The 143,087-nt window shown below is 45.1% G+C and overlaps 3 protein-coding genes and 1 long non-coding RNA gene across 15 annotated transcripts; all 4 read right to left on the bottom strand.

The window, feature by feature from the left end:
* Positions 1–21,659: 21,659 nt before the first annotated feature.
* On the bottom strand, positions 21,660–76,549 carry TLK2 (tousled like kinase 2). 8 transcript variants are annotated; one of them, XM_073326031.1, is made up of 23 exons: positions 76,296–76,445; positions 76,014–76,176; positions 73,964–74,052; positions 62,712–62,783; positions 60,214–60,283; positions 59,001–59,044; positions 57,591–57,686; positions 53,768–53,935; positions 51,010–51,105; positions 49,392–49,484; positions 47,599–47,709; positions 46,478–46,614; positions 44,129–44,281; positions 37,777–37,843; positions 36,323–36,420; positions 35,845–35,926; positions 34,279–34,370; positions 32,658–32,747; positions 31,463–31,632; positions 29,766–29,904; positions 27,621–27,732; positions 26,487–26,594; positions 21,660–24,789 (listed from the first exon to the last, which is right to left on the bottom strand). In XM_073326031.1, exons 3-23 carry the CDS (start codon positions 74,042–74,044, stop codon positions 24,616–24,618), a joined length of 2,253 nt encoding a protein of 750 aa, XP_073182132.1. In that variant the 5' UTR covers positions 74,045–74,052; positions 76,014–76,176; positions 76,296–76,445; the 3' UTR covers positions 21,660–24,615. The 8 variants fall into 8 exon arrangements, with proteins under 8 accessions (XP_073182132.1, XP_073182127.1, XP_073182124.1 ...); XM_073326026.1 differs by having other exon boundaries at positions 73,964–74,049; positions 76,014–76,549; XM_073326023.1 differs by lacking the exons at positions 76,014–76,176; positions 76,296–76,445 and having other exon boundaries at positions 73,964–74,621.
* Positions 76,550–78,173: 1,624 nt separating this feature from the next.
* Positions 78,174–82,191, bottom strand: LOC140903970 (uncharacterized). The gene is made up of 3 exons (XR_012156397.1): positions 81,958–82,191; positions 80,046–80,627; positions 78,174–78,826 (listed from the first exon to the last, which is right to left on the bottom strand). It is a non-coding gene; the product is annotated as an uncharacterized lncRNA (long non-coding RNA).
* A 2,123-nt stretch (positions 82,192–84,314) lies between these two features.
* Positions 84,315–114,499, bottom strand: METTL2A (methyltransferase 2A, tRNA N3-cytidine). 5 transcript variants are annotated; one of them, XM_073326034.1, is made up of 10 exons: positions 114,343–114,499; positions 112,341–112,432; positions 106,046–106,425; positions 103,892–103,941; positions 101,167–101,227; positions 99,415–99,554; positions 96,091–96,197; positions 95,809–95,874; positions 93,193–93,369; positions 84,315–84,659 (listed from the first exon to the last, which is right to left on the bottom strand). In XM_073326034.1, the coding sequence occupies exons 1-9, from the start codon at positions 114,456–114,458 to the stop codon at positions 93,197–93,199; spliced, it is 1,185 nt and encodes a 394-aa protein (XP_073182135.1). In that variant the 5' UTR covers positions 114,459–114,499; the 3' UTR covers positions 84,315–84,659; positions 93,193–93,196. The 5 variants fall into 5 exon arrangements, with proteins under 5 accessions (XP_073182135.1, XP_073182137.1, XP_073182133.1 ...); XM_073326032.1 differs by lacking the exon at positions 84,315–84,659 and adding an exon at positions 89,036–91,884; XM_073326033.1 differs by lacking the exon at positions 84,315–84,659 and adding an exon at positions 89,906–89,983.
* Positions 114,500–115,945: 1,446 nt separating this feature from the next.
* On the bottom strand, positions 115,946–126,196 carry EFCAB3 (EF-hand calcium binding domain 3). Its single transcript, XM_073325510.1, has 7 exons — positions 126,043–126,196; positions 124,099–124,170; positions 123,246–123,372; positions 121,630–121,841; positions 119,402–119,586; positions 117,877–117,999; positions 115,946–116,399 (listed from the first exon to the last, which is right to left on the bottom strand). Exons 1-7 carry the CDS (start codon positions 126,194–126,196, stop codon positions 116,106–116,108), a joined length of 1,167 nt encoding a protein of 388 aa, XP_073181611.1. The 3' UTR covers positions 115,946–116,105.
* Between the last annotated feature and the right edge of the window lie 16,891 nt (positions 126,197–143,087).

Here is a 143,087-nt window from a genome sequence, read left to right as displayed (position 1 = left end):
CACACACCTGCCCTCTAGGGCTTTGCAACGATCATACACCCTTATCCCACCCCCTAGATACTTAAGAACTGCATAGGGGAAACTGAGGCATCCCCACAATATTCAGAGTAAACATTAAGAACAGTCCCGCTTCGTCACACTGCTCAAGGTCATTCCTGGCAGTATCATTGGTGCCCAGGTGGAGAAGCAGGAAGGGGTAGCGATCCGAGGGCTTGATGAGTCTCGGCAGTCTCTCTGTCACATCGTGAATCCTAGCTCCTGGGAAGCTGCAGACTTCTCAGTTTTCCCGGTCGGGGCGGCAGATAGATGACTCAGACCCCCTGAGGAGAGTCCCCGACCACCACCACCCATCTCCTCCTCTTGGGAGCAGTGGTCATGGAACCGCCAACCCTAGGACAGGACATTTCATGCCTTCCAATCAGCGGAGTCTCCCTCTGTTCCCTTCCCTCAGATGTATCATCTAGTCCACTCTCCACATTAGTACCTGTGGGGAGAACATGAAAACGGTTGCTTACCTGTATCTGTGTTGCTGGTACATGGATGCTCCCCTTTCTTCTTCTGGGGGTCACATGCTGCTAAATTTCTTCACTGTCCTCCTGTTCCCGCAGTGCAGCCTGCTCTGAATCTTCAGAACATTGTTTCCGTAGAAGCATAGCCTGATGTCTGTCCAGGAAATCTTACGTTTCTCTTATGTAACACAGGGTCGATACTTGTTTCTCCAGACCTTGAACCTTCTCTTCTAATATGGAGACCCTCTTGCACTTTGTACAGACAAAGTCGCTTCTCTCCTGTGGAAGACAGACAAACATGGCACATCCAGTGCAGGTCACAACAGCTGAATGCTCCCCATCCATATTACCTTCCTTCTACGAGCTTCCTCAGGAGTTGTAGTAACTACTCGGAGAAGCTGGCAAGATGTAAGCCTCAGTGGGCTCTCCCCAGGCGAATTCCCGGGCAAACTCCCTCTGTTAGCCTCTCTGCTGTTCGCAGCTGACTGGCTTTTTATAACCGTCAGACCCACTCAAGGCTCACCTGGAACAAAGCACTCCCAGTTCACACTTTTCAAACAACCAATCAAGCACACGATCAACCTGTCCCCACAACAGACACTCAGATACTCACTAACACAGCCTCCCTAATGCAGCCCTTAGCGTACCTCCTCTCAGACAGATCCCAGGCAAACTCCCTCTGTTAGCCCAGTCATCCAAAACCAATTCTCTCTCTCACTTGGCAAGAAAAGAGCAAAAGACAAGTGAAAAACCAAAGACTCTGGCAAGGGCTGGAAGCTGCCTTGGAAGTGGAAGTGCTTTTGGATGCACGTGCAATGCCAGCAAATGAGCTCCCCCCAGGAGAGTGGAGAAATGAGACCTGTAATCTTGGCAAGCCACCAGCTTTTCGCTTATTTGGTTCCTTTTAATCCAACAGGTTTGTTGCTCCCAGAAGAAAAGGGAGGAAGAATCAGGGGAGCTGGGTGCTTCCTGAACCCTACAGCAGCCCCAGTCTACAGCATTCTAGGCTGAGCTGCTCCCCAGTCTGAGGAATGTTGATAATGATACGGTCATTGCAAGATCTCAGAGCAGTTTGAGACACAGTGTCTGTGAGGTTGGTAACAGTGGGTGAAACCTGGCTGGAAGGCCTCCATGGCTTTATAGCGACAGCCATTGGGGCTGTCAGATGTTCGGCACGGTACGCGCACACAGAACACAGGCTGGTCGGCAGAAGTAGAACTCAGCATGTTGTTGTTCTTCTAAAGCACAGGCCCTAGCTGCCGAGCTGTAAGCAGCTCTACACCTAAGCAAGCAAGCTCTCTCTGATTCAGCCCATCTCTCACATCCAAGAGCAACTGATTAATACTCCCACTGCTATCCAGAAACTTCATGTGCTTTCAGTGACCAGTGATTTAGGGCAGCATTATCACACCCATTTTACAGATGGATAAACTGAGGCAGAGAGTGCTGAAGTAACTTGCCCGTGGTAACAGTGAGTGGCAGAGACATTAACAAAACCCAGGTGTCCTGACTCCCATGACCACCCTCTTATTTCTAAACACTTCTCAGGGATAAGTTCTTATGTAGAGCTTTTCTGGCAGAGATCTCAAAGCACCTTGAAAAGGAGGAAAGTATCTGCATTTTACAAGGAGGGAAACTGAGGCACAAAGTGGGCAAGTGACTTGCTCAAGATCACTCAGCAAGTCAGTGGCAGGGCCATGACTGTCCTGACTCCAGTGCTCTATGCAACAGACCATGCTGTTTCCCAAGTTGCTTTCTCCTAGAGGCATCATTAAGACAGCTGTAGTCTGCCAGGGCTTGAAATGGTGCCACATACCACAGAACTTACACCATCCCTGGCAGAATCTTCCCATCTGCTGTGCTTCGAATCAGCTGTGTATACATCACCAGGACATCTATGTGGAGAGCATGCCCTGGACTTGCCTGAGCTAACGGATACTTTGCTCTGGGTAGCCCTGTCTCCTGTGGGGATGAGTGACAGGCCGATCTCTAGCAGCTTGGCTGTGTACGCTATCCTCAGCTGAATGTGCACGGGGCTGCAAAACTGACTAGAAATCTTCAGAGAAGAATCTTCCCCCCCTCCAAGATTTCTGGTGCTTCCTGCTTCCATTTGCTCCAGAAAAAAAATCCACACAAACAGTCTCTTGCAGTCCCTTGGTCTGACTTGCTGCTCCCAGCTCAGGCCAGAATCTGGGAGGACAGAGACATGAAGAAGATGAGAAGTTGTGTGTGTGTATGTGTGTGGTGTGTGTGTAGCCACAGACGCCCCCTCCCCACCCAGGCACTGCTACCCGATGGCCCTAAATGAGGCTCTCTGTGTTCTATCTTTGTATTACACACACAAAACTGTGTTTAAACAAATGACATTCAGGTTGCAGTGTAGGAAATGCCAGATTTACTGTTGTCTGTACAATTCTAATTCTGCCCACTTGTGCACCCCTCCAGTGCAGGGGATGAAGAGGAGGTGTTAGGATTTGTTGAATGTCTGTAAAACTGTTAATTCTGGGTGAGATTCTAAACGTGCTCTGTGTATCTTTACCAAGCTGCAACCCTTTGCCTTCTCTGTGGGCTGTCTGCTGCCACGCTGGACTGAAATTCCAAGGGCTGGCGGCAGGAGTATAACAAAAGAGGGCCGTTGACTTGAAGTGCTCTCCCCTTGAAATGAAAGCGCTCTAACAATATAGACCGGCTCCCAACCAGGAGAACTGCTTTAGCAGAGGAAAGGTTGCTTGACAATGAAGTCACAGGGTGACTTCTCTGGTTTCTGGTCACCTCACAGAGGAGACTGAAACTTACAAAAAAGGAGGAGCTGATCTACTTGGGGGCCCTTTCCCACCCAGCTCAAGACAAGATGAGCGAGAAGCAACCTAGCAGGGAGGATCCTTCCTGAACACAGATGGTCCCCAAGGGAAGGGTGAGTGCTGGGTGCTGTGGTTAGGAGGTTTGTCATGTTCTGTACTCCCTTGTGCTTTACATGGGAAGTAAAAGAGCAAAGATGATCGATCCTGTGCAAAGCATGTGGTATATGCCTGACATGTACCATGGGCCTCCTGGGAGAGCTACTGTAAACCAGCAGCTCCCGCTGTGGGGGTGGGGACGGGAAGAGAGGGTGTTTCAGCTACAAGGGAGTCTGAAGGGTCAGCATTGAGCCGATGGGGTAAGCAGCTGGACTGTGTGTTCCAGCTCTCAGGGGGTGGAGGAGTACTAGACAGAGGGTCTGTGCCCCGAAAGCGTGCCTAGGGAGCCCAAGTCTGGGGCAGCAGCTGGGCTCCGTTCAGGCTTCGGAGCCTTGAAACGCCTGGGGACCCAGAGGCTGGGTTCCCTCCCAGTGGTATGGGGAGCAGTGGCAGAGATAATGGGGGGTTCTGGAGGGGTGACTGCTTCTCTCTGCACTTTGGTGGCCTTCAGGTATATGCGGTGCCTTTTCCAGCATGGTATGCACAGAAGTTGCTGCAGGCACAGGTGCGAGAGGCAGCTGCCTCGGGTGGCAGATTCGTGGCGAGGTGGCTGTGATGTACCCCCTGCCATAGCGCGTGCTCTCTGCATTCACCCTGCCGCCCGCTAACCCGTCCTTCGTGTGCTTTGATCCCAGCTCTCTCTGAAAGGGGACTGGAGTGAAGCGAATGAACGGTGAGCGTCCGGCTCATCACCCTGCATGCATGAACACATGCAGAGGCCTCTGCACGGCCCATCGGCTGGGGGGCCTGGCCCAGCTGTTGGCTGCCTCTCCCGGGACAAGACCCAGAACAAGGGTCCCCCTGGGGTGGGTGGTGACCAGAGAAGTGGCACCCCTTGGTTCCCCCATCTGCTCCCTGTCAGAGCCCTCCTGCCCTTCTCCACTGCTGTTCTGCTCCCCTGGCCTAGCCTTCCTGCATCTCATCTCCCACTCTGTGTCCTAGCCCATCTGCCAACCAGGGGCCTGCCGTCATCTATCTTCCACCTCATCTGCCCACCGGGGGTCTGCCCCTTCCCTATCCTGCTTCCACTCTGTCTACTCCTGGGGTCCTGTACCACATGCCATCAGCCTCCTTTTCTAGCATCCTGCCCCATATGCCCCTGATTCCTGTCCCTTCATCCCATCTGCCCCGTGATCTGCTCCTGGCTCCCTGTTTTCCTAGCTCCCACTCTCATCTGCCCCTAATTCCCCAAACTGCATTTGTCCCCCTGTGCATCCTGAACCCCACCCCATCCATCCTCTGCGTCCTGGTCTCCCCCAAGGTCCTGGCTCGCATCCTATGTCCAGATGCCAGTCTTATACAATCATAGAAGATTAGGGGTGGAAGAGACCTCAGGAGGTTATCTAGTCCAACCCCCTGCTCAAAGCAGGACCAGTCCCAACTAAATCTGAATTTAAAATAAACAGAATACAATATTCAAAATATATTGCATGGCAAATTCTGTAGCATATTCACATAGTGACTTTGGGCCTCATTATCCCATGGAACTCATTGCTGCAAAGAGATCAGGGGAGCGAAGGGCATAGCAGGACTCAAATAAGGATTAGTCTAATTCTCCATGTAAATAGCTATCTAGGAGAGATGATGCTTTAAAAAAAAAAAACAGACCACCCAACACTTTGGTAAGGCTAGCACATGCCTGTTTCATGGCTTAAGCTGCTCTCTAAATATTGGTGGCCGGGTGAAAGTTTCCTTGGGGGCAGGTTCTCTTGTAACTGTCTACAATGGAGTTTCTTCCGCCATTCCCTGAAACAGCTGGTATCAGCTGGTGTGAACAGGATTGCAGGCTAGCTGGAGTACTGGTTTGATCCGCAGGGCAGCTCCCAGGGCATCCTTTGTCACTGAGTGGGGAGAATGCCAATGCCATCAGTGCCCCGTGTAAGGACAGAGGCCAGTCTCCTTATTCTAGTCCCAGGAGACAGTCACATGCTTTGCTGCTCTGAGTTCTTTTACTGGCCTGACATCGCTCCAGCTGGCAGCAGTGAAGTGGAGACCTGTCTGGAACATGCTGGGGGCGGGAGGTCTGGACACTATTCATGACTCACAAGGTATTAAGCAATTTGTCAGTGAAATCACACTAAGACGTGTGAATTAATGGCTGGCGGGCTCTGGTGTGTTATTTGTTGCAAATCGCGCTGAAAAGGTGCTCAGTACTAACACGCTCCCTTCTCTAATGCCTTCCAGTCACTGACCAGCCACAGAGCCCTGGCCAGGCTGCAGTCCAGGAAGGTCTGCAATCCTATGAGGTGAGCAGCTGCTGCCCTCATTCGAGCTTGGCCAAGTTCGCACCACAAAATCCTGTGGCGGAGGGACTCTAAATCAGAGGGCAACTGAGCCTCAGCTTGTGTAAATGGTCACAGGCCCAATGCGAGCGCACGAGCTGAGCTGTAATCACTCGTTACTATGCCCCCCCCCTCCTTGTGATGCAACGACCATAACCCTTAAGTGAAGCTGTCCCAGCCTCCCCGCTGCGAAGTACTCCGAGCTCTCACTATGTTGTCTCTGCTCTCTTCTTCCTGAGTTGTCATGCTTCCTATGCCAGACCAGAGGGGCTCACATTTGGAGGGTTAAAATGATGGCCAAGTCAGTGCCCAGGAAGGAAACTTCCCCTCGGGGTGCTTGGGCAGGACTTTGGAGGGACTGGAGCCCAGATCCTCTGCTCAGGCCAGGTGGGTGTGTTGCTGTGACAGCAGGGATTTAGCCGGGTATGGCTGGAGCATCAGTACTCCCCATTCTTCTCACTGTGTGACTGGAAAATCTGGATCTGGCTTGCACGAGCCACATGGACGTGGCGTGCATGGTTGCAGCTTCTCATTGGAATGGAAACATTGGACACAGATCGTAGCAAGACAGTCACTGACTCGGAGCCAACGTTCCACTCCATGGACTTGTTTATTCCAACCCTCCTACAGGCTTGGAGGAGAGGATCCCAGCCACAGCAGGTAGGGCTGTTCTGAAATGAGAGCTCAGGGGTCAATGCAAACATCTGGGGCTCCTGGAGGCCAGGAGCTAGTACAGGACCTCCAGGGCATAGGGGAAGCGCATACACAGCAGCAGAGCAGACGTAGTGGATTTAGAGCTGCTGAAAGCTGACGGATTCATGAGGTGAGGTCCTTGCTATCCACAGTGCAGGCAGCAGAGAGCTTCCCATGCTGCCCCACCTTGTCCCTAAATAGGAGTATCCTCTCTGAATCCATGCAGTCCTTGGGTTTTCACCTGATTCTGCCCATGGGTCTCCACAGGGTCCTTCAGGCCAAGTTTGCTCAGCTGGTGCCTCATCGAACAGGGCTGGGGGCTCAGCTCCACCGTGAATAAAAAGAGACCACCCCAAAAAGGGAACGGACTTTTCCCCTTTGCCCCCAAAGCAATTGCAGGCCAATTAGCGTGGTCGTGCGGCCGACAATACCCACTGCAGCAGGGGGAGAATGGAGTTCCGAGCACTGCCCATCCCCACCAGGGGTGGGGTTAACAACCAGAGAAAGCAGCGTGGCCCCTGCTCTCTGGTAAGGCCCGAATCTCGCTGGCAAGAAATGAAAGGAACATGGAAGGCTCCAGAGGACACCAAACCGACTAGGGACGGGAGCTGGCGACATTGCTAGAGTCCAGCTGAGGCTTCCTGAGTCAAGGCCTAACTACTGCTCACTTGAGGGAAGGCAGCACCCTGAGGAGGTATTCGTCTCACCCATCAATAGACCGCACCTGGCCCATTGCATTTACCAGCCACAAGGGGCATTGGTCCAAGGATCAGGCTGTGACTCTCAGCTCCTCCAGGGCACTCAGCCATGAAACAAACTCCCCCAGCGCTCTCCTATTAGACTCCTGCCGACACTGCTCTGCTCCTGCTGTGGCAGCCAGATTCCCTCAGATCTTGGCCAGGAAGCTGGCAGAAAATCCCTCAGTGTGACTGGGACCGGTGTGCGATTCCAAGCGGAGGCAGCTGGGCATCACACGGTGTCGGCTTCTGAGAACAGCTCCGCCGGCCACGGCTTCAGGGGCATAATGGCAGAAGAGAAGAAAAATTCATCTTTGCCATCGCTTCAGTCGAGGGCCTTCATCACTCTCCACGCTGCCCTCGGTCAGACTCTAAGAGCCACGTCCACCATCACTGCTCTCCCCCGTCGCAGGGCTTGTGCGTAGCGCTGACCTGAGAGGGACATAAATGGGGTGGGGACAGTCAGGAGCCATCATCTCTCTGCCCAGGGGAGCAAAACACAAAGGAAGAGTTCCCTCAGCTTAGGAGAGCAGTGCTGTCCTACACTCTGTCCGCAGCTGGGGCGAGAGCTTGTCCTTCTGCGTCCAACGTTTTAACCCTCATTCTCTGCGGCTAAAGCTCATCACAACATCTGGCCCAGCCATTGGTAGCCGAGGCCTTCTCAGGCTCTGGAAGGCGGCAGTCTGCCCAACAAAGGTGTGATCTTCTCCCCATCACTTGGCCCCCTGCACCCCAGGAGAACACCTGGCTGGATTCTGTCCTAGCTCCCAGAACCCCCGCTGTCCAAGGGGGGCATAGCATAGTCTGTCACCACACACAGCGCAGAGCCGACCTCTTCCATCTCCTGCAGCTAAGTGGCGTCAGCCAGGCAGGGCTAGATGTTCCGGCCTAGGTCCCAGTGGCCTCCTACCTGAGGGGGTGGCCACTCCCAGGCAGATGGAAACTCCTGTGGTTCCCAGGGATTTAGGGTTAATGCTGCTGCTGTCTGGTAACTCTGCTTCCAGCTGGGGGATTTGAGCTCCAGGCGCCCTTCCAGCCGCTGGCATTTCCTTCCCCCTGCAGTTGAATTGCTGGTTCTGAGGGCCCAGCATGGCAGGGACAGTCAGACAGGGTCCCCCTTTGTGTGGGACTGGGCCTGTTTGGCCCCCCAGTGTGGCTCTTGGGGCTTTTCCCCCCTGCTGTTTTCTAACAGGATATTCATTCTCCTGCAGCCCTTAAAAGTCGGCCGAGTTCATGCTTCAAATAATTTATTAAAAACAGATGGGCTCACTCAGAGCTGCAGCGAGGAATTCCAGTGCTCTCCAGCCATCAGCGCGGGCCAACACAGAGATGCCTGCCCTTCCATCACATTCAGAGGGGTGCGGGGGCTGACTAGGCCAGGGACTGCCAGAGGGGTGGGACCCTTTCCTCAGAGTCTGTAAACCATCATTTTCCTCCCTGGACATCAGACATAGATCTCCAAAAGGGCCTGGAAGAGGGGCAGAGAGGAATTCAAACAAAATATAAGAAATATTTCTTAACCGTCTCCACAACCCTTTCCGTGTCTGACTCAAGCACTAATTAAATAAGCTGGACGGACAGCAGTCAACCAGGTATCCATAGAGCAGGGATAGTATAGGTGGCTGCAGCCCCTGCTTCTCCCTCCTGGACCTACCTCCTCTCCATTGAGGCACCTGTCCTCTGACGTGGAGGGACAGAGAGGAGGCTTTGACCTAGCTGAGGATGCTGTTCAGGCACCAGAGCCCATTCAAATCAGTCTAACAACAATGCTAAATAATCAATGCTTGGAGAGGTGGCGGGGTCCAGTGCGTAGAGGCTCTGGACTAGAAGGCAGGCGACCTGGGTTTTATTCCCAGCTCTGCCACTGGTCTACTTGGTGACCTTGGGCAAGTCACGTCCCCTCTTTGTGCCTCGGTTTCACCTCCCAGGAAACTCTTTGGGGGCAAGGATGGGCTCCCACTACAGGTAGAGTTTTCGAAAGTGCTAAGCATTGGCCTAATTCTGCTCCCAGTGAAGCAAAAGGGATTTTCACCATTGACTTCAGGGGGAGCAGTCAGGCCAGCGCTGATTGCATCCCACCCTCCATGTGTACAGCACCTACCACAACATCCCCCATCTCAGTTACTGTGTATGTGCACCCAGCACAATGGGGCCCTTGATCTCAATTGGGGTCTAGGCACTTCTGTACTGTGACTAAGAATAAGGCTAAGCAGGGTGCTGTGATTTTGTTCCTCGCTCAGGAGCGGCTGTAGGGATATGCTCGGCCAAAGAGCTTGCAAACTGGTAATAACTTTTGGCCACTGCTACTTTGGCCTGGATTCACCATTACTGTTTGAACCAGGATTTTACATGATCAGGGGTGGGAACCGAGATAGGAGCCTCACTCCAGACAGTGGAGGACGGAGCAGAAGGCCATCAAGGCTCCCTGTCTCCCCCTGAATCGCACAGTAGTGAGTTTCTGTATTTGCCTTTTTAGTCCCAGATTGGACAGCCATCTTTACGTTTTACATCCTCTGTTACAGCCAAGGATTTTTCTGCCTGATGACCGCCTGAAATGGTCATTACGCTCTAGAGTTGTCAATCTACTGAGAGGAATAGGGGCAGCTTACAGCGCTGGGTGACTTCCATTTAAATGTCACCCTAGGGTTAACCACATCACCACGGATCAAAGAACAGGAGGGAGGGGAGAGAGAACCACCTTTGGAAGAGCTGCACAATATTGCAAGTTGCCTCGCACTGGAAGAGCGAGAGTGGAGCTGGGGAGAAGACCACCCTTTAACTTTGTACCCCCCTGATCTTCAGTGCTTATTCTGCTTTAGGAATTAGAACCTCCATCCACCTGCCCTGCTTTTTGGACCTCAAGGAATATAGCAGGGGCCTGCAAGGATAGTCTTTTACCTGTCACCTAGCAGGCAAAATTGTTAGACACTTTGAAGGCTGAATGAAGAGTTACCTGCAGGTGGCTAGTGACCATGCACAGACAGGTCTAGATTTGATCCCAACTAGCCCTCTGCTTTGTGCTTTGGGAAACTGTCTGCAAACCTAGGAGCCAGAGTATCCAAAGCCTGCAGCTAAAGGCTTATATCTGTACTTGAGCATGAAAGGTGGACATACATAGACCACAGTACTCATCTGAGCATGCAGAGGTTTGTACATGGTGTTCAGATGCCCATGTTTGAAAATGGCGCCCACAGTGTTGAGTAATAACAGTCCAGAGGAAAAAACGGTTACTCACCTTCTCATAACTGTTGTTCTTCTAAATGTGTTGTTAACGTCCATTCCAATCAGGTGCGTGCTTGCGGACGTGCATGGCAGGCAGAAGATTTTTCCCCTTGCAGCATCCGTCGGGCCAGCATGGGCGCCTCCTGGAGTCACGTCTTCGTGCCGCCCAATATAGGGCCCTGCTGACCCACCACCCTCTCAGTTCCTTCTTGCCGGCTACTCTGACAGAGAGGCAGGAGGATGGGTATTGGAATGCACATGAACACCACATCTCGAAGAACAGTTACGAGAAGGCGAGTAACTTTTTTCAAGTGCTTGTTCATGTCTATTCCAATCAGGTGACTCCCAAGCCGAAGTTATGGAGGCAGGGTTGGAGTTATCCACTGATTGGAGCACTGCTTTACTGAAGGCTGCATCATCTCTGGCCTGTTGGGTAACTGCATAATGCACAGTGAAAGTATGTATGGAGGACCACATTGCCGCTCTGCATATTTCCTGGGTGGAAACTTATGCCAGGAACGCTGCTGAAGAAGCCTGCACCCTGGTGGAGTGCGCCGTGAGCAGAGGAGCAGGTACTCCTGCTGGGGTGTAGCGCTCCCGGATGCAGGACGTGATCCACGACAAAATTTGTTGAGAGGAGACGAAGACCTTTCATCCTGTCTGCCACGGCCACAAACAGTCGAATGGACTTTCTGAACGCTTTTGTTCTCTCGATGTAGAAGGCTAGTGCTCGCGGACATCCAATGAGTAAAGCCTCTCCCTGCCACTTGAGTGTGGCTTAGGATAGAACACTGGGAGGAAGATGTCCTGGTTGATGTGGACATGGGAGACAATCTTAGGGAGGAAAGCTGGATGTGGCCTGAGCTGAACCTTGTCCATATAGAACACTGTGTAAGGAGGCTCCGGTGTTAGGGCCTTGAGCTCAGATACCTACCTGGCTGAGGTTATAGCTACCAGAAATGCCACCTTATACGAGAGCGCGAGCAGGGAGCATGTCGCCAGTGGTTCAAAGGGCAGCCCCATCAGTCTGAAAAAGACCAGATTGAGGTCCCAGACATGAGGATATAGCCAGAAAACGGCTGACCATAGGGTTAGCAAAGACCGACCGGCCCGCTGCACCTGGATGGAAGGTAGAGATGATGGCCAAGTGAACCCTTATTGATGACATGGATAGTCCCTGCTGCTTGAGGTGGAGAAGGTAGTCCAATATAAAAGTGGTATAGAGGCGAGCGTCGGGGACAAATGATGCTGCGGCGACCAGATTGAGAATCTCTTCCTCCACCAGAGCTCCCTACCTTGCCAAGTGGGTTTCCTACTGCCAAGGAGGACTTGTCTAACCAGGTCCAAGCAGGAGAGCTCCATGGGGTTGAAGCAGGAGAGCTCCCACGCCGTGAGGTGCAACGACTCGAGGTTCGGGTGCTGGAGATGGCTGTGATCCTGAGTTTATTAAGTCCGGGATTAGCAGCAAGGTGACTGGGGCTTCCACGAACATTTACAGGAGAGACGCGTACCAGTGTTGGCGGGGCCAGCCTTGCTTACAGACAGCCCCCCAACCTGAAGCAAATACTCACCAGCAACCACAGACCACACACCAGAACCACTAACCCAGGAACCTATCCTTGCAACAAAGCCCGTTGCCAACTGTGTCCACATATCTATTCAGGGGATACCATCACAGGGCCTAATCACATCAGCCACACTATCAGAGGCTCGTTCACCTGCACATCTTCCAATGTGATATATGCCATCATGTGCCAGCAATGCCCCTCTGCCCTGTACATTGGTCAAACTGGACAGTCTCTACGTAAAAGAATAAATGGACACAAATCAGATGTAAAAAATTATAGCATTCAAAAACCAGTCAGAGAACACTTCAATCTCTTTGGTCACTCGATTACAGACCTAAAAGTTGCAATTCTTCAACAAAAAATCTTCAAAAACAGACTCCAACGAGAGACTGCTGAATTGGAATTAATTTGCAAACTGGATACAATTAACTTAGGCTTGAATAGAGACTGGGAATGGATGGGTCATTACACAAAGTAGAACTATTTCTCCATGTTTATTCCCCCCCCCTACACCTCCCACTGTTCCTCAGATGTTCTTGTCAACTGCTGGAAATGGCCCACCTTGATTATCACTACAAAAGGTTTTTTCCCCCCCGCTCTCCTGCTGGTAATAGCTCACCTTACCTGATCATTCTGGTTACAGTGTGTATGGTAACACCCATTGTTTCATGTTCTCTGTGTATATAAATCTCCCCACTGTATTTTCCAATGAATGTATCCAATGAAGTGGGCTGTAGCTCACGAAAGCTTACGCTCAAATAAATTTGTCTCTAAGGTGCCACAAGAACTCCTTTTCTTTTTATTAATATCACTGACGCGTCTTCCCTCCATATCTTGAGGAGCACCTTGTGAACGAGAGGGATGGGCGGGAATGCATAGAGGAGATGGCCTCCCCATGGGAGGAGGAACACATCCGCGATGGAGCCCGGGCTGTGATTCAGGAAGGAATAAAACTGCTGGCGCTTCGAGGTTTCGCCATGCGACACAACAGGTTTCCAGGAGGTATGCCCTGGCCTGTGACGAGTCCAATACTGCCCTTATGAACTCTATCCAATTTCCCCACGTTGAGGAGAAGGCCCAGTTCATCGAACGCTGTTCTTATGAAGTTTACTTGCGCCTCCACTTGAGCCTTGGAGTGGCCCTTGATGAGCCAGTCGTCAAGGTATGGGAACACCTGTACCTGCCGCCTGCGCAGGAACGCGGCCACGACTGCCATGCACTTGGTGAACACTTGACAGACCAAACGGGAGGGCTGTGAACTGATAGTGGCTGTTCACCACAAGCCTGAGGTACCTTCTGTGGGATGGAATGATTGCAATATGAAAATACGCGTCCTTCAAATTGAGGGGGCATACCAGTTCCCTGGATCCAAGGAAGGGATGATGGAAGCCAAGGAGACCATGCGGAATTTGAGTTTCTTCATGAACCTGTTGAGCTCCTGCAGGTCTAGGATGGGCCTGATGCTGCCTTTGGCTTTCGGTGTTAGAAAATACTGGGAATAGACCTTGCCCTTCTGCTCTGGAGGAATCTCTTCCATTGCCCCTACAGAGAGGAGCGAGTGCACCTCTTGTACAAGGAGTTGCTTGTGAAAGGGGTCCCTGAAGACTGACAGGGAAAAGGGGGAAGGGTGGGAGGGCATAGGATTGGATGGAGTATCCCCTCTCTACTGTATGGAGCACCCAATGGTTCTGTTGTTGGAAGAACCGTGGCGGAGATTGCAGCCTGAAATGTTTCTGCTGCGTGGTGGGGGTGTGAAGGCCCAAGGATTTGAGGGTGGCTCTGGAGGCCTTCAGGCTGTGAAGTTTTTTATCCATCTTCTCAGAAAACAGAGTTCCACCCTCAAAGGGAAGCTCCTGTATTGTCTGTGGACCTCATAAGGGAGACCAGAGACCTAGAGCCAGGCACCCCTCCTCATGGCCACCCCTGTAGCCACCACCCTCATGGCCGCATCAGCTCCGTCCAGCACCGCCTGCAGAGAAGATGAGCTTACCCTCCTCGACCAACACAGAGCACGGGAGTCTTGCAGCAGCAACTCTGCAAATTTTGCCTTTGCCCCGCTTGTATTATAGCGGTACCTACTGACAACGGACGGCTGATTTGAAATGTGGAACTGCAACCGCCCGTAGAATAGACCTTCCACCTCCCTGTTCTTAGGGGAGAGTCTCTGGTAACCTTGCTGCTTGCGCTGATTAGCAGTGTCCACGACAAAGGAAGCAGGCAGTGGGTGCAAATATAGACACTTATAGCCCCTAGATGGCACAAAATAGCGCCTTTCGTCACGCTTAGCTGTGGGAGGCAACGAGGGCGGGGTCTGTCAAAGTTTTGGTCGTGTCCGATGTGGTCTTGATAAGAGTCAGGGTAATGCATGCAGGTCTGGAGGGTGTGAGGATATCCACCACGTAATCTGCGTCCTCTGCTAGTTCCCCTGCCTGAATACCCGGGCCCTGGGCAACTCGCCGCAGCAACTGCTGCAACACCCTGTTGTCCTCCAGGGCTGGGGCTATAGTGGTGCCCGCCAATGCCTTACCTGGTGAGGAAGAGGAAGAAGCCCTGTCAAGGTTCCTTCCCCACTCTGAACGCTAGGGTACAGATGTGGGGACCTGCATGAAAAACCTCCTAAGCTTCTCTTTACCAGCCAGCTTAGGTCAAAACTTCCCCAAGGTACAAAATATTCCACCCTTTGTCCTTGGATTGGCCGCTACCACCACCGAACAAATACTGGTTACTGGGGAAGAGCTGTTTGGACACGTCTTTCCAGAACCTTGACAAGCCCCCATAAAGGGTGTCTGTTCCCTTCTGTCAGCGCCTAAGGGGTCACGTGAATCCTGAGGATCCTGGGCTGTTGATGACCCAGATGGTGCCGTGCCCCTCGGTGCCGGGACAGAAGACACCCATGCCGGGACTGTAGGAGTCGCTGTTGGTGCCGCAGGAGGTATTGGAGGTGAGAACAGCACCGTGAGGCGTAATAAGTCCTGAGTTGCCTCAAATGCCTCCGGGGTCAATGGGAGCTGCAGCTGCCGACTCCTAGGTTCCAGCGAGCGGGTTGGGCCCGGACTCAACTGCCCCATTGGGGCAGGAGTCGACACGACCCTTACAGGCGACGAGGTGCTGAGGCCCAACTGGAGTCTCTCAGTCGTCGGCTCTTTAGACTTGGCTGGGGGAGAACGATCCCTCTCTGGTTTCTTTTTCTTCTGAGGTACCAGCGATTTAGACTGGTGCCTACCTGCCGAGTAGACGCCGGCGGGGCCATGACGGTGCCGAGAGTCTTGCAAAGAGTCCTTTCTCGGCACCAGGTCCCAGGATGACAGGACAGTGTTGGGGTGTTCCATACCGAGGTGGTGGTGCTAGGCGCAGGATCCCCCGATCCCGGGTCTGAGTGGGTGTGGAGAGCTGCCTCCATGAGCAGAACTCTGGAAGAGCGGAAGCAGCGGCTCAAAGTTCTGGGGTGAAACTTGCGGCAGATTCTGCAACAGTCCTTTTGGTGACCTTTACCTAGGCAGCTTAAACATGTGGCGTATGGGTCACTCTTTGGCATGTGCTTAGCGCAGACCTCACTTTATGAGCCCCGGCTCCAGGGAGTCGGAAGGGGGGAACCCCCAACACACTATAACTATAGAACTACTACTACTAACTACAGAAGAACGATAAACAGACGAAATGGACAGAGGCGCTTGCTAAGCAAGAGCTATGGGAAGTTCCAGCTAACTGTTACTGGCGGTAAGAAGGAACTGAGGGGGTGGCTGGTTGAGCGCCATGAAGGCATGATTCCAGGGTGCACCCACGCAACGGATGCTGCCAAGGGAAAAATCTTCCAGCTGCCGTGCACATGCACTCACCTGACTGGAATGGACATGAACAAGCACTCAAAGAACTCCTCCTCACAGGTACAGCTGGGAGCAGGAGAAAAGAAAGGTTTGAAGGTCAGAAGGCAAGTTTGTCAGGAAGCAAAATAGAGAAGACTTCCAGATTACTGACAGTGTAGTGGCAAAGGAGCAAGGCTGTCTGAAAAAACAATTGAAGGGGTGAGTGCGAGAGTAGCTGGAGCAGCATAGGTCCACTTCCACTGATTCGACGTGCCGCTGAGCTGTGTGTTACTTACCAAGGCCATTAACTGAAATGGATGGGTTTCTTCTCCCCACTACAAACACACGTTTGGTACATGGTTGTGAGAAAGGTCCATCCCAAACACTGGTCTTGTCCAGGCCAGGTGGAAACATTAGCCGCTTCCTTTCCAAGATACCCCTTTTCTGGGCATTCTCCTTTTAAGGAAAGGCTAAATAGCTCATGGTGTTTGCTTAGCTGCTCACCTCTGTATAGCATAATTGCGGCAATAGCCTGACCTTCCTGTACTCTGCCCCGTGATTCTATGAACAGCTTGCTAGTCACTCAGTGCTGATCTGGACCAGAACTCTCAGCACTGCGGAGGCAGGCATGGAAGCAGATTTGACAGAAAATTGGTTTCAAGGAACAAATCAAACGTTCATCTTTTGTATAAAATGGCATCACTGCATTGTAGTGACACTGCTGGCCTGGGTGCGCACACATAGGAGGAAGAGGATGGGGGTCAGGCACTGGCTTGGATTCATTCTCCTACCTCTTCCACTAAGACCAAGACCCTTGGGCAGATCACTTCAGCTGGGATTTTTTCCAAGGAGCCTAATGGAGTTCATGAATGGGGATGATACTGATCTTCATACAGTGATTTGAGATCTACAGCTGAAAAGAACGGTATCAGAGTCTAGGCTCATTCTGTGCCTCCATTTCCCACCTTTAAAATGGGGATTACGCGTCCTTTCGCCTTCCCTTGGTTTTTCCCTAGAGGATGGCTCTAGACTGTTCTCAATGGTAGCAGATGACAGAACGAGGACTAATGGTCTCAAGTTGCAGTGGGGGAGGTTTAGATTGGATATTAGGAAAAACTTTTTCACTAAGAGGGTGGTGAAACACTGGAATGCGTTACCTAGGGAGGTGGTAGAATCTCCTTCCTTAGAGGTTTTTAAGGTCAGGCTTGACAAAGCCCTGGCTGGGATGATTTAACTGGGAATTGGTCCTGCTTTGAGCAGGGGGTTGGACTAGATGACCTTCTGGGGTCCCTTCCAACCCTGATATTCTATGATTCTATGATTCCTGGACTCCTTTCCCCCTCATGTTATTCTCCCAGGGGATCCTGCCCATCAGTTCCCTGAGGGAGTCAGACTGCTTTTCTGAAGTCCAGGGTCCGTATTCTGCTGCTCTCCTTTCTTCCCTATGTCAGGATCCTGAACTCAACCATCTCATGGTCACTGCCTCCCAGGTTCCCATCCACTTTAGCTTCCCCTACTAATTCTACCCGGTTTGTGAGCAGCAGGTCAAGAAGAGCTCTGCCCCTAGTTGGTTCCTCCAGCACTTGCACCAGGAAATTGTCCCCTATGCTTTCCAAAAACTTCCTGGATTGTCTATGCACTGCTGTATTGCTCTCCCAGCAGATATCAGGGTGATTGAAGTCTCCCATGAGAACCAGGGCCTGCAATCTAGTAACTTCTGTGAGTTGCCGGAAGAAAGCCTCGTCCACTTCATCCCCCTGGTCCGGTGGTCTATAGCAGACTCACACCACGACATCACCCTTGTTGCTCACACTTCTAAACTTAATCCAGAGACACTCAGGTTTTTCTGCAGTTTCATACTTGAGCTCTGAGGAGTCATACTGCTCCCTTACATACAGTGCAACTCCCCCACCTTTTCTGCCCTGCCTGTCCTTTCTGAACAGTTTATATCCATCCATGACAGTACTCCAGTCATGTGAGTTATCCCACCAAGTCTCTGTTATTCCAGTCACGTCATAATTCCTTGACTATGCCAGGACTTCCAGTTCTCCCTGCTTGTTTCCCAGGCTTCTTGCATTTGTGTATAGGCACTTGAGATAACTCGCTGATCGTCCCTCTTTCTCAGTATGAGGCAGGAGCCCTCCCCTCTCACGCGCTCCTGCTTCCTCCCGGTATTCCACTTCCCCACTTACCTGACATGGTCAGGATCCCATTGTAGTAAACGCTGGACAAGCATAGGAAGAGGGTCCGTGTCCCAAATCTAGCCAGCTTTCTACCCACCTTATAGTGCATTCATCCAGCCCATACTTCCTTAACTTGCTGACAAGAATACTATGGGAGACCGTGTCAAAAGCTTTGCTAAAGTCAAGAAACAATACATCCACCGCTTTCCCTTCATCCACAGAACCAGTAATCTCATCATAAAAGGCGATTAGATTAGTCAGGCATGACCTTCCCTTGGTGAATCCATGCTGGCTGTTCCTGATCACTTTCCTCTCATGCAAGTGCTTCAGGATTGATTCTTTGAGGACCTGCTCCATGATTTTTCCAGGGACTGAGGTGAGGCTGACTGGCCTGTAGTTCCCAGGATCTTCCTTCTTCCCTTTTTTAAAGATTGGCACTACATTAGCCTTTTTCCAGTCATCCGGGACTTCCCCGGTTCGCCACGAGTTTTCAAAGATAATGGCCAGTGGCTCTGCAATCACAGCCGCCAATTCCTTCAGCACTCTCGGATGCAACTCGTCCGGCCCCATGGACTTGTGCACGTCCAGCTTTTCTAAATAGTCCCTAACCGCCTCTATCTCCACAGAGGGCTGGCCATCTCTTCCGCATTTTGTGATGCCCAGCGCAGCAGTCTGGGAGCTGACCTTGTTAGTGAAAACAGAGGCAAAAAAAGCATTGAGTACATTAGCTTTTTCCACATCCTCTGTCACTAGGTTGCCTCCCTCATTCAGTAAGGGGCCCACACATTCCTTGGCTTTCTTCTTGTTGCCAACATACCTGAAGAAACCCTTCTTGTTAGGAGAGCTGGCTGTATTTTAAAGAATCCTTATTGAGGTTACAGGGACAAACCATCCCGATGTGTAGAAAGAATAGTAAATATGGCAGGCGACCAGCTTGGCTTAACAGTGAAATCCTTGCTGATCTTGAACACAAAAAAGAAGCTTACAAGAAGTGGAAAATTGGACAAATGACCAGGGAAGAGTATAAAAATATTGCTTGGGCATGCAGGAGTGAAATCAGGAAGGCCAAATCATACCTGGAGGTGCAGCTAGCAAGAGATGTTAAGAGTAAGAAGAAGGGTTTCTTCAAGTATGTTAGCAACAAGAAGAAAGTCAAGGAAAGTGTGGGCCCCTTCCTGAATGAGGAAGGCAACCTAGTGACAGAGGATGTGGAAAAAGCTAATGTACTCAATGCTTTTTTTGCCTCTGTCTTCACGAACAAGGCCAGCTCCTAGACTACTGCACTGGGCAGCACAGCATGGGGAGGAGGTGACCAGCCCTCTGTGGAGAAAGAAGTGGTTCTGGACTATTTAGAAAAGCTGGACGAGCACAAGTCCATGGGGCTGGATGCGCTGCATCCGAGAATGCTAAAGGAGTTGGCGGATGTGATTGCATAGCCATTGGCCATTATCTTTGAAAACTCATGGCGATTGGAGGAGGTCCCGGACAACTGGAAAAAGGCTAATGTAGTGCCCATCTTTAAAAAAGGGAAGGAAGAGAATCCTGGGAACTACAGGCCAGTCAGCCTCACCTCAGTCCCTGGAAGAATCATGGAGCAGGTCCTCAAGGAATCAATTTTGAAGCACTTAGAGGAGAGGAAAGTGATCAGGAACAGTTAGCATGGATTCACCAAGGGCAAGTAATGCCTGACTAATACTGGCTCTGTGGATGAGGGGAAAGCAGTGGTAGTGTTGTTCCTTGACTTTAGCAAAGTTTTTGACATGGTCTCCCACAGTGTTCTTGCCAGCAAGTTAAAGAAGTATGGGCTGGATGAACCGACTATAAGGTGGATAGAAAGTTGGCTAGATCGTTGGGCTCAACGGGTAGTGATCAATGGCTCCATGTCTAGTTGGCAGCTGGTATCAAGTGGAGTGCCCCAAGGGTCGGTCCTCGGGCCGGTTTTGTTCATCATCATCATAAGTGATCTGGAGGATGGTGTGGATTGCACCCTCAGCAAGTTTGCGGATGACACTGAACTGGGAGGAGAGGTAGATAAACTGGAGGGTAGGGATAGGATACAGAGGGACCTAGACAAATTAGAGGATTGGGCCAAAAGAAATCTGATGAGGTTCAACAAGGACAAGTGCAGGGTCCCGCACTTAGGACGGAAGCATCCCATGCACTGCTACAGACTAGGGACCGAATGGCTCGGCAGCAGTTCTGCGGAAGAGGACCTAGGGGTGACAGTGGACGAGAAGCTGGATATGAGTCAGCAGTGTGCCCTTGTTGCCAAGAAGGCCAATGGCATTTTGGGATGTATAAGTAGGGGCATAGCGAGCAGATCGAGGGACGTGATCGTTCCCCTCTATTCGACATTGGTGAGGCCTCATCTGGAGTACTGTGTCCAGTTTTGGGCCCCACACTTCAAGAAGGATGTGGATAAATTGGAGAGAGTCCAGCAGAGGGCAACAAAAATGGTTAGGGGACTGGAACATGACTTATGAGGAGAGGCTGAGGGAACTGGGATTGTTTTGTCTGCGGAAGAGAAGAATGAGGGGGGATTTGATAGCTGCTTTCAACAAAGGGGGTTCCAAAGAGGATGGCTCTACACTGTTCTCAGTGGTAGCAGATGACAGAACGAGGACTAATGGTCTCAAGTTGCAGTGGGGGAGGTCTAGGTTGGATATTAGGAAAAACTTTTTCACTAGGAGGGTGGTGAAACACTGGAATGCGTTACCTAGGGAGGTGGTAGAATCTCCTTCCTTAGAGGTTTTTAAGGTCAGGCTTGACAAAGCCCTGGCTGGGATGATTTAGTTGGGGATTGGTCCTGCTTTGAGCAGGGGGTTGGACTAGATGACCTCCTGAGGTCCCTTCCAACCCTGATATTCTATGATTCATGGGTCAGCTGTAGGTGCTGCCGTAATAAAAATAATGAGCAACAGCAAACATGAGGTCTCCTAGAGTGCATGTGAATATGCTCTTGTGCACCACACCCTGCACTCAGATCCTGCTGGAGTGTCATCTAAACAGGGACAGGGTTAGGACTTAACCTTCTGTAGCAGTGACTCTTATTACATGGCATGTGGGTCCTATTCAACTTATGAGACAAACCAATTAAGAGTCCGGACCCCTAAGTTAGTGAACACCCTCTTTGGTTTTAAGCATAATGCACGAGCCTGCTGTATAGATATATGGACTACACAAGTCCTACATGAATGGATCCAATATGGATACTGCCCCACTGTCAGAACTGCATTGCTGGCCCAATCAGCTTTGAAAATGTAGGTATGGGTCAGCAAACTGAAGACGTGGGGACTGCGTAAAATCGACTGACCTTACGTAACAGGAGCTGCTGTTCCGTGTGCAATGCTCAAATGGAAATCTACTTCAACTTCCAGTGAAGGGGAGACAGAATATAGGCTGGGTTCACTGCAGAATGAATGAGTTCTCGGCTGTATCACGTTCTCATCTGAAGAAATCTGCTTCTTTCTGGTGGACGAGTGGCACCAAGTCCTCATGAAGCAGAGCTGGGAAGGTGAGTTGATACCGTGGCAGCTCATCCAGATATGTGCTTAGACGATGTCTGTAGTTGCCTAGGTATTTTATTTGTTGGTTTTCCATTGTACTTTAAGGTGGACAAGCCCAGCACTTACTAATCCAAAAGGCAGAGTTCTTCAGGATCCTTATGAATGGGCTCTTACGCGCTCTCTGGTCGTCACTTGTTCCATGTCAAGCCACCACAACCCTTGTCCCTCCAAGCTACAAAGTAATTCTGACCCCATTTTTGGTGAGACTTTTCATCAGTGGACATAAGGTGTGTGTGTGGGTTCTGTCTGTCACACTGGCTTAGCAATGTAGCAGTTGCAGTTAGAAGTATAAAATGGTTTGGGAGAAGACAGGGTCTGACATTTTATCCTGGTGTTCCAGATCCCGAGGATCAGTTGCTGTGTAAGCTAGGAATGCCAATAAATAGGCAAATCTCACAAGTGCCTCAGTTTGGTATTGGCAACTATGGCTGGTTACTTCCCGCTGGTGTGAATGGAACCAACTGGCACTGAGAATATAATCCCTTCCCCCACCCCCCGTAATATATTAATACAACCCCTGTATGATGAGGGCAGAAAGAAGTCCAAGCTAGCACTGACCAACAGCAAGATCAAAAGAGTCAAGCAATTCGGTTTCTTAAAACTTATTTTAATATCCATGTCTCGTCTGCTGGGTAGAGCCAAAACAGTCCGGCCTGGTTTAAGTTACAAATTCTTCAGACACTTTTTTTTTTTCTTTTTAAGTAAATGAACACATGTGGCAATAAGGTCCTGTTACTTGAAGTGAAACCCATATTAACAACAAAAAGTGTGGCAGCTAGAATTCTACCAGGGTTCTTTACTGGATACAGCAAGTAGCACCAGAAAAGGCTAACACTGCCCTGTTCAGGTGTCACACAGCAGGAATAAATGCATCCGACACAAAACTAATCACACCCACAGAGATAGAACACACTCTATGTCCAAGAAACAACCAGACTGGGATACAAAGAACCCTTTTAGAATTCTCCCCTCTACGGATGGAGGCCAAATAACCAACTTCAGCAGACAGGATGAGATGTCAGATCTGACTTCCCTGATGGAGGCTGAACATGATGTCAAAGTGCTGCTAACTAAATAGCTTGTTTCTAAGAGAACAGCAGGAATGGAAAGGGCTAAGACTGTGGCTGAGGATTCAAAGATGTAGTTTTATTTAAAAACAAGAGTTTCAACACCACCCTAATGCAGCTGCAGATGAATGCATCAGACTGAAGCCCAAGAGTCATTAAAAAAAGAAAAGAAAATCAAAGCTGTAGCAGAATTCTGTACTTCCCCAGACTGTCAGTGTAATTTCAACAGACTACTTCGCATTTCAACCAACTACTCCTTGGCTGCTGAATGGGCTAACCCGGCCATTTTTGCAGGATGGCTTACAGTAAGGCAAACAAGTGGCAGTTCTCGCAAAAGCCACACTCTGGAGAACACAGATAGCTACGAGAACTCCATTCAGGCACCGAACGCCAAAGAGAACAAACGCACTATGATAGTGTGAGAAGGAATCCAGAAAGCGCTGTGCAGAGAGAGAGGGAGAGAACAATCCACAACAAACAAGGGAAGTTTTGTGCATGAGTAAGGTTACACCACACACACTTTTTACAACACCCTAAAGTTGTGGTAACACACTGCTCAGTTTCCCCCCTCCCAATACAGATCTTTTTATTGGATGCTGCATTTTTAAATATTTCTGGCTAAAAACCTCTTGCCACACATGTAAGGAACATTCCAACCTGGCTGCCACATGTCCAAGCGCTGTACTTTTTTGATTTTCAGTCTTCCTTTGGGGGAAAAAGGGGCAGGATGGGGACAACAGGCTCCCATTCCACAGCTGGACACCTCTGCCCCAATTTGGAGGTCACCTCAAACAGATTACAAAAATAATCGGGAAGCCTGTTCATTTTTAGAACATGCCTCCCCTGGGTTTTTCATCTGTTTGAGGCATCGACAGAGTTAAAAATCAGTGAGTTTAAAAGAAAAATGGTAAGCAAGGGAGAAAGCGGTTTCCATAGTAAATCACCTAACTGAGGAGAGCTTATGAGTCTTCAACTTTAGGTTTTAATAAGTTTAACAACAAAATGTACAATACTGTGTGAGCCCACGTCAGAGGGACTGAGCTTTCCTTCTGAACTCCCCTCCCATCTGTCTTGACTAGTCAACAGATACTGTACTCATAGGACTGGGGAGCATCACATGGACAGAACAATCTTTATTTTAAAAGCCCAGCACTTCAAATAAATTAAAAAGGGACAACCGTCAAGTGTGTGAGTGGTGAAGCAGCCGCAGGAAAACCCAACAAGGCTCCAAACGGCATGCTAATCTGATAGCAAGAGATTGACAGAGGCCTCTTCTCCCCGGCTTGTGTATTCTCTCTCGCCCCCCCTCGTAAGAAGGGGGAATCACAAGGAAGAAGCCGTGTCAAAGAAGTGGAAAGCTGCACCATCAGTGGAGTTAACATTGCCACGTACCTGCTAATACGGGTTTCACTTTATGACCAGAAAACTTTTCTTCAGAAAAAAAAAATTGTTACTTTTTCTTTAAAAAACTGAAATTAATCAGGGGTAAAACACTAACTCTAGTGCCATGAACAGGCAGGATCAACTTTTTTCCCCTCCAAAGGGCAAAGAGTCATACCATCCCCAGCTGAACCTTGGTGCTTCTAGCTTTTTCAGGAGATGTTACCTAAACTTTATGAAAAGAAAGAACAATGTTTAAATATCAACACTGGACTAGCCCAGTCTTTTTCCCCAAAGTCCACATTCTTCCTCTGAAGCACACAGTGCATCATGGATTCCCCAAGCCTGCGTGTTCAGAAGTTCACAGTACATGGAACCATATTTTTCCCCCTCGCTCAGAGCAGCCATCCTCTGTGGTCATTTACTGAATAAACCTCAAGTTCCTCCTATCCGCGTGGCTTTGCCTAAGATGCTGAAGGTTTCCTTGATGAGAATTGATGTTGTCATGCTCTATGGATGGAAAAAAAAGCAAGAGAAAAAAAGCACCTGGTACAGGTTTCTTGAGACCCTTGCGGATTCCTCTATTCCAAAGCTGTTTCTGAAAGTCTGTGTCGGTTTCTCAAGCAGTTTTTGGCCTATTAGTCTCTCTCAGTTTGAAGAGCTGTTATTGGATGATCCAGAGGTTGATGCAATTGCAGCTCCAGCTGGGCTGCTCGTGGATACAGATTTGCGGATGTGAGGCAGCAAGTATGGGTCACAGGCTAGCTGCTGAACATCTATCCGGTCCTCCTTTCGGTAGGCCAGGCACCGTCTGATAAATGCCTGTGAACGCCCAAAAGGCAAACAAATGTTAGGAGACTAAAGGAGTTAGGGGGAGTTTTATTTATAAATACTTCTTGGTGAATTGTGCCAGACTAGTAACTATGGGAACTGACATTCTTTATTAAGTGACCACATGGACAGCGACAACTCCCGCCCCCAAAATTTTGTTTCATGCCTAGCTTTGGGGAGGGAGGAACCATCTGTGGGGGTGACAGGAATTCAGTGTGGATGATGCCAATTGACCGCTTGCTTTACTATGCAAGCCCTAGAGTCAGAATTAGACACAATTTCATCATCAGTTTGGTTGGATTCTGGAGAAGGTCTGAGGTTTCCCAGGAAGATGAAGGGTGCAGAGCTTTTGTGGGTGCAGGGTTCCTTTTTGAATAATTACTTGAGTGCTGCGGGGGTTTTGCTGTAGTGTGTGTTCATAATACAAAGCTGTAGATGGCCACTTTAAATTAAACTCAAATGATGCTTTACAGTGAGAAGTCCATCTCCCGGGTGGGTGACTTCAGCGCACACAGCACCAGGATGGTTCCTTGAGTGGGAGGAAGCAAGCCTGCCTCCCACCGAAACAAGAAGTAATGGACTCAAGTTGCAGTGGGGGAGGGTTTAGGTTGGATATTAGGAAAAACTTTTTCACTAGGAGCGTGGTGAAGCACTGGAATGCGTTACCCTAGGGAGGTGGTGGAATCTCCTTCCTTTGAGGTTTTTAAGGTCAGGCTTGACGAAGTCCTGGCTGGGATGATTTAGTTTGGGATTGGTCCTGCTTTGAGCAGGGGGTTGGACTAGATGACCTCCTGAGGTCCCTTCCAACCCTGATATTCTATGATTCTATGAAACCCGAACAGTTCAGAATACACACCCACGCAGAGTCCCACTTTGAACTGAGGTCTCCCATCTCCCAGTACAACATGCTAGGAGTGACCTATTTGTGTAACAAGCTTGTTCTTTTCTCTCGATATTAGCCAAGTTTCAGTCATTCCTTGGTGAATATGCACATTAAAGAATTAAACAAACAGGATAATTGCTCAGTGGTGATGAGGGAAGCACAAGACTCTCTGCTGGGTACCTCTCCCTGCTACCACATTCCAAACCAGAGATCATTCCATGTGTTGACAGTGACATCAGTGTGATCACTGACGGCCGTTGTTAAATTGCAACCTGCTGACCAGTGCACCATGGACAATTTAGGCACACTGTATCCTGCGCATGTGCAAATCTCTCACAAGCCAGGAGTCCGCTCTGACAGGGACAGACAAGTCTGTCATTTGTAAGTCTCTCTTATCCAAAGGATCCTGAACCACTGAACAAGTTATGCAGCAATGAAATTCAGACATCCCTGGGGTAAGAGGGCTGCTACCAGGCAGACAACAGCTGCACAGTGCAGAGAATAAGGGGAATTTGGGCCAACGACACCGAGCAAATCACTCCAAAAAAATGCCTAAGGGTGTTCAGTGTCTATGGGCGAGACCTGAGATTATAAAACGACAGCAAGCTGCAAACTCGATTCATTATGGAGAGCTGACTGGCTCTTGTGGATCCAGGGAAGGCACTTTATTTCAGAGTAGAGGCTCAGACCATTGTGAGATTCATGGATTAACTACTGTGTTAGCTAACCACAATGAGTTTTTTAAAAACCCCAGGCCATTCAGTGTGTCGGGTAGTGACACACACCTGCTGCAGAGAGATTTTACCTTTGCTTCTGGTGTGACTACTGGCTTTGGAGGGAACTGCACCTCAGTAGCTTTAAGGATTGTGTTCTCCTGCAGAATGTCTTGTTGTGACTGGTTGTGGCCAAACGGCTACGAAACAAGAGGGACAATTGTTAAGTTGACAGTGTGTCTTCTGAAGCCTAAAACAATGCTACTGTTTGTGGTGGGAAGTGATCTAATTCAGTATCTTTCTAGGGAAGCCGCTGAGGAGTGCCATGAAGGTACTGCAGGTCCCCTGTCTGTTTGGCTTAGCAGACTGCTCTGTCACAGTTGTTTTAAATTCAAAGGGGCTGAGTTGTGACTGTCTCCAGAGTGTGTCCCCAGTTCAGAAAATGGAGGAAACTCCATGTGCTCATAGATCTGCAGTTTCAGCCTTGATGCAAGAGGGCCATCTCCCAACAAAATTGTCAAGAGTTCCTCCAGCTTTGCCAGTGCTGCACTTGGCCTGTTGTGTCTGTGTGACTTAAGGTAGCGGCTCTCAAACTTTCCAGACTACTATACCCCTTTCAGGAGTCTGGTTTGTCTCATGTACCCCCAAGTTTCACTTCACATAAATCCACTTGCTGACAAAAAGAGACATAAAAAAGAGTATCACAGCACACTATTACTGAAAAACTGCTTACATTCTCATTTTTACCATATAATTATAAAGTAAATTGGAATATAAATATTGTACTTACATTTCAGTGTGTAATATATAGAGCAGTATAAACAAGTCATTGTATGAAATTTTAGTTTGTACTGATTTCTCTAGTGCTTTTATATAGCCTGTTGTAAAACTAGGCAAATATCTAGAGGAGTTGATGCACCTCCTGGAAGACTTCTGCATACCCCCGGGGTAGGCGTTCCCCTGGTTGAGAACCACTGACTTAAGACACGGTACAAAAGCGGCACGTCCATCAAACTTTGCATGTGGAATGTTCAGTTACCAAAAGCTTATCAAAGCCAATGGAATAACAGGAAGTGTTCTCGTTAGTTAGGTTTTTCTGGACTACCTTAAAAAACATTCAGGCTCTTTATCATTAGCACAATTATTTTCTATCCCCAGTCTTCCAACTCTTCCCCTCCAAAGACATCATAAACCTCTGCATGAGGCAGTTTAGCTTCCTTCCTCACCTTTCTGCCATAAAGACACTGGTAGAAGATGACACCCACTGACCAGACGTCAACTTTATTTGAAATCTTTGGAGGTTCTTTTCCAACCACAAAACACTCAGGTGGCAAATACCTGATTGGAAGGAAGGGACAAAGGGTCATCAATAGCACATCCAGATTTATTCAGTCACTTTGTTGCAATGGGAGAGGCAGGATTGCCCAGTGGTTAGGGCACTAGCCTGGAACTCAGGAGATTGGAGTTCAGTTCCCCACTCTGCCACAGAATTCCTGTGTGACTTTGGGAAGGTCACTTAAAGGCTTTCAATAGGGACCCTATTGACAAAGGTCTTGTAAGTGGACTTCTTGGATTTCAACACCTTCCCTTTTATCTCAGGCTTTTCTCCACCACTACAGACAACATCCTGGCCTCACAAACTCCTGGCATAGCTGGCAAGGAAAGAGTTTAGTGACAGCCTGGATAGCTTGTCCAGAGAAGGGAAGTTTGCACCAGTGGAACACACTGATGTAGCCATGCCAGCACAACCCTCTAATGCAGGCACACAGTGTGAACTCTGCTGTATACCAGCAGGGTGCACCCGCAGCGGGGCTTGCACCAGTGCAGCTAACATACACCCCAGTATAGAAGGGTCCTAAGAATGAATTCCTGATTCACTGACAAGTGAACCCTGAGGCTGCACCTGAACCTGCTGCATAGTGTGCTCCCATCTGAACCACTGCAACTGCCTGAGAGTTCAGTGATTTGAAACAGTTAGAAACATGTGAACAGAACTGGCTGGCCACAGGCAGGGAGACTGGCAGCTTCCCCTGCACAGGTTTGCCAATGCACCTATCCACTTGATTACCTCTACAGAACTGGCTGCCAATCATGCCCTACGGTGTGATGCACAAAGCACGCCCACTGGGGACCAGGCTAATCACAGACAGACCAAGCTAATCACTTTTCACTTGTGACCTGCTTCTTTACCCCACAGCCATTTTGGTTTCAAGAGGAAGGCCGGCTCTTTGTCATGTGGTGGGATTTTACCCCTCAGCTATGCGTTTGTGCACATTAAGTCCACAAATTCCCAGCATAAGGATGGAGAAAATCCATAAATACCCCAAATCATCATCATATTGTCCATCCTTTGTGCAAAGTCTCTGTTGCAGTGAATGCTTCCCCCCCACCAGAGCAGAGTTTAACTCCAGTCACACATGCTGAGAAAACAAAGGTTTCTTTTCCCCATTCATTTAGAATCTAGTATTTATTGTCCTTTTAACAATAATTTCACAATGGAAACATCCAGCCAAAATACACATTTCTGAAAGTGCAATCTTAGATGCTGTGTCCTTGTTAGAGACTCAGCTTGGAGTGAATTTGAGGAGAACAAACCCATAGAACACATGAGATTATAACAGATGCCTGCAAAAAATTATGGTGACATGAACAATGTTTATGCTAACCACTGTGAATAGTGACATTGTAAATGCAACTTCTTTGGACTCAGCGGCTTTTACTGTAGGTCCAAACCTCTGAGTCAGGACTGATGCAATACCACAAGGTGGTGCTAGGGCCATTGTACTGCTGGAGATACGGTCTTTCATGTGAAATTTGAAACTGGAGTCCTGGGCACGCCTAGCACTGAAAGCACTATTGCACTTTTTATCAAGGTCAGACTGTTACCGCTAGGATGGTGATTAAATTCCAACTGGAAAATTCTTCCTGCCTTCCTAAGTCTACCTTCATTTTCAAGCGGGTATGGGATTCTTCACTTCCTACCCTAAATTACATGGTAATACATGCTATTAAACAGCTGCCAAGTTCCACCCCAGAGTTGGTTGCATTTCAGCAGTAGTTGTACATGCAGTTTATAGTTGTCCTGTCAGGCCCTTTGAATAAGAGGTGCTATCTAAAGATATAAATACTAACCCATTGAAGATGAAAAGGCCGGCAGCCTAGAAACACTGTGTGCAACTAGTTTGAGAGCATCCTTAAGGATCTCAAAGTGCTTTACAGAGCTACACTGTAGTACAATGGACACCACACACAGACTGACAACAAGGAAAGTGAATTCAAAGTAAACTCCAAGTCTGGAGCATCAGGATTTTAATGGTTATTTGCAAGTTTTCTAGAACCCTCAGTTGGTATCAGCCACATAGAATACTTACCAATAAGTACCGGCCCCCTGCGATGTCAGCTCCATGCCATCAACGGAGTTGTAGCTGTCGTCATCCATGATCTTGGAAAGCCCAAAATCTGTGATCTTTATCTCTCCACATGCTGTACCATTGACTAGAAGAATGTTACCTAAAAGAAGGGAAAATAGCTTTTGAGAGACATATCTATTATGGAAAGAGGAGAGGGAAAAGCAGCACCAGAACTGCAGTGGAGTGCACGGGGTATTAAATTATGGACACATTGTACAAAGGCACCATGACCTGCAAAATGCAGCCAGCTAAAGCAGCCTTTAGGCTGGAGAAGATGTTTGAGGACTCAGTGAAGTCCTCCTGAGAGGAGCCCTGGCACCTAGAACACACCAAGTCCTGCACCTATGCTCCCCATCCTCAAATGGGTCTCTGACCTCCCACCTGCCTCCCCATTTTTGGCTTTAGACCCTGGCTTTCCAATGCAATTAGTTTCTCCTTAGTGGTTCCTGGCTTGAGGGAGAGGTCAAAACAATAAGGGAGACTGGTTGAGTTGGGAGGGTAGGTCAGGGAAAGGAGAGTGGATGACAGACATATACACAGCTGTGACTCATTCCATCCAGAAGTCCTAATTTGCCCTGGCTTCTTAGCAGCCAGAAATTCTCTCCTCTATGACATAGTGCCCCCTAGCGATTTGCAGAACCATGGAAAAATAGCCAATTCTTAGGCCAGATCCATTTAAGAATCAGCTATTGCTACGGATTAAATGAAACAGCAGCACATAACTTTCCATCAGATTAAGCTGTAAAATCTGCTTCAAAGCTATTAACTTTTGAAGAAGCAGAATTACACAGTGTCTGTAGATCAGCTGGGAGAGCCCTGCAGCATGTTCAACCAGACACCAGTAAACAGTGGTTTGGGAAGCGTAAGAACAGAAACAGGGCAACAAAATATAAATTGGTGCAATTGCACCATCTACTGAATCAGTACAAGAAACCACACCGATCTAGGATATACAATGCCAGTGAACTCTCGCCAGTAGAGAAAACTTTTATTGGGGTAAAAAACAGGTGTTACCAGCATATCCAACCCCAAACAGATAAGGCAAGCAAGGAAGCTCTGCTCTCTCAGCTGCATGGTCTATCAGATGGGAACTGTCTGACGACATTTGGGGAGGACACTTCTGATTTGCTGGGCATCGGTGAGTCTGGAAGGTCAGACTTCCAAGAACACCATCTAACCTCTATGTATTGCTATGAGGACCCATAAAAGTAACAAGTTTTGAGCAAGTTTTTCCTAGTTTTTGGTGCCATTTACTGAGCATCACAAAGGAAAGAACAAGAGTGAGGAATGTGCCGGCCATTATTGGGCATCTATATGAAGGAAGATGAGGCACAGGAAAGCAAAGGACAACCAGGTCACAGAAACCAAGTCCTGACACATGATGGCACAAGGGCTTGTCCAGAACAGGAAGGCTCCTTTCTGGAATTTTACTCCCTCTTAATGCTGCAACTCCAGGAGCCAATACCCATTTACAGAGCAAAACCAAGCATTTCAGTCCCTTCTATGCTGCAAGGTAAGCACCCAGGTTTTGGAATGGGTACCAATAGACCTGGTCCTATCCCTGGCTTTGGCCAATTGGAACTGTTCCTTAGTGGTCTGGAGAGGTTGCTAACAAGAGGTAAGAGGGTAAACACATGCCATTCTGCTTCATAACATACCTGGTTTAAGGTCATAGTGTATGATGGGCGGTTTGATTTCATTTAAGTATTTTAAAGCATTCACAATCTGCATGATAATGGATCGTGCCTCTTTTTCGGACATTAACTTGTGCTGTTTCAGGTAGAAGTCCAGATCATTTCCCTCACAGTATTCTAACACTGTACAAAATCTGAAGGCAAGAGAACAAACACCAAAATTAAGTTCCCTGAGAGAAACGGTAATATTTTGTATTTACTCTTCCGTGTAAATCTCCTCAACTAGGTCATTCCCCATCAAACTTGTACATATTTAGATGCCTCCATCACAGACATACAGGAAACAGGTTTGGATCTACGTACAGCCAAATCTGAAATCTACTTTTATCAGAGCAAAACTGATTTTCTAGGCAAAGCAACATGAATGCATTAAAAATAGCTAGTCTTCTTGTACATGTGTTTTCATTATGGACATCACCTGTAGCCCCTCACTTGGGCATAGGTTTGTGCTAGAACTAAGATCTACTGAATAATGGGTGTAAGAACACAGGAACAAATGCCATAACAGATCAGACTAATGGTGTGTCTAGGCTACAGGATGCAGCACTAAACCTTCAGAGAAGGTGTAATAAACCCCATAATTTAGACAACTACATAACCGTCTGCCCATAGGGCCACACAAGCCCTAACTGATAGGCCTCAACATGGTCAGTTAGCACGTGACAAACTGGGGCGTAGATCTACTGCGTTCCCTGCTGCAGCGCACTAGAAGTTCGTTAATGTCTTTTGCATACTACTGTTTCAGAGAGCAGTTAGCAAAGTGCACCAAGAAACTTATGTGCAGCACCAGGGTCCACATGGACAATTTGAGCACAGCAGGCTGGAGTGCTGCAGCTTTGCACCCAAGCTTGCCATGCACTGTGTAGCCATACAGACACACCCTTCATGGCTGCCTTATTCTGTGAAGCATGAGGGTCCCTTATACATTTTTATCCCCTATTATGCAATTGTGGGTGTTCATTATCCATATAAATGGATAATCCTTTTCTGACTTCTAAGCTAATGTCCAAATGATACTCAGTGGTGACAACAGCCACTGTGTAAAGTACTGATCCACCCTGACTGCAGGATCATGAAGCTTTGCTGGAAGGCTTTTGACCAAACGCTTTGTGGGGAACTTGGCAAATACAGTGCAAAGATACATCAACACATCACTTACGAGTCAGTATCCAGCGAGAAGTAGTCATAGAGTTTAACTATTCGAGGATGATCCAGTTCTTTGTGAATTCTGTACTCTCTACATGCATGTCTGAAAGGCAAGACTCTGGGCATTAGCAACAGAGATTTTACTTTGGGTTCTACATTAAGCGATTTAGATATAATGATCTTGGCACAGCTCTCAGTATTCCACATTCAAATGGACGCTTATTCATACAATTCAGAAAGTATTAAACATCCTAGGAAACCAGGGTGTACAGTTTCTTGAAAGCACACTCCCCACGTGTGTCTCTGGGGAGATGGGAATGAGTTTAGGACTTTTGTTCTCAGCATGGGTGAGGCCAAGTCATTAGAGAGAGACATCCCCTTATTAAGGGGAAAGAAAACTTACAGCACCACTGTTGGTCCAGACCCTAACAATGCACTTATTTTGCAAGCATCCACTCAATTTTCTTGCTCATTTCAGACATTTGAGGTGATACTAACAAGGTGGGAGGAAGTGGCTTCACTTTTGCAGCAAACAGTGAGGAAGGAGAGGAGAATTCATAGTTTCACAGATCCTAAGGCCAGAAGGGATCACTGTGATCATCTAGTCTGACCTCCTGTATAACAGATCAAAAAACTTTCCCAACATAATTCCTAGAGCAAATCTTTGAGAAAAATATCCAGTATTGGTTTAAAAACGGTCAGCGAGTAAGAAACCACCACCTCCCTTCGTAAATTTTTCCAATGGTTAATTATTCTCACTTTTAAAAATTTACACCTTATTTCCAGCCTGAATGTGTCTAGCTTCAACTTCCAGCTATTGGATCATGTTATACTTTCCTCTGCTAGACTGAAGAGTCCATTATTAAATATTTGTTCCTTAGGTAGATACTTACAGACTAATCAAGTCACCCCTTAACCTTCTCTTTGTTAAGCTAAACAACATTGGGCTCCTTATGTCTATCACTATAAAGGGATGTTTTCTAATCTTTTAATCATTCTCGTGGCTCTTTTCTGAACCCTCTCCAATTTATCAACATCCTTCTGGAATTATGGACACCAGACCTGGACAGAGTTTTCTGAAGTGGCTGCCCAGTGCCAAATATAGAAGTATAACCACCTCTCTACTCCTACTTAAGATTCCCGTTTGTGCATCCCACAATCGTATTAGTGCTTTTGGCCCCAGCATCACATTGGGAGCTCATGGTCAGTTGATTATCCACCAGCATCCCCAAATCTTTTTCAGAATCACTGCTTCCCAGGATAGAGTCCCCCATCCTGAAAGTATGGCCTACATTCTTTGTTCCTAGATGTACACCTTTACATTTAGCTGCATTAAAATACATATTCTAGTCAAGGAGGACTGGTGGCACCTTAGAGACTAACGAATTTACTTGAGCATAAGCTTTCATGAGCTGCATGAGCTCATGAAAGCTTATGCTCAAGTAAATTCGTTAGTCTCTAAGGTGCCATAAGTCCTCATTTTCTTTGCGGATATGGACCAACATGGCTGCTACTCTGAAACATATTCTAGTCAGTATCAATAGATAGGAACCAATTCTCAGGCCAAAAAAGGGGGAAAAAACAGCAATGCATTGTTCTGCTATCTGGTATTTTGGCTTTACAGCACCACTTACTTGTGATAATTCTCTTTCTTCTCATCTCTCCAGTTTTTATTTAACTGGTGAATTTTCACAGCTACGTATCTCTGTTCTGTTAAATCAAATGCCTACAAAGAAAGTATCAGTAGAGTTGAAATTTCAAATTAATACTGCAAATGTGAACAAGAGATTCCATACTAGTGTCCCAAAGCAAAGAAGAGATGGCAATATGCTGTAGATCCTGTCACTAATGCTATCAACTACTCTGAATACAACTTAAGAGTCTGTCCTTTAATTTACCTGCCAATAAGGGAGTCAATTAGTGTAAGACAATTGGTGATTTTGGAACACTAGTCCGTCCACTAGGATCTAGACTGAGTGCACTAATCATTTCACACAAGCAAAACAGCCATGAGATAGTAACAACCTATATTTGATTTGAACTGGCAAGGAAGACTCTCTGCCATGACACCTTGAGCCACCAAAGTCACTTGTACGTAATTTTAAAAAATGCATAGGACATATATTAGTTTAATACACATTGCTAGATGTTACATCTCCAGGTAGAAGAAGTTTCAACCTATTTGTGGTTGGAGAGCCAAATTGTTCAGCTACATAGCTCATGCTGAAATTTTTCACCCCTCTGGATCTTAAAGTGCAACCCAGCACACACAAATGTTGGAATTGTGCTGCTGGATCCATGCAGTGTTCCGTCTAATCCAGGATCCTGTCTTTGACAGTGGTTAGCACCAGACGCTTTGGAGTACAGTGTAAGACATCCCATTGTATGCAGGTGTGGGATAATCGTGTCCCAACCCAATCTTGTTCTAACCCCTAATGTTAGAGATTACCCTAAATCCTGAAACATGAGGTTCAATATCCCTTTTCAAACTTAATATGATGGCTCTAGATAGTCTATTTATCCATATAAGTGTCCAATACTTGAATGTATACAGTTATATTTTAATCAATTTGATTCTTATATTAGTCTATGAACTACAGAGCACATATGGGTTGCTTGGGGAAACAGATGCTTTCAATTTATTTAAAATTAATCTCTTAATCTCTCCAATTAGCAGCATGGCCTAGTCTAAACATCATAGGTCTTGATCTTACAAAACAACATCATGTAAATAATCCTTATCCATGTGGCTAAGGATTGTTTGTTCAGCACGTCAATGGCGGGATACAAAACACTTCCAGGGATATATGGCACAGCCTTCATTTGTTAAGCCTAGGACGTTATTTTCATTTCATTTGCTTTAAATCTGACACGTTATTGTAATGTAGCCATTTCAAATCTACCTTTTTAAAGCAGATTTCTAACACCTGTTTAAGTCTCAAGAGGTATTTCATGTCATTCTCCTGGTCATACCAGTGTGACATTCTCCAACAAATGCATGTTTCAATAAAATCTTGCGGAGAACAGAAACTAAATATCAGGTCTGCTGTCTAAATCAAAGCCAGATGCGACATGTATTTCTACATTCCTTCCCCCACAACCACATACACTCTCCATTTGAGAGAACAAATGTCAGATTTTGCTTACTATTTCTGTGCAGACTCAAAATACAATATAACAGACTAATTCTTCCAACTTACCTTATATACCTCACTGAAGCCTCCTCTACCCAAAAGATGCAGCAAAAGGTATCTGTCATTTAGCGTTGGATGGTCTTTAAATCTGGAGAGGACAATTTAACATTGACAATGGTAATGCCACCTACTAATAAGAAATCACAGCTATTACACAGCTCAGAGAGGACACTTCAAATTAAGACTCAAAAAGGTGGTTAAGTTATATATGTCCAATTTTCAAATGATTGGATAGTCATTTACCACTGACACTGCAAAAGCTTCCCAAGTCATTTGTAAAGTACTAAATCCTACATATTTGACACACAAATGCTTTTAAGTCAGCACAGCACTGCATATCTCAGTGGGTGGCAGGATATTAAAAGTAGAATTAAGCATGGTGCATTCCCATTACCAGACAAATGTATCCTAAGAGAATTTAGCTTTCCTTGAGAAGTTACCATTTGATGCCTATTCTCTCCCCCACATGCCTCCCAGTGCTTACTGTGAATTATCTTCATTGTGTATCCTTTTCAATTCCCTGATATGTAGATTTCTAACCCTCTCTAGTCGTTCCAACTCTGCCTGGATCTCTGCTTCTTCCTGTATGAAAAAAGATGACAAAGTTCAAGACATTATTGGGTAGCTAGTTTCATCTGATTTATGGACACAATAACTGGAATTTAATAGTACATAACTGGTTTGGTAAAATGAAAACAATGATTACAGTCAACTTCAAGATAGCAAGTGTGTGGGGGGGGGAGGGAGGGAGGAGAATTCTTGGGATGTTTTGCTTGTGACTATGCATTGGAACTACAGGTGGGAGTTGATAAAAGTTCTTCACTTTTCCCCCAGCCAACATGTGAATTATGTTTTCCTCAGTTCCAGCAGTTAGGAACACACTGATTAAATGATACACTTTAGGTGCAAACAAAAAGGGTATCCTAGAATTGTATAGGAAGATTGAACAGCAGGTAATTCTGAAATGTTGAAGTGTGTCATGTGGAGTCTAACAAGTATCACTGATGTTAAAAACAGCCAAGACTCTCCTAAAAGTTACACAGATTCTGGAACAGAGCTGTAGCGTTATATCTTAAGCAGCATCTTGATATCTTTTCAGATTTATAAAAAGCCCAGTGGTTTCCAGAAAAGCCACAGAAAACTAAAATGTCTCCAGGAAGTGGGAGGATGTGGGCTACCCAGAGATTTGGCTTTCTGTGCTGCACGTAATTTTAACTTCACCCCCGAAAGGAAGGAAGATTCTAAGTAGTTGATTCTGCCCTTTTACACAGAAGGTTGAATCAGGATATATAAGCTTTTACTGACAGCATCCACCAGGTTTCAAATTATACATGGATTATCACATTAGACTCCACTCCTTTTCAACTTGTATTCTATTTTCACTGATTAAAAATGATCCAGTTCCCAAAAGTGGAGGAGGGTAAGCACAGCCTCAGACAATGAGACAATCCTAGAGCATTACTTCATTTTCTGTAAAGGTCAAGTTCTAAATGGATTCTTCTGTTCTGGGCTACATATTACACTGACAATAAGTGGACCTGTGATTCCTCCACTGGTAGTAAAAATGGAGGAAGCTACAGGATAAATATGACTTGAGCATTCTTACCTCCTGGAGTTTCCTCCACACCCTCACAGGGGGGCACGCCCCACACTTTGGGGACCTCAGGCCTAGAGGGAGGCAGCAATATATGTGCCCAGAGGCAGGAACACAGGCACCTGGGAACTTTTACCCTGAAAACGTAGGTGCTGAGTAAGTTTAGAAGCTTACAGGGTTCAGCAAGAGTTTTGTGCTTCGCAGTGGAGGCAAAACTGGGACTTAGGTGCCTGTCTCCTTTTTTGCATTCAGGCCAATAGCTCTTACACAAAGATAGCTACCACTACTGTTCATATGTAGCTGGCCCAGTGCTTCTTAGAGCTTTGCTGTAAAGAGTTCTTTACCTTTTTAAGATGACCTAGTCGGAGTTTGAAGATTTCCTCCTGTTCATGATATTCAGCTAATGTTAACCTGCATACATAAGAGAACAGTGTCACAGACATATCCCACACATTTGTAAGCACAGTATCTATTACAGTTTCAGGCAGCCAGGCTGGTCTAAACAGGACATAAGCTTCAATGCAGCCAATTTACCATGGCACTGGTAAGTAAAGTTCCATTCTAGTGCAATTCCTGTCCAGTGGATGGACTATTTTCAGTGTACCATGCCAAATACACACTTATTTAATAATCTGCTCACTTATAGGAAGGAGCATCGCATGCTGTATCCTTCAGCAACTGACAGACTGTTTGAAATTTGTATATCACATTCTTCCGTCTCTCTCATACTGAAGATAGTGCTCAAGTCTTGACATGCTGTAATAGAGCACTGCACATGTCTGAAGTCTATTTCATGGTACATATTTAATTTACTAAGGTTTACTCCTAACAAAGGAAACCAAGAGGAGATATTGTAAATATTGAACATTGCGTCAGAAACCTTCACTTTTTGAATGTTCTGATTTGTTTTATTTCTGAAATTTAACAGTGTTTAAAATAAATAAAAATGCAAAAGAAAACCTATTCAATCAGATCTCATTACAAATCTACAGAGAACTACCCTGGGATGCTATATTACATGAATTTCAATCTCTTCAGAATTTGTTCAGGATCCAACTGACTGTTGTGTAGAAAGCACACTACTACTTGCAGCTGTCAATGTTATACCCACAAGATTTATATGGGGAGGGAGGTGGACAGGAATACACAGCTTTAATTGTCTACTCCTCTTGTTCCCCCTGACAGAAGCCTCAACTCCCTCCCAACTTCTAGCCACCTCCTCAGCTCCACAATGTTATGCTTCTCACTTCCCTAACACTCAGTGTGGTACTGAGTTGCTAGAAGGCAGCTCCACTCTCTGAGCTTCATGCTGCTACACAGACATTTCTGTGCAGAACAGCTCTGGGATCTATGCCATATCCTGCCCATCTCTAGCTTCTTCTGTTCCTGTACACCTCCTGGCATGCAGGAGACAGCCTGACATAGCAGTGGGGCAGGCCAGGCAATTGCAGGAGGGTGTATAGCAGCCTAGAAGGACCTTATAAATCTCAACCTGCCCTCCTCCACAAACATTTCCTAAAACAATGGCTAGCCCTTAAAACATAAGAGCCAGGATTACTTAATTTCCCAATATACCTGCTCCTTGAATGGGTGCCCCTTAGTGGTAGCTATAATTCAGCTACAGTTGAACAGTGAGTATAATTGGAATTTGCCTGCTTTACCATTGTACGAGAAAGCGTTTAGTCCAATATTCAGGATGCAGGTTCTCCTTGTAAATCCACTTTACTGCGAAAGATCACTACATTCCAAATTAACATACTGTACTAAAAAAATACAACCAATACCATTAATGTTTACAGAGGGACTCAGAACAAAAAGTTGTGTGGCATATTGGTAGTTCTTCCTTGGAGAACAGATTACAACACAAGCTCTCAAGAAACAAAATGACCTACATTTAAATCAGATCCAGTTAATCCAGATTGTTCTGTAATCTCAAATTTACTTTGCTTTAAAGAAGCCTTCCCAGACTGAACTTCCCAGACTTAACCAGCAAGCTTTGACAACTGGTTGCTATTGCAGGATTTGGGGTACCTGAACAATTGAATAAACCAAACGTGGGCTGTGTGTAAGAGACAGATAGACAGGATTAATCAGTGACAATCTACCCATTTCAGACAAGCGATAGAATGACTATCACTGGCCTAGTATTTCCAGAAATAGCTACATGCTAGCTTCTAGTATTTTAAAAAAGCCAAGGTGGCTGGAAAATAAACACTGTCCTATTTAATATAAACACACTTGAAATACACTACTTCCATTATAGCTGAGGGCTCTGTGACAGCCTGAGCTATGCTACTGAAAACACTGGACCACAAAACCCCCTACAAATTCAGCTTCCTGCCTTAAATTACAGTCTTGTCCATGTTTACATTATAGATGCTTATTTTCAGGAGGTGACTGAATTTCATAACTACTCTTGGGTAAATCATGGCTCAATGCTCCTATCACAGGAGCACCCTTCCTCCCTTTTAAGGCACCCTAAACAAGATGACATATCTGTGCTCAAAACCCTCAGACTGAGTTCTAAAGAGGGTAGGATTTTTAAAAGGACCCCAAAGGACTTAGCACCCAACTCCCACTGAATTTGAATGGCATTTACAATTCACTAGGCTGGCAATTTTTAAAACACTGCAAATGGCTATTTTTTAAGAGGAGGAATTTGGGAAACACTCAAAGATTATTACTGGCGATTGAAGGAAAACCCCATTTTTCCCCCATAGGTTCCAAAGCCAGAAGGGATCATTGAGACCATTTGGTCTGACCTCCTGTATCACACAGGCCAGAGAACCTTCCCAAAGTAATTCCTAGAGCAGATCTTTTAGAAAAAACATCCCATCACAATTTAAAAGTTGCCAGTGATCGAGAATCCACCATGACCCTTGAAATGGTTTGTAGGTAAAACCCCAGACTTTCAGCCTGCAGAACTGTCTACACTGTCAGCCAGAAATTGCATTTCTGGGGCAGCCCAAGGCAATACAATGAGGTTAATAAATCCTAGTTTTTGCAGTAAGTTATTTTTGTAAGGTATTTTGAAGTTGAAAAGCATGCGAAGGGAATTTTACAAGATTGACAAAGTTACTTTAAGAGGAGATGATGTGCACAACCCTCTTTCAAAACAATACTATTTCAAGGGTGGAGAAATTTAAATACAAATTAAAAGAATCACCTACAAGTAAACTGTTTGAGTTTGAAAGTATCAAAATATGACACACTTATGTGTAGGGCAAAAGTGCCCCCCCCAGCCTAAATACAACCGGGGTGCCTAAAATGCGGCTTGTGTAGCCTCCCAAATCCTCCACCTATCAGACTGCGGGGGAGCTTGGGGCTTTGCCCTCCAGCAGGATGGTGGGGGTAGGGGCTTCTGCCAAGCCGGGGGGGGGGGGGGGGGGGCGAGGAGACGGACGGGGTGAGACAGGGTGTCTAGGAGTTGCAGCCCAGCACAAGGCACCTGATGGGGCTCAGGGCTTCAGCCCCACTCTTGCTGAAGCCCCAAACCCTGGCAGGTGCCTCCTGTGGGACTGAAGCCCCTAGCTCCACCACCCTGCCACTGGGCAGAGGCCCTGAGCCCTGGCAGGTGCACCCAGCTCTCGAACTTCTGAAGATTATCGCATGTAGCTTGGAGGGTCAGGAAGTTTGGCCACTGCTGACATATACCCATAATATACTTAGTTAGCAGGCAACTGCTTTTAAAAATCAAACACACATTCATACTATGTTGACGTACACTGACGAAACAAGAACATTCAAAATTCTGACTGCCCCACTCTAGCAAAGCTTATCAGAACAGTGGGGGAAGCCTGCGTATCTCTTACATATTGCAATGCTGAGACCTAAGGGGAAAGGTTAGTGGAATATCAACTTCAGCCCTGAACTGCCTGGGACTCCATACACTGCAGTGAAAGCTTCAATGTTGGTTAATATCAGGGATTGTTTCCATTAGAACCAAAGGCTACAACATAACGAATTAGTAAAAACTGAGCTTACCCTGATTATACCAATTGCTCCAGCTCATTTAGAAAGCAAAGTTTTCGTAGGCTAACAAACTCCACCCTGACCACATGCGCCTGGTGCCAGCCAACTTTACAAGATGTCTCCAGCAACTGTGCTAACCGCTAAAAAGCCACCCTAAACTCGAAGAATATCGGTGCTATTCATGAGGCATGACAAACAGCAGACCCATCTGGACATACATAACTTAACTACATTAAAGGCAGGTCTACACTACAGCAGGGATAGACACTTTGAGATCGATCCACCAGCGGTCGGTTTAGTGGGTCTAGTAAAGACCCGCCAAATCGACGGCAGAGCACTCTCCAGTTGACCCCTGTACTCTACCTCCAACAAGAAGAGTAAGGTAAGTCGACGGGAGATTTTTCTCCCGTCAACCCCCTGCGGTGTAGACCCCATGGTAACTCAACCTAAGGTATGTAGCTGGACTTGCGTAGCGTAAGTTGACTTACCGCAGTAGTGTAGACCTAGCCTAAGATTCTGCATCTGGCACAAAAACCACTTGATTAAAAGTCTTGCCCCTCCCAAACATCAGGCCTGGTCTTACTAGCCATACATTCTAAGTGGCAAATCTTCTAGAGGAAGTGGGAAAGAGCCATAAACATTCTCTTGTGCCCTCAAGTTTATAGTTGCAAGCTGTGAAAAGTCTTTATTCTTCCTAAGATTTTTTTTTTTTTAAAAAAATCACATATAGACATTCAGTCTGCACCTCCAGACCTCAGTGAGTGTGCTGATACATACTGGTGTTACCATAAAGGAGTATATAGCAACTGACATGTGTGACATAAGCCACAGTTAATGGTTTTGGATTCATCTTTGCTATGAAGCCCTCTATTTGCCTAAAGCACAGGTAACACGTTCCACTACAGTTCAACCAGACTCCACACATCAACCATGAAAGAGGAAGCACCATTCCCGTTAATGAGGAGACTTCTCTCCATGGCTCGTTTAGTTCTTTGACATCTTTATCATGAGTGCCAAAAGGCAGTGGCAGCTTTTGTTAGACGGGCACACTCTGAAATAGAGACTGAAAAGGGCCCTGGGCTCTCATCAGCTCCACTAAGTCATGCAATCCCCACAAAGCAATTTTAGCAAAATGAAATATAGAAAGCCATTCAAAATTATGATCCTGGTTTACTGTATTTATGGAAGATTACATGGGACTCGAGTGTGGAATGGACCTTTCTAGGAACCAAGGATAAGGACTGAATGAGTAAAGAGAGGAAAGGAATGAAAGGAGCACAAAATGAAAGGAACTCTGAAGGGAAGAGGGGAGATAGAAACATGGCAGGAATGAAGAGATGTCTGGGAGTAGTGGCAGGGAGAGGGAACAGATGGCTCGGAAGCTTGGGTTATAGGGGATGGAGCCTTTCACCATTAGGTCAGAAGTTTGTTTGCTGCCTTGGTTATTGGTAGCCAAGTGCTTCATGGAAGCCCCAGATAATCAACTGAACTGAGTGCTTGTCTACCCAAATGTTCAGACTGTGGCAGTCTGGGGTGTGAATCTACCCCACACTAGGCTGTCCACGTGGACCAACGGTCCAAACTGTCCACGTGGACCCTGCTGACATGCATTAACAGTTAATACACTTTAACTAGTTCTGTTTCAAAAAGGACCAGATCACAGCACACGAAGTAACTAACTGTGAATGCACGTAAGCAGGGTGCACATGGACAGTTAGCTTGTGGAGGGCTAGTGAATGGTGGCTTCACACCCCAGCTTGCCGCATACTATAGGTCGGTGTAGATAAGCCATTAGTCTACTTCCTAGTAGGTCGGTTTCCTTAACACACTTGGTAACTGATCACCTTGGTAGTGTCAGTAGAAGAGACAAGGAGGAAATGGGCTCGGAGACTGAACTCCACCCCTCGCATCCTCAGAGATAATCCTGGCTTGGAAGAAGGACCAACACCTACTGGGGAGGCAGCAAAGCTTGGACTCACCACTATCTGTGCTAAATTGTTCTGGAGAAAAATGGCTTTAGTCCCCAGCAGGGTCAAGACGGCATGTTTGAGAGCAATAAATTCACTGAAAATAACATATTGTGCACAAGAGAAAAGAGGAGAGAGCATGATCTTTTGCCTCCCCACCAGTGGAATTAGCTGATGTTGGCAAGTGCTTTGGAGACAGAAAGGACTGCTTTAAGTATTATATTATGTGGAGAATCTTTCCCCAATATATCTGCTTTATTTTGAAATCCTCCAAAGAAAGCCCAACGGGATAAATACTGCTAACCCATATACCATTTCTTTATTGGGAAGTGTGAAATGCACAGTTGTGGTGGAATCTAGAGAGATTATTTGATAAATCTGATGGGAAAATTTCAGCAGAGAACAAAAAATTTGCACCATTTATTCTCTCAAGTCTGAGGCTAGATACAGATGCAGCTGCAAGGCTTAAAAAAATACTGCTTGCACATGAAAAAAAAATTCTACTTTCCCAACTTACTATGAGCAACATTGATCCCTATTTCACTCCAATGGAAAATATTTAGGGCTGCAGCCACAAGTTCTGGAATGCTAGATTTATTCTACAATTTTTTTTTTTTTTTTTTTTTTACAAGGAATGTCTATGAGATAAACATTAAAGCTTAGAAGTGAATGCAGTATTCTATTTCCCAGAAGATAACTATATCCTATAAAAACACTGCTGCTCTGGAATGCCCCAATACAAAGCCATGTAACGTACGTTTCATTTTCTGCTCCATTGGTCTTGTTCTTGCGCTGTTTCTGCTCGTTGCTTGCGGGAGGGGTCTGTCCCATGGCAGGTGGCTTCCGTTTTGCTAACATCTTTCGTTGTCTTTCTATCTCCTCCCGCTGGGAATTTATCCTCTCCTGTTGCCTTGGGGAGAGGGAGTGGGGTGGGGCGAGAAAGGGGCAGAGAGACTATAAAAATACAAGTAATGGAAACAGATGACTAATTACATGTACATAGCTGTTGTTAGTATCCCCCCCCAGATTAGCAAAATGATTTTCAAAATCACTTCTCCTAGGATGAGTAAATCAAGTGTTTTAACACAAGGTATGGAAAGACATGCCAACTGTGGGAGGGAGGTGTCAAATCCTTCAACTTGATAAAGGTTAGTCAATTTATAGAGCGAGGGAGTCTTCATTTGCTGAAATATGAGAAACCCTCCAACGGATTAAATCCTGCGCCCAAATCATAAGCATGCAAGTGATGATCTCTCTACTTGTGATCATCTTAAAGAAAACCCAGGAATGAACCATGATTTATAGTTAGCCATGACAGGAGGTTGGCTTTGTCAGCTACCCCACTCACTTTTCATAGGTCCCTAAAAGGATCTATTCTAGATCACTGCCTTCCCTGCAAAGTGAGCCCTCTACTGCACAGTTATGGTCAAATGATCCCCAGCTTTTAAAGGCAACTTCTTAAAGCAATGCAAACCTTTTTCAGTTCCACCAATAATGGACCTTCTTCTTGCAGAAGAAAGCTATCATTAAAACTGCCTGTCATTTTAATTTAAAACACAGGGTAAAATTTTGAAAAGCACCAAAATTACTTAGGAGACTAAGTTCCACCAGCTTTCAATTACACTCTGGCAGTTAAGTCACAAAATGGGAGTTAGAGATTGCAGGTAAAACTTTCAAAAGCACCTCTATTTTCTTGTCTCTTGCAGAAGAAAACAAAGGACTTCTTCCCTTAAAGGAGATTCTAAAGCCCCGGACCATCTGTGCACTGCTTGATGAAATGGGTTCCCAAGTCAGACTACAAAGAAGCGACTCAATCTTAGAGGATTGTGCATGCTCTTGTCTTTGCATGCTTGTAAATAAAACATTACTTCATGTGAGATATATTTGCATGGAAGTCCCACTTAATGGCCTGGGCCAGGCAGGAATTTACAGGGTACTTCTATTGATGACTTGTGTAAAAGGGTTTTGTCATTTCCATTTCCTGGGTTATGCAGCTCCCTTTCTCTCCGAACATTGTTGCCAGAAAAAAAGTTAAGTATTGTGGATTTTCTCTTTTAAAACTTCTTTAAAATAATACACACAGCCTGGTGCGACCAACCATAACACACACAGTTGTGAAAATCCATCTAAAAATCCAGTCTGCTTACACCTTGAAGACAGAATCAGGATTGGATTCCTGCCCTCCTCCTCAGTCCTATCCCCCCTGACCCAGCATTGCACAGTTGGCCAGGTGCATTGAGAATATAGGCGGGTCTCTCTCCCCAAGAGGAAACAGGTGTGAATTTTACTGCTATTAGAACATCTTCTATATCTTTAGCTGCTCTCAAAGAATTTGCTTAATAAAGCAAATCTGTTTTCACCATAGACAAGCACTGCTGTCAAAGAGAAACCATCAGTTAAGCTAGGCATAGAAGGAGCAACTTGGCGTTGGCCAAAAAACTTAGATATTTGTATTAAAAAAAGGGGAGGGGGTGGTTTGTTTAAACAAAACCTGAGTCCAAGAGAAATGTCTACATTATTTGTTAAAGAACGCATACATACTTCTCCTTTGGCTTGCAGCCAAAACACTGCTGAATTAAGAACCAGAAGTGAGACTAACTTCACGGATGTTCCAAGATGAGAGAGTTGCAAAAAGAGTTAAAAGTAAATTTGTTTTAATCGAGTGTCACTTCTAACTGAAGGCATAGGTAAGGTAATAATTAGCACTATATAATTTGTGTCCCTTTAACTCATTCAATCTTTATCTTTTCTGTATTTCAAATGGGTGTAAGATAGAGGCCATGACTACTTATAGTCACTGTGGCCTTTTTTGTGAGAGGCAGCATTAGCCCACTGTTCTGGCTACACCAACTCTGGTAATTAGATTCTGACTCCCTAAACTACAACAGAGTTTTTACTGGAAGAATATTCTTTGCTGTCTGGCCTAAAAATATTGTCGAGTATTGTTTGTGCATTGTCAAATAGTAGGCTCAGTTTCAATCTAAAGGGCAGTAGAGATCACCTCATATAGCTCACATATTAGCCAAAAGTGCTTTGGGATAACAGGCACGAGAGATGGATTTTCTTTTCTGCCTCCTGAGAAAAAGACGAGAGCTTCTACTCTTACTTGATGAGGTTCTGGAAAGCGTAGCCATCTGTCCACTGCTCGGTGAAAGAGGCCCCATGCCGGACTGTAGTGAAATGACCCAGTCTCAGTCGATCCTGCATGCTCTTATCTCTGCATGCCATCTTTTCCTGTTTTGACTGGAAGAAGACAAGACAGTAGTGTTGAATCAGCAGCACTAATGATCAATTTTGAGCTGAAAGTTATGCAGTATTTTAAATACTCTGTTCTTAGGCAACTCTTAATATTGCCATTGACAAGGATCAAGATGAACTGGCAAAGCTCAGTTAGTGAAGCTTCCACAGCACCTGTTCTACAAACATTCAGCTCCATCTAGTTACAAATCCCTCACTTTCACAGACGGGAGGTCATGCCCAATTAAGACCAATCAGTGCCGCAACTAAAGCAATTCAAACAAGTTTTCAACACTGCCACAATATTTCCTGATACCTTCACGCATCAGATGTAAATGGTTTAACAATATATAAAAAAGGACTAAATTAAAAACATTAACTGTAATGAAGTCTTTTAACACTGAAGCAGGCTGAAAGCTGGTAAGCAATAACCTAGTATTTTTATAGTGTGCTTTCATCACTAGGACTCAAAGCACCTTACAAGGACATTCTCCATTTTACAGTTAGAAACAGGCAAAAGTTAAACAATTTCCCCTAAGTCACAAAACACATCTGACACCTAGCTCTGAGTCCTAGCTCCCATTTACTGGGCCATGGTGCCTTCTTGTGTAGTCTCCTCCAATATTCTCTTGCACTGCTAGGATCACAGATGCTACTTTATACCTACATAACCATCCACAGCAAGTAATGCCAAGTGAATTATAAGATGCAACAACTCAGGCTATTCTGCTCAGACGAATGGATGCTGGTTTCCTTTTGAGGTTGACAAAAGAAAGCCAAAAGGCTCTGCACTTTGAAAGCCATTGCCCATTACCATTTCAGAGAAATAATTCAAAACGCACAGCTCTAATTCTGTATTTCAAATGACTACAAGTTTCACTCCATTCTGAAGAGCAAGTTTCCAGAGTTCAGGACAGGCATGACAGAGTGAGTGTGTTTTCCAAAGCCGGGTGGCTCTGGATACAGAGACTTGGAAAGCTAGCAGCTCACCTTTTCTATAAGGAGCTTCTTGCTCATTGTCACACATCTGTTCAACCGTTCCTTGTATTTCTCCAGCATCTTTTGCTGTTCATCAATCTGCCGTCTCAAATCACAGTTGGCCTAAAAAGAAAGTACACAAGGTCAATGAAGACAAAATACAAACTTTCCGTGTTCAAGGCTGCCCTGAAAAAGCCAAGCCATGTATCACCTTGAAAGGTACTCTACTCAGCTGGCTCCAGGGAACAGGTCAGAGAAAAGCAAATTAGCAGCCAACTTGTTGCCAAGATAAAAGATCACGTGAATCCACTCTCCATAGTATGTATCTGGTCCCATTACCAGAGTATCTGAGCACCTATCAACACCGTGGGAGGTAGGGAAGGGATATCCTATTTCACAGGTCGGGAATTGAGGCAGAGAGACATAGGGCATGGCTACACTAGAGTTTACAGTGGTGCAGCTGCACCACTGTAGCCGCTCTAAGAAGACAGGAGAGAGCTCTCCTGTCAGCTTAGCTATTGCCACTTGTGGGGGCTGGTGTAATTATGTCCACACTGGCACTTAGGTCTGTGTAACTTATGTCGCTCAGGGGGGTGATTTATTCACCCTCCCACCCAAGCAACATAATTTAGGCTATGTCTACACTACAGCTTATGTCAGCATAAGTAATTTGCCCCAGGTCACATGGGAAGTCTATAGCATAGCAGTGAACTGAACTAGCGTCTCAAGTCCCAGGCTCTCACAATAATCACCAGACCCTCCTTCCTCTCTACTGAACACTGACGGGAAGCAGCAAGATGACATCCTTTGCACTTTCAGCTGTAGGATTGCTCTCTGGCACAGCTGGTCAGCCCTGCTATAGACTCTCTTTCTGGAAACTGAGATGTGTTTCAAGAACATCAAGGTTGCATGGGTATTACCCGTGTAGACTAGAAAAGGACATACCTAAAAAACAGAAAACATCTGTCATTTGGCATCCAATTAAGCCTCAAGTGGTGTAGGCCTCTTAAAAAAAAAATTAGGAGTTACTCTTGAAGTCACTAGAAAACAGAATTATTTGTCATCCTGGTTTATTTGAAAGTGTTCCACAAAAATCTTTCAAGTTTTTGACCATGCCATAAAAAGCATCTCTCTTTCACATACATATTCTCCTAAATATGGAGGCCAGACACCCAAGTATAGTCTTTGCAGAATAAGGGCCTTAGTGTGGTCAGAAACAAGCATTTTTTATGGAATGTTTTCAATACAGAAGAGTCTGGAATAAAAGGAAAAGTTCAGTTTTGCTTTCTACTCCTTGACTCTTGCTTTCTTCTGGTAGACAACATGCCTACATGTCCGATGGAGTCTTCCAGGTAGGGTTCCCTGCCCCACTGTGTATTTTCTCCAGTGCTTTATATGGTTTCTAATTTAGAGGATAGCTTCCATCGCTTCCTTTGAGAGTCAAGTGACAAGTCTCCTAGATCTCATCATTTAGAATGAAACAGTTTCTTCAGAAGAAGTTCTTTTACTTACAAATAATGAGATAGAATAGCTGTATCCATCAGATCAGCCTAATTGCTATACTTGGTATCTACATATACTGGCAAGCCTGCCTATAGCTTCTACCTCAAGAACTCCTATTCTCAGCCTAACCAATTTGCCAATTATCCTTTGAAAAGGTATTCATGTTATCTCCTTCTCTACGAGTGTCAGTTTCCCCAAATGTAGTATAGAAAATCCTGATTTGTGCACGTGTTCCACTTTTGCAATACCAGGATGCTACAAAAAGCAGGTTTTTACAAGAGCCTTTTCATGTTTACACTTACTCTTAATAAGTCATCTATCCTCCCCTCCTTCTTCTCCAGGTCAGAGTTTTTATTGTTTTCTAGTGCAGATATTTTTTCCATTGTGAGGTCAGACTGCAGAGACAAACATCACAAAACAAAGTCAGATGAAAACAGAGAATATTTCAGCTACAGAAAGCTTGCTATATACGTGTCTTGGTCATTTGTCATGGTTCTCAATAGTTTATTCTAGAAAGTGGGGCTTTGTGCAATCTAGAACTCTGGTGAAACCAGGATTTATTTTCACTCTTCTCATTCTACAGGGTGCACACCCCTAGCATAAAGGTCAGACAATACGAGCAGACAAGTGTTAGAAAATTTGGCCATGGGGAACACTGAAATCGCAGTGGCATCTGAAGAGCTCCAAAAGCCCCACCTTCTGTTGTAAATATAGATTCTTGTATTGCATTCACGAATTTTGTTTAGTGCCCTTAAGGCCTCCGGTTTTCAATGTTCTCCCAGGCAATAACACAGCTAGCATGAGGGGAGGTGTAAAATGCACAGCCTCTCAGCCATGATTTCAAATGTATTTCAGTTCAAAGCTAAAATTTCAGTAGGTAGACAGAGTAAGACTGTGCACATTGAAGATCTCAGATTGGCTTAGACAGGACGTTAGTCTTCACACAGCCCTACGATGGCCTTGTGGGGAAGTATTACATCTGATGTTTGTTTTCCATTTGTATGCTCTCGTTTTAAATAACGTCCTCTAATTGAACTGTTCCCTTTTAACAGCAGAAACAGATACAAGTCTTTGTTTCTGAAAACTTACATATTGGATTCCCTGTAACATAAACAGGAATTATGGGTACTGTGGGGAAGAACAGCTCGTACCAGTTGGCAATTGTTTCTTAGACTCAGACTTTAGGGCCAGAAGGAACCATCATCATCTAGTCCAGTGGTGCTCAACCTATTTACCATTGTGGGCTGCATCCAATATACTACCTGTATGGTCCTGAGGATGTCACATAGGCTGCAGCTCTGTGCTGATTAGGCTGCAAGTGGTCCACAGGTTGAGAACCACTGATCTAGTCTCGCCTCTTGCACATCACAGGCCACAGAACTTCACCCACCCATGCCAGCAATAGGCCCATGACCTCTGGCTGAGCTTCTGAAGACTTCAGATCTTGACTTAAAAAGACATCAAGTTACAGAGAACCCACCATTTAATCTACTTTAACTCAGCAAGTGACCCACACTGCAGAGGAAGTAAAAAAAATCCCACAAGATCTCTACCAATCTGACCTGGGGGAAAATTCCTTCCTGACCCCAAATACGGAAATCAGTTAGACCCTGAGTATGTCTTTTATCAGGTCCCAAAGTGTTCTAAAGAGCAAGTAATCGCCATCATCAGTTAGGTAGGGAAGTATCCATTTTACAGTGAGAAACAGGCACAAAGAGGTCATGGGACTCGTTCAGGGTGACAACAGATTAGCAGTGTCGCAAATAGATCCAACAGTCCAAACGCAGTCCCTCGATGAAGTCAGTAGGTTGCCACCTACCAAGACTCATGTCCCTCTTCTCTTCTCCAGTGCCGGAACTGCACCAAATGTAAAGCTTAGATGGAAGGGGGCAATATGCTTTACAGTTTGTTGGCCTATACCTGTGTCTGTTTGTGCTGGACGGAAATCTGTTTTTGGGAGGTGCAGGAATGCTCTGTGTTCCCTGATCCGGTAGAAGAGGGGCTGCCTTGCTGGGCCTGCAACAGAAAGCCAGCATAATTACCTACTACCAGGTATTAACGTGACTGCAATTCTTCATGCAAACACACACTCATTTTATATGGAAGATGCTTTCTGGTCTCAATGTCGTTCAGCTAAAACCATTTAAAAAATGTTTCCGAGGTTTGGGCTATGAGAAGGGAAACTGATCCTTCCCAGAAAGCCCAGCTCAATCGGTTTAAACTTGCAGTGTTGCCAACTCTCATGGTCTTATCGTAAGTCTCATGATAATTATTGTTTTCCTTAAAGCCCCAACTCCTGGAGTCAAGTGGATGTGCAACAATTTTGGCCTTCATTCTTTAAGAAGTGAGTTTTTAGACCTCGTGGCTGTGGAGAAAGCTTCAAAATGTGACGCCCGCCCGCCCCCCCCCCCCCCAGCCTCAAAAAGCAGCAGGCAAGTAAACACCAAATCTGTTATTTTGACATAATCTCATGATTTTAAAGCCAATCTCATGATTTTTGGGGAGCCGGACATGATTTTTGAACATTTGGGGTTGGCACTCCTGCAAAAGATACATTTCTATGAACTTTAATATAACTTCAGTAACATTTCATAAACGTTCTCAGCTGTCTTTATGCAGTGTTGTTGTAGCCATGTTGGTCCCAGTAAATTAGAGACACAAGGCGGGTGAGGGAATATCTTTTATTGGACCTACCGCTTTTGGTGACAGAGACAAGCTTCTGAGTTTACACAGAGCTCTTCTTCAGGTTTGGGAAATGTACTCAAGAATATCACAGTAAGTATAAGGTGGAATAAATTGTTTAGCATAAGTAGTTAACACCTCTCCATCACAGTGGGGAAAAGAAAAAAAAGCTAGGAGGGGCTCATCTTTTGAAGGTGTCCTGCAGTTTTCCTTTGAGGATTAGAAGAGGTCAGATATAGAGTCATCGCTTTGTGCTGTGTTCACCCACAGGTCTTTTATCTTTCTGTGAAAGGTTATTTGAGAGTGCAGTGGTTGTCTCTTTTCACCCACTGTTATTATTGGGTATTTAGTTCACTAGCACACCACACGTGATAGGTATGTGTAGAACCCATGGATCTTGAACCCATGGCGTGCTGTAGGGGATGTTGATAATTGCAGCAGTGGAGATATGTCCACAGGTTTTGCATCTGTTGTGCTGGCAGGGTCTGATGCTGCTTTGAGTTGTTCTGCTCTGGTCTGTGGGGAGCTTGCTTCTGATGATGAGCTTAGTGAGGCTGGGTAGGGGGTGGTTGTTTGAAGGCCAGAAGAGGGGGATTCAGAAAAGATTTCTTTCAGGATGGTGTCCCCATCGAGTATGGGTTGTAATTGTTTGATGATAAAATGTATGGGTTCCAGTGTAGGGTGATGAACATGGAAGTGTAGGACTGGAAGGGACCTCAATAGGTCATCTTCTAGTCCAGTCCCCTGCACTCAAGGCAGGGCTAAGTAATAATTAGACCATTCCTGATAGGTGATGGACTAACCTGTTCTTAAAAGCCTCCAATTACAAAGATTCCACAACCCCCCTAGGCAATTTGTTCCAGTGCTTAACCACCCTCACACTTAGGCTTTGTCTACACTGCACTTTCATTGTTAAAACTTGTCGCTCAGGGCTGTGAAAAACAAAAAGCCCTGAGCGACAAAAGTTTTAATGACAAAAAGCACCTGTGTGGACAGCACTTCAACGGGAGCGGGAGCCGCTCCCCTGTGGATGAAGCTACCACCCCTCATTCAGCGTGATTTTATTTTGTCTCCACTGTGCATCTTACAATGGCCTGGCTGCAGCGGCACCAATGTAAGGGGCACAGTAGAGACATAGCCTTAGGAAGTTTTTCCTAATGCCCAACCTAAGCCTCACTTGCTGCAATTAAATGACAACTAGAGGTGTGTGGCTGGAGAGGGTTTCATTTCTGTACTGAAGCAGGTTCACTTGGGGTATTTGGGTGGCCCATTCCATGATGTGGTCTACTTCTCTGGCAAAGTGTCCTTGTTTGGCCTGGGAGCTTAAATGCACAATTTTGCTAGATACTGAAAAATTATGGACTGAATAGAGACATTGGATTTATGGCTTATTACAGCCATATAACCCACTTACCCCCTCTGCCAGCTTCCCCCCCCCCACACACACTTTACTTCCCCATGACTGGAGAGGTGTTAACAGGCCGCTTCACCTTTGAATTGTCCCTTGAAATATGTTTAACTACTTATGCTAAACAATCTGTTTACTTTGTATTTAGCTGCAACATTGAGCGCATTTCCCAGACCTGAAGAGCAGCTCTGTGTAAGCTCAAAAGCTTGTCTCTCTCACCAAAAGCAGTTGGTCCAATAAAAGATATTCCCTCACCCACCTGGTCTCTCAGCCGTACTGGCAGTTACTCCAGCTTTGAGAGTAGTTGGTTTAGCCTAAAATCAGTCAGGAATCTACTTCGGCTTTATCAATTTAGCTTCTTAAATTGAAATACAAGCATCTACACCAGACAGATTTCTCTAGAAGGCAAAAGTTGCTGGAAGCAACTTTTCACATAGGTCATGAACCAGCTGTTAGATGGTAAAGACTGTCACTAGTAACCCAGGCTGGATGTAAACCAGAGCCCTAGAGCTGAAAGACTCCACATCCCATTCCCAATCCCTTAACACAGCCTCTGCCCTGGGCTTGGGTTTTTTAAAAACTGCTCACCGAAACAAAAGCAAAACAGAGGCCAGCTCCCCTCTGTACCAACTGCTCACTCTCAAGCCGCTGTTTTGCCAGCATCATAGACATCAGCGTTGGCAGAGGAGAGTGTTCTTCCTGCGGCTCCTTTGCAGAACTGCCATCTACCCCATATAGTGGCTGCTCCACTCGCCGCTGTAATACATTTAAAAAAATACAATAAACCTTTAAAAAAAAAAGGATTCTCTGGTTCTGCCAAAACTGTTGTCAGCAAAGCAGCAGCTCAGGAACGGAGAGCCAGCAAAGAGAGGATCTGTTAACAAAAGCAGAGCTCCTGGAAAGATCGTTCTGATAGCGGAGGTCAATAGGAGTGACTGGAATAACATGTTTGAAATGTGCTGCAATGCATGTGAACGTGCAGAACAGGATTCCCCTAGTTAACGGAAATACTGCCCTTCTCCACGTCTGCACATTTTGGGGCCATTCAAGCAAAGAGCTGGAAACTCAAAGCCTTAACCAGACTATCTTAATTTAGGCCTTTGCACTCTTTAAAGGCTCAGAACAATGATCCTTAGCTCTTACAGATCTCAATGGACTTTAGGTCAGTATCATCCTCATTCTACAAATGCTTCGTACTTTTCAAAGTCATTTACAACCACCCAACTTCACAAGAGGTGCAGGTATACCCATGTTACAGATTAGTGAATCGAGGCAGAGTTGCTCTAGATAAGCAACTGAACCATGATCAGGATCCAGGAGTCATAGTAACCTGGCCCCTGTTTTAATGGCAAAAATAAACTGCCTAAGATAGGTAAACACTAGCCCTATTTCAAAGCTTTTCAGGAAGTACCCATATATAGCAGCTAAGGAGAAACCACTTTCACATCTTGTACAGTGAGTTTCTAACTGTTGTGCATGGTACCATCAGAACAAGAAAAGATATTAGTTACACTGATTAATTACGACAGCAGAATGCCAAGTACTAGATTGTTTTAGGTGTGATGGGATAGGTCTTAAAGTCTGAGAACTGCTCATCTAACTTTGTTTGATACAGTACTCAGGGTCAGGAGAGTGGCACCAGCACAGAACGCGGCTGAATCAGACACAGAAAACTGTGGTGGCCCTAAACTTAGTTTTGATCAGATATTCTCAGAAGCAGTGCACTGCATGTTGCCTCATTAAAATACTGTATATGGAAACTTCTCCCTCCTCATCGCTACACATTTTCCCACCCAGCAGCCTCTTCTCCTTCTAGGCAATTGTAGCAAAGGCAGGACACAGATTTTAAAAGATGAACTAAAGAAAACTTTTTTTTTTTAAACTGCTCATCCAAAACGTTTTTTCTGCCCAGCATTACAAACACTACTTTCCTTTCGGATAGAGAGCTTTATGGGATGGGGACATTGCAAGAGCTGAAATCTTAGCAGTGGGCTGTGAAATCTGCAACCTGCAACTGAGGGATAAAGGGATCTGAAGTAGGCAAGGGATAGTCTAGGAAAGTTGAGCAACCTTATTAAAAGATATTACCTTTCCTCCCTTAGCCCAGGGCACAGACAAGCTTACCCTGCAGTGTGAATAACCACTACAGTCTTTTAATAAAAGGTGCTTAACACCTTCCTTACCCACACACTAATTCCCTAAACTGGGAGCGATATTCAGTTTTCTCCTCTTTTTCCCTGTTCCTACTGTTGTTGGTTTTTCCTTTTGTAGCCAAAGCAGTGGTCTTACAGATGCATGCTACCACCACAATACAGGCATAAAGTTAAAGTATGGTTGCAGGAGAAAGGAGAACCAGGACTGAAGACAAGGAATCTGAAGAGCACTGTGACGGGGTATATAAACCCCGCACCAGCATGGAAGCGGTAAGGAGCTGCTTCAGGCTACGATGGTCCTTCCTTCCACACCTGCAAATCATGCCAGCATTGGAGGAGGAGTTAGAAGGGGGAAACTCCACTCAGAAGGGGGCAACTCTGAGAAGGGAGCAGGCTGTTGAGCTTCCCAGAGAGGATGAGAGCCAACTGAGCCCCAGCCCTTGCAGACAGCAGAACACTGATTCCCTGCATTAAGATGGCAAATGAGAGACTTCCACTGGAGACCAGTGCACTCGGGGGTGAACTGAGATACCGCCCCAGGCCCTCTGAACTAAGAGGCCAATATCCTCATTGAAGCCACCTACAGGCTCTCCTTTTCCTTTATGCTTTTATTTTACCTTGTCTGGTGATTGTGGACTGTTCTGTTTCTTTCACCTGGGACCATGAGCGGAAGAAATAGCCAAGCAGCCTCAGTCAGAGGGCTGAGCACCAGCCAGCCCTGCTAAACTGACACACCTTGCAGTGCGCATGGGTGTGAGACAATTAGACATGCATGCTTGTGCTCCCCACATAGCTCCTGAAGAGGGCGCTCTGCCAACAGACTCATGACAAGCACCTTTGTAAAAAAAGACAATGGACTTAGCTGATGCTGCCTGTGACATCAGTTTTGACTGCATGGGACGGGTTCTCTCCAGGTTTCTATATACTCAATATATTAAAATGCGAAAAAATGCACTCAAGGAATGACTGCCCCTTATGCACTTACCACAGGATCCCAGATTCTGGGGAGAAGAATTGTCTTGAATGTTGTGCATGTAAACTGTCTTCCATGAGGTGTCATTAAGCGGTTTTTGCATTTAACTTTTCTTTTTAAAGAAGGGAGGTGCTGTTATGTTTTAATTCCCCAGTAACTTTAAGGCCGCACTGGAAGGGTTTCATTCAGTGATGAATGATGGACTCTGAGGGCCAATCTCTCTCTTTTGTGGCACTCTGCAGGGTACAATGCACGGTCCCAGAGCACTCAGCATTGGAATTTAGACAAATATGAGTTTAGGAGGTATGCAAATGACTTCAAAATAGATCAGCCAGAAAAAGCTCATTTGCTTCATTGTACCTGGTTTACTGTCAGTATACTATGCTCCAGAAAAGACTCCAAACTGCCACACTGTTCTCCTAATGCTCAAGAAAAATTGAGGATTTGGTCCAGGCCATATTCAAAGGGTGGTTTTTAACGGTACTTACATGATCATAACAGAAAAGCAGCTTCTGAAATATCTTTAAAATTTTTTAAAATATTGGTTCTCTTCACATTTGAACCTTACAAAAGGGACCAAATGGCACAATGAAACTTTCTCAGTGAAAGAAGTTGGGGAATGGGCATGCACACACATTGGAAAGCTTTTACTGATTACCCCCAAAAGCTACAAGCATCTGAAAAATCAGTGTGGAATAAAATATTTTTCAGCACTAACAAGGATATATTTATATTTCAGCAGCTCTGTGAACCCCAGCGAAGAGCAGGATAACACTAAGCTAGGCACCATGCAGACATTGAAAGCCGGGCCCTTCTCTGGAAAAATCTCACAATCGAAATAGACAAGACAAAACTGTGCAGGAAGAGCGATGCAACAGACAAGCAGAGTCATCAGAATGACAGAATGGAAAATGTTAGTTTTTACTTTTTCTACTACTAGGAACATAGGCCAATCCACAACCTTTTAAGACAGAACTTGTCTATACTGTATCAAGAAATGGCATCTGGGGTTTGAAGTATGTAAGATAAACTGTTTAAGATTGGACTAGCTCCTTGGAAACAAACATGCCCACATCAGGCCCTGGACAGCTGGTTTTACAGCTATGATCCAGTTTATTAGCTCTGTACAGACTGAAGGATCACTGAATCTAATTCAGAGACTAAACAAAATCCAAGTCCCTTTCAGTAACTGTGGTAACATTCTGCCCTATTTGTTCAGAAAAAATCTCCTGTCTGGGGCATATCCACTGCATCATTTAGCACCTTCCTCAGAGGGAATACTTACTGGTAAGGGATTGGATAAGGAATGCTGTGGCGAGGATCGGGCGACAGGTGGCACACTTCTGCCAGGACTGGTTCCTGGACCACTTCCCCCAGCAAACTGACCAAAAAGACACATATGATCAATCACTTCATAAAGATACTATGCTTAAGCAAGATTTGGGGTGGAGGAGATAGAAGCTGCATATTTATCTTAAGTATAAAGACCTTCCCTATAAGCCCTAGCAACCTGTTTTAGTGGACACTGAAGACAACAAAAAATAAAAAATTCACTGAGGTTTGGCCATTTACAAAAGAAAAGGAGCACAAACTCTATCTATTATGCCCATAATACCAAGAGGGGATTGTGAATGCTTTCAATGGTTAAATATCCACAGCTACATTAGATATAATTTCTTGTTTTAAATCAAGGGATATGGTTCAGGATAAGTCAACTTCTAACAATCCAGGTTTAGGAAGATCTTCCCCATGGCAGGTATGTCTAATTGTGCACTCTGTACACACGCATGTGTGTGAGGGGGCGGGGAGAAGAAGATCTACACCTTGCTCTGAATCATCTGTTGCAGTCAGGAACAGGGTATCAGATTCGCTGGAACACTGGTCTGATCTGGTATGGAAGTTCCTATGTTCCTGTACTATGGACTGTGCCATGCTTTAACTCAGCAATGTCTGAAGACAGTAAGGAAGAGGTGCTAGCAAAAGCACTGCTAACTCCAAGCCAACTAACTACTCAGAATAAAGTGAAGAACAAGTTGTTAGGGATGAAAAAAGTAACAAGTTCTAGTTTGTACATGCTTGGAAAGAAAAAAAGTGCCAAGAATATATATTAAATGAGTTTTCTTAAAGTTTTTAGAGGTACCCATCACTGTTTTGATATCTCCATTCTGTGCTTGGAGCTGGTCTCTCAGTGTGGCTAACTTCTTAGTCTTGATCCTGAAAAGACTTAAGATCCTGCTTAACTCTGAACAGGATCTGTCCTACTTAAGTTAATGGGACTCTATTGGCAGACCCCTTTGCAGGACTGGGGCTTTTAATACAACTGCAGTGTGCTTGCCAAAAGGGGGCTCACTCTCATGAGGCAAGGTTCAGATCCCAATAGAAGTCAGCTTCAAAACGGTTTTAAGTGATTGCTATTTATAACATTTGGTCAGTCAATTGTTTAAGTTAAAGAAATAGAAATTAGCTTAATTTAGAAACAAGATTCAAATATTTTGCCCTAATCAAACTCATAAGCCTATCAGATTGATACAGTGAATGACTTACACCAGAAGCTATGATTTAATGCAGTGGTGAGAGTAACTTAAGATACAGTGTAGTTTTCCATTTAAAAAAATATTATATATATATACACACACACCTCAAACAAGGATTTAAGAAAAGATTTCTCTGAAAATTCAATTTTAAGTAGGCTTACCTCAAAATAATCACTAATTTTATGTCCCCTAGGCGTGCCTTTTCCTGAAAGGGAAACAGAGAAGGAAGGCAAAACTTGATTTGTAAATGTAAACATCTGATGCCATTTTGAGAAACCTATTCCGGTAAATAAAGATGTACACTTAGGTGCTTCTTACAGCACCTAGTACAGAAGAGGAGCTTCTACCCAGCAATAGTCAGTTTCAGGATTAGAATCCCTACACTTTTTTTTTTTTTTAAATTAGGAGAGTTGACAGTTTGACTAATTCCAAAATTGACATAGACCCAGTTAGATGACATTTGTTTCTCTGCAAACAACAAGGGAAATATTTGCTCTCACAGTGTGCAATGTGGATCTCTCAAAGCTTCCTTGAAGGTAACAGCATAATAAAGGTTACTATACACAATCTACTTTTGCCTTTACATAATTTACTGTACTCACTGCGAGTACATTAAGCTTCCCACAATCATTCTATGAGAGCTAGAGAGATAATGGTGATTTAATACGGATTCATTAAAGTTTAACTGTTGTTCCACCTCTCTTTCCAAACACTATAGGTACAGTCTACTATCAATAGAATCTGTTATTTTGTTGTAGGAGCAGATTCCTATTTCCAGAATAACTATTCCTTCCATCCTCCTAATGTTCACCCACTAAGAGGAGCGTGAGAGCTCGGACTGAAATCAGACTCACTCTTTTCTTTAAGACGACATTTGCTGTTTTATACATTTGAGTACAACTTGTTCTCTAGCTGGTTGTTAAAGCAGGTTTCCAATGTTACATGGAACAAGATGTAGAAAATGAACGAAAGCTTTTTGAAGCACAGCAAAAATGAGAGAGGTTTCAGCTGCAGACCTTTCCCATGTGACTAAGCACAGGATATTCACATAACCCATATGAGGACCCACATCCAGTCTCTCCTTGTGCACTGTGGACCCATCATAAATCTCCAATAAGAATTCTAGAGTTTAGAAGTAAACACAAATGTTGCAGTAAGTTGTTGTAGGACGGAATGTTTTTCTTACAATGGAAAGAACGACTCCCAAAGGAGTACTACACGATCACTGCAAGTACTTCAAATAAATTCCTAATAAGCTGCCTGACACACCCCTGAGATGAACCATTACTCTCCTTAGACACCACGACTCTTTAAAAAGTGAGGCCAATTATCAGCTGGTCGGAAATCCTGTGAAGGGTCAGAAGAATGGGTTACCTTGACTGGTCTCATATGCTTCTGCTTTTCTTTTCCTGTTCCGCTGGTCATTCTGTTTCTTCTCAGGAGTCTGTTAAAAAATACTTCAAAATTAACATTTCTGCTGTTATTCCAGAATTTAAAAAATGACCAAAATATGAAACAAATAGGCTGCAGGTCCCCAATGGTCGTTCCAGTTCCCAAGTGCATTAGTTTTTGCACTCAGTACTTAGAGAGATACTATCTTCAGACCTATGCACAGCAAAGATAAGAGAACATGTCAGAAATCAGAAGGGGGTGGGAACAGGGAAAGATTATTTTCTATCTTAGACATAGTAGGACTGATTCTCCATTGCCCTGTACATCATGTAGTCTTTTAGTCTGCTGCAGATGGAGCATAGAATTCAATCAAATCAGAACAGCGGTGTTTAACACCCACTTTTCACTATTCTAAATGGCTACATAAAATGCAGGACAGTTGGGAATTGGGCCCAGTCTGTTTACTTTGCCTTTCAATAGGACGTATGCTCCTAAGTCACTTTAGCACTTTTTGAAAATCCCACCCACCCGACTGCAGCCCATTCAATAACTGATTTCTAGTGCTCTTAGTACCTAGGTGCTGTCTTGCATAAGTTACATGAAAAATCATTTACACATGATGTGAAGTGTTTCAGATGTGAAGTGTTCCTTCAGCAGGACTTCACAACAAAGTGAGACACAAGGAAACAAATATTGAAGTTCTATGTATTAGAAAAAGCCTATCAAAGTTGCTATAGAGAAAAAAACTGGTCATTTCTATCACATACATTTTATCCCAAAGGGGCCCAAAATTTTTCCAGGCTATACGTTTACACATCATGTCAGCCACCACTGAACTACAGAGGAGGAAAGCCACAGTGTCCATTGCACAATAAAGAGTAGAGAAATCTTCGCCAAAACTTTTGTGGCAAACTTAAGATTCATGGTTCTTAGCAACTGATGTCCACACAATAAACACAGAAACCAACCTACCCACTTTGAAGAGATAAAGGAATGAAGCTAACACAGCCAGAAGTTAAACCTAAGATCCACAGGAATGGAGGAGGCCATAACATGCCAACCCAGCAGTCCCTAATGGAGATGTTTGGTTTTGTTTGGGGGTGGGAAGGCAGAAATGGTGGTTTGGTGCTTTAAAAAAAAGCTGTACACACGAAGAGTAGCTACTGTACCTGTGTGCTACTTTATAGAATGATAACATCTGTACAATGAACAGATCCTCACTGACAACATTTTGATACTGGCCACTATGTAGATACAATATTGGTACAAGAAACTGCTGACTCAGTACAAAGTCAAAGGAATCTGCACTCCACTGCTGACAGGAGCATCTCACAAATACCCTAGTGCAATAGTGATTCCAAAGGCTCTATAACAGTGTCAATAAGATAACAGGAGAATGCAAGTGTATTTTAGCTTCATATTATCCTTAAATTACCAAATTCAATTTTAAGTAGTCATTCGCATTCACCCAATTGCACAAGGATATATAAGATCACCTATCCACTGCTAAAACACCACAGACTGAAAAGTGAAGAGTGGCAGACAACTGGATCTCCTTAGTTAATCTAAGTGAAACTCACTAGAAGTAGACTGTAAAGCCAGAGCAAAACAAATATATGTAGATATTTAATACTCATGATCTTCAAATAATTGAAGACCATTTCCTAATTTACTTACCTGTCAAGTCCAGAGTTCGAGATACTGTGTATTCCTACAGTACTGACTGCATCAGATACTTGATACCTGTACTGTAATGTATTAAAGGGGAAATATGATCCAAAACTCAGCACTTGGCTGGTAAGTGAAGTAGGAAGTTATCTTATCGTGGGTTTAAACAAACTATTTAAATTTAGATCCTGCACTACTAACTGGCAATCTTAATTTAAATTAAAAAGTAACTGCAGTTCAACTTCGTTGTTTTAGCTGGTTTTTTGAAGTTCTTAATCCAAATATACTGAAAGTAACCAAGAGGAAGCATGTAATACTACCATGCCTTATTTCCTTTTCATTCTACATGTCAGTTTATATAAATCCTTATCTTCTTGTACATATTTCTAAAACTTCACACGTACATGAAGTGCGAAGGAGGGTAGGTAAAGACTTGCACTTTTCCACGCAGATTCCCTTTTATTTTGGTCTGCCCAAAACTGCAACTGAAAACAGCTACCAAGTACTGAAAACAGCAATTGAGGGCTTAGTTTCACAAACCACCATTCTAACTGCAGTAAAACCACCCTCCTTTATCTTTAATAAAGAAAAGCACCTGTTATGATGAGAAAACCTTAACTAGCTGGGCCTTGCAGGATGCTCTAACGTCCATACGACTTGGACTCAGTCTAGATTCTTCTAGTAGCCTGTTCCACACAAAAGCCCTGAACTAGGAAATCTTCATCTCCAGCTCATGTAATTAATTCTGGGCTTTGTTAGCCCATTCACGTTTAACCTATAACTGATGACTATTAGGAACAGTGGCTGCTTACCTCCAATTCTTTATCGCTCAGAGAGCCCACGCTGCACAAGCTCTGATTGGAAGACTCGCTATTTAATGGACCCTACAGGTGGAAAAACACAAACAAAGTTTTCATACAAGGCAAGAAAACTGTGGACATGTCTTAGTTTCAGCTCAGCCTTTAAAACACTTTGCAATGACATTCTCATGCCCATTTGTAACATCACATTCTAACAACCCTGGTAACATTAGTAAAGGTCTAAAACAATTAGCTTGTGAAAGAAAACATTTTGAATTGCTGAATAGTAAAGCAAAGCAGCTCTTCCAGCAAGCATCTGCTTGACCCAGCACTAAGAATTTAAAGGTATTTTCCATTTGGCAAGCTGGCTATTACTGCTGTCATGTGTTAGTGGTACTGGTTGAGATTTCTCTTGCTAGACTATTTCAGTCATCCTTGACTGACCCCAAACTAGAGACGTTTGCTCCCATCACACCAAAAATTAGTGTCCGAAAGCTACCTTTGGGCCAGACTTACAAAGGTATTTAGGCACCAAAAGATGCTGATAGTCACCTAGTGGGATTTGCAAAAGTGCCTAAGCCAATTAGTGGTCTATCTGCAACATCAGGCATCTAAATACCTTTGTAAATCTGGTCCAAAGGCTGCAGTGAATCCAATCTAAAAGGAAACTGGAGTGCAAATTTACAGTTGCAGTTTGATGTAATACCCTCACACAAATAATTAGTTGAAAATTAGTTAGGCTATCTTTCCAAAGACACAAAAATCAAGATTCATCGTTAATGATCCAAAATCTTTACTGAGAAGTGACAGGACAAAACCACTCCTCCAGTGGGGTTTTTGGTTTTGTTTTTACTTCTTTTCACCCCTTAAATCTGGAGGATGGTGGGTTGGGTTGGGTTGCAACAGCATATAAAGGCTTAAGATACAAGATGATTTTAATTAGCAAGTAGAAAGGGTAATCAACACTAAGCATATTTTCCAACCGGAACAGTGTAAAGGCAGCATTGTAGATTTCAACGTTACGACCACCTCATTGCTCACTGAAAGAATAAGCTTCACTGTCTGGCCAAGAGAAACCTCTTCCCTTGGTGTAAGAGCTATATCTGCTCTACTTGTGAGGCACCCAAAAACAAGAGCTTTGATACGCCATCACAGAAGAGGCACCATCATAGTAGTTCATTATTATACCAAGTTAATTCTCCATATGAGTGAAATGGAGACTGTGCTGAAATAACAGCATGACCAAGCCAGATTTGTGAGGAAACCCTTCCCCCCACCTTAGCTTTATATACAGAATATTCCAGGAGTACTAGCAGCACTATGTTTAAATAAAGTTAAGGTTGTGATACATCCCAGTCAGAACCCAAAAGTTCAAAATAAGGCCCTTTACTTCCTCCCCAAAACCATTTATCAGCACAAAAAATGGTTTCAAGCTTTAAAAAAAAAAATTGATTCCCCCCCCCCCCCCTCAAAACACATGACAATTTAAAATCTAACTGGTTTTAAACATTTATTCACAGTAAGTTGTTCTTGATAGACTTGTACTCCAATTACCACCTGGGTGCATTTTTTAAAAAGACCAAGTGATAAACCCCTGATAACAGGATTTAACAGAAGTGCCATTGCTAACCTTAGATACAGACCCAGCCTTCATGTGGCTGTAAAACTTAATATGGCACTTATGGCAAGTAGTGACCAAAGGTTAATCTCTTTGCCCATGTAAAAAAGCTTGTTTATAAACTTCACAAATGATGTTCTCTAAAATCCATCATTTCCTTTTATGAACCTGAACCTCAACAGTACGATCAAGACATCAGCATTTGGTACAATGTTAAAGCTTTGCTTCTACACCTTAATAAAGCTTATTAGGTACAGAAGTGTCTCAGATTTGTGCCCTGCCTCAGACACATTAAGGGTTTCTAATATTATGAAGATGAAAGTGAACGTTCTTCCCACTCTTTCCACAATCTCACTGCCTCCATTTCACTCATGGAGATTAAGCAACAGAAAACAGCTGCTCCTAAAATGCCACATTTGAGCTTTTCAAGGCACGTTGCAGGAGGATATTTCATTTGTTTAAGGAGGTTCTACATTTCATCCCACTGACTTGTATACTAGGAAAGCCCAGAGGGATAATATGATGTAGGCTGTGAGCAGTCAGAAAAGGGTCTCTAGAAATGTCAGATGTGTAATTATCCTCAATGATGTACACAGACCATCCCTATTCAGTTTGAGTTAACAAAGTTGTTTTCCTAACTGCTCACCCTGAAAACTCAACATGGAATCTGAAAGTCATGCAGTGTTGTTCTGACCTTTGACACCATCACCAGAAATAAGTATTCTGCATCTGAACATGGCAGGTCTAATTAAGGTCTAGGTACAGCTATGGAAGAGCAAGCTGGAATTGAGGCTGCTTCACAAATCAACAAAATAGTTATTCAATTATAATCAGTTTCTTGAAGGACAGAATTCAGAATGCAGTACCGAATTTAGTTTTATCTTAATTTCTTTATGAGGCTTCTCTCAAAGCAGCACTCCTCTTGGAAATCACAAGAGACAAATATCCTCATGCCTCCAACACCATAGAATCATAGAATATCAGGGTTGGAAGGGACCCCAGAAGGTCATCTAGTCCAACCCCCTGCTTGAAGCAGGACCAATTCCCAGTTAAATCATCCCAGCCAGGGCTTTGTCAAGCCTGACCTTAAAAACCTCTAAGGAAGGAGATTCTACCACCTCCCTAGGTAACGCATTCCAGTGTTTCACCACCCTCTTAGTGAAAAAGTTTTTCCTAATATCCAATCTAAACCTCCCCCACTGCAACTTGAGACCACTACTCCTCGTTCTGTCATCTGCTACCATTGAGAACAATCTAGAGCCATCCTCTTTGGAACCCCCTTTCAGGTAGTTGAAAGCAGCTATCAAATCCCCCCTCATTCTTCTCTTCTGCAGGCTAAACAATCCCAGCTCCCTCAGCCTCTCCTCATAAGTCATGTGTTCTAGACCCCTAATCATTTTTGTTGCCCTTCGCTGGACTCTCTCCAATTTATCCACATCCTTCTTGTAGTGTGGGGCCCAAAACTGGACACAGTACTCCAGATGAGGCCTCACCAATGTCGAATAGAGGGGAACGATCACGTCCCTCGATCTGCTCGCTATGCCCCTACTTATACATCCCAAAATGCCATTGGCCTTCTTGGCAACAAGGGCACACTGCTGACTCATATCCAACTTCTCGTCCACTGTCACCCCTAGGTCCTTTTCCACAGAACTGCTGCCTAGTCATTCGGTCCCTAGTCTGTAGCGGTGCATTGGATTCTTCCATCCTGAGTGCAGGACCCTGCACTTATCCTTATTGAACCTCATCAGATTTCTTTTGGCCCAATCCTCCAATTTGTCTAGGTCCTTCTGTATCCTATCCCTCCCCTCCAGCGTATCTACCACTCCTCACAGTTCAGTATCATCCGGAAATTTGCTGAGAGTGCAATCCACACCATCCTCCAGATCATTTATGAAGGTACTGAACAAAACCAGCCCCAGGACCGACACTTGGGGCACTCCACTTGATACCGGCTGCCAACTAGACATGGAGCCATTGATCACTACCCGTTGAGCCCGACAATCTAGCCAGCTTTCTACCCACCTTATAGTGCATTCATCCAGCCCATACTTCCTTAACTTGCTGACAAGAATACTGTGGGAGACCGTGTCAAAAGCTTTGCTAAAGTCAAGAAACAATACATCCACTGCTTTCCCTTCATCCACAGAACCAGTAATCTCATCATAAAAGGCGATTAGATTAGACAGGCATGACCTTCCCTTGGTGAATCCATGCTGACTGTTCCTGATCACTTTCCTCTCATGCAAGTGCTTCAGGATTGATTCTTTGAGGACCTGCTCCATGATTTTTCCAGGGACTGAGATGAGGCTGACTGGCCTGTAGTTCCCAGGATCCTCCTCCTTCCCTTTTTTAAAGATTGGCACTACATTAGCCTTTTTCCAGTCATCCGGGACTTCCCCGGTTCGCCACGAGTTTTCAAAGATAATGGCCAATGGCTCTGCAATCACAGCCGCCAATTCCTTCAGCACTCTCGGATGCAACTCGTCTGGCCCCATGGACTTGTGCACGTCCAGCTTTTCTAAATAGTCCCTAACCACCTCTATCTCTTCCCCATTTTGTGATGCCCAGCGCAGCAGTCTGGGAGCTGACCTTGTTAGTGAAAACAACAACATTCCTACCAATAACATCCAGGGAAAGAGAGAATGGACAAGTAGTCCATTCTTCTATCCCATACAACGGCCAAAATCAAGGTACACTCAGGCTCCAGTTCTGCATGAATAGCAAGATACACTGTATTTAAAATGCAGCCCTAGAAGATGAACAATGATTAACAGGGAACAAGATTATGTATCAAAGCCTGTCTCTACAAAATTGTCCCTCAATGAAACCCTCCTCTAGTGGTTTATATAGTACCTTTTATCTTAGGTCCTCAAAGTACTTTGCAAAGCTTTAGCCATAGTTTATAGACAAGGAACTGAAGTTAAACAACTGGTTTATGTATCACAAGGCAAGTCAGCAAAGGACTCTGGAATAGAACACAGGTTTCCTGACTCCCAGTCTTCTGTTACAGCACACTGCCTTTTCTGACCACTAGAATACATGCTAAACAGGAGTGGAAGATTTCTGATGACCCAGAAAGCCTAAGGAACATCGTGAAGTTCTCTGCTAAATCTCTTCTCACAATGCTACTTGAGTTTCCCCAAGTCATCTAATCAGACACCCACTGATCTTCCTGGCGACACAAGAAATCAAGTGCTTACCAAAACTACTTATAGCAACAGGTTTAGATAAACAGTAAGAGTCTGTACATATTAGATTTTTCCCTCCATTCTAACATATGTAGTTCCAACTCCTATATTCCTGTTTTTTCCTATTTAGCTCTATGTGTCTGACATAAGAACAAATGTACAGCACTTAATTTCCACTCATCCTGTGACTGTTTAAAATTAAAAAATATACTAAAATTAGGTACAGAATTAATCCAAAGAAGATAGAAGATCTTCTCAAAGAAAGCAGGGAAACACTTGGCATAGAGTATATAAAACAAAATAAAAAAAAAAGTCTGGTGACAATGTATTGTAGAGTCAATTAACCCTCAAGAAGGAACTTCCAAAAGTGACAGGAAGGAATTGGCATCAGGAGAAGTTTGTCCAGGATCTTCCTTGCTACTAGGAAGTCCAATGGAACTGCATTTTTGGCTGTGTTACAGATGACTAATTTAAGAGTATTGTTTCAAGAGAATACTCCACTGGAGAAGTTTTGCCTTAAGTCTACTCATTTAGTGTAACCAGTGCAAGGAAATAGGGGGTCAGTCACCATCTTGAAGTATAGGCCATTTAAATAAAAAGTTTTTGGAGGGCCTACCCAATGGCAAGGCAATTCTCCATAATGGCATTCATTGCTTCCCGAGGAAGCAATTTCCTGATGATATAAAAGCAGGGTGTTCTTTCCCACTTGTGATTCACCTGACAGTGCTGCTCCAAGGCCCACATCTGAAGTATCTGCACACAACACAATCTTCATATTGTAATTTAGCTGCAAAAGCACTACTGACCTGCAAGAATCTTCCTTAAGGGTTTTGAAAGCCTGCTCACATTTGGCAACTCACACAAGCTTCTCAGTCATTTTCTTTTTTGGAAGAACCATGGGAAGGGTTGCAGTCAAGCTGTATTTGCTTACATTACGATGGAAGTAACCCACTCCCCTTAGGAAAGCCCTCATCTGACATTGTTTAGTGAAGTGGACTAGCTTAACAGCATCCACCTTGTCTGGCTCCAGCTTAAGTCTATCCATTCCCCAATGTGAAATAAATGTATTACCTCAGCCACCTCCAAGTGGACATCAAACAACAATTTGCAAAACACTATATGTGATCCTCTCAACTTGGTTTAGATGGTTCTCATCAATCTCAACCACAGTGAACCAGCCCAAAGTTATTTGTACTACATTTACCATCTGCTTGAATGTAGTGGATGCACTCCTCATGGTGAAAGGTAACATGAAATCTACAGGGAGTCACAGAGAATAATTTTGAATAGCAACCTCTGCTAAAACCTCCTGTCAACTCAACTGCAGAAGCACACTTGATTAGACCGAACCAGGATGATCCTTCTCGGGTGACCCAAACCTGTGCAACTTCCACATCTGCAAGTCCACAGAGAAGCGAAGGGGCTATATAAATTGTTCTCTCAGTTTTAAACGCAAACAATTGATCCTTTCCAATTCCATTGCAAGTTAGGGTCACTTACACACATTTGAACCAAGATAACCAAAAGGTGTGACTTGTGAGGTAACTCCCTTCTCTTCATGTGTCAGTATAATAATGCCTGCATCTGTAATTTTCACTCCATGCATCCGATGAAGTGGGTTCTAGCCCACAAAAGCTTATGCCCAAATAAATCTGTTAGTCTTTAAGGTGCCACCAGACTCCTTGTTGTTTTTGTGGATACAGATTAACAAGGCTACCCCCTGATGCTTAATAAAAGGTGTGAATTACTGCTGATCTAATTACTTTTGTGCTAATTAGTAAGTAGCCCAGCCCTAAGATGAAACATGTTTCACAAATATTCTTCCTTATTTCATGCTTTATTTATCTCTATATAAGAAAGACATCCTTCACACACAAGTGATATTTGAAACTTCCATAATACTGGTTAAATCTGGACCTTTCCAAACATCCAGTTAAAACGATACATATGCTACCAACAAAGTTTCTATAGGTCACCTCCGCTGCGTTTGAGAGGTAGGTAAGTTTACAACTTTGACTCACTTTTCATTAGTTGCCTGGTTTTCAATCTCTCAGGTTTGGTCTACACTTGAAAGTTCTGTTGTCATAACAACATTACTGAGGGTGTGATAAAACCATACCCCTGACTGACATAGTTATGCTGACATAACCCTCAGTGTAGAGCAGTGGTTCTCAACCTATTTACCACTCTGGGTCGTGTATGCAGCTCTCTTTGTGTTATGCAGGCCGCATCCACACAATATGTATACTACCTGTATGGCTCTGAGGATGTCACATGGGCCGCAGCTGTGTGCTGATAGGGCTGCGGGTTGAGAACCACTGGTGTAGACGCAGCTATGCCAACAGAAGAGTGCTTCCGTCAACTGAGCTAACGTTGTTCCTACACTGTTGGTGTTCCTGCGACAGGAAAACCTCAGTATAGTGTCCGTAGCATAGACACATGCTAATGCTTTGCACACTTTTATGGCAGCTTTCATCTACAAATTTCAGAGTGCTTTACAAGCACTGATTAATTCAATCACTACCTCCCAGCAATGAAGGTTGTATTATCATTTTATGCATGGGAAAATTGAGGCAGAAACAGGTCAAGTGACTTACCTAAAGGTCACACTGAGTCAGTGACAGAGCTGAAGTAGAACCCAGATCTGACTTCCATTTCTGTGCTTTAGTAGCTATATATGCTTATTGTTTATTTCAAATCCATCCAAATAATTATCAAGTTTTCAGGATAAAAAGGAGACAAAGTACCCTAGGCACTTCCTTTGCTAGCCGATGAATCCATTTATATAACTCAGAACTCCTACTCTATGAATGTTTGCATTAATTACATGGTAAATAACTTTTTGGGATAGCATTATTTCCCTCTGAGGACAAAATGCAGCCATTCAACTTTCAGTCCTCTACTTGGTAACTTTGCAACTAAAACTGAGAGGTCTAGTTGCTAAGCTTATTTTGGTGATAAAGAAAACGCAATTCTGGATAGACACAGGGTTCACAAAGCAAAAACAGGTTGAAAAATATTTTTGTTTTTATGGAAACAATATACTTTTTTTTTTATCTAGATATCCTGCAACACAAACACTATTCAGGCTGTATTTGTTTCCATGTCCCTCTTTATTGTATCCTACATGCAAATTCACAGACAGTAGTGACAGACAGAGACCAATGCTTCTTGAATTCTAGTGTACACATTTGGACCTAGATAATTACTATAGCCAAATAAAGAGGGTCAGTGCTGTCTTGAAGTATTGCAGTTTTTAAATTTAGAATTTTTTTTTCTCCTAACGGTGAGTGAATCAGCACAGCTGCAACATAGCAAACCGGGACACGTTTAACTTGTGGACATTGGTTCCCAATAGCAGGCTGGTGGATGATGGGTATGTTACAGTAATGATCCGTCCTGATTTAGTCTGAATGATGAAGGCAGGAGTGTATGTTCACTTTCCCACCCCCAACTAGCTATCCCTCTTCATATCTCGTACAAATACCTTGAAATGGTGCAAATCCTTTGGAACCATCCCACTTTGCATCTTACCAACAGTGAGATAAAGGAAGGTAATGCAGAAGAGAAGACACACAACTAAATGTTATCCACAGGAATTCAAACTACGGCTTGTCTTCAACACTGACTGACCCGAAGTGGAAAACAGAGGTTTAGTTAGAAGTATGCCTCACAATTGAACTTTACTGTTCATTTGCTAAATGAAACCTAAGCTATGTGAGCTATTAAATAAGTAACTAAATACCAGCTCACGTCAGGAATTCAGAAAGCAAGACCTTCCTGAATCAACATAGGCATGAATTTGGTAAAGGAAAACATTTAAACTGTATAGCAATGCTAGGTGTCCAACAAGTCACCATTGCTTTGAAGATGTCTAGCTACATGGTTGTTTCACGTAGATGGAGTTCCATCAACTGCCTAGAAACACTGCTTTCTTGCACCTGTGATTTCAGTTATTTCAAGAGTTTCTAAAAAGGCATGTTCTTTAATTTCCGAGGCTGAGGAAATTCAGTGCAAGTCCACACTGGTTTTCAGGTAGAAACACTCTTACAAACAGTGTTATTTCCCCTTTGCATTTTTGCAAGTGAAGTAAAAAAACCTATATATGCTGTAATTATTAGTAAGAATACAAACTAGCATTTGTTTATTTTGCACAGGCCTGATTTGTGCTTTATATTTATGAATAAATACCAAGCAATAAGCCAAATTAATAAAAGGCAGGAAATTCAATGTTACAGCTGCCTGGCCTACTCACCCAATAGGAAAGCATCTGAGACTACATTTACTTTCTTCTTTTTATGCAACAAACAGCAATAGAATACCTTCCATCCCAAGAGGCCGGTGCCAATCCCACTAGATGGCACTAACTCATTTGAAGTGGCTTTCCTTCCACACCCAACTGGAGAGAGCGAAAATCTTCCTTAAGTCTATTAAAAACCATATCATGGGTTTCCAAACATGCTCACTTTGAAACACTGAGATATAGATGCCAGTGCCAAGTGTGACGGGCATAGATTTTGAAAAAGCATGGACCCAGTGCGGCATATAGTATCTGGGATTAACATTACACCCACAGATTGTGGTACTGTACATATTTTATCCTAGACAAAGTTACTACTGTACATTCTGCCTCTGCTGTGAAGCCTGAGAAATAATGAGAAATTCCTGTTCTCTTTAGAAAAAAGAAAAAGGAGTACTTGTGGCACCTTAGAGACTAACATTTATTTGAGCATGAGCTTTCGTGAGCTACAGCTCACTTCATCACGAAAGCTTATGCTCAAATAAATTTGTTAGTCTCTAAGGTGCCACAAGTCCTCCTTTTCTTTTTGCAAATACAGACTAACACGGCAGCTACTCTGAAACCTGTTCTCTTTAGAGAGATCATCAACTTATGGTTCAATGGCATGAGAATTAGCAAGGTAGCTTTCAATATTAACCTGAACAGTGGAAGGGCATTTTTCTCCTAATGTATAGTTTCCTAGATCTCCTTAAAATTATCTCTTTGTAAGAAGCGGCTTCCTAAGTTAACACTCTCCTCAAAGTATTTAGGCACTATAGAATATAAAAAGACTGGGATCCTGCCCTCAAGAAGCCTACAATCTAAGGGTATGTCTATACTAGAAATTTGCACTGCTTTAACTATATTTGTATACTTGTATAGTTAAAGAGGTCCAACACCACCACCACCGCTCAAGCATGGGCACAATATATCAGTATAGCTCACCCCATGCAAGAAGGGGAATAACCATACCAGTACAAGTCATCTTCATACCAGAAAAACTGCATCCCATTAGGGTTTTTACTTATATTACTATTTCAGTTTTTAAAAAAAAAAAGTCACATACCTAACTGAAAGTAAAACTTAAGTTTGGACCAGGCCTTAGTAAGCTTCTTTTAAGTTGCAAACTGTTTACTTACTGATCTGTTTCCAGGGCTTCATAATACAACTGCTGCATAAATTAGTTCAGAAACAAAATATAAACTTGGATAGCACCATTCCAAGCTTTGATGTATTTATTTTGTACTTTTCATAAGAGAAAGGTAAATGAGCTACTGAGTTCCCTCTTCCCAATATGATTCTAACAGGTGGCTAAACCTTTTATAGCAACAGGTTATCTAGTTATATTTCCTTTCTAGCTTGATACGGTCTGAAACTCAGTGTGTTTAAAGTGTGCAAACTGGAATGTTATCACTGTTCCACTGTCATCTTAAGAACTAGAATGGTGGGAGAAATGAAGAGACAATACTACAGGAGCTAAAACACTATACACACAAACATATGGAGATCAAACCCAAGAGTAATATTTCCAACAAAAGGATGAGAGTTACACAACTTATTACTGAATGCCTGACTCAAGAAATGCATCTACTGATCAGGTACAAAGTCATACATTAAAAGAAGGGTAGGATTTTGCTAGCAGGTTGCAAACCCAAGAGTACGCAAGCTTACCTCTGAATAAGCAAATTTTAGTTGAATATAACTGAGCTCACATAAGTTCAGTGGTTCTCAAAGAAGAATTGAATTGCCTTAACCCTGGTTACACGTAAGTTCATCATAACTGTGTCCACCTAAGCTACTCATATTCGGTTCCCAAACAAGCCCTTGAGATAGGAAAGAGGTGAGCTACACTGCCTCCTGCAAAAGAAGTGATGATGCGGTGCATGGCCTTTGTTATACTGAAAAAAATTGAGCTAACCTTAAAAACTAACTCTTCATTACAAATCAAACTCACACACACTGTAGTGTCTATGCACACAGAGGCAAATGCCTCATACTATTTTTAGTATTGTACATTCCTCTTTACACACTCTTTAAAATAAGTTAGTGGACAAAACAAAACTAATAATGAACAACTTTCCCTTAGTGGAACAGCACTACTTATGTAAAAAAAAAAAATTGCGGTGTGCAAAATAGGTCAAGATTTGTGCCTGCTATCACAGGTACTTTTACTCACTTTGGCAACACCTACTCCAGTGAACCTGGCCTCCAACAGTTCCTGCCGTCGTGGGTCCAGGCTGTGCAACTCTTCCATCATTTCTGCTGCTATGAGAGAAAAATATGCCATATGACGCAATGCAAGGAAAAGGGAAAGAACGTATTTTCTGTGGCACTGATGATGCACAAAAATAGCTGTAGTACCATGTGACTGTATACAAATAATTTCTGTCATGCAATATAGATTTAAAATGGTCATGCAGTAAAATGGGTCTTGCCATCAAGTTGTTATTATTTTAATAAGGGCCTATTCTGGAGAGCTCCATCTTTTGACACTATTACCAGCTATTGGAAATTTCTTAATTTGAATAACCCCAGTTCTATTGCTAACAATGATTCCACCCTCTCCTATTGGGTAGATAGTTAAATTTGTTGCAGAGGAAACAGAGAAGAGGGAGAGTTCATGGCTGAAGTCTTTAGAGTTTTCTGACTACCGGAGGTAGTCACCCTTCACCCTAAGACACCCTTCACCCTCTGCAATTCTCTATTTCTGCCACTCCCTAAAGCACTAGACATCAAAAAAGCAAAAAGGTAGCTGTATGGCGTTTGGGGATAACAACCTCAGACACAAAAACCTGGGTTCTTCCAGGAAAGGGATGGGAGGGAGAGAAGGACACTTTTTTTTAAAACCTCTCCCTTTACTGGGCAATGTACCAGATACTTCTAGCACGCAAGTTCCTTCCATATAGCTGGATGCTTCTGGGTACTTCCAGGTGATCCATTAAAATTGGTGCCATTATATGAAAGGTTTAAAAAAACCACATCCTTGGGTAGTTTGGGTTAATTCCTGAAATGTACAATTTGAGAGTTAATTGGGGGGGAAAAAAGGGAGGAACTGCAGAATTTATTAGAACTGTGATTCACATCTTGCCAACTGCATTTTGAGCAAGTTGGTAAGTTCCAGAAATATCTGTTCTAGTTTCATTTCTCCGCATAAGCTAAAGACAGAAAAAAATGAGAGAATACAGATTTGCTGTATAAAGATCATATGCTCCACGGAAAGTTCTTGAAGGGCAGGAAGTGCCCTCTAGAAAAGCCACCATACAATTGTTCCTTCAATTTACTGTCCATTTTGTCCCCATAAATCTCATTTCCTCTAAATGCTGCAGATCTAAGTTCCAAGGCGCTGAGCAAATCCATGGGGGGGGGGGGGGGGGGGGAGAGAGACACGGCATTTTCCACACACACACTCAGACCCTGAACAAGGCATAAAACCCCCGAACAAATTGAGACGTCTGGTTAATCAAATCCTCTGGTCTGCATTTAAGGAAGCTGTCAGTGGTCTCTTTTCATTTGGAAATTAGAAAAGCTAGAGATGGGAGAAGTGGGATGACAGCGAAGCAAGCCCACAAAGATACAGATACTTCAGTCATCTGAAATAAGGGTGCAGAGTGGCCTGGGGACCGTCTGGACAGGGGGTCCCAGCCCTATAGTGCCCATGGGCTAGGACAGAGGGGTACTGAGTATTATAGAGGTTTGACACCATGGGTTTATCGGCCTCCCAGGGCTCGGGGATGCCCCTGGGGGAGAACTGCTGGCAGCCCAGACTCTCAGTGTTTCCCAGGAGCTGGGGGGCCCTGCCTGGCATTGGGGACCATGTTTTTACAAGGATGAGTTTAGCTTCCTCACACCCCCAGATCCCAGCTGCTGCGGCGGCGGCTCCTACACCTCCCGGCCTCCCTCCCACCCCAGGCAGCTACCACCTCAACTGCCAGGCCGGGGATCCACAGGCCGGCCCCGGCCCCGGCCCGCCCTCGCCGGCCCCTTGGCCTGGCGCTTACCCCCGTCACCCCCGGGGCCGGGCCTGCGCTCCCCCATCCCAGCAGCGCCCTAGCAACCGCCAGGGCCCAGGCCGCTCCCCGCCCGCCTGCCCGGGACACAGGCCTCCGCCCGGCCGCCCTCAGGCCACGCTGACCCCGGTCCCCCGGGGCAGGGGCCGCGCCCCGGGGCCCCTCCAGCGGCGCCTCCCCGCCCCTCCTCCCCGGGGCTTAGCCCCCCGCGGCTCTCACCTGGCGCTGCTCCCCCGCCGCTCCGCTCCTCTCCCCTCCGGCCCGGCCCAGCAGCTCCCCGGGCCCCACTCGGATCCCGCCGCCGCCGGGGGCAGGAGGAGGGCGGGGGGAACCTGCTGCGGCCACCCGGGCGGGAGGGGGAGGCCTGGGGCGGCTCCGCGGCCTCTCCTGAGCCAGGCGCCCCGCCGCTGTGGGCAGCGGGCTCCACGCGAGCTCGGCGGCTCCGAGCGGGGAAGCGGGGCGAGCCCCTCGCCCGCGCCGGGGAGGCCGCGGATCCCCGGCCTCGCGTAGACTCCCCTCCCGGCTAAGGTGCGCGAAGACCGGGGAGGGGGGCGGCGACGGTCTCAGAGGACAAAGGCCCCGGGGAAGGGGGGGCGGCTCCAATGAGCCGCAGGTGGGGGCACGAGAATCCGGGGCACCCCCCTCCCTGCACGGTCAGCCCGACTAGTCGGCGATTAGTGGGGGTGGGGCGGGTGTCGGTGCGGCCGGGTCCGCCCCCTGGTCCGACTCGGCCCGGCCCGATAGGGATCGATTGGTGCAAAGACACACTAGTGAAAGCGCGTGTTCTCTCGCGAGATTTGCACGGCTGGGGGGGGAGGGGAGGTCAGTGCCGGGAAGGGGGGAGGGGAGGTCAGTGCTGGGAGGGGCGAGTGCATGGGGTGGGGGGTGAATGCAGGAAGGGGAGGGGCTAATGGGGGCTGGGCGGGGCCGTGCATGGGGCTGAGAGGGGGTAGGAGTTCGTGCAGGTGGAGAGGAGTGTGCATGGGGGGCCAGGGCACCGGATAGGAGAAGTGGGGTCAAGTGTAGAGGGGAGGGGCTACATCATGGAGGAGGGGTTCGGTAGGGTGAGAGGTTAGTGCCTGCCCCAAGTGAAGGAGCTAGTGTCTGGGATGGGGGTCTCTGGATGCTGTGAGGAAGGGGACCCGCCTGCATGGGGAGTGTTGGGGCTGAGGGTCAGCAGAATTGGATTAGTGCAGAAGGGAGGGGATTGGTGGAGATTTACACCCACCCAGGGTGTTTCACCCTCCAATGAACTGCAAGACTGCTGCTGAGGGGCAAAGCAGGTGGCTGATATGCTTAACACTCAGGGGTAGGATGCTTTGCTCCCCCAGCCAAGAGGGGGCTTTCAATGAGCACTGGCAGCAACAGACCAGGCACAGAGGGAGGAGACGAGCTGATGCATAAGGATGATCAGCACGAATCCACTTTCCCTGCTTTCCTCTTGACTCCCTGTGGCGTGAAGGGAAAATTCCTCTCCATCTCCACCCAGAGGGAATTCCTCCCTCTTCCTGAGCAACAAGGGACCTTGTTTGCAAAGACAGTCTCCTCTTCCCCACGGAATGACTCCCTCCCGGTGAGGAGCAAAGGGGCCTGTCGGGAAGGGTTTATATACAGAACATCCCTAACCTCCCAATCATTGCGCCTCTGAGGAATTGAGAAAAAGACAGCAGAAAACAAGCATGCCCCCATCCCAAGGAGCCGTTTCTTAACTCTTTTTGACAAGCTTCTGATTAAATATGGGATATTGCACATAAAAAAGCAGACTGGGCAGTCGAAGAAAACAAAGTTATTTTATGTTAACTGTCGTCTTCCCTTGCGCTGTTAAAGCCAGGGGCTTGCTCTTGCAATTGCCTCTTGCTAAACGCCAACATTACAAGGACTAGGCTGGTTACTGTGGTGGGTTACCTCGTAGTTTGTTCTTATTCCCTTTTCTTCCAAATCCTGGGGGCATCATCAGAGAGAATGTAAAGTGCCACTGAAAGGCATAGCAACTCTCTGCTTTAAGGCTGAATCAGCTTTCTGAAAAGCAAACAAATTGTGGGGGGGGGGGGAGGGTTTCAGAAAGGAAGTGGCCATGCCTGTCCAAGTGGAGGCAGGCGTGGATTAAGGACGGGAAAGGAAGTTGCTGGGGCTTTGGATACAAGATTTGCCTTCCAAAATCATAATGTAATGGAAAAGGTATTCTAGTCAGTATGTCTGCATGTCAAAGGAGAATCAGTCACTGAAATCAGACTTGTTTTACTGCAAATAGAGTAAAGAGAAATGTACAGTCAAACAGGAATCTCTGCCAGTTTGGCAAATCTGACGATATAGAGTAGGACTAAGGGCATGATAGATCCCATTTGAATGCACAAGAAAAGGCAGGGACCTGCAGCACTGTAAAGAAATTTCTAATATTTTATTTAAAAATGGTTAATTTAACAGAGGTTAAAATCGGTAAGTTGAGGAAGGGAGGGGGGAAACTTGCTCTGCAAATCACTTTGAAAATGTCTGGCTTTTCTCGTAAACTGCATTTCCTGTGCTTTAACCTATTTTGCAGCAGGAGATCCAATCTGAGGAAGTAGCAGCAAAATTTCACCTCCCACCAAGAGATGCACCATGGGGACATAAACAGTGACAGGGATCTCTAAAAACTATTTTGAAAGTTCTTTTCTAAAAAGAGACTTCTGTAGTACTTATGTTTCTCAAGGCATCCACATTATTGGAACTAATGACCACAGTTTAGTGACACTTGGAGTTAATATTCAGTTATATAAGTAAACTTCATTTGAAAAGTTAAAATCAGCAAGAGAGAATTGTATCAATAAGCAGGCCAACTCCAGCAGGATCCAATAACCTCTCTATAAAGCTATTTAGTTATACCAGCAGCCTTGAGTCATGTAGTGGGATGGATGTGGTCACTTCAGTATGGTTTTGCTCGTTCCTTTGATGAAATTTAGGATATTGCTCTTCTTCCACGTGCTGCTTTTCCTCAGTTGTGGAGCCTCTTAGGGTTCAGTGTCTTCATATTGCTTGTTCAACATGTGGAGCCCCTGGGGGAAGAGTGAGGGATGCGACAAGCTGCACTTTCATTCTATACTAAGAGTACTTAGCTCTATGGGTGTGATCCACAAAGGTACTTAGTTCCATTAGGCACCACTGTGATCCACAAAACTCCTGCTTGGCTGTTGTCCTAAACCTGTAGGCGCCTCAACTCACTCAGCCCCTAAGTTTTTGCAGTAAAAGGAACCTAGGCGCTCATGTTTCTGGCTCTGGGCATGTGCACTCCTGCTTCATGCTAGTTGCCCAGACGGCTATCTCCTGCTTAAGCCCCAGTGCAATTCACAAAGCAGGGAAGATAGGCATTTTGCCATCTAAGTCATATGCAGGGACCCAATGTGGTAGGTGTGCCCAGAAGCTACCTCAGGTGAGCTCACACAAAACAAGAGGAAGGAGCTCCTTTCTAACCTTTAGCCTAGTGTACTCACCTTGTAGGTGGGAGACCCCTGGTTCAAGTCCTCGCTCCTCCTGAGAGGGAGAAGGAATTTGAACAGTCTGCAGACCCTCTCAGGTGAGTGCTCCAACTGCTACACTGTAGAGTCATTCTAACTATTTCTCAGCCCCAATTAATATTTAATTATTCAATTTTTCATTAAACGGGAACAATTTCAATAGGAGGAGGGATTGAGGAAGCCTCACATCAGCATATCTCATTGCCTGGCAGTTAGGGCATTCATCTGAGAAGTGGCAAAGCCCCGTTCAAATTCCTTCTCCACCTCAAAAGAAAGGGGGGTACCCTAGCCACAGGCTAAGGGTTATAAGGCAAGGACTCCCTCCTAGTTTTGTATCTACCTCATGGCTTAGCACATCCCCTTCTGGTCAGCATCTCCCATTGGCTAGCTTAGGTATCTCCCTGTATAACATGCTGGCTTGTGGCTCACAGTCTAAGGGTATGTCTACACTACAAAATTAGGTCAATCTTGCAGAAGTCAATTTTTAGAAATCTATTTTATACAGTCAATTGCATATGTCCACACTAAGTGCATTAAGTCAGCACAGTGTGTCCATAGTACTGTGGCTACCGTCGACTTTTGGAGCGTTGCACTGTGGGTAGCTATCCCACAGTTACACTGCAGTCTCTGCTGCCCATTTGAATTCTGGGTAGAAATCCCAATGCCTGATGGAGCAAAAACATTGTCGCGGGTGGTTTTGGGTACATGTTGTCAGTTGCCCCTCCCTCCGTGAAAGCAACGGCAAACAATCGTTTCGCACCTTTTTTCTATGCAGATGCCATACTGCTGTCAGCAGAGAGTGCAGTAGGACTGCTAACCGTCATCATCATTCACCGCTTCCGCTGCAACTCTGCTCTGCTGCTCGTCTCAATAGCGAATTTCTCCATGTTTTCTGTCATGTGTTCCCGGGTACTTGTGTTCTTCCTCAGGAAATGTGCGCGGTGCTAACCATTGTCCTCCACCGCTTCTGCTGCAACTCTGCTCTCCTGGTGCCATGAATCCACCTCACAGGTCCTCTCGTTGTTCTATATAAATATCTATTCTCGTGGCATCCATCGTCATCTACCGCTTCCACTGCAACTCTGCTCTCCTGCAAATGCCATACCACGGCAAGCGTGTAGCCCGCTCAGCTCACTGCTGCTGTTGTGAGCACTGCAAACACCTCACACATTATCTTGCAGTATGTGCAGAACCTGCAAAAGCAGGCAAGGAGGTGACGACAGTGCGATCACGATACTGATGAGGACATGGACACAGACTTCTCTCAAAGCATGGACCCTGGCAATTTGGACATCATAGTGGTAATTGGGCAGGTTCATGCCGTGGAACGCCGATTCTGGGCCTGGGAAACAAGCACAGACTGGTGGGACCACATAGTGTTGCAGGTCTGGGATGATTCCCAGTGGCTGCAAAACTTTCACATGTGTAAGGGCACTTTCATGGAACTTTGTGACTTGCTTTCCCCTGCCCTGAAGCACGAGAATACCAAGATGACAGCAGCCCTCACAGTTGATAAGCGAGTGGCGATAGCCCTCTGGAAGCTTGCAACGCCAGACAGCTACCAGTCAGTCGGGAATCAATTTGGAATGGGCAAATCTACTGTGGGGGCTGCTGTGATCTAAGTAGCCAACGCAATCACTGAGCTGCTGCTATCAAGGGTAGTGACTCTGGGAAATGTGCAGGTCATAGTGGATGGCTTTGCTTCAATGGAGTTCCCTAACTGTGGTGGGGCAATAGACGGAATGCATATCCCTCTCCTGGGACCAGACCACCTTGGCAGCCAGTACGTAAAGTGCAAGGGGTACTTTTCAATGGTGCTGCAAGCACTGGTGGATCATAAGGGACGTTTCACCGACATCAACGTGGGATGGCCAGGAAAGGTGCATGACGCTCACATCTTCAGGAACTCTGGTCTGTTTGAACAGCTGCAGGGAGGGACTTACTTCCCAGACCAGAAAATTACCATTGGGGATGTTGAAAAGCCTATAGTTATCCTTGGGGACCCAGCCTACCCCTTCATGCCATGGCTCATGAAGCTATACACAGGTACCCTGGACAGTAGTAAGGAGAAGTTCAACTATAGGCTGAGCAAGTGCAGAATGGTGGTAGAATGTGCATTTGGACGTTTAAAAGCTCGCTTGCGCAGTTTACTGACCAGGTTAGACCTCAGTGAAACCAATATTCCCATTGTTATTGCTGCTTGCTGTGCACTCCACAATATCTGTGAGAGTAAGGGGGAGATGTTTATGGTGGGGTGGGAGGTTGAGGCAAATTGCCTGGCGGCCGATTACGCACAGCCAGACACCAGGGCAATTAGAAGAGCACAGCTGGGTGCCCTCCGCATCAGAGAACCTTTGAAAACCAGTTTCATGACAGGCCAGGCTACGGTATGACAGTTCTCTTTGTTTCTCCTTGATGAAAACCCGCCCCCTTGGTTGACTCTACTTCCCTGTAAGCCAACCGACCTCTCCCCTTTGATCACCACTTTCAGAGGCAATAATGTCATTATTGTTTCAAAATCATGCATTCTTTATTAATTCATCACACAAATAGGGGGAAAACTCGCAAGGTAACCCGGGAGAGATGGGAGAGGAGGGAAGCACCGGAGGGAAGTGGGGTGGTGGATGAGGGGAGGAGGGAAGGACAAGGTCACACTACAGTTCAAAACTTACTGAATGCCAGCCTTCTGCTGCTTGGGCAATCCTCTGGGGTGGAGTGGCGGGGTGGCCCTAGCCTCCCCGCCCCGTGTTGTCGGTTGTCTGGGTGAGGAGGACATGGAACTTAGGGAGGAGGGCAGGCAGTTATACAGGGGCTGCAGCGGCAGTCTGTACTCTTGCTGCCTTTTCTGCAGCTCCACCAGATGACTGAGCATGTCAGTTTGCTCCCCCATTAGACTCAGCATTGCATCCGCTTTGCAGATCTGGGCCCAACTCTCTGTTTCATGGAGGCCAGCAACTGCCCTGCTCTTCTAGCAGGGTTCAGAACCAGCTTACCAAGGAACGTGGTCCATACTCCATCCGTTGGATTCTTTAAACCCAGTCTGGATATTTTTCTAAAAGATTATGCTGTAGATCAACCACAAGTTACTGGGCTCAGAGCAGGCACCGAGTGAAATTCTGTGGCCTGTGTTATGCACAAGGCCAGACAAGATGAATAGGTGGTGAGCTGTGATTACCACCCAATTGACTAAGAATTGCACACATCCTATTCTTGTGATTGTATGTCCCCACACTCCCTATCCCCACTTACCTGTTCATCTCATCTGCTAATGTCTTGTCTGTTAGACTGGAGCAAGATGAAACTCTTTGGGAAAAGGGATTGTCCTTTTCTGTGTGTTTGTACAGCACCTGGCACAATTGGGCCACAACCATCCTTTCCTGGCCACAAGATTTCATCTTTTCCTTCTCTGATGCAGATGAAACCATGGCTATCCATGTCTTCGCCAACTCCAGACTAGTCCATAGCAGCACACTCTAGTTGGGGGCTTCTCTTGCAGGACACACAGAAGCTTTAGCTAGTGCAGAATGAAAAGGAGTACTTGTGGCACCTTAGAGACTAAAATTTAAAATTGGTTAGTCTCTAAGGTGCCACAAGTACTCCTTTTCTTTTTGCGAATACAGACTAACACGGCTGCTACTCTGAAACTAGTGCAGAATAAGGCATGACACATTTTAGATAGGGTGGATGGATAAATGCATACGACACCCATGGTTCTTGCTCTGCACTGACTCCGAAACACTTACAAGTGTAATTCAGGCTGTTGATTACTATCTGTAAAACCCTCAGTGCTCTGACACTAAGGAATTTTACATCAGAATTCCCACCCATACAGCTGAAGTAGGTAGCTCAGATGGGAATTTTTTGAATACAATTATCTAATGTGGACACAGCCTACATCTCAGTTATATCAGACACCCTCTCTCTACACTTCATCACAGCACTTGCCTTCAGTATAATGCTTCATCAGTGCTACTCATCCCAGTGGTCATTTGCTTGTATGTGATAACCCCACCCTCCATCCTTGCTCTGTTTAGGTGTTAGAGTTTCTGCCTTAGAAAGCTTACAACTTCACTCTGTATCTTAGTACATCACTCTGCCCACCCATCCTGTTTGGGCCTTTCAGGTGCTACTGTAAAATAAACGTTTAATAAGACTGTGGGTCCTAGGGTAAGACCTTGTGGTAGCAGGTGCCTGAACATTCTCACTGATGGGCAATCCGCAATGGCATTTGCTGCTGCTGGAAAACTGCCAGCTCTGGACTGAGCGTAGAGCTGGTGGGGAATTTTTTAATAAAACTTTTTTTTTTTTTTTTTTTTTTAAATCAGAAATCCAATTAATCAACACCAAACTTTTTTTGGGGAAAGGGCTGGTTTCAACAGATTTCTTAAACTAAAAATTTTATTTTGGAAAAATCTGTCAAAATTGTTGCCTTTTGACTTTTTTAAATGAAAATTTTCAGTTTTCTGGTTCTAAAGGACTTTTTGTTTAGAATTAAGCTAAAATTAGTAGAAAGTAAAAAAAATGGTAAAAACGGTTGAAATCGAAATGAAATGTTTCAAAATGATCAAAACAAAAATATTCTGATGGACCCAAACTGATTTTTTTTTCCAGATTTTCAGCTGGCAACAAGTTTTGAGATTTCAGCTTTTCATCTGGATTTGGGATGGGAAAATGTTTTGAGATCTCAAACGGTTTTACAGGACAGGAAAACTGTTTCCCATCCAGCTCCTAACTGCATGTGAGGCAAAACTCAACTTTTTGTTTTTAACGAACTGTAGAGGTTGGCTAGTCCCCCAGTTCTGGTCTTTATAAAGAAGCTGGTTTTGATGGTTTGGGGGAAGGTGGACAAGAACTGAGTTGTGAGAGAGAGACAGAATATATACTCCTTAATTTGGATAAATGTATTTTCTTGATGATGTAAAGGCTGGATAGTATAGCAATAGGAAATTTATCAATGTGTGTAATAACTACATGTCCTCACTCAAGAGGGTAAGTAAGCCCTTCTACACCATCTTTTTCTCTGCCAGAATCCTCTCTTTTGCAGCATCCATCTCTCCAGATGATCTCTTCCAAATATTGCTCTTGCCTCCTTTTGATCTTCCCCAATGGCAATCACTGTATTCTTCGATGAGCCTTCTGTGACATCAGTACTATTCTTTATATATGGCACTTGTTACATGTTTCAGAAGAACCGTCCATCTGTCTGCTCGCTTTGATGGTCCATCCTTCAGAGCCATATCCCTCTCCTTGAGTTTGGCTTAGTAGGCACTCATGGAGTCCTCCCCAAATACTTTTCCATTCATGCATTTTGAACATGAAGCAATAGGATTAGCCATAGGGTAGATTTCAGAGTAGCAGCCGTGTTAGTCTGTGTCTGCAAAAAGAACAGGAGTACTTGTGGCACCTTAGAGACTAACAAATTTATTTGAGCATAAGCTTTCATGGGCTACAGCCCACTTCATCCGATGCATGCAGTGGAAAATACAGTCGGATGATTTTATATACACAGGGAACATGAAACAATGGGTGTTACCATACACACTGTAACGAGAGTGATCAGGTAAGGTGAGCTATTACCAAAAAGGAGAGGAAAAAAAAACCTTTTGTAGTGATAATCAAGGTGGGCCATTTCCAGCAGTTGACAAGAACGTGTGAGGAACAGTAGGGGGGAAAAATAAACATGGGGAAATAGTTTTACTTTGTGTAATGACACATCCACTCCCAGTCTTTATTCAAGCCTAATTTAATGACGTCCGGTTTGCAAATTAATTCCAATTCAGCAGTCTCTCGTTGGAGACTTTTTACCTCAAGGTCACAGCTTTGAATCCAACCTAGGTTAATGGCAACCAAAATTTGTTAAAACGTGATGGCTGTGCGGAGGTCCATGTGAAATGCGTTTGTTGGCTCACATCATACTGCCAACTGAAAGTGGTCAAAAATCATGAGTCAGGCTGTCAGAAATCATGAGATTAAATAATAAAATAATAATAATACATTTTGAATTCTTTTTCTTCTGTTTATGAGCTTTTCAGAGGCACTCACTTCATTTTTTTCAATCCTTTCTCCACAACCATGAGGTCTAGAAACTTACTTTTTTAACAAAAAACACAGATTTTTCCAGTAATAATATGATTCCAGCAGCTGGGCTTTTGAGTATTGCAAAACTCATGATTAAATTGTGAGATTTGGCAACACTGCTCTCAGTGTAGAGCCTAGTGGGAAAATGGCCAAATCACAAAAAAACAAAGAAAAAATCCCAGTACCACAATTGGCACTAAGTAGCATTCTTTCAGGGTGTCTCAGGAGACTAGATAGGTTACAGAAACTAAATTCACCTGACTCCCCTACGAGGGATTCCCCAGTTCAGAACCAAGGCCCATCAGTGGGACAGTGTAGGAGACATTTTTATGCTGCTACCCATATTATGCCTGGCCTGTGGATAAAGAGAAGACTTCTGCCTCTGGACTATGAGTCCAGCACATGATTCACAAAAAAATAATATGCCACCACCTGACTTCCTCCAGAGGCCACTGAGAGAGCGTCTACCCTCATACACAATGGAGATTCTTAATTATGTTGTTCCCTCCCCTTCACCTGTTTACACAGACACACAGCTCCAGTTACCCAATGTACAGTCACTAAACTTTTCTCTGATCCAAGCAAGCACTTGTTCTACCAGGATGGCAGAGACAAGGGATATGAACATAACATGGTGACTGCATCTTCTTTCCATTTACTCATCTGCACAGACATTTAAAGTGATCTAATTGCCCTTTATGTGAAAGAAAGCCTCTCATTCAATATTAGGTTCCCAGACCACCCAAGAGGATATTATTCTCTCCAGAGCCAGTGTGTGACCTTGGGCAAATCACTTAACATCTCTGTGCCTAAATTCCCTCATCTGTGAAACGGGTATAATACCCTACTACGTTACAGGGTGTGGGAAGGCTAAAATAAACAAACTGCTTTTTATGTTCTTAGACCTTTGGGCAGAAGCTACTGTGTATGTGGGAAGTTAAATCATCATATTGTAAAGCTGGGGTTCCTGCATGTGTGGGTGGATGTGTTTATAAAGACTTATTTAGGTAGCAAAGAAGTCAAGTACTCAAAAGCTAGGAATTACCAGATCTACAGTTGCCCATGCAACCTTAATCTACCCCTTTGTGCATCCATCCTATGCACTGAATGAGGCAGGGGTTCTGTGGAAAAATAGCAAGTGATCATGTAATTAAAGACTGTATCATGATGCACACACCCATGTGCTGCCCCTCGAGAGAGAGGGAGAGAGAGAGAGAGGGGCCTGGCTGCTGTTGTCTTGTGCTGGATCCATGGGCTGTTGGGAGAGTCTGGCCCAGTTCTTTCTCCCTCTGTCCAAGAATTGGGGGAGTTCCAGCCCCATATGATGCCCCTGGGGGCAGGTTAAAGGGCCAATGGGGCCTTGTGGTGGATCTGGACATTTACAGGGGGAAGCCTGCCTCCTCCCCCTTTTCCACTACAGCTGCTCCAACAGCTCCCTGGTGTTCCCCATGCAGCCTGTGCTGCTACTTCAGTGGAGGCATGAGCCCAGACTCGGAATGCTCCATGATTTTGGTAGGCTGCCAGAGTTTTCCAAAGGCCCACAAGTGAGAGACTGGAAATGATGGTTTTGAACATTTTAGATCTTGGCCAAAGCTGAGGTGGAATTTCATGGGCCAAAGAAAAGGCATGCCCATGGCTTAAGGGCACCTCCTACTGAATATCAAAGACCTGCTGTGGGATCCCTTCTCAAAGAAAAGGTTGCAAGAATCCGTTGTAGTGGAAAGTTAAGCAGCCTAAATATAGGGAAGTCACTACCAGCTCCCCTCTCCCCCGGTACTGGATGAAATCAGAACTGCTCAGTTGTATGGCACATGCCCTATATTGATATTAGTTAGCGGAGATTCTCCTTTAGGTTATGTAGTAGTGGAGCTCTGGGTTTGGAGCAGGCGGATGTGAGTTTTTTCTCTCCTTTTCACCAGGGTGGGTGTAATATGCACCATAGTGAGTCTTGCTGTTCCAAGCAGATGTGTTGGAATAGGCCTTCATTTCCAGGCAATGGTAGCACTCTCTGCAATCAGGACGTCTTTTCAACCACACCCACTTTGAGTTGGTCCATTTGTTGTCAAGGACCAGTAAGTGTCACCTATTAGTTTTGCAGACTATAAAACGTCATTGAAATGATACATTCAATTTTACAATGTAGCTTCTGGGGTGGAGGTAAAAGGGGAAGACAGGCATGGGCTACGTGGCCCAGTACACTGAGTTTCTCTCCATCTCTCCAACCAAGGGGCTTCAGAACCAACATGTTTAGAATGTTTTTAAGCTAACATGATGCTGCTAACCACCTACCCAACCTAGCTTTTAATTCCCTAAGACAGTGGTTCTCAACCAGGGGCCTGGGGCCCCCTGGGGGGCCACGGGCAGGTTTCAGGTGGTCCGCCAAGCAGGGCCAGTGTTAGACTCACTGGGGCTCAGGGCAGAAAGCTGAAGCCCCACCACATGGGGCTGAAGCCCAGGTCCCTGGGCCCTGCCACCCGCGGCTCAAGCCGAAGCCTGAGCAATTTAGCTTCATGGGGGCCCCTGTGCTGTGGGGCCCCAGGCAACTGCCCTGCTTGCTACCCCTTAACACCAGCCCTGGCTTTTATATGCAGAAAACCAGTTGTTGTGGCACAGATGGGCCGTGGAATTTTTATAGCATGTGTGTGTGTGTGTGGGGGGGGGGGGCTCAGAAAGAGAAAGGTTGAGAATCCCTGCTCTAAGACATTAGTGACAGTAAGTTTAATGATCTTATCTCTATACATCATAAAACCATCATGGAATTCAGTCTGATCAGCGTTCTCTGCTCTGTAGGGCCTGGACTGGAACAGCCTAAGAACTACACACAATAACCTGTTTCAGAGTAACAGCCGTGTTAGTCTGTATTCGCAAAAAGAAAAGGAGGACTTGTGGCACCTTAGAGACTAACCAATTTATTAGAGCATAAGCTTTCGTGAGCTACAGCTCACTTCCTCAGATGCATATCGTGGAAACTGCAGCAGGCTTTATATATACACAGAGAATATGAAACAATACCTATTCCCACCCCACTGTCCTGCTGGTAATAGCTTATCTAAAGTGATTTCCAGCACAAATCCAGGTTTTCTCACCCTCCACCCCCCCACACAAATTCACTCTCCTGCTGGTGATAGCCCATCCAAAGTGACAACTCTTTACACAATGTGCATGACAATCAAGCTGGGCTATTTCCTGCATAAATCCAGGTTCTCACATCCCCCCCACCCCCATACACACACAAACTCACTCTCCTTTTTGGGTCAGGACCCCTACGATTACAACTCTGTGAAATCTCAGATTTAAATAGCTGAAATCATGAAATTTACTATTCTAAAAATCCTATGACCATGAAATTGACCAAAACAGACTGTGAATTTGGTAGGGCCCTATCCATTGGTCTGTAGTAGACCTGGTTCAAATAAAGGCCATTAAGCCTGTTGCTTTCAAGAACATGACAGCCGCCATACTGGGTCAGACCAAACATCCATCTAGCCCAATATCCTGTCTTCTGACAGTGGCCAATTGCCAAGTGCCCCAGAGGGAACGAACGGAACAGGTAATCATCAAGTGATCCATCCCATCACTCATTCCCAGCTTCTGGCAAACAGAGGCTAGGGACATCATCCCTGCCCATCCTGGCTAATAGCCATTGATGGACCAGTAACATCTAAAACAAAATCATGTTTAACCAGTACTTTTTTATTCCAAGTTCCTGTTTAAATGCTAAAACAGAACAAACAAGATTAAAAAAAATACAGCTACATTCATGGCTGCATGCTTACATGGTTGCAAGTTTTTGCATGAAGCTTGAGTTAAAACCAGACAGATGTGGTAAGAGCCTTTTAGCTAGTAGAATAATCATAAGAAACTTCATTTTATATCTTTTAAAAGAGTGTGAACTGTTTTTATGGGATCCATCAGCTTTAAATGAATAATTTATAACGAAAGAAATAGCCTTCCTTATGTTACAACAAACCCTTGGGTGATTAATAAGGAATTTTTCTAATTACTTTAATTTCCCCCAATTATACTGTTTGTTTACTTCAGTAAATAACTCTCCTTCAAGGGAGATAAAACTATCCCTAGACGAACAGCTCCCTCTGGGGATTGGGGGGAAGGGACTGCAGGAAACTGGCTCAGGTGCCAGTAGGCTCTGGAAAGGTGACATTTAAGCAAAGGCAGGGTTGGTTAGACGAGAGGCAGAGGGATGTCATGCTGGAGAATTACAGGATTCTTCTTTCCTAAACCTAACTTGATCTCCTGGATGAGATGAGGGAAAGAGACAAGCATCACCAGGACTCAGAGGAAAAGGAGCTCCTGTGAGCAATGATGCAATTGTTACCTTAAAAGCAGACATTTATACTTCCAGTCTCAGTTGCAAGCAGACACTTTTGTCTAGGTATTGTCCATTCCCCTGTAAGCTCCTCAGGGCAGAGACCTGTCTTATTCAATGACTGTAAAGCACTAACTCTATAAATATTAAAACCTCTTCCAAGTCCAGTAGCCAATTTTTTTTAAAGGCTAATACTGAGGAAATACTGAGAGATTGAAGTGTTCTCCTACCTATATGCCATCATGTGTCAGCAATGCCCCTCTGCCATGTACATTGGCCAAACCGGAGAGTCTCTACATAAAAGAATAAAAGGGACACAAATCTGACATCAGGAATCATAACATTCCAAAACTGGTAAGAGAACACTTCAACCTCTCTGGCCACTCAGTAAAAGATTTAAGGGTGGCAATTCTGCAACAGAAAAGCTTCAAAAACAGACTCCAAGGAGAAACTTCTGAGCTTGAATTAATATGCAAACTAGATACCATTAACTTGGGTTTGAAGAGAGACTGGGAGTGGCTGGGTCATTACACATATTGAATCTATTTCCTTAAGTATCCTCACACCTTCTTGTCAACTGTCTAAATGGGCCACCTTGATTATCACTACAAAAGTTTTTTTCTCCTGCTGATCATAGCTCATCTTAACTAATCAGCCTCTCACAGTTTGTATGGTAACTTCCAACTTATCTGTATATGTATATATATCTTACTATATGTTCCATTCTATGCATCCGATGAAGTGGGCTGTAGCCTATGAAAGCTTATGCTTTAATAAATTTGTTAGTCTCTAAGGTGCCACAAGTACTCCTGTTCTTTTTGCTGATACAGACTAACATGGCTTCTACTCTGAAACACTGAGGAGTTCTCTCGGGGCTATAGCTTAGCAATGCGGCCATCCCATGGCAAGGGGCAATCCCTCCGCTTTAAAGGGGATCTGTAAAGGAAAGGGACAATTGGATTTGTGCTTTTTTCTGCTACTTAGAACATCTGTAGGCTTGGAAGGATTAGATCTTTATCAGTAAACACTGGCAAATGATTTCACTGTACACACACACAGACAAAAAAATATTTCCATCAATAATAACTGAAATTTAGAGATAGACAAAGAAAAATGCTGCTTGAGAACTTAAGAGTTTGACTTAAGGGTTTTTACTTGGTATATTTTGATATGCGAGGTGGACAATTTGTGTTTTAACAGTTATAAAGCTTTAGCTTTTTGAATCTCAACACCTGTGGTCATTAAATTGCTATAGTCTTACCCCCTATAGTTTCCCACAACTGTGAAAACTGATAAAAATGCATAAAATTCAATATCAATATCCATCTAAATCATAAACATTCAAAATTGAATTCTGCCAAGCCTAAATATCTGTGAAGGAAAGATGCCTTCTCCATAGGTTTTTTGCCTTAGAAATAGGCATTTTTAGTCTGGTCTTCTCCTCCTCCATCCATGTGGTTTGAAAGTTCTCTCAACCCTGAACAGAAGGAGCAGGATTGTAGCACCTTTAACAAGAGATTTTCTTCCAGCTGTTCTCTCAAGCATTAACCAGGTATTTCCAAAGAACTGTTTTGGAGTCTGACTTTAAAACACAAAAATAGCATCAGCTTGCACAGCAGTCAAAGGGAGGCTCCAAGGGACTTGTTGGGTCACCTTTGCACCTGTAGTCAGCCTTGGAACACATCACCCGACGGAGTTAGGAATGACAATTGCAGAGGGACAGGCTGGCTGTGTGGTGGCAGTGTCACGAATCAACAGGGCCGGCTCCTAAACATGACGATGGTGGCAGGAGATGTCATCACGATGCCTGTAGGCTCTCCCAGCACCAGTCAAGCCAATGGACCCAGTCCTGTCTCAATGACAAAGCTCCCATTGACTTCTAAGGGACCAGGAGCAAATTCTTCTCTTTCTACTTCCTCTTTCACCCTTCCAGGCATAGGTTCTTGTTATGTCTTTGTCAGTGAGATGAAACAGCCCCTAACGAGCTGACATCTCCTTCCTGTGTAGGTACTCTTAGCCCATGATCATCTCACCATCAAAATATATGCACTGTGAGCGGAATGGCGTGTGAGGTGCACCAGATTGCATAGGCACAGCCCTGGCTCCTCTCCCCGCAGCAATGTCAGCCAAAACTAGTCATTAGGAAGGTGTCAGGCTGGATTCTCTCCAACAGAGATCCTGAGAGGGGTAGGCACTAGGGGAAGGTAGATGGAGAGGAGGAGGGTCACAAGCCAGCAGCTACTTGGAAGCATCCCAAATCCCCTCTAGTCCCCCCCCTCAAACCTGGTCATCTTCGTCCGATTCTGATAATTAAACATAGGCTTGATGGAATTTCCCCCACTTTCTCCACTCTATACACGTGAAAATCCACAATCAGAAATGATTGTCTGTTCTGGTCTATACTTTGACACCTATCACAGCATGCTATTTCTGCCCCGTGCTTGACTGAATTGAACCTGGATATCTTCATAGAATAGAATATCAGGGTTGGAAAGGCCCCTCAGGATGTCATCTAGTCCACCCCCGCTCAAAGCAGGATCAATCCCAAATTTTGTCCTAGATTCCTAAATGGCCCCCTCAAGGATTGAACTCACAACCCTGGGTTTAGCAAGCCAATGCTCAAACCACTGAGCTATCCCTCCCCCTGCAGATCAGCACAGATCAGCTGCAGTACAGCACACGAGCTTGCTTGGAAAGGCTTAAGTAGTGGTGTAAACCATGGCTGGAAAAGTTTACTGTAAATCAGTTCTTTATAACTGTAACATAGGCTGTAACCTCGCACTCTATTTAAATCAGATTCCACAGAGTAAAAATAAACTAGCTCCCAAAGGCGTGGAACACAAGGACAGCTTTTGAACCCTGTGATAGGCTTCCACTAAGTTAACTACTAGACACCGTCCACCACATCGAGTCAGTTGATTACCTTACGTAGGATGGAAGGTGATCCTCTCTATGTGAGCCTGCATGAGTAGCACAGGGCTGGAATGGATCTGCACTCACTAGCCAGCCTGACTTTTAAAACTGTTAGGGCAACCCATGTGACTTTGATTTTCAACATCTAGAGCAGCGAGTGACAAAAAGGTGATGGGGCAAGAGGATCTGGGTGGATAGAGTAGATGGTTGAAATGAACCCCACTGTGCTGCAAACTGCAAAACCTGAAGATAAGGTCCAAACTCCTGTTCCTTTTCATGTAGACACTCGGAAGACAGAGAACTCGTTACTCATTTTGCTCGGGCTCAACAAGAGATAGTGAGTGTCCATTTCTTAGGTAAATTGTTAGTCACCATTAATTTAAAAAACAAAGACTAGTAACTAGATATTGTTGTGGAGTTGTCCTGAGCCTAGCTCCACCTTGCACACAAAGCATGTGAACTTACGACTAGTCTGGTCATTTCAGAAGGCGCCAGAATTCAGCATGATATGGCAGGTCTGCTCAGTGCCACATGCTTCACAGGAGGAGAGTCCCAGCAAGTCCAAATACAGCACATGTGATAGACACACCTTGCTAATGAACGCGCCCATTCTCCTTATGTCCTGCAGGGAAGGGCTTGCGGTATTTACACTGGATCCACACTCGATGCATCGTCACTTGCTTCCCTCGATTCACCTGTAGGCGCCGATCGACCAGATTCTGGACTTTTTCCAACCCAGCCGTGGTGAAAAGAGCATCCAGTTCATCTAGGAGGAATGGGGAGGAGGCGGTTAAGACAGCAGAAGCATTAATTTGATCAACGCTTGCTTGTAGGTTAAACTGCTCTAAGTGGGAGCCAAAAGATTCCTTTGAATGTTCAAGGAAGTTCTGGAAAAATCCAGTGCTTTTGATTCCACAGTCAAATGGAAGGACCATATGATAGCCGGCTTTGAATGTGTCGTGACCTCTACCTTGTCTGCCAACCCTTGTGGTCATCTCATGGCAAGAGTTAACAGCGATCTTGGGGTACATGTTCTGCTCTGCTCTACTGAGGGGGAAGAGAAGTGCTTGGATGATCGGCATCACAGAGAGCAAAGGGGAGGAGGAAGGGAAGACAGCAGCAACCCTAGAATGAAGAGGTGGGCATTGTCCATGCATGAATGCCTGAGGGGATGAACTTTCCAAGATTAGGGATAGTTGAGACAGGAATGTGTTTTTCAAGGGGCTTGATCAAGATGCTAAGCACCCTCAAATCCTGAAGTCTCTGGGAATGGAGGACACACAGTACCCTACAGGATCAGGCCTACGCTGTAAAGCTCTAGGGTTAAGCTTACAGTCCTGTATGTCTGATATATAGGATCCTACCAAATTCACGGTCCATTTTGGTCAATTTCATGGTCATAAGATTTTTTACATAGTAAATGTCATGATTTCAGCTATTTAAATCTGAAATTTTATAGTGTTGTAATTGTAGGGGTCCTGACCCAAAAAGGAGTTGTGGGAGGGTCGGAAGGTTAGTGTGTGTGTGTGGGGGGGGAGGTGGGAGGGGGGGCGTGGCGGCGGCATGTTGGTACTTCTACCCTTACTTCTGTGCTGCGGCTGGTCACAGCTGCCCTCAGAGCTGGCCAGCTGGAGAGCGCGGCTGCTGGCCGGGAGCCCAGCTCTGAAGGCAGAGTCGCCGCCAGCAGCAGCACACAAGTCAGGATGGGGTGTGGTGTTGCCACCCTTACTTCTGCACTGCTGCCTGAAGAGCTGGGCCCGCAGTCAGCAGACACCACCACTCCCAAGCTCTGAAGGCAGCAGCGCAGACCGCAAGGTTGGCATGGTCTGGCATTGCCAACCTTACTTCTACTCTGCTGTGGGCAGGGCACTGCCTTCAGAGCTCTCTCTTCAGAGCTGCCACCGCTCTCCGGCCACCCAGTTCTGAAGGCAGTGCAGAAGTAAGGGTGGCAATACCGTGACCTCCCCACAAAATAACCTTGCGACTCCCCTGTAACTCCCTTTTGGGTCAGGACCCCTGTCTGCCCTATGAAATCAGTACAGTACAGTACAGGGTAAAAGCACCCAAAAGACCAGATTTCACAGGGAGAGACCAAATTTCATGGCCCGTGACATGTATTTCATGGCTGTGAATTTGGCAGGGCCCTACTGATATGGGTTGTGGTCATTAATCCAAAAACATCCCAGAAAAGCCACATCAAGAGTGGATGATCAAGACACCACATGCCCTCCAGGTCAGAACAATGCTATAGCCAAGTAGTCCAAACACAAGCGATAGGCTGCATGATGCATTTTGTACCAGGGTGCCCCGACGCACTGGCTGCATGTAAAGCCAGAGACCTAGTCGTGCTGGGGAGAGATCCAGTGTAACTGCAGCTCTGGGAGCATGTGATTTTACAGTGTTTCTGTAGCAAAGGGCTAACAAGTCCCAGCTTGTGCTTTTTTATCCCATACCTGCCATGCTGCAACCTTTGCCAGACAGCCATTTTCTTCCTTTTGAAACATCCATTTTAGAATTATTTAGCTGTAACCGATATGCCCTGTGCAGTGAACTGAACAGCTCGTTGCAGTAGTATCACTGTCCTACATCCACTGATCATTTTAGACCTGACTAAGGATTACCAGCAGTAGGATAGAGGTGCCCGATATCACTAACTTGACTGGGGGTTTGGAGGGCAGGGGTGACTGGTGGAGAAGAGTACAAGCCCCATGATGCAGCAACGAGTTGTTCTGCTGAGGCTACCCCAGCCCAGCAGCCAGAGTAGTCTTTAGTGCCCCCACATTGGGGGAGGCAGAAGGCAAGATCTTCAGAGTGCTGGCCCCTCTGGCTCCACCCCTATGTAACCTCTCCCGTGCAACAGTATCCAGGGAACGCCCCTCCCCACACCTCCTCAAATTCTGCTCCCTGCCCCTCTTCCCCCCCACCCCTCAGTGCAGCAAGCACACTAGTTCCATTGCAAGAGGGCCCCCTGCATGTGAGGCAGCTGGGGAAGGATTCTCTGCTACATGAAGGAATGCACTAAGCCATATTTCACAATGATCTACAGGCCCAGTTCTCCATGCAACTGATAAACCTCTATCGTTTCAGCCCGGTCCAGGGAGGGTACGTCTGAGTCAGCTGTTCGCCTCTGGGGGTTTGCAGAAATTCCCCGCACAAAGGAATGAGGAAGGTGAGAAGGTCAGGAATACAATATCTAATCTTCTACCTTGCGTAAAGAAGTAAACTCTGGTCCCATCGCCCCTCACGTAGAAGTTATCGGACAGACATCGACCTGGGGGCAAGAGTTGTTCGGACAGTATTATCCACTTAACTTATTTTAAATCAGCCAATCAGCTGCACAAGAAGGCAAATGGCAATCCCCACCCCCTACTGCACACTGTGCTGAAGGGGAAGTTATCAGCCTGTCTCCTAGACATGGCAGCCTCCCCTGCAGACACTCTCACATACCTGATGTGTCAAGGGTTTGAGCACGGGAAGGAGGAAATACCTTTCTTAAATCGAAGCTGCGCCAGGTCATAACGACCATAATCTCGTAACAGAATCATTCCTCCTGGTTTCAGAAGCCGGCTCAGTCCGTTAATGACGCACTGCATCCTGGGAAAAGGGCAAATTAGGAAAATTCAACAGCCGTCAAAATTATGCTTGCTTCCTTCATCCCTCAGAACATTAGAATGAGTTGAGCTTACCAAAGAGACAGAGTTCCTTTATGTTTAGGCTTTTATTTACAAAATATGACTTGAGTGAAAAATTCTCATTCTAAACAGCTCAGTTGATTTAAGGTTTTTAAAAGGGCGGGTTTATAGTGGAGAATATGAAGATTGCTGTGGTTTTGTCAGGAGTTGTGCTGATAAACTGGATTGTGTCTATACACGTGGACTTTAGGCTATAACTTTGTTTATCTGAAAAGGTTTTTGTAAGATGGCATCACATGAGAAGAAGTGGTCACGTGGTTTAGCACAGAATCCTCAAGTGCTATCCATGGTTCTGCATGGATTCCCTGTGAGAGTTTGGGCGGGAATCCTAGACGCTAGACAAAATCAGACTAGAACATTTCTAACAGTGAGGGCAGTTAACCACTGGAACAATGGACGTAGAGATGTAGTGGATCCTCCATCACTTGAAGTCTTAAAGGTCAAGGCTGGATGACTTTCTAAAGGATATGCTAAACAGCTCAACCACATGTCATGGGCTTGATACAGCAATTATTGGGCGAGGTGCTCTGGCCGGTGTTTTACAGGAAGTCAGATAATAATGCCCCTTCTGGCCTTAGAATCTATGAACGTACCCACAAAATTTCTGTGAGTGTCTAACCTGTGGCACCTTGGGCCGAATTTTCAGAAGTGCTAGCACCTGCAGCCACCATGGACTTCAACTGACACTGTTGGTACTTAGCAGCTTTGAAACATGGGCCTAAGCGATCCCAAAACATAAGATACCCTGGTTCAGCTTTCCCAGGAACCCATTCCCAGGCTTGGCTGATCATATCTCCATATGCTCTGGCATGGGCTCAGCTCTATAAGATCTGGCCCAACAACCTCTCCAAGAGAGCCTGAACCATTCAAAGCAGCTTTGCCATGCTAGGTGTCAGCCATCCCCGAAGAATGTTATCCCATGGGTGCCCAATTACGAATGCACTCATTTTTGTTTGTTGTATTATCATGGTGTCTCGGAGCCCCTGTCACGGACCAGGACTCTGTTGTAGAAACACAGAACTCAAAGACAGTCCATGAGTGCCACAGAGCAGTGCCCACTAATCATAATGTGTTTATTAACCACAAGCAGCTTCTCTGTTACATATAGACAATGTAGCCACACAGTTGTCCTCATCTTCTTCTGTGTGGCGACAGCGAAACAGTGAAAGCAAAGGGATGACTACAGTTGGGTCTCTTATTCAGCCCAGAGCAGAGGGAGGGGGGTGGCCCTGGGAATGGCTGCAACACCTCCAGGATAAACTTGGATTGGCCAGTCATCCATGATGTTTCCGACAGTTTGCACCATACCACAGTTGCATTTCAGCAATTCCTTACTTTCCATCTATGGAATAATTATGCACATCTTCCACGTCAGGTGTGGATACGGTTTATAGCTGTCCATATGCACCGTAGGGAGGAGAAAAACGGCACTTGCACAGTTGGTTTGTCGATTAGATTTTTGTTTGGTACATCTGCAGCCACCCCGGCTTCAGACCATCGTCTGCCAGGAGGTTATGGCATGAGACTAGAAGGATTTTCTTAATTTTAGTCGGTGGCAAGGCGGGTGTTCTAGGTCAGGGTAGAGTGGTAGTGGGGTATTTGCCATGATCTTTATGTACTCTATAACTGTCGCAGCGCCTCATTGGATATTTGCTCGCTCAATGTTAGCTAGTCCCGATAGCCATGGATGTGGTGTTGATGTGAGGGTGCCACTAATTATGCGAAGAACGGCGTTAATTTCAGTGTCCACTAAAATGGTGTGTGGGATTCCGCTCCAAACTGGGGCATAGTATTCCACTGCAGAATGGACCAGGGCTAGTGTCAACATTTGGAGCATGCAGGCGTCGCTTTCCACAGATGGTCCTGCAAGCTTCTGTATGATGTGGACTCTGGCCTTCGTTTTCCTTTTGGTTTGTTCAAGGTGGCAATGGAAGCTGGGCGCGCAGTCCAGGGTTATCCCCAAGTACCATGGATGATGATTGTGCATCAATGGTAATCCACAGAAATTGATGTTTAATGTCTTCTTGGCCTGGACATGGTTCAGATGGGAAGAAGAGACCACTGTTTTTGAGGCATTTGGCATTATGACATCGCGTTGGCTACTCAGGCGTCCAGATTTGTCACCTCAGACAAGGTTCTTGAACACTAACCACACAATGAACAGTAGGTAATTATTTAAGTACATACTGGTTTGTAAATTGCATTTACCTTCACACATGTTACTATCTGGTAAGTATTCCCATTTTAAAAAGCATTACTATAATCTGTACTATGTCGTGGAGTCAGCAGTCCCTTCCATGATTGTACTTTCCAGGCCAAACTATGGGAAGCCCTGCGTGGGGACATTCAGCAGCACATGCTGTGCTAGTCACACCCATAGAAAGAAAGCCAAAAGAGTCACAGGGTTGGTATGTGACCAGAGATCAGAATAAGAAATCCTCTTTGTGCTCCTACTGTTACCAGGAGTCTCTCTGTCCTGCCATGAGATGCACTACATACAACTGATGTATTCTGAATATAGGTAAGATATCTTGCTCTCCACCTCCTGTGAGGTAGGTAAATATTATACTACACCTATTTTTATAGATGAGCAAAGTGAGCACAGAGTTAATGGGGACACTGCCCGTAAATTCTGTGGTCACTTTGCTCATCTGTAAAAATGACACTGCCCGGTGAGTTTAGGACCAAAATGCAGGCATGTAAATAAAATGAAGTTTCATGTAGCGTACTATTAATAGAAGCCATTTCAGGAGCAAAAAAAAGAAGCCCATGGGAATAGTTTACTTGGATTCAGACATTCCCTGGTAGCATTTGCAGCTCAGACTTTGGGGCACTGCTCTAAGGTGGCAAATCCATAAAGTGAAATTGACCCTACTGCTTGTTCATTGTCCAAGTGGAATGAAATGCACAAAGTATATAAAGAACACAGGGTGATGAGTACATTAGGTTAAATTTAGAGTTTCAGTAACACAGGTAAGGATTATTTCACTACAGAAGTTTTAACCTGACAATATCACTTTAATATCCCCCATGAAGGACCTTTGACTGCATTTGTCATGTGCAGCCTTTTCTCCTTTCATTACAGTGAATTGCTGGTGCTTTAGTAGAGGCTGACTTACTTCTCTGGGAGAATAGCTGATAGGACAAAGATGAGAATAATGATGTCAAGACTCTTCTCTGGCATTGGGTATGGGCTTTGGTCCTTGCACAGGTCATGAACGAAGGCAAAACAGCGGGAAGAGTCATACTCTGAATTGGTCTGCAATTAAAAGAGGAGCAACACAAGAAGATACAGACACTGTCAGACACAAATACCAATGCTACCTGGCTGCACAATCTCCATTTCACTTTCACATGGAAAAGCTGGAAGAGCCAGGGTATGTCTACACTGCAGTTGGATTAGTGCCTCCTAGCCCAGGATAGACTCACACTAGCTCTGCTCAAGGTAGAGTGCTAAAAATAGCTGTGTGGACACTGCGGCACAGGCGATGGCTCGGGGTAGCCATACATAGTCCAAGCCTGCCTGACTGGCTGGCCTGAATCATCGCCCACACCGCAATGTCCACATGTTATTTTTAAGCGCACGAGTTAGAACGGAGTCTGCGTATCCAGGCTGGGAGGTATGCCCTTTGCTGCAGTGTCGACATATCCCCAGAGGCCTTGAGTCCATTTCAGAATAACCCCTGTGTGTACAGCTATTATAATTAGAATATTCGAGGGATGTCAGAAAGGGAAGTGGAGGGGAACTATGGAAAATTATTAAGTAGATACGGCAGAGTTATAAGAGAGTTCCGGACTCACTCTATTCAGTCCTTCACTACTACCAAAAAAAGCAGTGCCAGACTGTGGGACCAGCAACAGCTTTAAGGTCAAACCTCTCACAAACGATCAAGGCCAGAAATGGGTGATTTATACCATCAAGCTGGAATTCTCCCCTTTATAGCTGCACAGAGGGTCAAGGCCTAAATCTGCTCCACTGAAATCAATGGTAAAACTTGTACTGATTTCAGTAGGATAGCACTGGGCCCTTAGGTTAAACATTTCAAACCAGGATATCTAATGCCAGGCTCTCAAAACCATATTTAGATTCCTAAGCAGAAGGGGACTGTTCTACAGAGATGTGGAGCAACCCCACTCCCAGTGACATGCAGACTCTGGTCAGTTTCACTCTGTGGCTACTTGGGAAGGTGGGGAGCACCAACAGTCAGGCTGGAGCAGCTGCCCCTTGCTGCCTTCCTTCGCCCCCTCACAATCTCTCCTATCAAACTGGCTGGTCAATTTAACACTCTAGCGAAGTTTCCCAAACTCCATTCTAAACCGATTTGTTTGTTAATACCTGCTATTCCATAGCCAAAGTCAACCCTTGCCCCAAACAACAAAGTCAACATCCACCATGACATCAAGCCAGCTGCCTGTGCAGCAGCAATTAAATGCTGCTTCCAGACCTGTGGTTACATCAATGATACAAGTGAATCAAGAATAACATTAATTGATTTAGGCTGTAAGAAATAGTTTGAAAGACGTCAAAACTTCAGCAGTTACCCCATTAAACAGCATCTGGTCTGGAAAAACGATGCTGGTAACAGGAGAAGGGAAAGCAGACTTATTCTTCCAGCACCATTGTTAAACTGCCCCCCCACCTTTTTTTAAAATTTAATCCTGTTCCCTTCCTTCCTGCAGCCTCCAATGGCCAGATCCCCTAATCTGCTTGCACTGAGAGGCAGCATCCAGTTCTAGCTAAATATCAAGCTACCAGCAGAACTGAACTAACAAAGGCAGTGCTAATTGTAGTTCTTTGCAAATGCTGCACAGGATCAGCTGCTTCCACCTAGCTGTGACTTCATCTAGAACTTGTGCAATATTTAGTTTACCTGGACAAGATCCACAGCTGTGTTGGAAAAATCACAGCAATAAACAAAGAGCCCTGGATCACTGAAATGAATGCAAAAGAAACAAGAAACAGTCACGTGCCTCATATGGTTCTCAGGGTGGATAAAAACTGAACATAAAAAAACCTGGATTGTTAATTTAAATATGTTTTTATTTTTAAAAATAAGCCTATTTAAAATTAAATTTGAAATTATGACAACCTACATTAATACCTACACTTGCTATAATCTATTAAAATCATTTAAGTAAAAAATATTCAACCAGTATATGTTTGCTGCCAAAGTTTTAAAGAAAATCAAAGCACTGAAGTGGTGGTAGTCACTGGCTAAGCACCTATAACTAAATTTTGTCGAAGTGCTAAACTATCTTTTGACAACAGCAGTTTCTTATGCAGGTGCAGAGTGAATATTTTCTTCATTTAAATTTATTCAACTATTTCAATTCAATGACTAGTTCATTCAAAGTTGAGAAATTGATTGGAAAAATAAAAAACAAAATTTTCCTGCTTTTTCAACTCCCAATCTATGAATAAAAACGAGGTGTAAGAGGATGAAAACTACTAGTTTTAAATTCCTGAAAGAAATGGTGACCAGAAACAATCAGTTCAATTCTCTACCTACACGCAATACTTCATTTGTTTAATAAATCAGTTAGTTTTAAATACTAAACATGTGTTAAGAATTTTAAGAACATAAGAATGGCCATACTGGGTCAGACCAAAAGTCCATCCAGCCCAGTATCCTGTCTATCGACAGTGGCCAATGCCAGGTGCCCCAGGGGGAGTGAACCTAGCAGGTAATCTCTCTCCTGCCATCCATCTCCACCCTCTGGCAAACAAAGGCTAGGGACACCATTCCTTACCCATCCTGGCTAATAGCCATTAATGGACTTAACCTCCATGAATTTATCTAGTTCTCTTTTAAACCCTGTTATAATCCTAGCCTTCATAACCTCCTCAGGCAAGGAGTTCCACAGGTTGACTGTGTGCTGTGTGAAGAAGAACTTCCTTTTATTTGTTTTAAACCTGCTGCCCATTAATTTAATTTGGTGGCCTCTAGTTCTTATATTATGGGAACAAGTAAATAACTTTTCTTTATTCACTTTCTCCACACCACTCGTGATTTTATATTCCACTATCATATCCCCCCCTTTAGTCTCCTCTTTTCCAAGCTGAAAAGTCCTAGCCTCTTTAATCTCTCCTCATATGGGACCCGTTCCAAACCCCTAATCATTTTAGTTGCTCTTCTCTGAACCTTTTCTAATGCCAGTATATCTTTTTTGAGATGAGGAGACCACATCTTTATGCAGTATTCAAGATGTGGGCGTACCACGGATTTATATAAGGGCAATAAGATATTCTCCGTCTTATTCTCTATCCCTTTTTTAATGATTCCTAACATCCTGTTTGCTTTTTTTGACTGCTGCTGCACATTGCGTGGATGTCTTCAGGGAACTATCCACGATGACTCCAAGATCTTTTTCCTGATTATTTGTAGCTAAATTAGCCCCCATCATATTGTATATATAGTTGGGGTTATTTTTTCCAATGTGCATTACTTTATATTTATCCACATTAAATTTCATTTGCCATTTTGTTGCCCAGTCACTGAGTTTTGTGAGATCTTTTTGAAGTTCTTCACAGTCTGTTTTGGTCTTAACTATCTTGAGTGGTTTAGTATCATCTGCAAACTTTGCCAACTCGCTGTTCACCCCTTTCTTTTTTCTTATGTATCTTATGTAATTTTGCCACCTCACTATTTACCTCTTTCTTTTTTCTTTTGTATCCACCATATATAAGGTAGTTGTATTTAAGCAATAAAAAAAAATTTTAAATGCTGGATTTGTGCATTTTAATTGAATTCCAATTCCCATCTAAATTAATCTTCATCTAGTCAAAAAGAAATTCACCATTTTCCAACACAATAAAAAAATTAAAAATTATGAATCTGAATAATGTAAATTAAGCTATATAATTTCTTAAATAAATGTGTATTGAGATAGTGTATCCTCCTGGTTAGCAACAAGCAGTACCAAATTTAGTGTAAAGGCTATATTTAGTTTAGTAAATCAACGTTTTAATGGTTACTAGCCAATGAGAAGCAATCTTTCTTTAGGAAAAGAACTAAGTAGTACAAATGCAAAACAAGATTAAAATTGTTGACTTAAATCAAGGTTTCCTGCTTGCTGATTTAAATTAGGATTAAAACTGTTGATTTAAAATCAATTCAACTTGCAGAGTAAGTTTTAGGGAAGAAGTGGGTCTAATGGTTAGAGCATGCAGCTGGGAGTTAGGAGCACTGGGCTTTATCCGCATCTCTACCAATGACTTGCTGTGTGGTCTTGGTTGAGTTACTTAGCGCCTCTGTGCTTCCGTTATCCCCATCTGTACAATGATGCTTAAAGTCTTGGGGGAAAGGAGGGAAAACAGAGATTGGGAAGCTTGTCTGTAGAGTGCTTTGAAAGCCACAGATGAGTGGATGTGCAGAATTTCATGACCACCAAACGCATCCTAAGGAGTCTCAGCAACCTTTTAACCTCAATTCAATCATTCAAACGTGTGTGGACAGAATTGACAAGTGGGTGTGTTTGTGTTTAGCCTCTTTTATATGCAATGGGTCTATGCATTTAAAAAAAAAAGGAGTGGAACACAACATTTCCAGTTACTAATTTTTTCTCTACAAGTAATAAATAATCAAAGCTGCTTACTTGTTGGTTTGCAAAATTGGGAAGACTGTATTTCCAGCACCACAGCCAACCTGCAGAAAAAGAGCAGCCAGTTACACACCTGTACTGTTTTCCTCACTGACTCCTGCTTTCTAGTCTGAACTTAGCAGCTGTTACAAAGCATCACCCTCGAGCCACAAAATGATGTTCCAGCAACCTACTGGGGACCAATCCCAAACAGCAACGAACACCTGCAACTCCCATTAATAAGAGATGAAGATGCTCAGCACCTTTCAGGATCAGGCCCTGCAGCCGAGCATCCACAGGAAGCCACCAAGCTAGCTACCTAATTCTACCAATAGTCTGACAGATTGTGTGGATCACTGATATTCTTGAAAGTTGTTATAGCTGGAATTGCAAGCATAACAACCAGTATGAGTCACTCAGGCAGTCTCAAAGGCCAGGAGTTAGTCAGTTTCATTTCCATACAGAGACAATGAGGAAGGGTGGGGGAGGAGAAGGAAATTTGCTTTGCTCTCTTTTTCTTTCTGTTATAGTTGCACCCTATTATTTCAGTCTCCCTTTCTAGATGGCTCTCCTACTATCCCTAGTTATAACTGGGCCTGCGGTGCTACTGCCCCTTGCCCCTCACCTTCATTTGAAGAGAAGAGAAGCCATACAATTTAGTTCAGCAGCTTTTGTTCCTGAATGTTTAGGGACTTCTGTGGAAGGACTGAAGTAAGCAGAATGGAATGTACTATTGGATGTTTGAAATGACGGCGGGTGCAGAACGCATACCGGTGGGATATGAGAGCAGAGATGGTATAATAGCATGGAAAGTTGCCTCTAACACGGTTTTAGGTGCTAGGATCCTGCAGAGAGCTGCAAAGCTATTTATGCTGACTCACCTCTGGGAGAACAGGGCTCCAACAGAACAGGTGGCGGGCCACTGCTGTTAACGCAACTCTTAAACTGAACCAGCCACAGATATATGATGACTGATCATCCACAGTGACAGATTGTGTGGGCAAACTCAGCACAAATATTTCAGCTTTAATAGTTTATTAGCCCGATGTTCTAGGAATGCTGTTGATACCCCTTATGCATCACCATTTTGAGACCTCACAACTACCTGAGAATTCCTTAGCTGTACTGCAAAGATTTGTTTTGTCTGCAATATAGTTTTCAGAGTTTTATATCACTCAAGTCAGACAGACTCAGGAGCAGAACCCAGAAGTCAGGGACAGAGGAAAGCTTCCTGAACACGGTTAACAAACCAGCTCTTTACACAACGAGAATTCATGCTGAGACCTCAGCCGTTACTTTAACATCAGATAGTAATAACTTGCATTTTGAATCTCAGAAGGCCTCAGTGTGGGACACAGTCAGATACGGATCCCTTTGAGAACTAGTTGGTCACAAAGACCAATCTGAACCAAAACCCAACAGGTTTAATTCAGTTCAAAGTTTTCCTCTTTGTTTTTAACACCCTCCACTGAGCTGCTCCAGTCCATCTCACATCTGTGGTCCTCTCTCTATCCTCCCACACCCCACTTGTTATGGGGGTTTTTTGCTTTCCTCTGCAGCATGTGGGTACAAATCACTTGTCAGGATTATCTGGGCATATCTCATTTAATCATTTCTCTGCCATTACAGGGGTCTTGGACAATCCTATTCTCTGCCTGTGGCACATAACAGTTTAGTCTCCTGTGGGCTGTAATACTTTGGTCTAATTTTGGTTGTTGGGTTTATTGTACAGGTGCTGGGTAATGCTAGTGGTCTGTGGAATATGGGGACGGGAGTCAAATGAGATGATCTGGTGGTCCCTTCTGGCCTCAAACTCTGTGACTATGTCTATTCCTTTGCTTAGTCTCATTACTGCTGGTACAAGAGCCTTCTCCTCTGCAGCAACCTTCCTGAATCTTTCCCTCATATCAAATTTCAGCTGAAAATTAAGCTCTCTCCTTGCCTATGTTACAGCTTCTCTCCTATTATTCATTTCTGTAAAGAGCTTTGGGATAGATATGTAAGAAAGACGGTCGGTTCTGTATGTAAAGTTGTGTTGGCTGCAGGATTTGGTGAGGCTGTACACGACGACATGTTAGTTTGAAGTCTGTCACCTTCGTGAACAAAGATTCTGACGGCAAGTTTGATTCACTTGGGAAAGATGCTGTTTCTCTCACTCACTGACGTTACCTCTAGTATACGGTAAGTGGCAGAGGATCCTGGGAAGTCACCATCACTTAGTTTCAGGTCACCCAACTTCAGTATTCCTTCTCCATCTGTGTCAAGTCTGTTGATGATATTACTACTGTCTTTCATCAAGTCCAATTGATGATGCTCTTGTGTTCTGGTTTCCAATGAACAAAGACCATTTTCACAGCTCCCCCGCCCGGTGTTTCTGGGTTTTCTGGTGCAACCATCTTTGTATGCAGAAGCTTCAGGTTGACTTAGGTTCTGGTTTGGTGCCAGTTCAGGAAATTCAGTGAATAGCCAGTGTCTGTCCTTGAAGAAGCCATTTTCATGGATTTTATAGAAATCATTCCAGTATTCATTAGCATTGAGCTCATATTCATCTGTAAACAAAGACACAGAAGAAAGGTCAACAGAAGACAAGTCAAAGTTCTTAGCTTGCAATCAGTTTAATCAAACAGGGGTCACAAGCTCCATGCTGTATTTAGCAACTTATTTAAGAATTAGGCTTATTCATCAAGGAGCATCCTGATTTGAGTCTAATTGCCTTGCATGAGGAGCGATCAGCCCTCTCCCCAGCTATGACATCACACTACCTCATTAGGAATAAAAAAGGAAGGTGTTTGTGAAAGAAGTTGTTTGTCTTTCTAGCTGGATTTTCTCTGCACTGAAATAGAAAAGGCCTATTTGTCGAGAACTGATAAAGAACCTCTGGGTCCTATTCCCTGTCACTTCCACGGACTCTCTCTGGGACCTGAAGAAAGTCATTTAGGGCCTCACCCCTGAGAAGTACTAAGCACCTACTACTGCCAGTGAAATCAATGCGAGATGAAGGTGCTTAGTATATTTTGGGATCAGGCCTTTTAGCTTCCCATCTGAAAAATGGGGTAGTACTCAGCTACCTCATAGAGGTTGTGCAAGGCTTGGGTAGTATTTGTAGCATGCTTTGAAATTGTGTGAAATTACAAACATTATTATAACTTAGTCTTACGGCCAGCACAGGACTGCTCCCAGTATTTTATTTTCCAGTGTTTTGTGCAATTTAGAGCATCAGACATTTCTGAGATTACAGACAGGAAAAGAAGACTAAGGGAAATGTCTGCTCCCCCATGCAGCCAAGAAACCTTAGTGGGGAGTGTTATCACTTGCAGATTCTAATCTCTCAGACCTCCTGGATCAATTTAATAAAATGAGTAACACAATACTGAGCAAGAGCAGGAAGAACTCCTCTCTATTGCGGATGTGAAGTGGAGGTGATTGAGTTAGTTTCTAATGGGATCAGAAATGGCCTGAAAATTTCCATGACATGACTGCACAGATTTCAGATACCTAATACCGTTCTTGGAGCTGCTTCCTCTCTTGGGAAATGAACTCAGCATGAGGAACTGATTAGCATCTTCCAAATGTGGTGAGCCTCTCTCTCAAGTGAGGTTTTGGCATGAGAAGTCCTGGCCTATTGTGCTGGGAAGAGATAACTAATTTCAGTGCCCTTATGCTGCTGATCAACTTGTAAGTGTTATGGCTGAGGGCCACAGACTCCAACTGCATTTCAACAACATGCAAGCCCTTAAACAACTTTGGACAGTGACTTGTTATTTACTGAACTCAGAAAATTCACCTACGATTATGATTACTCACCCTCTTCTACAGTTCTCACTCTATTTCTCTACCACCCACCAAGGATAGAAGGCTTAAGCAGGGGCATCCATTAAAATTGGAGTTACTCTTGAGCCAGCCTGCGACACAGAAAATTAAGCTGGAATCTCCCTAACTGTATAAGAGGGGTCTGAAGGAGGATAAAGAAAAGAAGGCTGGAAATGTCTGGGGAGAAATGCAGTCTCAGTCTAAAAGAAGGCTTCGGCAATGGAAAAAAAAATTGTTTTGGCAAAGAATTGAAAAGTCAGTTCTGGGTGTATTTTTAGCAGGATTTATCTTGAAGCACAAACTACTAAATATAAAAATAATCCCTCTAACTTTATCTTAGTTATAAGGGCCTCAAAGAGCCATGTCCTCAGATCCAAGTCAAGAGAGATTTTAACATCTGACAGGTTTAACCAAAACCTCATGCTGTGATCCAATCAGATCTCAAACGAAGCAGATTCAAGCCTATTCAGTGTTAACACGGGAGACAAAGACCACTAAAGTTCCAGAGGAAGTGGTATTGTTGATTCAGTAGCTGGTGGTTTTTCCTGAGCTCCATGGAACCAATGCCTTAATGTGGAGGCAAGGAAGTACAGTGCTAGTGGTGCCATCTTTCAGATGAGAAAACATGAGGTACTGATAAAATTCCACATGTTCATACACGTAGGGGAAGATAACCTTGGTATCTTGGCAAGGTTGCAACTTGGCGATCTACATTCTAATTACCTACATCAGTGGCTCTCAACCTTTCCAGACTACTGTACCCCTTTCAGGAGTCTGATTTGTCCTGCGTATCCCCAAGCTCCACCTCACTTAAAAACTACTTGCTTACAAAATCAGCCATAAAAATACAAAAGTGTCACAGCATGCTATCACTGAAAAATTGCTGACTTTCTCATTTTTACCATATAATTATAAAATCAATTGGAATATAAATATTGTACTTACATTTCAGTATATAGTATATAGAGCCATATAAATGAGTCACTGTCTGTACGAAATTTTAGTCTGTACTGACTTCGCTGGTGCTTTTTGTGTAGCCTGTTGTAAAACTAGGCAAATATATAGATGAGTTGGTGTAACCCCTAGAAGACGTCTGAATACCCCAAGGGGTACTTGTACGCCTGGTTGAGAACCTCTCACCTAAATGCCTCCCGTGATAGCCACTGCATGAGATACTATGCATTTCCTGTCCTGAAGAATAACGCAGTAGTGCTGTGCATTACTGGACAGAGGTTATTTTCTATCCCAGAGGTGTGGTGGTCCTTCTAGCAGTCCTGTATAAAGCCTTACCTACCTCAGAGATGTTGTGGCACTTACTGTTTGTAAAACAACAAAGACCTCATATCAGTGCAGACTATTAGTAGAAGCGTAAGAACAAGAAATCAAGGACCAGCTGATAAGTATCACTCACAAAATAGATTTTACGTCCAGAAAGATCCATTATAATCATCTAATTTGACGTTTTCCCAGCATGGCCCAATGAACTTCACCCATAATTCCTGCTTCAAGATCAGGAATATTAAAAATATTCCCTTTAGTCAGAACTCTAGTATGAGACGACGTCCATGTGTGAGCTGGATTCCTGCAGATCTCTTTCCTTGGTTGGAAGTCCTGATCTCTCTGCTCTTCCTTGTGAGGACAACCCCCAAAGTCCAGCCCATACTCACCCTTTCACACGATAGGAATCGCCTGGATGAAATGTGTCCCCAAACAAAAATTAATGGCCACAGAAGATGAGGAGAGAATCAGAGACTCCATGGACACAATGAATTATTGTCTCCAAAGGGAAAGAGTGGAAGTCACACTGCTTTTTCCATGCCCCAGCTAGTTAATACCCTTTCCCAGACACCCTCCCCTCTCCTTCAAAATAAATTCTGAAGGCCCACCTTCGACAAGATACTGCAGCTGTAACGACTAATATCCAGCTTTGCATTGTACTGCTCTGTAGTGTAGCTACCCATGCTTTAGATCACAAGAGCTTCAGCAGGGATTCCATTCTGTCTAGAATACCACTACGGAGTACCATACACTGAATTATAGCAGTATATTAAGTCCCACAGAGGTGCCAGAGTTACCATCTCTCCTCTACTCTAGGAGTAAGCAAAGCTAGTGGATAGTTTTCTCGTATTCTCTAATGGCCTGATTTTCAAATGAACTCAGCATGTTGGATATCACAATTGCTGCTGCTGGGTACTGAGCACTTTTGAGAATCTAGACCCAAGCGTTTAGGAGGGTCAATCTTAGCCATAGTAAAAAGCCTGCTACTGTGAACACAATGGAATGCTACATGGAAAGGGCCTGAATAGCCCCATCCGAAATCGCATTTTTGCCTTACAGATGTAATAGACTCATGCTCCTTTAATTTTAATTAAAGAAGAAAGTCCAGCTCGATACCCAGGAGCAGCCTTCTGTAGAAATACCAACATAGACTATTCCTATTTAGCTACATCCAAGTGTGAGGTGGGATATAACAAGTAACATCAACCAAATCCCTAGTCTTGCTCTTGAGAGAAAGATATAGCAGAGGACAGCAGAGAGTAGGAGTAGGAGAGGAAAGGAGAGGAGTAGGAAAGGAAAGGTGCTGGGTGAACTTTAGAGCAGCTTTAACCAAAACATTAGCTGCAGAGCTATGCTTCTCCAGCTTGATTCAGATTTTATAACTACTGTGAGTTTAAGTGATGGATACGCCAATATCTCCTGCACCAAGGTCTGAGCAAGTGAAGGGAATTTGAAAGAACCAGCTTGGAACTTTAGTACCACACTGATTAGGCCTCAACTAGACTATTGTGTCCAGTTCGGGGTGCCACATTTCAGGAAAGATTTGGAGAAAGTCCAGAGAAGAGCAACAAAAATGATTAAAGGTCTACAAAGCATGATCTATGAGGGAAGATTGAATAAACCGGGTTTGTTTAGGCTGGAGAAGAGAAGACTGAGGGGGGACATAACAGTCTTCAAGTATGTAAAAGATTCTTACAAGGAGAAGGGAGAAAAATTGTTCTTGTTAATCTTTGAGGATAGGACAAGAGGCAATGGGCTTAAATTGAAATAAGTGCAGTTTAGATGGGACATTAGGAAAAATGTCCTAACAGGGTAATTAAGCACTGGAATAAATTGCCTAGGGAGGCTGTGGAATCTCTGTCATTAGAGATTTTTAAGAGTAGGTTGGACAGACACCTGTTAGGGATGGTCTAGATCAGAGGTGGGCAAACTACGGCCCGCAGGCCACATCCGGCCCGCAGGACCGTCCTGCCCGGTCCTTGAGCTCCTGGCTGGGGAGGCTAGTCCCCGGCCCCTCCCCTGCTGTTCCCTCTCCCCCACAGCCACACCACCACTGCTCTGGCCCAAGTGGGCAGAGGTCCCAGGGAGTGGTTGGATGGGGTGGAGGTGGGGGGCGGTCAGGGGACGGGGAACAGGGAGGGTTGGGAGTGGAGTCCTGGGGGGCCTGTCAGAGGGCAGGGATGTGGATAGGGGTTGGGGCAGTCAGGGGACAAGGAGCAGAGGGGTTGGATGGGTTCGGGGTTCTGAGGGGGGCAGTCAGGGGGTGGGAAGTGGGAGGTGGCGGATAGGAGGAGGGGCCAGGCTGTTTGGGGAGGCACAACCTTCCCTACCCGGCCCTCTGTACAGTTTCACAACCGCGATGTGGCCCTCGGTCCAAAAAGTTTGCCCACCCCTAGTCTAGATAGTGCTTGGTCCTGCCTTGAGTGCAGGGGACTGGACTAGAAGACCTCATGAGATCCCTTCCAATCCTATGATTTGATGCCAATCATTCAATGCATGATCTTGGATAAACTAACATTTTTCTTAGTCTCTGTTTCAACTATTACCATTAACTTAATGCAGATAAATATGGGTACCTCTAATACTGCCTATAGCTTAACAGGAGAAAAACTGAGTTTATTTCACAAGCAACATATCATGATGCAAGGAACTTGAAGATTAAATGTTAGAAGTCATTAAGCTGCTAGACAGATAGACAGCCATGAAGGCAGAACAGAATCAGAACAGAAGTCTAGAACAGAATCAGCCCCTTGCCCTTCTCCCAGTGGAGAAGTTTGTTTATATGATCTATGGCATTTCCTATTAATACATAAAACATCAACAAGGGAGTTCAAGGCCAAAGTGATCCTCCCAGCCAAGATCACTTAAAGTCACATCTTCTTGTCAACCGTCTAAATGGGCCATCTTGATTATCACTACAAAAGCTTTTTTCTCCTGCTGATAATAGCTCATCTTAACTAATTAGCCTCTCACAGTTTGTATAGCAACTTCCAACTTATCTGTATGTATATATCTTCTTACTATAGGTTCCTTTCTATGCATCCGATGAAGTGGGCTATAGCCCACAAAAGCTTATGCTCTAATAAATTTGTTAGTCTCTAAGGTGCCACAAGTACTCCTGTTCTTTTTGCAGATACAGACTAACACGGCTGCTACTCTGAAACCTATCATTAAAGTCTAATGGGATGAGTTATGGGAAAAGTTCTAAAGGCATCTAGTGGCACATACTAAACAGACCCTGAGTCTTTAAAATCAGCAGTTTTGAAAAATTTTGGGGGGGAATAAATGAAGATGAATCTTTGTTTTTGGCTAGAATAGTCAGCTATTGTATTGATACGTCAAGATTTGTAAGAAATAGAGTGACATCTAGAAGTACCTTGTTTGTCTTGTGGAACAAGCTGCCTGCTGTTCTCTTGAACTTTGTTCCTTGCACTGGCTTCCTGCTCTTCAGACCATTCTACATTATCCCTGTTAGGAAAAATAAAATAAGCTACTTAGCTAGGAAGGTATCAGAAGAGTAGCCGTGTTAGTCTGGATCTGTAAAAGCGGCAAAGAGTCTTGTGGCACCTTATAGACTAACAGACATTATTGCCACAGGACTCTTTGCCGCTTTAGCTAGGAAGGTTAAGATGGCGGGGGAGAGGGGAGCTGCTGGCAGTGCAACAGCATTTCAATATCTGGTAAATTAAGAACCAAAACCACTCTTAATAAGCAAACAAAGGGAGGGAATTAGACGGCTCACTGAACTGGTAATAATAGGATTTTCATCTGTAGGTCTCCAATTCAACTCTGGGCCAGTTAGGTAGTGATCTAAAGCTGATCACATAACATGTGATGGCTGTTCAGAGGTGTATGTGAATGGTTTTGGATGCCCATCCAGTTTCAATGGACACAAATCCACACCACAAAATCACTATCACATTTGATACAAATAGGCACCCTTTATTGACAAAGCAGACAATACTCCTGTCATGTACTAAATTGCTTTAATTCATACACAGATTTAATATTGAACAATATGCATGAATACCCTAGAGATAGCACTGGATACAGGGAAACTTTCAGATGTTAAAAACATGTTGACAGTTTCAATGTGCATACACAGCTGCGCAGGCATTAAAGTAAGTGATAATTTAAAAAGAGCGAAGCAAGATGATGCAAAGGAGACAGGACAAAGAAATGTAGGGGCCTAGCAGAATTATTCAGGACCTAAAATGGGTTATTCTTTCAATACTATTTGATAGAGACAAAAGACTTAAAGAAACAGAACAGTAGATCCCTAAGAATGCCTCATTTCTGGAAACAGGAAATTGAGGATTTACATTTATGAAGCGCTTTTGAGTCACATAATCCAAAACTGGATCACCAAGTAGGGTAATCAGACAGCAAATGTAAAAAAATTGGGACGGGGGTCGAGGGTAATAGGCGCTTATATAAGAAAAAGACCCCAAAATCAGGACTATCCCTATAAAATCAGGACATCTGGTCACCCTACCATCAAGTGAGGAGGGAGACGGGTTGTGCAGTTGGAGAGAAGGAACAGTTCCCATCAGGGGTGCTTGGTTCCCCTGGGGCAGGATGGTCTGCACGGAAAGGCGGGTGGGGGCTTGGTTCCCCTGGGGCCGAGGGGGGAGAACTGTGCGCACGTGGAAAGGGGGGCAGTTCTCCCAGTTTCGCAGGATGCCCCTCGAGGCTGGGGGGAGGGGTCAGGCTGCGCATGGGGGGTGTCAGTGCCCACCAGGCTGGGGGAGGTTGCGTGTGTGTGGGGGGGTGTTTGTGCCGCCCCCCCGGGGCTGCGTGAGTACACAGAGGAGTGGATCATTGCCCCTCAGGGCTGGGGGTTGTCAGTGCCCCTGGGGCTGGAGATCTGGTTGCGTGTGGTGAGGGGTCGGTGCCCCCCAGGCTGGGGGAGTCTGCGCAAGTGCACAGAGGGGGGATCGGTACCCCTCGGGGCTGGGGGTCGGGCTGCACGTGGGGGGTGTCAGTGCCCACTGGGCCGGGGGAGGTTGTGCGTGGGGGGAGGCTGTGTGAGCGCACAGAGGAGTGGATCATTGTCTCTCTGGACTGGGGGTCGTTTGGTGTCTCCAGGGCTGGGGGGTGCTGTGTGCAGGGGATGTCAGTGACCCCCAAGGGCTGGGGGAGTCTGCGCAAGTGCACAGACGGGGGGGATCAGTACCCCTCGGGGCTGGGGGGGCGCTGCCGGCAGGAGGGTGTCTGCGCCCCCCGGGGCTGGGGGTCGGGCTGCGCGTGGTGGGGGGTGGGTGCCCCCCGGGCAGGGGGAAGCTGCTCGCAGAAAGGGGGGGTCTTTCCCCCCAGGGCGGCTGTCTCGGCTCGGCCCACCCCGAGGGCGGCTCTCGGGGCGGCGGGGGTCCCCTCACCAGGCGTTGTGCTGGAAGAGCCGGCTCGGGTCGGTCAGAAAGCGGCTCCCGAACGGCTGCCTCCTCCCAGGGGCCGCCGCCGCCGCCTCTTCCTCCGGCCCGCTGGGCGCCGCCATGACAGGCTCCGCGACCCGGAACCGGAACCCGCCGCCTGACCCGCGCCGTCCGACCGGAGAGAGAACTACCTTGGCCAGCAGGCGGCCTGGGAAGGGCGGGAACAGCGGGCCCCGCCCGCCCTCGCGCCAGTTCCCGCCCGCCGCCTGCGCGCGCACGTGCCGGGCCCCGGGCGGGGGCTCAGCCCCGCGAGCAGTGAGGTCGCCGCCCACCCGTGTCATGTGTCCCACGTGGGGCAAGGGGTGCTAGGGGCCCGTCCCACCCAGAGCAGTGGGGTCACCCAGCCCGCGTCGCACAGCCTTTGGTTTCAGGGAGCAGGGGCCCGGCTGCTCCTTTTCCCCCCATGTGACAGCTGCACTGACAGAGCAGGCGACATACCGTTCTCCCCCAGGCGGGCAGGCACACATTTAATTAACGCTTTGTTTTTTAACGAGCACCATCAGCCTGGACACACGTGTCCTCTGGAAGGGTGGCTGAAGCATGAAGGGACATGTGAATCTTCAGTGCATCTGGAACGTAAACAGCTTGCAACCTTGGCTACAACAGTGTCATGCAAATGCCTGTGCTCGCTGTCAGGGGCCATTGTAAACAAGAAGCAAGCAGCATTGTCTCCTGCAGCTGTAACCAAACTTCTTTGTCTGAGCGATTGGCTGAACAAGAAGTAGGACTGAGTGGACTTGTACGCGCTAACGTTTTACATTGTTTTGTTTTTGAGTCCGTGTTATGTAACAAAAAAATCTACATTTGTAAGTTTCACTTTCATGATAAAGAGATTGCACTACAGTACTTGGAGGTTTCAGAGTAGCAGCCGTGTTAGTCTGTATTCGCAAAAAGAAAAGGAGGACTTGTGGCACCTTAGAGACTAACCAGTTTATTTGAGCACGAGCTTTCGTGAGCTAGCTGTAGCTCACGAAAGCTCATGCTCAAATAAACTGGTTAGTCTCTAAGGTGCCACAAGTACTCCTTTTCTTTTTGCGAGTACTTGGAGGTGAACTGAAAAATACTGTTTCTTTTGTTTATCATTTTTACACTGCAAATATTAGTAATAAAAATAATAGAAAGTGAGCACTGTATGCTTTATTCTGCGTTGTAATTGAAATTGATATATTCAAAAATGTAGAAAAACTATTTAATAAATTTCAATTGGTATTCTATTAACAGTGAAATTGATTGCAATTAATTTTTTTAAATTGCAGTTAATTTTTTGAGTTAATCACGATTAATTGACAGCCCTGGTCATCAGTCATTGAATCCCCTACAGCTTCCCTCCCTCTGAGGTAGGTGTGAGCCCCACTTCAGAGATGGGAAAACCAAGGAACAGAAAGTCAGTGGCAGAGCTAGGAATAGAATAGAGGAATCTTGACACCCTACCCCCAAATCTATCCTCTTGTGTAACCCCTATAGTGATATTCCTGAATTCAGTGATTGTTACAGAGAAAGAGCTGAGACCGATAGAAGAAAAACATGTTTCTCTTTTAATTCTCATTGTATTAGCCAGTATGCAAAGGGGAAACGGTTCTCTTTCCTAACCTCGGACAGTCTGACCTATGTAAGAGCCTGAGACTGTTATAGGGGAAAAGAATGGGGTGGGGAGGATGATAGTAGTCAACAGTGATATTAAGAAAATGGAGCAGCATGGCTCTTTCTTCTCATTTCCTTTCTTTTCCTTTCCTTATCCCACCCTTTACTTCGCTGTCATCAGAGCAGGCTGAGGAATGTTCTCTGCGGTACAGTTTGTTATCGTAGAGCTGAAGTTCGTTAGGTGTCACCAGCTCCTGGTGAGTGTTCCACGACCAGGAGTAGGTGGAGAAAGTGTGGTAGAAACTGTGGTTCCCTGACTCCAGCCCAATCTGGCCACCATGCAACCTCCGCCACAGTCTTAGCATCCTGTTCCTCTCCTTGAGTGCCATCCCCTGCTTGTACATTTCAGTTACCCTCTTCACCTATGGAGAAGAGATGGAGGTTGAAATAGGCTGCAGAATAGCATGGAGCCAGATCTTTACCCAAATGGAAACCGGCTACTGCAGAAGTCTCACAGATGGGAAGTGTGAGGTTGTCAAAAAAAGATCCTGGATGCCCTTTATCAAGCACTGACGGCAATTAGATGCCAGTAAATATCACCAATTTATGTAACTGAAAGATTAACTGACTTATTTATTATTATCCCTTTGGTTTCACACTTCATGCAATTCTTTGAAATTACTAAGAAGTAATACAGATCCTTAGTTAAAATCCTTTCACCAGAAAGTTAATTGTATGGGTTACACCTTGTAACTACACTGGAACTTCAGTGTAACTACAGTCACTGTATTATAAAGGGTTGTGCATATACCCCAGTTCTTACAATATTTCTAAGGTCCCCATCCCCTTGCTTCTGTATCTAAGTGGTAATATCCAAATGTAGTTGTACTTGCTGCTCCTAACTCTTGCATATGCCTCTGGGAGAGGAGGAATTGTTGCCAGGAGACAATCAGGGTGGAACAGGGGTATGGAGAACCAGCAACCCAGTAATTTGTACTATCTGAGTTACTGACAATCATTCATTTCTGTAGCACCTTTTGTCTCAAAGGGCTTCAAAGCACCACTGAAATGCAGCCACCTTTGCGGGTAGAGGGCAGCAATCAGTCTGATAAGTTGCGAACAATTTGAGGGGAGGGAAGTCAAATAGACTGAGTCAGCTCCTCTAACTGTTACAGAAAATAGCAGATGGAATCTTTAATGTCCATGCAGAGCAGTGAGGACCTCAGGGCCAGAGTTTCCAATCTGAGTACTTAAAATTAAGTCCCTATAAAAGTGGTCTGATTTTCAGAGATGCTGAGCACCTCGCATGTCCAGCAATTTCAGTGGCAGAGGATTTGCTTACATCAGGTCTGAATTTGTTCCATATACTAAGCAGCTTTATATTTCAACAAGCAAAACTCCAGAGAGACATTGCTTATTCTCTGTCTGGAAGGAGTCAGATTGACGGCACTGGGAGCTGAAGTCCTTTCTCTATAGCTTGGGCAGTATGGCAATGCAAACATCCGTATGCTGCCCCTCACTCGTGTCTCAGCCCTACCTTGACGGGATGGCTGCTAGGTGAAAGGGTAGTATTAGGTGGCCACAGCCATCTCCTTTGACCTCCGAAAAGGAGAACAATGAGGCCAGCTGGGATGGATGCTGGTTCATGTGATGTGGCCCCACTTCACCAGCACTGAACTCTTTTTATAAAGGCCACAAAATAGCCATCTTTTCATCGCTAGCAACCCAGTCGGCATCCAAACTAGTGCCCTGGTGATGAAAGGGACCCCATAGGCCCTTCCTAATGCCTTGTGTTTGATTGGCGAGGATCTGATGGAGTGTAAAACTGGTTATCTCCTAAAATACCAGAGACAAAGGAGGGAGGAATTCTTTGGAAGGGGTGGTAGACTTCATACTCACATCTAGTCGTATCTCACGCAGGTCTTCTATAGTCAAACGGTGTTGCCTCTCCATCAAGTGAGGGCTGAGACTAAGGGCATTTTTCCGGTCTCTGAAGGAAGCAGGAAGTTTGAACGCAGTTCCCTGATTGAAAAAGACAGAAAGAGAGGCTTTACCAATGGTCCATCAAGACAGGCCTCTTGCTTCAGGCAGTGGCTGTGACCTACTGCTTTCAGGGACAACAAAACCCTCTCTACTGCACCTGGCCAATTGTTTAGTGTATCACATTTGGGGAAATCCCTTCCTGCAGCAGCCAGGCTGAAGTATGAGATCTGATTAGCTCTAGCTCAGCAATGCAAGGGTACCAGAGCATATGTACAAGGCAAAATTCTCCTCTCAGTTACACTGGTATAAATCCAGACTAAATCCATTGACGTCAATGGGGTTACTAGTCTAGATTTACACTGCAATATACAAGAGCAGGGTTTGGCCCTATCTACTTCCAGTACTGCTATGCTCCAGTACTGTCCCCAAGAGGAGGGAGCACAGCCTGCTGCTTGGAAAAGATCTTTCAGTGTTGTCATGCACAGCCATGATTTCCCATCAGCTGTCCACATGTCTCAGGGTGTGTGTTGCAGAGGATAACAGAGAAAGTAGACATCCTCAGTAAGTGTCTTGTGTGGTCTGGGTCACTTGATCATATCTTGAGATTGGGAAGTGAGAAACCAAGGCTGTTTTGTGGGACGGACAGCCGGCTGTTCTCTTCTGCATTCGTGGCAGGGTTCATTCCTTTAATCATCCCATCAAGACAACCCATCAGGTTATCATGTTATCATATATTCTTTATATCTGTGGCAGATGGGAACATGGGGGAATTCAGACAGACTCTCCTGCCTCAAATCTTTTAGGACAGGAATCGAACCCACACCCTTTTCAGCCAGCCTAATATGTTTAAGAGAAATCAAGGGTATTTGCTTCCCTGTAAAAGTGTATCCTGTCTTACCTGGAATAGTCACCCAGAGGTATCAGGCTTTCTGGGCTGCAAAGGGGAGAGCTATTCTATCCATTATATCTCTGGTGCCAGATATACAATGCCAGATTTACAAACCACCAGAATTCCCCACTTTATCTAATCTCGAACATATATATAGCCACAGTATGCCAGCTGCACCAACTGCAGGGTAAACTACACAGTACTCATAGATTAATTTCAAGAACATTTCTGGGAACAATTTTCTGTTGGCCGTATTCAGTGATGACTCTAAAAAGGTCTAAAAGGAAGTTAAGTTTGTGTAATTTACACTTCCTTCCGTCACCCTCAATGTGTATATTACATCACCTTAGACAACTCCAGGCTTACGCAGAGTCATGCCCCATTGACATCATTGAATTTGACCCACTTAGTCCAAGGGAATGTAAGTGTTGAAAGGATGTGTGCTAACCCCACACATTTCAATGGGGAAGAGTCTACAGCACAACAACTCAGACTTGACTTGCCCTTGTGCGTCATCTGTTATTACATAGATTAACTGCTTCCTTATCTTACCTCGCGCAGCCAGTTTCTTTTACGGAAAAAGTGGTTTTCAAACGATGATATAGGCTCTTTCCTTCTCTGCATCTCCAGCTTCTGTAAGTCTTTTTTTGGCTTCGGTACTGTCATTCCATCCCGGTTGGGAAGCAATGGGAAGATGGGTACCTGAGCATAAGGACTGTCGGAGGGGACAGTGCTTGCTAGCAAAGGGGCAAAGAAAACAACGGATATCACTTATTGGACACAGTACCCACCATCTGTTTTCTAGCCTTTGGCTCTTCCCATTCTATGACCAATCCAACCAAGGCAGGACTACACACATTCTGAGATCTCCCCTATTCACTTTTTCTCCTTTTTTTGTACCTTACTTTCCGTAAAACACATTGAAAATATGAGCCAGTAGCCTCTGATTTTGGGTGCCCAACTTTACAGATCTAGTACCTAATTTTCAGAAATGTTGAGCCCCCACTATTCCAGCTGTAGGCAAAGAGTTGTGGGTGCTCAGGACCTCTGAATAATCAACCCACAAGCATCTAAAGTTGGGAAACCATAAATGGAGACATCCAAATTAGAGGCCACCTCTGAAAGTCTTAGCCATAGGTCCTAAGAACTGGAGATGGACTCCTTGGTAGCCCATGAGCTATTATACACTGAGCAGCCACCAAGAAGAACTAAGCAGTTATTTAAGGTTCCTTTGGGCTAAGTGGTGTGTTGGAATTATTGTTTACGCAGGATATTATCATGAATTCCTTTATTAAATCCAGAGGCTGAAAGGTATTTATACAACTGCTCTAAACATGCCTACAAAGCCTGAATAATAAGCAATTTACTACATCCAAACAGTAACAAAACATTTATAAGCATTTGATCAAGATACTTACAAATGGGCTAAACACCCAAGGGTGCTTAGATGCATATTGGTTCGCTCCGATGTGGGCAGGTAGTATTAGCAACGAACCCTTGAAGAGTTTACTTTTTTGTACCCTTTAACAAACGAGTGATGTCATTGCCAATTACTGACTTCAGGTAAAAGCCAACTGGAGACAGTTCACCCTTATTTCCAGTCTTAATCCAGACAAGATTACAACCTCCTTTCTCCCCAAGGCCTTTCCTCCTTATCTCTTCCCCTCCTTCTTGCTGACACACAGGTTTTCCTTTGTATCTGGGTTAACATAGGCCCTGTTTTTTGAGATAACACTGGTGTGTGCGGTGAGAAGGGCCATGTTGGCTCTTTTTGAAACAGATTCTCTTTGTCTTATTAAAACCAGTCACCCGTACTGGTCAGAAGCCTTTTTAGAGACTTCCCCTTATCTCATTAGTTATCCTTTGAACCAGACGGCCTCCCTACTTCATTCCTACGGGCCTTATAACTCTTTACTTTCAAGACCTTTCTTTACAACCCCTATTTCTTTAACCAAACTTAAGCTAACTTTAATTCTCCCATTTTATGTTTATTCTACATGGTGACCATTCTGATAATGCATGTGTCAACGATTTCATTCCTCATGTAAGAAAGGAGATCTACACAATTTATTGTGAGTGACTTCCCATTTTGGTGCCATCAATGGGTGGCATCTGGGAGAGACTATTTTTTTTTTTAATCAATCAAGAAAGAAGCAAATCTAAAGAGCGCAGAGGCATACTCAAGCCCCACTGAAGGGGGAACTACGTTCAAGGTGCCCTGTGCAGCTCAGAGAACAGATGATCGTATTTTGATCATTTGAAAGGTGTCAGTCTGGTGATTCACAGGGGTGGAGCTTATTTTGTAGGTGGAGCCTGGAAGAGTTCCCCCCCCCATTTGATTTCTCATCGAATAAGTGATCTGGAACTGGCAAATCTGGGTTCTAGTCCTGGCTTGGAGGCATCCCAAATCAGTGGCCACTTCTATAAATCTGAAGTGATTTGCCCAAGATCACCCAATGAGTCTGTGGCACAGCTGGGAAGAGAACCCAGGAGTCCTGCACTTTCACTACAAGATTATGCTTCCTCCTGTCACTCATGTCTTTGTGCAGTCCCCAGAGGAGTCCAAGCAGTGTCTATTTTGCGTGGGTGCAGGTAGCAAAAAAATGTTTGCTAACCTAGGCCCTGATCCAAAGCCCAAAAGTCCAGTAGGGAGAGGGGACTTAGGATGCTGCAGTGAATAGCAGTGACGCCCAAATGGGCCTTCTGCCTCTTTGGGAATTTCAGTGGAGGTGCCACTCAGACACACAAACACAAGTGGCTGAGCCACGTGCAGTCCTTACCCCTGAGGGTTTCCACATAGGCTTCCAGCTCTTTGTCATTCATCACTGAGATGCGGGCAGCACCTGCAAAGGCAGACATAGGAGTGACTTTGCCTCTCTGAGGAGTCGGGGCTTTTTTGAGCGTGTGGAGTCCCTTCCCATGATCCATTAAGTTGCCAGCATCTATCCAGGCCCGCTTGCCAGTGGACGCCAGGAACTTCTGCCGGTAGTAACTAGAAGACAAAAGATGGCGCAGTGTCACCAAACACTCTGCACACAGGACAGCTATAACCAGTGAACAGCCCTTTTCGCCTTCTTTAAAGGGGGCTAGCAAAGGGGAATGGAGCTTGTGTCCTTTTCCTGCTTTATGTTGCATAGAGGAGGCTGGGGAGGATTTGAAACTTTTTTTTTCCTATTTTTAATTTTTTTTAACTTTAGCATAAATTCAGCTCTTACGTCTCCTTGGAGACTCTGTGGACAGCTGGAGAACTGGTCGGATTATGGTACCTGCAATATCTAGAAACAGAATCCTGATTCACCATGAGAAGGAAGGGATTTCTACTCAGATAGATTAACGCTCTTTGGATCCCATTGGGATACCCTGGTGCAGGCTGAATAGCACTGTACCCTGCTGATTTCTGTTAAGACTGCTCATGGCGGAAGAGACGGTTCATTGAGAGGACGAGTAACCGAGTCTAGCGCCCTTGTTTTTCCAAAGCATCTTAAAACACTTGGGAGAAGGGCTCTCTGTCTTAAGGATTCAGCTCCCCGCCCTGCTAATAAGGGCAGAGAAAGCTCTGAGATCATACCTCCAAGTCCTCCAACCAGACCCGCACAGGCAAGACTTGAAAACCGTACTCCTAAAGGGTGAAAAAATCCTTTCTAGGCCTTCTCTACCCATCATAAGGAAGCAAACCACAGCACCTCTTTTTCTTTGCAGGTCACCTTTAAAGATAGGTTGCCGATCCTGATTTAGCCTGGAGGTCGGCCCCCGCTACCCACAGCTTTCCTTCACACAGCCTGCAGCCATCCTCATCTTTCATACCCTGGAAAGGTGTAGCTTGCCAAGGAGAATCCGGCAGACAACGCTCCAGCTTGATGCAAGCAGCCAGACTGGGAGGCTTAGGCACTGTTCTGGAGGTAAGGTCATAAGGGCTACGTAGAGAAGAGGGATATGCTTTTTGGTGTGTGCCATATGGCAGATAGAACAGGTGTGTTTTTGTTCTCCAGGGGGCAGCGGGGGGGAGGTATGAAATATATCTACAGGGCCCTGTTTTGTCCTCATTTATATGGCTGCCCTGGCCTACACAGGTACACTGCTCACTTATGTGCCTAAAGAACTGGGGCCAGATTTACAAAGGTATTTAGGTACGGAAAGATGCAGATAACCACTACTGTAAATTCCACTAGGTGCCTAAGTGAGTTAGAGGCCTAATTCCCATTGACTTCCAATCAAGTTAGGGACCTAACTCACCTAGGTGCTTTTGTTAACCCCATTAGGTGCCTAGCTGCATTTTTAGGTGCCTAAATACTTTTGTAAGTCTGGCCCTGGGCCTGCTGTTTGAGTCTGCCGAGCCTATGAAATGGAGATCTCCTTTCCCCTCTTTGGAGACCTTGCTAGAGCTTTTAGCACTCACCTGACTATTTCAAGCATGGCCTTCCTTGGCAGAGCCGACATTTCCACCAGCTTTGACAGGACCTCAAAGAACAGGATTCCTGAGGCGTCGACGGAATCAAGGTCCTCCATGCTGCCTTTCTCGGGGGCTGGGGAGGAGATGCATGTCAATCAGAGCGCCCACCCCACCAACCCATCTTCCTCAGAGACCCCAGTCAGCACCAGGAACCTCCAACAACATTTTGTCTGAGCAAGTATGGTGTATGCGTGTGTGGGAGCATGTCTCCTGCCTGGTGCACTGGGGCAAGTGCTAGCAAGGGGTACTTCTCACGGCCCTCTCCCATCGCCCAAGGAAGCACAGTATCTCCAGACAATGCTGCTCCCCTACGCTTTGGAAGAGGCAGATTTGGTCCTGGTATTCCAGCCAGAGAGACTCAGATTGAGTATGTGGAGCACAGCCTGGCTATCTGAACCCTGCTTATAGGCCCCAGGGTCCCTGGGCTCCCCGTCATCACTCCCCTTTCCTGGTGATTCCTCCTCATGAGCCAGGCTACCTTGGGGAGTTCTGCCAGTGCCTGCACCCTTCTCTGTGCCCACAGGCCCCTCAGCATGGAGCTCAGCAGCTGCCTCCTCCCCTGAGCTGGATGGTCAAGGCTTTGTACAGCTGTTTCGAATGGGGGCCTGCTGTGCGCGAGCTCGTTCTTTGTGGGACCCCAGATGCTGATGTCCGAGTCCACATCACGTGAACTCCCAATTGCCCCAAGGTTCAGGAAACACCAATGCCTCTATGCAAGTGGGATTTTCTGGCCACACACTAACATCGCCGGGGGGACCGTGGCCAATCCCATTGGCTGGGCCCGGTTCACCGCACTCACCTATAGCCTGGATGAAGCGCTTGTTGTCGCTGATAATGGTCAGAAAATCAGAGAAGTTCACCTTCCCATTTCCTGCAAGGTAAACAGCATTTCCCACTGATCAAGCACCTTTCACCCCAGGGACAGGGTAGTGATGGGCCTACTCCAGGCCAGGTTGGCTACAACCACCTTCCCCTGAGTGCTGGTGGAGAAGGGGCTCTGTTGCTAAGATCCACGCTAGACAAGTGCATAATAATACCTCCCTCACTCGGTTGGTTGTCATCAGCATGGGTCTGTCTAAGTTCTGAGGCCATGCTGCTCAAGAGAGCCTGTGTCAGAGAGTGATAGCTAGGTCCCTACCAAATTTACAACCATGAAAAACATGTCGCGGACCATGAAATCCGGTCTCCCCCCCATGAAATCTGACTTCTGCACTGCTGCTGGCAGCGGATCTGCCTTCAGAGCTGGGCTCCCGGCCAGCAGCCGCCGCTCTGCAGCTGGCCGGCTCTGAGGGCAGCGCTGCAGCCAGCAGCAGCGCAGAGGTAAGTGTAGCAGTACTGCAACCCCCCCCCCACAATAATCTTGTGAAACCCACCCACCCACAACCCCTTTTGGGGGCAGGATCCCTATAATTACAACACTGTGAAATTTCAGATTTAAATAGCTGAAATTATGAAATTTACTATTTTTAAAATCCTATGACCGTGAAATTGACCAAAATGGACCGTGAATTTGGTAGGGCCCATAATGATAGCTGTATGGCTGGCCTGCTTCTGACCTGTGTGCATGGGAGGGGGAGGGCTGTGGGGGGGGGAGGACTACAAGAGAAGAAAACCTTACTTAGTGAATCCCAGTTTGAAACCAAAGGGGCCAATACATTTTGGGCCCAAATGTGGCTTTAAGCCACTGGCTGCATTGGAAAGGGCTGAGGAGGGTATGAGGGTATGTATGAGTCTGTGTTGTCACAGAGAGGACACAAGGGGACTTGCTTTGGATGCTTGCTGAGGGAGGTGTCCTTTAGCTTGGCTGGCAGAGGGGCAGTTCTGGGAGCAGAAAGACTGGGGTTCTAGTCTGGGCTCCTTGTGTGTGTGTGAGTGATGTGTGCTAATGTCAGGGCAGCCCAAGGAAGAATTCTTGTGGACTCAGCCAGGATTCCTCTTGAGGGAGCAGCCACAGCTGCAGGGCAAACTCCCATCACCCATTCACATGGTGCCCTTCACAGAGCTGCCTAATGAAGAGGCGGGCATAGTCCCATCCTCCCTTGGCCCCTACCCCTTTGAATCAGCATGTTGTCAGTCTCGTGCACTCCCTGCCCATCCTGGAGCTAGCCCTGTGCACAGCTGCCCCCACCTGCCCACCACTTTGCCCATTTCCCCTGCAAGAGCCCTGCTTTCACACTGAGTTGGTCTCTCACTTTGTAACAGACCGGGCCCTCCACTGCTCCAGCTGGAGTTAGCAAAAACCTCTGCCAGACAGCAAGCGATGGACCCCCTCATCCCAATGCCCAGGGCCCAGAGGTCAGGATGTTGTGGCACCTTTAACTCTCTCAGCTCCTGGTTTTCGAGGCTTTGAGATCTCACCCTTGATGTAGCCTTAATGTGCTTTCTTTGTACTCCCTACAGGAGTCACGTTCTGTAACCAGGTGCAGGAGATGATGAGTTAAAGGCACGCGGAAGAGCTGGTGCAAGTTCCCAGCTTGTCACAGACTCGCTGGGTTGCCTCTGGCAAATCACCAAATGCCGACCTAATCCTTCCTTCCTCTTACCCTCTATCTTGCCTATTTAGACTGCAAACTCCCCAGGGCAGGGACTGCTTCATGTGACATGTAGGAAGAGTGTCTAGCACCACACCCTGCTCTCCCCCAGTGCCAGGAGTTTCAAGGGAGCACAACACCACACACTCACAAACACAGACCCTTGGAATGTACCACTGTGGGCTAAACCAGGGATGATTGTGTACACTCACCATCCATATCAGCATATGACAGCTCATCGTAGGCCTCTTGTTCGGTTAAACTAATCCCCAGCTTCTTTGCAGTCGTCTCCAAGCCTTCTAGGTCAATACTGCCATCTACGTCCCTACTGAAGAAACTATAGGCCTGGTGGAAAGCTGTGGGCATGTAGGGAAAGTACCACCAGTTACGTCAGGTGGGATGTACGAACTTCATGTACTATGCTCTTTGGAAACCAAGGGACATAATGCCTAGGGTTGTTTTTTTTTATGCCAACACAAAGATTCTACCCAGGTCAATGAAACAATATGGTAAGAGAATCATGAAACCAGAGGAAAGGCAGGAGGATCTTGTGGTTATGGGACTCATGTGACCTGGGTTCAGCTCCTGGCTCTGCCACAGGTTTCCTGTGTGAATTCAGGCAAGTCACTTATTCCCCCTGTGCCTTAGTCCCCTATCTGCAAAAGAGGGAGTGACACTTCCTTTTAGGGCTGTCGATTAATCGCAGTTAACTCACACAATTAATTCAAAAAATTAAAATTAAAATTAAAAAAATTAATCACGGTTAATTGCAGTTTTAATCACTCTGTTAAACAATAGAATGCCAATTGAAATTTATTAAATAGTTTTAGATGTTTTTCTACGTTTTCAAATATATTGATTTCAATTACAACACAGAATACAAAGTATATAGTGTTCACTTTATATTTTTTTATTACAAATATTTGCTCTGGGAAAATGACAAACAAAAGAAATAATATTTTTAAATTCACCTCATACAAGTACTGTAGTGCAATCTCTGCAACTTACAAATGCAGATTTTTTTGTTACATAACTGCATTAAAACCCAAAACAATATAAAACTTTAGAGCCTACAAGTCCACTCAGTCCTACTTCTTGTTCAGCCAACTGCTAAGACAAACAAGTTTGTTTTACATTTATGGGAGATAATGCTGCCCGCTTCTAATTTACAATGTCACCTGAAACTGAGAACAGGCATTCACGTGGCACTTTTGTAGCTGGAATTGCAAAGTATTTACTTGCCAGATATGCTAAACATTTGTATGCCCCTTCATGCTTAGGCCACCATTCCAGAGGACATGCTTCCATGGTGATGACGCTCATTAAAAAAATAATGCATTAATTAAATTGGTGACTGAACTCCGTGGGGGAGAATTGTATGTCTCCTGCTCTGTTTTACCCACATTCTGCCATATATTTCACGTTATAGCAGTCTCAGATGATGTTCATTTTAAGAATACTTTCACTGCAGATTTGACAAAACTTAAAGAAAGCACCAATGTGAGATTTCTAAAGATAGCTACAGCACTCGACCCAATGTTTAAGAATCTGAAGTACCTTCCAAAATCTGAGAGGGACGAGGTGTGGAGCATGCTTTCAAAAGTCTTAAAAGAGCAACACTCTGATGCTGAAACTACAGATCCTGAACCACTAAAAAAGAAAATCAACCTTCTGCTGGTGGCATCGGACTCAGATGATGAAAATGAACATGCGTCGGTGCGCACTGCTTTGGATCATTATCGAGCAGAACCCATCATCAGCATGGACACATGTCCTCTGGAATGGTGGTTGAAGCATGAAGGGACATATGAATCTTTAGCGCATCTGGCATGTAAAAATCTTGCGATGCTGGCTACAACAGTGCCATGCGAATGCTTGTTCTCACTTTCAGGTGACACTGTAAATAAGAAGGGGGCAGCATTATGTCCTGAAAGTGTAAACAAACTTGTTTGTCTGAATGATTGACTGAACAAGAAGTAGGACTGAGTAGATTTGTAGGCTCTAAAGTTTTACATTGCATTAAAAAATAAAACCATTTTTTGTACATAATTCTACATTTCTAAGTTGCACTTTCACGATAAAGAGATTGCACTACAGAATTTGTATGAGGTGAATTGAAAAATATTGTTTCTTTTGTTTTTTTTACAGTGCAAGTGAGCACTGTACACTTTGTATTCTGTGTTGTCATTGAAATCAATATATTTGAAAATGTAGAAAACACCCAAAAATATTTAAATAAATGGTATTCTATTATTGTTTAACAGTGCGATTAATCATGCAATTCATCACAATTACTTTTTTAAATTGCACGAATAATCACAATGAATTTTTTTAATCGCTTGACAGCCCTATTTCCTTTGTCTGTCTGGTCAGCTGAGATTGTAAGGTGTTTGGGCCAGGGATTGGGTATGTACAATGTCCAGAGGGACCTAGACAAATTGGAGGATTGGGCCAAAAGAAATCTGATGAGGTTCAATAAGGATAAGTGCAGAGTCCTGCACTTAGGACGGAAGAACCCAATGCACAGCTACAGACTAGGGACTGAATGGCTCGGCAGCAGTTCTGCGGAAAAGGACGTAGGGGTGACAGTGGACGAGAAGCTGGATATGAGTCAGCAGTGTGCCCTTGTTGCCAAGAAGGCCAATGGCATTTTGGGATGTATAAGTAGGGGCACAGCGAGCAGATCAAGGGATGTGATCGTTCCCCTCTATTCGACATTGGTGAGGCCTCATCTGGAGTACTGTGTCCAGTTTTGGGCCCCACACTACAAGAAGGATGTGGATTGGAGAGATTCCAGCGAAGGGCAACAAAAATGATTAGGGGTCTGGAACACATGACTTATGAGGAGAGGCGGAGGGAACTGGGATTGTTTAGTCTGCAGAAGAGAAGAATGAGAGGGGATTTGATAGCTGCTTTCAACTACCTGAGAGGTGGTTCCAGAGAGGATGGTTCTAGACTATTCTCAGTGGTAGAAGAGGACAGGACAAGGAGTAATGGTCTCAAGTTTCAGTGGGGGAGGTTTAGGTTGGATATTAGGAAAACCTTCTTCATTAGGAGGGTGGTGAAACACTGGAATGCATTATCTAGGGAGGTGGTAGAATCTCCTTCCTTAGAAGTTTTTAAGGTCAGGCTTGACAAAGCCCTGGCTGGATGATTTAATTGGGGATTGGTCCTGCTTTGAGCAGGGGGTTGGACTAGATGACCTCCTGAGGTCCCTTCCAACCTTGATATTCTATGATTCTATGATTCCAGCACAAGGGGGCCCTGACCTCAGGTGGGGGCTGTCCCCACAGTTGCTACTGTAGTAGAAAAAATAAAGATCTAACAAGCTAAAAAATAAACCTTGAACAGTCTTTTTGTCAACCTGCCTTTCAAAGTGAAAGACAGATAACTGGGGCATTGTTACCTTCTAGCTGGTCCATGGTCAGATTCTTTGCTGCTTTGCACTTATTCCTGCCTAGGAGGATGCCAGATAACTCCCTGCCATACAACATTCAAGAAGAAAGAAGGACAATTAAAAGATGCAAACCAACATTCCTCTGCAGATATGCAGCTCCTGTTGATGGAAGAGCAGCTGAGCGCATGGATTCAGGGCAGGATATGATGCAGGAGGCCACATGTGTCTTTCAGCTACACTGGTGCAACCACACTGACTTCAGAGGGATTGCATTCATGGAACAGAGAAGAGTTCATTATCTGATTCTGCTCTCACATCAGTTGTACACAGATGTGAATACCACTAAGATGCTGTAGGGTCACTCTGGAGACTCTGCTAGGGTCTGATTCTGCCCTCTTATGCAATCCCTTTAACTTCCTCAGGGCTGCATAAAGACTTTGGCATTTACGGGCTGAGATCCCCAAAGGACTGAGTTCCCCACAGTTCCCACTGACTTCCACAGGAGATGTGGGTGCTCAGCACCTGGGAAAAACCAAGCCATTCATCTTTAACTCTGCCACTGCTGGGCACCCACCCAGTGAGCCTGCTCCCTCTCCTCCCCTGGAAAGCAGTGGGGAGAAAGCACCAGTAGTGAGGTAGCTGATCTGGGGGGTCCCAGCTTTTGCCAAGTTACAGCATTAGAAAGAATGAAATCCCAGGATCACATGATACCTGTGAGGAAGATGGCTGCCTAGTCCCGGACCTCCGCATGTCAATTCATCTCTAATCATTACTTTCCTAGCAAACTGGCAATAAGTTTCTGTCATAAAAGGTTAAATTAAACCCCTGGATAAACTTCAAGCTGCTGAAGACGGATCCCAATGAATAAATGAGGAGCAGTTAAAGACCTCAGCCTGCATCACCCAAACAGCTGAAGGGGGATTAGAAGGCCATAGCAGAACCTAGCCCAGGATATTGTGACACTGAAAGAATTCCTCACAGGCCGCCTGGATTCAATCTCCAAAGATATCCGAGGGCTCTCTAAAGATGTGTGTGATGCAAAATCCCAAAATGGCTCACTTGGAAAATTAGCTGCCAAAGGCTGCCCTTGAACCAGTGAAATTAAAGAAGAAATGGCCTCCTTCTTAAAGCTTGGACTAGACAAACTGGAAGAAACCCAGGATGACTTAGAAAAGAGAACTTGAAGAAACAAACTTCGCCTGTTGGTCATTGCTGAGGGTCTGGAGAAGGCGGATATTATCAGATTTCTTCAGAAACTGCTCCCTGACCTATTTAAAATCCACCCTCAGCTTCCCCCATTAGACGTTGAAAGGGCTCATCGAATGCCTGGTATTAGATGGTGGGAATCTGACAAGCCCAAGCCCAAGCCCATCGTCTTCAAGCCGCTGAAGTTCAATGGTAAACAACCATTAATGAATGCTGCTAGAAAAGCTGAAACCCTTATGTACAAAGGCCACAAAATCTCTTTTCCCTGACTTCTCAGCTGAGCTTAACAAAAAGAGGGCTGCATTCCATAAAGAAAATCCTGAGGGGGACCAACGTCAGATACAGGATCAAGTACCCATTCACCTTCCCCATGGATTCAGCATGCACCGCCAGATTTTGCCAAACCCCTTCTGAAGCTTGGCAGACACTTCAAAGACTGAGATCAGATTTGACCAACAAATAGCAGAATGGGTTTTTTTTTAAACCAATACAAAGCAAACCTCAACAAGTTTAAAAATAAGTTTGTTTTTTTAGGTATCCCTGTAGACATGTTAAGTCACTTACACAAACTTCCAATTCCTAGCAAATAACCAGGTAGGCTGAACTCTTCAGTTGATCTCCTTTAAGACTGAGCAATAACAAATGAATTTGTGTGGGGGGGTGGAGGGTGAGAAAACCTGGATTTGTGCTGGAAATGGCCCACCTGATGATCACTTTAGATAAGCTATTACCAGCAGGACAGTGGGGTGGGAGGAGGTATTGGTTCATATTCTCTGTGTATATATAAAGTCTGCTGCAGTTTCCACGATATGCATCTGATGAAGTGAGCTGTAGCTCACGAAAGCTCATGCTCTAATAAATTGGTTAGTCTCTAAGGTGCCACAAGTACTCCTTTTCGTTTTAACACTGTGAACACTAAGCGGGGGGATATAGCACCATCTACTGGCTGAAGTATTATCTGCACTAATCATCACAGCTTGCACTGCTGGACAGAATCTCTTCACTAGCTTTTCCTCTGATGGGTTGTGTTAGGGTAACCACAAGTCCCTTGTGGAACAGTCAGTATTCACGACATGTAAAACAGACTATAACCTAACCTTAAATAGCACTAGTTATTCAATTTGCGCAGGGCATTTGACATACTATGAATATGAAACTTTTTTTATGTTGTATTTTTCGTATTTAGATTTTGTACTAATTTGTATTTGATTTACCAAACCAATTGTAAATTTCTTGTGATGAGTCTGCATATACATATGCATACATAACTATACATCAAAACTTCTGTAGGTAGGAATACATTATACATGTTCTTAGACTACCCAATGGTATTTACAGGGTAAGATTTGACTTAAAATATGCATTTAGAGATGTTTAGGATATTATTAGATAATATAGGGAGGGGAGGAGAGATAGAACTGAAGCCATCAGGATCTGAACTTGCCCATTCTGGCTTGTTTTAAGTCTTACTTTTTTTTGTTTTCTGTTCCAAAGTATATTTGTAAGGCACATGATATTTAACTACAGATCTTTTTGTACCCATCTTAATTCATAAAAGTATTAACTTTTCAATGTATACAGTCTTGGTTTGATTCTGAAGGAAGAAACATTCTTCCTGAAGATGTTTCAACTCAAAAAAGTTAATTCTAGGAAGTATTTACAATCCAAGTGGAGATAATTCTGAATTTTTCAAAGACATTGCAGACATTCTTTTTAATAAAAAAGACACTCCTGTAATACTGGGAGGCAATTGGAATACTATGCTAGACATGTCTGGACAAATCCAAATACATGAGACCGAGCACTCAAAGCACAATAGAACAACCCTCGTTACCAACGAATGAACTTGATTTAAAAGGTGTTTGGAGACTAAGACACTCCACGGAGCGTGAATATACGTATTTCTCTGCAGTACATTCTTTTTACTCCAGAACTGAATTCTTCTTGTGTCTTCAGAACTGATTCCAGCATGCCTGGAAGCACTATTGATAATTTCAGATCAGGCTCCAATTATACTTACCATAGATGCTGGTTACACCTCATTAAAGTCTTCGCTGGAAGCTGAACACACTGCTACTAAAAGATGCAAAATTTAATTGCACAGTTGATTCTGTCATCTCTCACTTCATACAAGAAAATAAGCACTCGGTTACCTCAGTTACATCTTTTGGGAAGCTCTACAAGCTACTGTAAGAGGTGAGTGCATAAGATAGGCCTCCCAAAAGAAGAGAGAACGACTCAAGTTACTAGACTTTTCAGCCACGGAAATAGATGAGTTGGAGAAAACACACAAGATGGACCCAAATAATGAAAACCTCCTACATTATCAATGCCAAATATAAATATAATGAATGCTTATCCAGCCAAGTTCAATTTACACTCAACAGGGTCAAACAAAGATATTCTGAATGGGAAGATAACGCAGGTAAGCCACTTGCCAGAAGATTTAAGATGGAACTAGCCAACAACAATATTTCTTCCTTATTACAAGAAGACAGGAGGGCCATCCTGGAACCAACAGATGTAAATAATCAATGTACGCAATTCTATCAAGCTTTCTAGAAATCAGACAACCAATCTGACTCTAATCAATTGGATCATTTAATTGAAGACCTGCCTTTTAATACCCTAACTTCAGAACAAGCGTTGTTTACAGACAAAGCTTTCTCAACACAAGAAATTGAACAGGCTACAAAAAACAAACTCCAGCAAGGCTCCCCGGCTTTCTGGCAGATTTCTACAAAACATTCTGTAATCAGCTTTCTTCTATTCTTTCAGAGGTCTTCACTGAAACATTCCAAAAGAGAACCATGTTTCACAACATGAGAACTGCTTTGATTACTTTAATATTAAAGAAGAACAAGGATGGTAGCAACAGTGTCAACTTCTGTCCCATATCTCTATTCAACACAGATTGAAAACTAATTGCAAAAATTTTAGCAGCCGCCTCCCATCAATTACACACTCAGATCAGTGTAGTTTCATGAAAGGAAGCCTGGCTGCTGAGAATATGAGAAAAATCGCTCAATTGATCCAGCAAGTTCTGCTGTCAGATGTTCCCTCCATAGTCCTATCTCTAGATGCAGAGAAGGCCGTTGATAGGGTTGAATAGCCTTATGTAATGGATGTCCTAAGAAAACAAAACAAAAATTGGATTTGCATCAATATCCTGAATTGTCTGAGTGTATTATACAACTCTCCCCTCGCTGCACTATCAACTAATAGAATTATTTCTCCCATATTTCAACTAGAAAGAGGGACACAACAAGGCTGTCCCCTCTTGCCTCTCCCTTTTAATCTCTCTCTTGAACCAGTGGCAATGTACACACTGAAGGTGTGACTATAAACAGGAAAGAATACAAAATCAGTTTATATGCAGATGACAGTTTTGTACTATTGAAGAATCCATCCTCATTAATCTCATCGTTATAGAGTATAGCTTACATTTCTGGAGAGCTCTGGTTTTTGCATTAACTGGAATAAATCACAAGCAACGAATGTATCCAAAAGACCAGATCCTTCTCAGACTCAGCATTTTCCATTTCCAATATGCAAGGAAATAACTTACTTAGGTGTTTTGTCCTAATCTTTCCAAAATTGTTTCTATAAATATGGACTACATATAAAAACAACTGTCCAAGGATGTAGAAAGGTGGTGTCTCCTCCCTGTATCCTTACTGGGGAAAATAGAAATAGCCAGAATGAATATCTGCCCAAGATTGATTTTATATCATTAGCCTGTTGCCTTTCAAGGTCTTTCCCTCCCTCACTCTTTGCTCAAATCAATAGGCTAATCATGCAATTTATATGAGATAAAAACCAGCCTCACTTGTCACACAAGACCCTTAAAAATACTGGACAACGGGAGGTCGGGGGTTGCTAGATCTGTGTCTGTATTATCTAGCATTCCAAATGCGTCCTATTTTAAGGTGGTTCCCCTCCAGTTGCTCTGCATACACACCGGCCTGGTTTGAGATAGAAAAAAGCTTAGCTATATCATTTGGTTCCCTCTCTTCTTTTATATCCCTTAAGAGGCTACCCACACCCTTAAGGAAAAGTCCAATCTTTGCATCTACATGGGGCACCCTGCAATGCACTAAGATGATTACAGCATCCGATCTTACTAATTCTCTTCTCGTACCACTACAGGATAACACATGCATCAGGATCAAGGCCAACTCCATGCTTATTGGATATCAGGAAAAACTTTTTCACTAGGAGGGTGGTGAACCACTGGAATGCGTTACCTATGGAGGTGGTGGAATCTCCTTCCTTAGAGGTTTTTAAGACCAGGCTTGACAAAGCCCTGGCTGGGATGATTTAGTTGGGGTTGGTCCTGCTTTGAGCAGGGGGTTGGACTAGGTGACCTCCTGAGGTCCCTTCCAACCCTGATATTCTATGATTCTATGATTAAGACAATTTGGATAGAAAAAGAATTAACAGAAATTAAAGATGTAATACAAGATGATAGACTGGCCTCCTTCAATTCTACATGTAACAAATATCCTCTATTACTGCCTCACACGTCCTTCTTTCAGCAGCTATTTTCAAGGATTCATGCAGGAAGAGGGGACAATTGGTCCATTTCAACTCTTTCACCTCTAGAAGAGGATGATAACAAATATGGAAACAAAAGTCATTTTGTAGGAATTACTTAGATGGCATAATGCTTTACAGTACCCTCTCAATCTCAGTCTCAAAGGAAAATGGGAAAAAGAACATATCCTCCCAGGTTTCCGTTGTGAGAATAAAGGCTATCTGGGTTAATGTGCAAGATACTTCAAGTTCTTTATCCTTGTGATTCTTCCAGAACAAGACATTAAACAGGCACAACTGGACTCCAGAACATGTGTTTAAGGCAATGCACAGCAAATACTGGATATGCAAACAGCCACGTGCCAACCTTTTGCATATTTTCTAGACCTGTCCAGAAATGCACATGTTCTGGAACACCATATTCAGTACTCTCTCAAAAACTTTGTGTGTGCTCTCTTTCCTTCTCCAAGCCTATGTGTTTGAGGGGTGATGAATGAGTTTGTGTTACCAGTAAGAAGTGGATTGCAGTCACTATTTTAGTGGCCAAAAGACTTATTTTGAGAATTCCTCCTTCATTTACAGACTGGCTTAGTGACCTCCCTACTACTGCATTGATGGGAAAAGTGACTCTGCCTAATAGAAACACTTGGAAAAGGTATGAGGCTGTGGTCACACATGAAACAATTGCATACGTTTGCAGCTGAGTATATATTAGTTCCTGTTACTCAGAGGTTATGGTATCATTTATCTAATTAGTCACTTTACTAACTGATGCCCTCCATGACCTGTATGGGGTCAGCTTCCCCGCCCCCCCCGGTTTTGCAAATAATGAAGGTTGAATTTTGTTACTGAGAGGTTATTTCTATCTGGTGCATGTCATTCTATACGTTTCATTTAGTTATGTGTTTATATTTTCTATACAAACAAGAAGAAAAAAAGGAAAGACAGAAACTCAGTTACACACACACAGTATTACAGCCACAGGGGGGCATGGGAGAGTCCAGCAGAGCCAGCTCCTTCAGCTGGAAAAAAGGGTAATTAATGCTGATTACTGCACCAAGCATGCTGGGTGTTTTACTGGCAGGAGTGAAGGCAGGGATCCTGCTCAGAGGACCTGACAATCCATGGTGATGGCAGCCCAGACACCTCCACACTCACCCGCTGGTCTTTTTTGGCAGGGGTTTCAACATCATCTTCTTCGGCAGGGACTTCAGTGTCATATTGGTTTCAGAGACCAGGCCAAAGGTCGTCTGAGGTTTCTCTGGGGTGTAACACAAACAGGTAGAGAGGGTCAGAGGCTCCCTCCCACTTTAAACCTCCTTTGATCCCAGAGCTTGGGACCGGAGACAGCTTTAAGGAGGAGGGTAGCAAGAGGAAGGCCACTATACAGACTCAGGAAGGAACCCCTGAGTGATGTGCTGCTATGCAAGCACTTAGCTGCTTTGTGCCTCCATTTCCCCATCTGTACAATGGGGATAATGGCACTCTCCTCCCTCCCGAGGGGGGTCATGAGGGAAAATATATTAATGCCTGGGAGGCACTCAGATTCTACGGGCAATGGGGCTAGATAAGGGGTAGGGGAACTAAGAGCTAGTTTCCCTGTTCTTTCCTGGCTATCTCACCTCATGGATCGGGGCCGTCAGCTCTGTGACTTGCATCCAGAATCATGACACTCCTCCAAGTTTAAGCAGCCCTGGGCTTGAGGTATTCCGAGCTCTCCAGAGCCTTGACTTACCCCCCATGAGATACCGATCTCACTGGGGCTTCTGCCAAGCAGCTAAACCTGCCATGACACACCTGAAATTGTGGCCTCAGTACTGCCCCACCCTGACTGTCTAGTGTCCTAAGTCCCCATTGTTGTGCAAGAGGTAGTGTAAAAAAGGTTAAACGATGGTTAACAAAGCACAATCGACTTTGGGATGCCCAGGACGTGGCAATTGCCACAAGCTTCATTCAACTCACCGGCTCCCAACCCAGCTCAGCGATGGGCATTAGACCTTGTGATTATGACCTCACCATGCTATGTGCCCAGACAATCCGTAACCCCCAGCAACATTTGTGACCCAGAGAGGCTTTTTGCCTGTTTTACGGCATGCCTGAGAGACAGACAGCAGAAGCCATTCAAGAGACACCAACCTCTACCCACACGTTACCATCTCTAAGTACGTCACCATGGGGAACTGCCAGAGAGCAAAGGAACAGTGACCAGGGTGCTTAGCAGCAGACAGAACCAGAAGGGTACCCAGAAGTCACCTACTACAGGACAGGCCCAACAAAGGAAGTAACAGAATGCCACTAGCCGTCACCTACAGCCCCCAACTAAAACCTCTCCAGCGCATCATCAAGGATCTACAACCTATCCTGAAGGACGATCCCTCACTCTCACAGACCTTGGGAGACAGGCCAGTTCTCGCTTACAGACAGCCCCCCAACCTGAAGCAAATACTCACCAGCAACTACACACCACACAACAGAAACACTAACCCAGGAACCTATCAGTGGAACAAACTGCGTTACCAACTTTATCCGCATATCTATTCAAGGGACACCACCCTAGGATCTAACCACATCAGTCACATCATCAGGGGCTCGTTCACCTGCACATCTACAATGTGATATATGCCATCATGTGCCAGCAATGCCCCTCTGCCATGTACATTGGACAAACCGGACAGTCTCTACTCAAAAGAATAAATGGACACAAATCAGACATCAAGAATTGTAACATTCGAAAACCAGTAGGAGAGCACTTCAATCTCTCTGGACACTCAATAACAGACTTAAAAGTGACCATTCTTCTACAAAAAAACTTGAAAAACAGACTTCAATGAGCAAGTGCAGAACTAGAATTAATTTGCAAACTGGACACCATCAAATTCGGCCTGAATAAAGACTGGGAGTGGCTTGGTCACTACAAAAAATAATTTTCCCTCTGTTGATAGTCACACCTTCTTGTCAACTGTTGTGAATGGGACACATCCATCATGATTGAATTGGCCTTGTTAGCACTACAAAAAGTAATTTCCCCTCTGTTGATATTCACCCCTTCTTGTCTACTGTTGGAAATGGGCCATATCCATCCTAATTGAATTGGCCTCATTAGCACTGACCCCCCCACTCAGTAAGGCAACTCCCATTTTTCATGCGTTGTGTATTTGTACCTGTCTACTGTATTTTCGACTCCATGCATCTGATGAAGTGGGGTTTAGCCCGTGAAAGCTTATGCCCAAATAAATTTGTTAGTTTCGAAGGTAACACAAGGATTCCTCGTTGTTTTTCCTGATACAGACTAACGCGGCTACCCCTCTGAGACTCTTTAATAAAGCTCTTGCTCACCGGGTCCTTGGGTCATTGGCTGGGCAGCACTCACTCCTCGCATGAATTGGCTCAAATTCACCTTCCCATCGGCTGTAAGGGAAAATCTGGCTCAGGCATTCGCCCAGTTTTCTGGCACCGATGCGAACGCTACCACGCAGCACAGGGAGACCTGAAAGACTCACCATCCACCGTCATGAATTTCAGCGCCTCCTGCAGTTCCTCATTGGTTAAGTAGATCCCCATGTGGACCAGGATGGAGTCCAGGTGACTAGGATCAACTCTGTCCCCTTTAAGTAGATAGAAGGATTAGGGGTTTTACTGTTTGCTTTCTTGTAGCTATGACAACCACTCCGAATTCTTACCAGGTGCACTTTCCCCGCTCCCTCCCGGGAAGCCCATAATTTGAAATAGCAGAGTCCCCTTAGACCTTTTGGCATCACCTCTTTGAGATGTAAAAAACCTCAATTAAGGCCACTGGGGCCAAATCCTCCTCTCACAGACACTGTTGCAAATCAGAAGTCTCTCCACTGGGGCCAGATCCCGTCGATCAGTATAGCTCCATCGACTTCAATGGATCTGGCCCAGCAGAGTTAAAATGGTGTAACGCCAGTGTAACTGCACCCCAGCACCCAACCCACGCATCTTGGGCCAAATTCTGCTCTCAGTTACACCAGTGTGGATGTAGACACTGACAGCAGAATTCACACCCATGTGAGTTGATGGTTTGCTACGTTTGAATAATGAAGTGCGATATATTAAGTGAAGGATCCTTTTGGCTTTTGCTGATGGTGCTGAAGGCACTGGTGAAATTCCCCCAGGCAGAGAAGAGAGCCAGCACAAGGGCTAAGTGCCATTTCAGTCCCATGAAAGACCTCCAGCTAGGGCTTATATGGCGCAAGCCCTCTGCTCAGGGGTGAGCTTGACCCTTTGGGTAGATCAGGAAGTGAGGTTCTTGTTCAGGTGTGTTGATCTAAAGTGATTATTGGAGCACCTCACCATCTTTACTGTATTCAGCCTCACAACATTAAAGAGACAGGGCAGTGCTATTCTCTTCATTTTACAGATGGGGAAACTGAGGCAGGATTTTTTTTTTAAAGGGCCAGATTTTTAAAAGGCATTTAGGGGCCTACAGATGCACACCGGGGCTTAGTGGGATTTGCAATTTTTTTTAAAAACTGTTACTAGGCACCTATCTACTTCTTTAGATGACTAACTACCTTTAAAAATCTGGCCCTAAGTGCCTTGTCCAAGACCACACTGGGAGTCTAGGGCAGAGTAGGGAATTGACCCCAGGTCTTCGGAGTTCCAGGCTAGCACCCTGAGCGCTGGGCCATCCTACCTCTCCTGTATGACTATAAAACTGTTAATGCCACTGGGAATCAAAGCCCTGCCAGGCTCGGCTGGTTCTCGTGTTTTAATAAGAACTTTGAAATCGCCAGCACCTCAGTGGGAACTGCCTGCTCATGTTTAGTGGCAGACTCTGCCTCTTCAAAACTGCTGGTGATAACAAATGTTGAGCTCAGTCCTGCAGTCTCTACTCACATGAGTAGCCTCACTGAATTCTGGAGGCCTTACTCTTGCGAGTCGGATTTGCTGGATCATTCCCTTAAACCCCGTAACCCCGGTGCTTGCTGCTTTTTTCCAGGATCCTGTTCCCTGTGTTCTCAATGGGACGGTTTAAGATGTGATATCAACATCTTTTCCACCAAGGGTAAGTCAAGTTCTTTTGGAAATGTATGACTCCAAGCATGCTGGAGCTGCATGAAAGCTGGTGGTCTGGGGATCCTATAAGCCTGACTGACATGAGGCGCTCACCCTCCCATGTAGAGTCAGGGGGCCACCCCCCTGGACTCCATTCATTCGATAGGAATGCGGAGGGTTTTCCTAAGTGCAAGATCATTAAAAACTGGGGCCAGTATTTTCACAAGGGGGGGCCTGCAGTTATGTGCCCAAAGGTCCAGATCCTCAAAGGTAAAGTGTAGGTGTCTAACTCCCATTGATTTCAATGGGAGTTCTGGGCATACGTAGCTTTGAGGAGTTGGGCCTAAGTCCATATGGAGGAACGTAAATCAGCACCATCTTCTCCTGTTCAATTCCAGGGACGTGGGTGAGTGCTGAGCGCTTCTCGAAATTCAGCCACTTCCTTTAGAGGCTCCGACAGGAGCAGGGCTCACTGGAAATCACAGCTCACTTGTGGGTACTGAGCACTCTTGAAAATCTGGGCCCAGCTGCCTACCTTTGGGCAGCCAGTTTTGAAAATCTTGGCCTGACCTTGGAGGGTGGGGTTGTGAAAAGCAAAGTGCTCAGCAATGGCCTGACTTGGTGCCCAGGGAAGCCAATGGGAGCCGAGTCACATTCAACACCGAAGGCTTTTAAAGTGCACTCTAGGTGACTGAGGACAGGTCTACATTTAAAACGCTGTGTCGGCCGCGCCTCGCTGCTGGAGCACTTTAATGAAGACGCTTTAAGTCACTGGGAGAGAGCTCTCCTGTCAGCAGAGTGACTCCACTTCCCCGAGAGGTGGCAGCTCTGTCGGTGGGAGAAGCAGTCTACAAGGGGGTGTGAGGTCAGTATAACTACGTTTAATTTTTCACACCCCTGCATGATATAGTTATACCGCTAGAGGTCTGTAGTGTAGACCTGGCCTTGGAAGCACCGACAGACAATGGGATTTGTGCTGATATTTCCAAAGGAGCAGAAGGAAGGGAGGTGCCTAAATCCTGCTGAAATTCAGTGGGAGTCGGCCACTTAACGACTTTTGCTTCCTTTGAAATCCCAGCCTGTGGTCCTAAGTCACTTAGGCCAGATCTAAACCGCGACCGCTGTGTGCGTGCAGCGCTGTACGTGAAGACAAGCCCTTTGGCTACAGTGAGGAGAGAAATCCTCTCAGAGGGAACGAGAAGAAGGGTGGGATAGACGGCAGCCAGCAGAGTGGGGAGCATGGGCTGGATTCAGTGTGAACAACAGTAACTCCACTGAAGTCAGTGGGGTCGCACCCACTCTCACTAGATCAGAAGATGGGTCTGTAACTCTGGCCATGAGATCAAAGCCTCTGAAGTATTTAAAGGCCAGTTCTGGAAAGAAGCTCCCCAAGGAGAACAGACAGGCCTGAACAAGCAGCTGCAGGAGAAGCCGCGTCCTCAGAAAAAAAAAAACATGGAGAGCGACTATACGCTGCTCTCTGACAGTCCAGGTAAGGCCACATCAGCAACGGATGCGAAGAGCACGTCTGTTCTTGCTTACTTTCGGCCTGGGAGGGTCTCCGCATACCCATCATGCTCTTCATAAATGCACTCAGGCTGACTGTCCCGTCTCCTGCGAAGGAAAGCACCACTCAGAGACAAGGGCCAGACACGGCCATGCGCAGGGAAGCAGCTGAGCGAATGGGGGCTTGGATTCTGGGCTCTGTTCCTCCTGCTTTACAGCACAAGAGCAGCTTCCAGCTCCTTGGCAATCCCTGCAGGCAGAGGGAATTGCCACATGGGGTAATGACTCTATGCCACCCCACATAGCCCCCTAGATAGAGGGCATAGTGTGGAATAGCTGGAGGGGAACTGTTGTGGCTAGGGAATCTGAGAGCTTCAGTTGTTCCCCGCTGCCCCCTTGAAGCCATCAGAGCTGGGTGTAAGTGAGAGCAGCCTTTGGGTCTAAGGGGGAAGGTTGGCTGAGGTGCGGGGGGGATGGGGTTCGCACCTTTGGCATGCTGAGACAGTAGCAGGAGGGAGCAGACTCTAACCACCACCACATTGGCAGCAGGAGGCCTTGCCCCACACAACAGGCTCTGACAACACAAACGGGCCAGAGTGGGAGTGGACGTGCTCACTGTCAACGGGGCTGTGCTTCAGCACCTCCTGCAGCTCCTCCTGGGTTAAATGGATCCCCATGCCGGCCAGGACGGCGTCCAGGTGCCCCACATCCACTTTGTCCTCTGGGAACGGAGAGGAGAAGATTGGACTCTGCATAGGCTCATTAGTCCTACATTAAAGAATCATCCTGAAGAACGAAACCAGGCTTTCTTCCCTTACATGCAGCCAGGCTGGGGAGTGACACTTGGTAATATAAGGATAACATTAATAATAAAAACAATAACCCTTTGTTTTTTTCTCTATCTTACACACAGAAGAGTGAAATGAAACTTGTACCCATTCTGGACAGAAGGGAAGTATCATCATTTATACAAGAGGGGAAACCGAGGCACAGCAATTACATTTTTATTCAAGGTCAGATATAATTAGGTGATTTGCCCACGCGTTTGCAGCACAGGAAGAAAAAGACCCCAGGTGTCTTGGCCTCTAGACCTATTCATATGTGCAAAACAGTCCTTCCCCTCTCTGCACGACCTGCTAAGGAATACCGAAACCTTAAAAATATTATTGTCGTGCCTAGGAACCCAGTCACGAAAGAGGACCCCACGTTGCTAAGCACTGTAGATACACAGGAAAGAAAAGGTCACTGCTTTAAAGAGCTTACATTCTATGGCCTAGTAGCATAATTCCCGCAAAGTATAAGAGACTTACAGCAGCGATGAATTTAGCCCTAGGTGTTGGTTATTTATTATGTTTGAAAACTTTGGTAAGTATCTTAGACACAAACCCCTTATCCTCTTTGATAAAAGAGGTGAAAACGGGTTGGGCTCGCATTTAGACTCATTTGATTTGTCCCCTATTGGGATGGACTCACCATGTAATTTGAATGCCCGAGATCCATCTACGAAAACAGGTCTTATATTCTGAATTAAGCTAAAGCAACTGTAAGCGTGGAGGGCAGATGAAATGCTTCAAAGACACCCTGAAACAAAAC

Source organism: Lepidochelys kempii, chromosome 27 (assembly GCF_965140265.1).
Source record: "Lepidochelys kempii isolate rLepKem1 chromosome 27, rLepKem1.hap2, whole genome shotgun sequence".
Lineage (NCBI taxonomy): Eukaryota > Metazoa > Chordata > Testudines > Cheloniidae > Lepidochelys > Lepidochelys kempii.
The sequence above is the reverse complement of the archived record's forward strand: the minus strand, read 5'-3'. Positions and strand labels throughout refer to the sequence as shown.

Bases quoted from the DNA above. Each gene is read 5' to 3' on its own strand.
- TLK2 (XM_073326023.1), bottom strand. From the start codon at position 74,203: ATGACCATTTTAAATCTATATTGCATGACAGAAATTATTTGTATACAG. The intron at 49,485-51,009 runs GTATAGGCCAAC...TTGTCTCTGCAG, and splicing joins TCCAGCACAAACAGACACAG to TCTGACCTCACAATGGAAAA. The intron at 34,371-35,844 runs GTAAGTTGGAAG...CTTTCTTTGTAG, and splicing joins GCTTCAGTGAGGTATATAAG to GCATTTGATTTAACAGAACA.
- METTL2A (XM_073326034.1), bottom strand. From the start codon at position 114,458: ATGGCGGCGCCCAGCGGGCCGGAGGAAGAGGCGGCGGCGGCGGCCCCT. The intron at 106,426-112,340 runs GTACTTCTAGAT...CTTTGTTTACAG, and splicing joins TGTTCCACAAGACAAACAAG to ATGAATATGAGCTCAATGCT. The intron at 93,370-95,808 runs GTAGAAGATTAG...CATTCCTCCTAG, and splicing joins AGTTTACTTCTTTACGCAAG to ATGAACTGGATGCTCTTTTC.
- EFCAB3 (XM_073325510.1), bottom strand. From the start codon at position 126,196: ATGCCCACAGCTTTCCACCAGGCCTATAGTTTCTTCAGTAGGGACGTA. The intron at 123,373-124,098 runs GTGAGTGCGGTG...TCTCCTCCCCAG, and splicing joins GCGCTTCATCCAGGCTATAG to CCCCCGAGAAAGGCAGCATG. The intron at 116,400-117,876 runs GTGAGTATGAAG...TCTTCTCCATAG, and splicing joins TGCGTGAGATACGACTAGAT to GTGAAGAGGGTAACTGAAAT.